At 46.9% G+C, this 117,055-nt stretch overlaps 2 protein-coding genes, 1 long non-coding RNA gene, 1 other non-coding gene and 1 pseudogene across 20 annotated transcripts; 4 read left to right on the top strand and 1 right to left on the bottom strand.

Annotated features, from left to right (window-relative positions):
• The first annotated feature begins 287 nt into the window (after positions 1 to 287).
• Positions 288 to 9,600, top strand: LOC122460450. Its single transcript, XR_006281758.1, has 3 exons — positions 288 to 625; positions 1,885 to 2,102; positions 9,572 to 9,600. It is a non-coding gene; the product is annotated as an uncharacterized LOC122460450 (long non-coding RNA).
• A 6,659-nt stretch (positions 9,601 to 16,259) lies between these two features.
• LOC119856427 lies at positions 16,260 to 75,728 on the top strand (annotated as a pseudogene).
• Positions 75,729 to 77,444: 1,716 nt separating this feature from the next.
• LOC119856433 (zinc finger protein 558-like) lies at positions 77,445 to 91,212 on the bottom strand. Of its 2 annotated transcripts, none has more exons than XM_043515425.1 (4): positions 91,064 to 91,212; positions 87,048 to 87,136; positions 86,243 to 86,369; positions 77,445 to 77,604 (listed from the first exon to the last, which is right to left on the bottom strand). In XM_043515425.1, exons 2-4 carry the CDS (start codon positions 87,123 to 87,125, stop codon positions 77,552 to 77,554), a joined length of 258 nt encoding a protein of 85 aa, XP_043371360.1. In that variant the 5' UTR covers positions 87,126 to 87,136; positions 91,064 to 91,212; the 3' UTR covers positions 77,445 to 77,551. The 2 variants fall into 2 exon arrangements, with proteins under 2 accessions (XP_043371360.1, XP_038259877.1); XM_038403949.2 differs by lacking the exon at positions 77,445 to 77,604 and adding an exon at positions 85,139 to 86,146.
• An 86-nt stretch (positions 91,213 to 91,298) lies between these two features.
• On the top strand, positions 91,299 to 113,336 carry LOC119856430 (zinc finger protein 501-like). 16 transcript variants are annotated; one of them, XM_043515397.1, is made up of 8 exons: positions 91,299 to 91,625; positions 95,866 to 95,955; positions 96,181 to 96,307; positions 102,693 to 102,748; positions 104,731 to 104,843; positions 105,184 to 106,539; positions 108,394 to 108,976; positions 109,028 to 113,336. In XM_043515397.1, the coding sequence occupies exons 5-6, from the start codon at positions 104,771 to 104,773 to the stop codon at positions 106,359 to 106,361; spliced, it is 1,251 nt and encodes a 416-aa protein (XP_043371332.1). In that variant the 5' UTR covers positions 91,299 to 91,625; positions 95,866 to 95,955; positions 96,181 to 96,307; positions 102,693 to 102,748; positions 104,731 to 104,770; the 3' UTR covers positions 106,362 to 106,539; positions 108,394 to 108,976; positions 109,028 to 113,336. The 16 variants fall into 16 exon arrangements, with proteins under 16 accessions (XP_043371332.1, XP_043371333.1, XP_043371331.1 ...); XM_043515398.1 differs by having other exon boundaries at positions 108,391 to 108,976; XM_043515396.1 differs by having other exon boundaries at positions 105,184 to 106,627.
• Positions 113,337 to 113,681: 345 nt separating this feature from the next.
• On the top strand, positions 113,682 to 113,754 carry TRNAF-GAA. Its single transcript has one exon. It is a non-coding gene; the product is annotated as a tRNA-Phe (tRNA).
• Positions 113,755 to 117,055: the final 3,301 nt, after the last annotated feature.

The raw sequence follows: 117,055 nt of genomic DNA, 5'->3' as shown, positions 1-117,055 counted from the left end.
GCAGGCCAGGGAACTTCACTCAGAGATTGGTTATCAGCTCATAGGAAATCCCATGAGGGCACATGGGAAACACTTTTCCATGTGAGCTCTTAAGGAATGAAGGCATAGGGCCACAAAGGATTTCAGTAGACGTTAGGAGCCTAAATCCCTTTGTGGATCTCAGCCTAATGTTTGATGGTTTAACATCGCTGCTGCTGTCACTTTCCTGTTCCATCCAAAGAACTAGTGCCCCCAACCGTCTGTGTGTACGGGTGTGTGTACGGGTATATGCCAGCAGAGGAGGAAGTTATGCAAGAATGGGGTCTCCTCTCTGTCCAGGGCTATCTTGGGAGTAGCTGAGTTGTTGTTCTTGTGCCCTTAGAATCTTGGGTAGCTAACAGCATGGGGCAATGCCCATCTGAAGTGGAAGTTTCCTAGGTACCAGTCACATCAGCACCATGGGGTTTTCAACCCATTTCCTCTTGGTTTCAGCTTTTCATGAAGTGCCTTTGAAATCGGACAGGACCACATGGTATATCCTCAAAAGACATTATAAATAGTTGGAGAAGCTTGGAAATCTCATGTCGGGTTCTGCATTCAATTAGGGAACCAGGACCGACACAGAAGAGCTCTTTGTCCTGCTATGGTAAATACAACAGACACTTCTCAACTTTTTGGTGTCTCTAGCCTCTGTTTGCCAGAAGCTGGGAATGATCAGGGGATTGATCACAAGATGATTGCCTGTCCGTTCATTCCCTCTGGGGCACCTGGCATTGGCCACTATCGGAAGACAGGATACTGGGCTAGATGGACCTTTGGTCTGACCCAGCATGGCCTTTCTTATGTTCTTATGTTTGGAACCAGGGCTGAACAATGAGGTGGATATCAGCAGATGACCCAAAATTATGTAGATTAGTCGGGCCTAGAGAAGACTTTGAAGAAGTTCAGAGGGCTCTAATAAAGCTATGTCACTGGGCAGCACAATAGCAGATAAAAACCAGCGCTGACCAAGGCAGGGCCATACACATAGAAAGCAGTGAGTTGAACGACTCCTACATATCGCCGGTGTCAACAGCCAAAGCACGGCTGGTTGGGCCCAGTGGTTGGAGCAGTGGTGGTGGGGCCTAGTGGTCAGAGTGGTGGAGGTCGAGCCGACGGGAGCCAAGGGTTGGAGCTGGAGTCAGGAGTCAAGAGCAGGATTGGAACAGGCTGGGGAGTAGGGTCAGGGCCATAGTAATGATTCCTGGCCAATGGGAGCTGCGGGGGGGGGGGCAGAGCCTACAGGCAAGAGCAGCCCCCGGGACAGAGGTTCCCAATGCAGTGCTCATCACGGCAACGTGGCTGGGGGGGAGAGGAACCCCAGCGCGTGGAGATGCCTCACCTCCACCCCAGCCAGGCAGAGCCGGCCCGGCTGGAACGCAGCACACAGGGGCTTTAGTGGCTTCAGCATGGGGTCCCCTTCGCCCTACTCCTTTCATGAGTGCACCATTGCCCCACTTCTGCCCCATTTCCACACAGGGTTACAGGGCAGAACCCTGGAGCTGATCTCTGAAATCTCTCTCACTAGAATGAAGTTACTGCAGAGGCAGGACAACCCCCCCTTTGGGCACCATGTAGGACATCTCATCCCACTGCACAGAGCCCTACATTCACACAGCTTCTTGCATGTGATTCCCTCACTCATCAGAGCCAGGCAGAGAGAGGAGAAATTCTCCCAGACTCCCTTTAACCATTGCCAGCCCACAGGGCAGTGGAGGTTGTGCTTCTCTCTTTAAGAAATGCCAGCTCTCAGGGAAGTTGCAAATGAGCATTAGCAAAGTGAGGTGGTGGTGTGCCATGGAAAACTACCCTGCTTGAAGGTTTTGTTCTTCTCATTTGTGTTCCTGCCCTTTCTCCCTCTTCCAGACATCTAGATGCCAACAGGAGCCAATTGAGCCCACCACTGATTCCATCTCTTGTGAGACGGCAAAGCAGCTGTTGCATGGGAAGGAGGAGACAGAAGAGGCAGAGCAGCATGTGCCGGGCTGTACCAGCCACACATAACCCCATAGTCTAGGTGGAGAAAGCCAAGCCCCTCCCCAGCCCAGCTGGACATGCTCCAACTGGAGAACCAGTGTGAACTAGTGTGAACTAGTGTGACTGGAGTACAGTCATGGATGGTTATAAACTGTTCAGGAAGGACAGGCAGGGCAGAAAAGGTGGGGGAGTAGCACTGTATGTAAGGGAGCAGTATGACTGCTCAGAGCTCCGGTACGAAACTGTGGAAAAACCTGAGTGTCTCTGGATTAAGTTTAGAAGTGTGTGCAACAAGAGTGATGTCATGGTGGGAGTCTGCTATAGACCACCGGACCAGGGGGATGAGGTGGATGAGGCTTTCTTCCGGCAACTCACGGAAGCTACTAGATCGCATGCCCTGATTCTCATGGGTGACTTTAATTTTCCTGATATCTGCTGGGAGAGCAATACAGCGGTGCATAGACAATCCAGGAAGTTTTTGGAAAGCGTAGGGGACAATTTCCTGGTGCAAGTGCTAGGGGAGCCAACTAGGGGGAGCGCTTTTCTTGACCTGCTGCTCACAAACCGGGTAGAATTAGTGGGGGAAGCAAAAGTGGATGGGAATCTGGGAGGCAGTGACCATGAGTTGGTTGAGTTCAGGATCCTGACGCAGGGAAGAAAGGTAAGCAGCAGGATACGGACCCTGGACTTCAGGAAAGCAGACTTTGACTCCCTCAGGGAACAGATGGCCAGGATCCCCTGGGGGACTAACATGAAAGGGAAGGGAGTCCAGGAGAGCTGGCTGTATTTCAAGGAATCCCTGTTGAGGTTACAGGGACAAACCATCCCGATGAGTCGAAAGAATAGTAAATATGGCAGGCGACCAGCTTGGCTTAATGGTGAAATCCTAGCGGATCTTAAACATAAAAAAGAAGCTTACAAGAAGTGGAAGGTTGGACATATGACCAGGGAAGAGTATAAAAATATTGCTCGGGCATGTAGGAAAGATATCAGGAGGGCCAAATCGCACCTGGAGCTGCAGCTAGCAAGAGATGTCAAGAGTAACAAGAAGGGTTTCTTCAGGTATGTTGGCAACAAGAAGAAAGCCAAGGAAAGTGTGGGCCCCTTACTGAATGAGGGAGGCAAGCTAGTGACAGAGGATGTGGAAAAAGCTAATGTACTCAATGCTTTTTTTGCCTCTGTTTTCACTAACAAGGTCAGCTCCCAGACTGCTGTGCTGGGCATCACAAAATGGGGAAGAGATGGCCAGCCCTCTGTAGAGATAGAGGTGGTTAGGGACTATTTAGAAAAGCTGGACGTGCACAAGTCCATGGGGCCGGACGAATTGCATCCGAGAGTGCTGAGGGAATTGGCGGCTGTGATTGCAGAGCCCTTGGCCATTATCTTTGAAAACTCGTGGCGAACGGGGGAAGTCCCGGATGACTGGAAAAAGGCTAATGTAGTGCCCATCTTTAAAAAAGGGAAGAAGGAGGATCCTGGGAACTACAGGCCGGTCAGCCTCACCTCAGTCCCTGGAAAAATCATGGAGCAGGTCCTCAAAGAATCAATCCTGAAGCACTTAGAGGAGAGGAAAGTGATCAGGAACAGTCAGCATGGATTCACCAAGGGAAGGTCATGCCTGACTAATCTAATCGCCTTTTATGATGAGATTACTGGTTCTGTGGATGAAGGGAAAGCAGTGGATGTACTTGTTTCTTGACTTTAGCAAAGCTTTTGACACGGTCTCCCACAGCATTCTTGTCAGCAAGTTAAGGAAGTATGGGCTGGATGAATGCACTATAAGGTGGGTAGAAAGCTGGCTAGATTGTCGGGCTCAACGGGTAGTGATCAATGGCTCCATGTCTAGTTGGCAGCCGGTGTCAAGTGGAGTGCCCCAGGGGTCGGTCCTGGGGCCCGTTTTGTTCAATATCTTCATAAATGATCTGGAGGATGGTGTGGATTGCACTCTCAGCAAATTTGCGGATGATACTAAACTGGGAGGAGTGGTAGATACGCTGGAGGGGAGGGATAGGATACAGAAGGACCTAGACACGGAAGCGGGGACAGCAGAGCAGCTCACAGCAGGAGTTTGCCTGGGACTGGTAAGTATCCGAGTGTGTGTGTTTGCTTGCTGAGGAAGTATCCGAGCGTGTGTTTGCTGGGAGGGCAGGGAGAGAGCCTGAGTGAGTGTCTGATTGGCTGCTAGCCTGCAGGGGGCGGGCATTAGGGTGTCTGTGTGTTTGCGTCAGGGAAGCCTGGCTGTTTGAAAATAGCCAGAGCCTCGCGAACCAGCTGAGCGGCAGCGAACCCGCTGAGCAGCGGGGACAGCAGAGCAGCTCACAGCAGGAGTTTGCCTGGGAGTTCGCCTGGAGTGAGCCCAGTGAGGCTTACATCTTGCCAACGTCTCTGAGGAAGCTCATAGTAGGTAGGTGATATGGAAGGGGGGGGTTCAGCTATTGTGACCTGCACTGGATGTGCCATGTTTGTCTTTCTTCCACAGGACAGAAGCGACTTTGTCTGTACAAAGTGCAAGCTGGTCTCCATATTGGAAGAGAAGATTGAAGGTCTGGAGCAACAGGTAACGACCCTGCGTTGTATACGAGAGACTGAGGATTTTCTGGACCAAACTCAGGATAGCCTTCTAGGGGCACAAAGCTCTAAAGATATAGAGCAGGTTGCACAGAGGAGCCAAGAGGCCAGTGAAGAAGCTTGGCAACATGTGACCTCCAGAAGAGGTAAGCGGAATGTCCGGGTTCCAGTAACACAGACACAGGTAACTAACCGCTTTCATGTTCTCTCCACAGGTACCAATGCGGAGAGTGGACCAGATGATATGTCTGGGGGGAGAAAGCAGAAGGAGACCCCGCTGGTTGGGAGGCATGAGATGCGATGTCCTGAGGTTGGGGGTTCCACGACCACCACTCCCAAGAGGAGAAGGCGGGTGGTGGTGGTCGGGGACTCTCTCCTCCGGGGGACTGAGTCATCTATCTGCCGCCCTGACCGGGAAAACCGAGAAGTCTGCTGCTTGCCAGGGGCTAAGATTCGTGATGTGACGGAGAGACTGCCGAGACTCATCAAGCCCTCGGATCGCTACCCCTTCCTGCTTCTCCACGTGGGCACCAATGACACTGCCAAGAATGACCTTGAGCGGATCACTGCGGACTACGTGGCTCTGGGAAGAAGGATAAAGGAGTTGGAGGCGCAAGTGGTGTTCTCGTCCATCCTCCCCGTGGAAGGAAAAGGCCTGGGTAGGGACCGTCGAATCGTGGAGGTCAACGAATGGCTACGCAGGTGGTGTCGGAGAGAAGGCTTTGGATTCTTTGACCATGGGATGGTGTTCCATGAAGGAGGAGTGCTGGGCAGAGACGGGCTCCATCTTACGAAGAGAGGGAAGAACATCTTTGCCAGCAGGCTGGCTAACCTAGTGAGGAGGGCTTTAAACTAGGTTCACCGGGGGAAGGAGACCAAAGCCCTGAGGTAAGTGGGAAAGCGGGATACCGGGAGGAAGCACAGGCAGGAATGTCTGTGAGGGGAGGGCTCCTGCCTCATACTGGGAATGAGGGGCGATCAACAGGTTATCTCAAGTGCTTATATACAAATGCACAAAGCCTTGGAAACAAGCAGGGAGAACTGGAGGTCCTGGTGATGTCAAGGAATTATGACGTGATTGGAATAACAGAGACTTGGTGGGATAACTCACATGACTGGAGTACAGTCATGGATGGTTATAAACTGTTCAGGAAGGACAGGCAGGGCAGAAAAGGTGGGGGAGTAGCACTGTATGTAAGGGAGCAGTATGACTGCTCAGAGCTCCGGTACGAAACTGTGGAAAAACCTGAGTGTCTCTGGATTAAGTTTAGAAGTGTGTGCAACAAGAGTGATGTCATGGTGGGAGTCTGCTATAGACCACCGGACCAGGGGGATGAGGTGGATGAGGCTGTCTTCCGGCAACTCACGGAAGCTACTAGATCGCATGCCCTGATTCTCATGGGTGACTTTAATTTTCCTGATATCTGCTGGGAGAGCAATACAGCGGTGCATAGACAATCCAGGAAGTTTTTGGAAAGCGTAGGGGACAATTTCCTGGTGCAAGTGCTAGGGGAGCCAACTAGGGGGAGCGCTTTTCTTGACCTGCTGCTCACAAACCGGGTAGAATTAGTGGGGGAAGCAAAAGTGGATGGGAATCTGGGAGGCAGTGACCATGAGTTGGTTGAGTTCAGGATCCTGACGCAGGGAAGAAAGGTAAGCAGCAGGATACGGACCCTGGACTTCAGGAAAGCAGACTTTGACTCCCTCAGGGAACAGATGGCCAGGATCCCCTGGGGGACTAACATGAAAGGGAAGGGAGTCCAGGAGAGCTGGCTGTATTTCAAGGAATCCCTGTTGAGGTTACAGGGACAAACCATCCCGATGAGTCGAAAGAATAGTAAATATGGCAGGCGACCAGCTTGGCTTAATGGTGAAATCCTAGCGGATCTTAAACATAAAAAAGAAGCTTACAAGAAGTGGAAGGTTGGACATATGACCAGGGAAGAGTATAAAAATATTGCTCGGGCATGTAGGAAAGATATCAGGAGGGCCAAATCGCACCTGGAGCTGCAGCTAGCAAGAGATGTCAAGAGTAACAAGAAGGGTTTCTTCAGGTATGTTGGCAACAAGAAGAAAGCCAAGGAAAGTGTGGGCCCCTTACTGAATGAGGGAGGCAAGCTAGTGACAGAGGATGTGGAAAAAGCTAATGTACTCAATGCTTTTTTTGCCTCTGTTTTCACTAACAAGGTCAGCTCCCAGACTGCTGTGCTGGGCAACACAAAATGGGGAAGAGATGGCCAGCCCTCTGTAGAGATAGAGGTGGTTAGGGACTATTTAGAAAAGCTGGACGTGCACAAGTCCATGGGGCCGGACGAATTGCATCCGAGAGTGTTGAAGGAATTGGTGGCTGTGATTGCAGAGCCCTTGGCCATTATCTTTGAAAACTCGTGGCGAACGGGGGAAGTCCCGGATGACTGGAAAAAGGCTAATGTAGTGCCCATCTTTAAAAAAGGGAAGAAGGAGGATCCTGGGAACTACAGGCCGGTCAGCCTCACCTCAGTCCCTGGAAAAATCATGGAGCAGGTCCTCAAAGAATCAATCCTGAAGCACTTAGAGGAGAGGAAAGTGATCAGGAACAGTCAGCATGGATTCACCAAGGGAAGGTCATGCCTGACTAATCTAATCGCCTTTTATGATGAGATTACTGGTTCTGTGGATGAAGGGAAAGCAGTGGATGTATTGTTTCTTGACTTTAGCAAAGCTTTTGACACGGTCTCCCACTGCATTCTTGTCAGCAAGTTAAGGAAGTATGGGCTGGATGAATGCACTATAAGGTGGGTAGAAAGCTGGCTAGATTGTCGGGCTCAACGGGTAGTGATCAATGGCTCCATGTCTAGTTGGCAGCCGGTGTCAAGTGGAGTGCCCCAGGGGTCGGTCCTGGGGCCCGTTTTGTTCAATATCTTCATAAATGATCTGGAAGATGGTGTGGATTGCACTCTCAGCAAATTTGCGGATGATACTAAACTGGGAGGAGTGGTAGATACGCTGGAGGGGAGGGATAGGATACAGAAGGACCTAGACAAATTGGAGGATTGGGCCAAAAGAAATCTAATGAGGTTCAATAAGGATAAGTGCAGGGTCCTGCACTTAGGATGGAAGAATCCAATGCACCGCTACAGACTAGGGACCGAATGGCTCGGCAGCAGTTCCGCGGAAAAGGACCTAGGGGTGACAGTGGACGAGAAGCTGGATATGAGTCAGCAGTGTGCCCTTGTTGCCAAGAAGGCCAATGGCATTTTGGGATGTATAAGTAGGGGCATAGCGAGCAGATCGAGGGACGTGATCGTTCCCCTCTATTCGACACTGGTGAGGCCTCATCTGGAGTACTGTGTCCAGTTTTGGGCCCCACACTACAGGAAGGATGTGGATAAATTGGAAAGAGTACAACGAAGGGCAACGAAAATGATTAGGGGTCTAGAGCACATGACTTATGAGGAGAGGCTGAGGGAGCTGGGATTGTTTAGTCTGCAGAAGAGAAGAATGAGGGGGGATTTGATAGCTGCTTTCAACTACCTGAAAGGGGGTTTCAAAGAGGATGGCTCTAGACTGTTCTCAATGGTAGCAGATGACAGAACGAGGAGTAATGGTCTCAAGTTGCAATGGGGGAGGTTTAGATTGGATATTAGGAAAAACTTTTTCACTAAGAGGGTGGTGAAACACTGGAATGCGTTACCTAGGGAGGTGGTAGAATCTCCTTCCTTAGAGGTTTTTAAGGTCAGGCTTGACAAAGCCCTGGCTGGGATGATTTAACTGGGACTTGGTCCTGCTTTGAGCAGGGGGTTGGACTAGATGACCTTCTGGGGTCCCTTCCAACCCTGATATTCTATGATTCTATGATTCTATGACAAATTGGAAGATTGGGCCAAAAGAAATCTAATGAGGTTCAATAAGGATAAGTGCAGGGTCCTGCACTTAGGATGGAAGAATCCAATGCACCGCTACAGACTAGGGACCGAATGTCTCGGCAGCAGTTCTGCGGAAAAGGACCTAGGGGTGACAGTGGACGAGAAGCTGGATATGAGTCAGCAGTGTGCCCTTGTTGCCAAGAAGGCCAATGGCATTTTGGGATGTATAAGTAGGGGCATAGCGAGCAGATCGAGGGACGTGATCGTTCCCCTCTATTCGACACTGGTGAGGCCTCATAGAATCATAGAATCATAGAATATCAGGGTTGGAAGGGACCCCAGAAGGTCATCTAGTCCAACCCCCTGCTCAAAGCAGGACCAAGTCCCAGTTAAATCATCCCAGCCAGGGCTTTGTCAAGCCTGACCTTAAAAACCTCTAAGGAAGGAGATTCTACCACCTCCCTAGGTAACGCATTCCAGTGTTTCACCACCCTCTTAGTGAAAAAGTTTTTCCTAATATCCAATCTAAACCTCCCCCATTGCAACTTGAGACCATTACTCCTCGTTCTGTCATCTGCTACCATTGAGAACAGTCTAGAGCCATCCTCTTTGAAACCCCCTTTCAGGTAGTAAAGTGGAGTCTGGAGTACTGTGTCCAGTTTTGGGCCCCACACTACAAGAAGGATGTGGATAAATTGGAAAGAGTACAGCGAAGGGCAACAAAAATGATTAGGGGTCTAGAGCACATGACTTACGAGGAGAGGCTGAGGGAGCTGGGTTTGTTTAGTCTGCAGAAGAGAAGAATGAGGGGGGATTTGATAGCTGCTTTCAACTACCTGAAAGGGGGTTTCAAAGAGGATGGCTCTAGACTGTTCTCAATGGTAGCAGATGACAGAACGAGGAGTAATGGTCTCAAGTTGCAATGGGGGAGGTTTAGATTGGATATTAGGAAAAACTTTTTCACTAAGAGGGTGGTGAAACACTGGAATGCGTTACCTAGGGAGGTGGTAGAATCTCCTTCCTTAGAGGTTTTTAAGGTCAGGCTTGACAAAGCCCTGGCTAGGATGATTTAACTGGGACTTGGTCCTGCTTTGAGCAGGGGGTTGGACTAGATGACCTTCTGGGGTCCCTTCCAACCCTGATATTCTATGATTCTATGAAAGGGAGCAGCTCAGCTCATGCTAGGCAGACTGCTGAAAATGGAGGATGCACATTGTAGGCTCCAGTCCAGAAGCAGCTGAAGCCCCTGACTGCACCAAGACCCAATTGCATCCCCAGGTGCCTGCAGACATGCAAGGGAGATCGGAGTCTCTGGGAGCTTCTCACACCGGGAACCTAGAGACCCCAGGCCCATGGCCGAGAGACATCTCATAGGAAGTAACCTGGGTGAACTAGCCATTGTCATGCCGAGTGTTGGATCCCCACTGACTCAATGGCAAACACATTGGCCATGGACGAGGCCCTGGGCTAGGACCCGGTGGAGTAAGGAGGACCTGGGTCTCCCTGTCCTGGCCGCCATCCATCCTTGGGTAGCAGCCTACATCCCCATTGTGCCACTGGACTGCACAGCCCCAAGAGGAGAGGCAACCATCTTGCCTCTGAACTCTCAGCCAAACAGCCCTACACTGAAGGGCAGCTATATTGACTCTGGCCATTGGGCCACAAAGCACTGAGGGAGAGAGTAGCCATATTGTCTGTTGCCATCGGGCCACACAGGCATGAAAGACAGGATAGCCGTATGGACTCTGAGCGTTGGGCCACACAGCCCCGATGGAGAGGGCAGCCGCACAGACTCTGGTCGTTGGGCCACACAGCCCAGAGGGAGAAGGCAGCCACATGGAGATTCCACCGCCTTCCTAAGTAACCCATTCCAGTGCTTCACCACCCTCCTAGTGACATAATGTTTCCTAATATCCAACCTAGACCTCCCCCATGGCACCTTGAAACCATTGCTTCTTGTTCTGTGATCTGCCACCACTAAGAACAGCCGAGCTCCATCCTCTTTGGAAACCCCCCCCCCTTCAGGTAGTTGAAGGCTGCTATCAAATCCCCTCTCACTCTTCTCTTCTGCAGACTAAATAACCCCAGTTGCCTCAGCCTCTTCTCGTAAGTCATGTGCCCCAAACCCGTAATCATTTTCGTTGCCCTCTTCCGGACGCTCTCCAATTTGTCCACATCCCTTCTGTAGTGGAGGGACCAAAACTGGACGCAATACTCGAGGTGTGGCCTCACCAGTGCCGAATAGAGGGGAATAATCACTTCCCTCGATCTGCTGGCAATGTGCCTACTAATACAGCCCAATATGCCATTGGCCTTCTTGGCAACCAGGGCACACTGCTGACTCATATGATGGCAAAGGCAGTCTGAGTTTGAGTTTCCTTTGGGTATTACAGAGCAATTCATGTAGTTTGAATACCTTTAAAAAAAAGTCATAAATACATAACATGGGAACCCAAAATCATTGACGAATGGTGTAAGCAGATACGATGGCTCTTTTCACTTGTATTGGAATTGTGAGAACACTGAATTAGGAGTTGTCCCATCAAAAAATATTAAGTGTTAGCAAATAACAAGAATATCACCTCATACTGTAGCATGGTATCTTTATAAAAATGGAAAAGTACACTGTTTTCTGTGTGAACACAGGTTCTTCCTAGGCAGCTGTGCAGGAAATGGTGATTGAGTAGGCTATTTGATGAGACACAGAGCAGTAGATAAATGCTTTACTTAACATCCAAAAAAGTCCACCCATTAATATAACCAAACAGCATAAAGCCACAAGCAGAGAAATAGCTTTTAAAATGATCGTACTTACGCACTCTTAACAGTCATGGAAAACAGATAGAAGAAATCAGTTAGTGAAACCCCTCAGAAGACAGCGTACTGACCCAGTTGACACCAAGCTGGGGACACACCCAATTTCAGGGTGGCATACACAGAGTTATATAACTAACGGCATTCATAGCCATATTTGACCATTTCCGTGAACATAAAACAGCTTGGGCCTTGCCCTTAATCCATGTGTGGTATTTCGGGTGACCCACACTAATAAAAGCTCTTTGCACCAATTAATTTTGTAATAAATCATATAAATCAATGCAGTTTTCTTTAACTAGTTGAAAAAATACCTAAAATTCCACTATTTTAAAACTTAATTATCCATGTACCTGTTTTTCTGTGGTTAACTTTTTTTGTGTCATAACATGAGTGCACAGTTCTATGACGCTGGGTTAAACCCTCAGGCCTACTTCAACTCACTCAATATTACCTTTTATACTATAGCAAAGCCCAACACACTCTGATTTAAAACTTCCTGCTTGCTTTCCAGCAGATTTCACTCTAATAAGCATTATAATGCTGTGAGCATTATCACATAATTCGTCAGCCAAATACTATACAACAATAGCAGGATAAAGTCAAAGATAAAATGAAAAGGAGTACTTGTGGCACCTTAGAGACTAACAAATTTATTAGAGCATAAGCTTTCGTGAGCTACAGCTCACTTCATCGGATGCATTTGGTGGAAAAAACAGAGGAGAGATTTATATACACACACACAGAGAACATGAAACAATGGGTTTATCATACACACTGTAAGGAGAGTGATCACTTAAGATAAGCCATCACCAACAGCAGGGGGGGAAAGGAGGAAAACCTTTCATGGTGACAAGCAGGTAGGCTAATTCCAGCAGTTAACAAGAATATCAGAGGAACAGTGGGGGGTGGGGTGGGAGGGAGAAATACCATGGGGAAATAGTTTTACTTTGTGTAATGACTCATCCATTCCCAGTCTCTATTCAAGCCTAAGTTAATTGTATCCAGTTTGCAAATTAATTCCAATTCAGCAGTCTCTCGTTGGAGTCTGTTTTTGAAGCTTTTTTGTTGAAGGATAGCCACTCTTAGGTCTGTGATCGAGTGACCAGAGAGATTGAAGTGTTCTCCAACTGGTTTTTGAATGTTATAATTCTTGACGTCTGATTTGTGTCCATTCATTCTTTTACGTAGAGACTGTCCAGTTTGGCCAATGTACATGGCAGAGGGGCATTGCTGGCACATGATGGCATATATCACATTGGTAGATGCGCAGGTGAACGAGCCTCTGATAGTGTGGCTGATGTGATTAGGCCCTATGATGGTATCCCCTGAATAGATATGTGGACAGAGTTGGCAACGGGCTTTGTTGCAAGGATAGGTTCCTGGGTTAGTGGTTCTGTTGTGTGGTGTGTGGTTGCTGGTGAGTATTTGCTTCAGATTGGGGGGCTGTCTGTAAGCAAGGACTGGTCTGTCTCCCAAGATCTGTGAGAGCGATGGGTCATCCTTCAGGATAGGTTGTAGATCCTTGATGATGCGTTGGAGAGGTTTTAGTTGGGGGCTGAAGGTGATGGCTAGTGGTGTTCTGTTATTTTCTTTGTTGGGCCTGTCCTGTAGTAGGTGACTTCTGGGTACTCTTCTGGCTCTCTCAATCTGTTTCTTCACTTCAGCAGGTGGGTATTGTAGTTGTAGGAATGCATGATAGAGATCTTGTAGGTGTTTGTCTCTGTCTGAGGGGTTGGAGCAAATGCGGTTATATCGTAGCGCTTGGCTGTAGACAATGGATCGAGTGGTATGATCTGGATGAAAGCTAGAGGCATGTAGGTAGGAATAGCGGTCAGTAGGTTTCCGATATAGGGTGGTGTTTATGTGACCATCGCTTATTAGCACCGTAGTGTCCAGGAAGTGGATCTCTTGTGTGGACTGGTCCAGGCTGAGGTTGATGGTGGGATGGAAATTGTTGAAATCATGGTGGAATTCCTCAAGAGCTTCTTTTCCATGGGTCCAGATGATGAAGATGTCATCAATGTAGCGCAAATAGAGTAGGGGCATTAGGGGACGAGAGCTGAGGAAACGTTGTTCTAAGTCAGCCATAAAAATGTTGGCATACTGTGGGGCCTACCTTGCTTGTCACCATGAAAGGTTTTCCTCCTTCCGCCCCCTCCCTCCCCCCCCCCCCCCCCCGCTGCTGGTCATGGCTTATCTTAAGTGATCACTCTCCTTACAGTGTGTATGATAAACCCATTGTTTCATGTTCTCTGTGTGTGTGTATATAAATCTCTCCTCTGTTTTTTCCACCAAATGCATCCGATGAAGTGAGCTGTAGCTCACGAAAGCTTATGCTCTAATAAATTTGTTAGTCTCTAAGGTGCCACAAGTACTCCTTTTCTTTTTGCGAATACAGACTAACACGGCTGCTACTCTGAAACCAAAGATAAAATGGGGTCATAGGCTGTCTGTATGGAGCACTAGTGACACCTAGTGGTATACTGCTCCAAATATGACAGGTTTCAGAGTAGCAGCTGTGTTAGTCTCTATTCGTAAAAAGAAAAGGAGGACTTGTGGCACCTTAGAGCAGAAACTTCCTTTTGAAATAGGGAAAGAAGATGCATAAATTTACGTAGTCTGAACGTGCCAGTGCCTAGTCTCTGCATTTATAAACCTTAATGAAAGTATAAGTGGTAAGGGGCCTGAAGCATTAAGAATCAAATTTAATATTAGCTCATTATTGGTGTTTTTATTAATTGCATTGTTTTGCTTTTACTGTTTGTAGAGGTTTCAGAGAAGCAGCCGTGTTAGTCTGTATTCGCAAAAAGAAAAGGAGTACTTGTGGCACCTTAGAGACTAACAAATTTATTTGAGCATAAGCTTTCGTGAGCTACAGCTCACTTCATAGGCTGCTTTCAGTGGAAAATACAGTGGGGGGATTTATATACACAGAGAACATGAAACAATGGGTGTTACCATACACACTGCATCCGATGAAGTGAGCTGTAGCTCACGAAAGCTCATGCTCAAATAAACTTGTTAGTCTCTAAAGTGCCACAAGTACTCCTTTTCTTTTTGCTGTAATGAGAGTGATCAGGTAAGGTATTACCAGCAGGAGAGCGGGGGGAAAAGGGGACCTTTTGTAGTGATAATCAAGGTGGGCCATTTCCAGTCTGAGGAACAGCGGGGTGGGGGTAGGTGGTGGGGGGCAGAAATAAACATGGGGAAATAGTTTTACTTTGTGAAATGACCCATCCATTCCCAGTCTTTATTCAAGTCTAAGGTAATTATATCCAGTTTGCAAATTAATTCCAGTTCAGCAGTCTCTCATTGGAGTCTGTTTTTGAAGTTTTTTTGTTGAAGAATTGCCACTTTTAGGTTTGTAAGCGAGTGACCAAAGAGATTGAAGTGTTCTCCGACTGGTTTTTGAATGATATAATTCTTGACGTCTGATTTGTGTCCATTTATTCTTTTACGTAGAGACTGTCCAGTTTGGCCAATGTACATGGCAGAGGGGCATTGCTGGCACATGATGGCATATATTATATTGGTAGATGTGCAGGTGAACGATCCTCTGATAGTGTGGCTGATGTGATTAGGCCCTATGATGGTGTCCCCTGAATAGATATGTGGACACAGCTGGCAACGGGCTTTGTTGCAAAGATAGGTTCCTGGGTTAGTGGTTCTGTTGTGTGGTGTGTGGTTGCTGGTGAGTATTTGTTTCAGGTTGGGGGGCTGTTCCTTCACCGCAGTTCCTCAGACGTTCTCAGTCAACTGCTGGAAATGGCCCACCTTGATTATCATTACAAAAGGTTCCCCTCCCCTCCCCCACGCTCTCCTGCTGGTAATAGCTCACCTTACCTGATCATTCTCATTACAGTGTGTATGGTTTCAGAGTAGCAGTCGTGTTAGTCTGTATTCACAAAAAGAAAAGGAGTACTTGTGGCACCTTAGAGACTAACAAATTTATTTGAGCATAAGCTTTTGTGAGCTACAGCTTATGCTCAAATAAATTTGTTAGTCTCTTAGGTGCCACAAGTACTCCTTTTCTTAGTGTGTATGGTAACACCCATTGTTTCATGTTCTCTGTGTATATAAATCTCCCCACTGTATTTTCCACTGAATGCATCCGATGAAGTGAGCTGTAGCTCACGAAAGCTTATGCGCAAATAAATTTGTTTATCTCTAAGGTGCCACAAGTCCTCCTCTTCTTTTTGTATTATAGTATGTGATTATATAATGAGATGACAATGCATATGTGTATAGGACAGTTAAAATCAAGAGCTAAAGACTAAAGCCACTTAGGTACCCAAATTACGCTAGTGTGCAACCTTATCGTTTTCAAGTTTGTTTGGAAGGAATATAAAGGTTCCTGAACTTTTTTTTTAAATTAGGCAACTAGTTTCTAAAACTTTGGATAAACTAGCCATATTTTTTGTCTTGCAGTTGATGTGCATTCTTTACTTGTATAGATAGATGGATATCAAGTGCAAGCATCTTTGGTGGTGTCCCAGTGAGAGTATCCACCTCTGGTCCACTTCTGGCCTTGATATTGGTAGTCTGATGAGCCTTCCTAAGGAGGTGTGATTAGCAAAAGCTTGAGAACTTGAGGGAATGCTTTAGGAGAGGTGGTCAGCTTCAGAGTGACATGAAACACGCCCTGCTATAATGAACAGTTGAAACATGGGCAGCTCCTGCCTTGGTCTCAGTGAACTGAGTTTAGTGAGTTTTCACAATGTGGCTCTTCAAAGAACCGCAATTTTCTGAGTAACTCCCGTTCCTCTTCATTTTTTCTCCCTCCAACTCATACGTTTTATTTCTAAAAATAGTAATAGGGAATTCCCTCATCTCTTGCTGTGTGAGCTTGACAACCACGAGTGGTGCTACCTCCAAGCAGAACTCCTAATCCATCTTCTGAATGAGACTACTACTTCAATCCTAATTTTGAACAAAAAGATAACTATAAATAAATGATTCTTTTGATATTGTTTTCGTGAGTAGATGTAGTACTGATTAGACTAGAAATAGAATTAAAGAAGTTTCCTTTGATCTCTTAGGCCTGAAAAAAGATTAACTTTTCCACCACGGTTTCAGAAAGAACTTCAAGTGCATCTGTCCAGAAGCTCTTCAGTGGATTCAAATGGTATGTGGGTTTTCCACTTTGGGTTAGGCATGTATTCATAACCTGAACCATGTTTATAGCCTTGTATTGTCTTATGTACAAAATAATTTTAACACCGTGAAAGAGTGATAAAGCCAACATACCCACCCAGTCTATTTTTTGAGGAAGCCTGCTTAATTGGTAATGTAATTATAAACTGATTAAACATAAAAACAGCTATTCTGAATCAAACCAATGGTCCGTCTAGCCCAGTATCTAGAGTGACCAGACAGCAAATGTGAAAAATCACTTGAAGAAGTGGAAGTTAGTTACTGTAACTAGAGGTTTCAGAGTAGCAGCCGTGTTAGTCTGTATTCGCAAAAAGAAAAGGAGTACTTGTGGCACCTTAGAGACTAACAAATTTGTTAGTCTCTAAGGTGCCACAAGTACTCCTTTTCTTTTTGTAACTAGAGGGTCTTTGAGATGTATGGTCCCAATCTATATTCCACACATGGGTATGCATGCGTGCCATGTGCCCAAGTCTGGAAATTTTTCAGAGCAGTGTCCATTGGCCCGCACATGTGCAGTAGCTCTCCTTGTGCACTGACAGAGGGTATATGAGGCAGTGCGAGTCAACACTTCTGCAGTTCCACCTCTTATCGCATACCCAACAGGATTCAAGGAAGATGTGGAATACAGATAGGGACCATACATCTCAGAGAGCCTCCATTTACAGTAACTAACCTCCAGTTCTCAATCTTAACTGTATAAGATGCATAATTTCTTGGAAATACTTAGACATCCCATTCAATATGAAGCAAACAGGACCGTATTCTTCTGTGTGTGTAATAACAATTTTCAGAATAGCAGCCGTGTTAGTCTGTATTTGCAAAAAGAAAAGGAGTACTTGTGGAACCTTAGAGACTAACAAATGTATTTGAGCATAAGCTTTCGTGAGCTACAGCTCACTTCATTATAGACTCATAGACTCATAGATACTAAGGTCGGAAGGGACCATTCTGATCATCTAGTCCGACCTCCTGCACAACGCAGGCCACAGAATCTCACCCACCCACTCCTATGAAAAACCTCACCTATGTCTGAGCTATTGAAGTCCTCAAATCGTGGTTTAAAGACTTCAAGGAGCAGAGAAGCCTCCCTCAAGTGACCCGTGCCCCATGCTACAGAGGAAGGCGAAAAACCTCCAGGGCCTTTCCAATCTGCCTGGAGGAAAATTCTTTCCTGACCCCAAATATGGCGATCAGCTAAACCCTGAGCATATGGGCAAGACTCACCAGCCAGATACTACAGAAAATTCTTTCCTGGGTAACTCAGATCCCATCCATCTAATATCCAATCTCAGGGAATTAGGCCTATTTACCCTGAATATTTAAAAATCAATTAATTACCAAAATCCCATTATCCCATCATACCATCTCCTCCATAAACTTATCGAGTAGAATCTTAAAGCCAGATAGATTTTTTGCCCCCACTGCTTCCCTTGGAAGGCTATTCCAAAATTTCACTCCTCTGATGGTTAGAAACCTTCGTCTAATTTCAAGTCTAAACTTCCTGGTGGCCAGTTTATACCATTTGTTCTTGTGTCCACATTGGTGCTGAGCTGAAATAATTCCTCTCCCTCTCCTGTATTTATCCCTCTGATATATTTATAGAGAGCAATCATATCACCCCTCAACCTTCTTTTAGTTAGGCTAAACAAGCCAAGCTCCTTAAGTCTCCTTTCATAAGACAAGTTTTCCATTCCTCAGATCATCCTAGTAGCCCTTCTCTGTACCTGCTCCAGTTTGAATTCATCCTTTTTAAACATGGGAGACCGGAACTGCACACAGTATTCTAGGTGAGGTCTCACCAGTGCCTTGTATAATGGTACTAAAACCTCCTTATCCCTACTGGAAATGCCTCTCCTGATGCATCCCAAAACCGCATTAGCTTTTTTCACAGCCATATCACATTGGCAGCTCATAGTCATCCTATGATCAACCAATACTCCAAGGTCCTTCTCCTCTTCCGTTACTTCTAATTGATGCGTCCCCAACTTAAAACTAAAATTCTTGTTATTAATTCCTAAATGCATAACCTTACACTTCTCACTATTAAATTTCATCCTATTACTATTACTTCAGTTTACAAGGTCATCCAGATCCTACTGTATAATATCCCGATCCATCTCTGAATTGGCAGTACCTCCCAGCTTTGTACCATCTGCAAACTTTATTAGCACACTCCCACTTTTTGTGCCAAGGTCAGTAATAAAAAGATTAAATAAGATTGGTCCCAAAACCGATCCCTGAGGAACTCCACTGGTAACCTCCCTCTAGCCTGACAGTTCGCTTTTCAGTAGGACCCGTTGCAGTCTCCCCTTTAACCAATTCCTTATCCACCTTTTGATGTTCATATTGATCCCGATCTTCTCCAATTTAAATAATAATTCCCCATGTGGCACGGTATCAAACGCCTTACTGAAATCTAGGTAAATTAGGTCCACTGCATTTCCTTTATCTAAAAAATCTGTTACTTTTTCAAAAAAGGAGATCAGGTTGGTTTGGCACGATCTACCTTTTGTAAAACCATGTTGTATTTTGTCCCATTTACCATTGACTTCAATGTCCTTAACTAATTTCTCCTTCAAAATTTTTTACAGCACCTTGCATACTACAGATGTCAAACTAACTGGTCTGTAGTTACCCGGATCGCTTTTTTTTCCTTTCTTAAAAATAGGAACTAGATTAGCAATTCTCCAATCATTCGGTACAACTCCTGAGTTTACAGATTCATTAAAAATTCTTGCTAATGGGCTTGCAATTTCAGGTGCCAATTCCTTTAATATTCTTGGATGAAGATTATCTGGGCCCCCCGATTTAGTCCCATTAAGCTGTCTGAGTTTTGCTTCTACCTCAGATATGGTAATATCTACCTCCATATCCTCACTCCCATTTGTCATGCTACCATTATACCTAAGATCCTCATTAGCCTCATTAAAGACTGAGGCAAAGTATTTGTTTAGATATTGGGCCATGCCTAGATTATCTTTAACCTTCACTCCATCCTCAGTGTTTAGCGGCCCCACTTCTTTCTTAGTTTTCTTCTTATTTATATGGCTATAGAACCTTTTACTATTGGTTTTAATTCCCTTTGCAAGGTCCAACTCTACTCGACTTTTAGCCTGTCTCACTTTATCCCTACATGTTCTGACCTCAATTAGGTAGCTTTCCTTGCTGATCCCTCCCATCTTCCACTCCTTGTATGCTTTCTGCTTTTTTTAATCACCTCTCTAAGATGCTTGCTCATCCAGCTTGGTTTACAACTCCTGCCTATGAATTTTTTCCCCTTTCTTGGGATACAGGCTTCCGATAGCTTCTGCAGCTTTGATTTAAAGTAATCCCAGGCCTCCTCTACCTTTAGATCCATAAATTCTTCAGTCCAATCCACTTCCCTAACTAATTTCCTTAATTTTTGAAAGTCAGCCCTTTTGAAATCAAAAACTCTAGTTGCAGATTTATTTTTGTTAATCCTTCCGTTCAGTTTGAACTGAATTAGCTCATGATCACTTGAGCCAAGATTATCCCCTACAACCATTTCTTCTATGAGGTCCTCGCTACTCACCAAAATTAAATCTAAAATGGCATCCCCTCTAGTCGGTTCAGCAACTACTTGATGAAGGAATCCATCAGCTATCGCATCTAGAAAAATCTGAGCCCTATTATTATTACTAGCACTGGTCTTCCAGTCTATATCTGGGAAGGTAAAGTCTCCCATGATCATGCAGTTTCCATTAGTATTTACTTTATTAAAAACATTAAAAAGGGCTCTATCCATATCCAAATTAGATCCCGGAGGTCTATAGCACACCCCAAGCACTATCGTAGGAGAGGCTTTACTAGTTATCTTCCCCAATGTAATTTTTGCCCACACGGACTCTGTCTTATCCACTCCATCGCTTCTTATTTCTTTACATTCTACCTCATCATTGATATACAATGCTACTCCATCACCTTTACCTTTATTTCTGTCTTTCCTAAACAGCACATACCCTTCAATACCTGTAGTGCAGTCATGACTACTATTCCACCATGTTTCTGTTATCCCTATAATATCTGGTTTCACTTCCTGCACCAGTAGCTCTAGTTCCTCCATTTTGTTACCTAGGCTCCTCGCATTGGTGTACATTGGATGCTTCATCTGTAGTTCACGAAAGCTTATGCTCAAATAAATGTGTTAGTCTCTAAGGTGCCACAAGTACTCCTTTTCTTTTTGTAATAACAATGTTTCCAGTCAGTGTTACCTTAAGTGACAATATGCTTAGAATTGTATACTTGATAATACTCAAATATTAATAGTTGGCTTATGTACTTCCTACCCTTCTCAAGATAATTGAACCATCTAAGAACATAAAAATGGTTCTACTGGGTCAGACCACTGGTCCATCTACCCAGTATCCTGTTTTCTGGCAGCAGCCAATGCCAGGTGATTCAGAGGGAGTGAACTGAACAAGCAATCATTGAATGAATCATATCATAGAATCATAGAATATCCGGCTTGGAAGGGACCTCAGGAGGGCATCTAGTCCAACCCCCTGCTCAAAGCAGGACCAAGCCCCAATTAAATCATCCCAGCCAGGGCTTTGCCAAGGCTGACCTTAAAAACTTCTAAGGAAGGAGATTCCACCACCTCCCTAGGTAATGCATTCCAGTGCTTCATCACCCTCCTAGTGAAAAAGTTTTTCCTAATATCCAACCTAAACCTCCCCCACTGCAACTTGAGACCATTACTCCTTGTTCTGTCATCTGCTACCACTGAGAACAGTCTAGATCCATCCTCTTTGGAACCCCCCTTTCAGGTAGTTGAAAGCAGCTATAAAATCCCCCCTCATTCTTCTCTTCCGCAGACTAAAGAATCCCAGTTCCCTCAGCCTCTCCTCAGAAGTCATGTGTTCCAGACCCCTAATCATTTTTGTTGCCCTCCGCTGGACGTTTTCCAATTTTTTCACATCCTTCTTGTGGTGTGGGGCCCAAAACTGGACACATTACTCCAGATGAGGCCTCACCAATGCCGAATAGAGGGGAATGATCACGTCCCTCAATCTGCTGGCAATGCCCCTACTTATACATCCCAAAATGCCATTGGCCTTCTTGGCAACAAGGGCACACTGTTGACTCATATCCAGCTTCTCGTTCACTGTAACCCCTAGGTCCTTTCCTGCAGAACTGCTGCCTAGCCATTCAGTCCCTAGTTTGTAGCGGTGCATGGGATTCTTCCGTCCTAAGTGTAGGACTTTGCACTTGTCCTTGTTGAACCTCATCAGATTTCTTTTGGCCCTATCCTCTAATTTGTCTAGGTCCCTCTGTATCCTATCCCTACCCTCCAGCATATCTATCTCTCCTCCCAGTTTAGTGTCATCTGCAAACTTGCTGAGGGTGCAATCCACACTATCCTCCAGATCATTAATGAAGATATTGAACAAAACCAGTTCCAGAACTGACCCTTGGGACACTCCACTTGATACCAGTTGCCAACTAGACATGGAGCCATTGATCACTACCCATTGAACCCGACAATCTAGCCAGCTTTCTATCCACTTTATCATCCATTCATACATCCTATACTTCTTTAACTTGCTGGCAAGAATACTGTGGGAGACCGTGTCAAAAGCTTTGCTAAAGTCAAGGAACAACACATCCACTGCTTTCCCCTCATCCACAGAGCCAGCTATCTTGTCATAGAAGGCTATTAGATTAGTCAGGCATGACTTGCCCTTGTTGAATCCGTGCTGACTGTTCCTGATCACTTTCCTCTCCTCTAAGTGCTTCAGGATTGATTCTTTGAGGACCTGCTCCATGATTTTTCCAGGGATTGAGGTGAGGCTGACGGGCCTGTAATTCCCAGGATCCTCCTTCTTCCCTTTTTTAAAGATGGGCACTACATTAGCCTTTTTCCATTCATCTGGGACCTCCCCCGATTGCCAGGAGTTTTCAAAGATAATGGCCAATGGCTCTGCAATCACATCCACCAACTCCTTTAGCACTCTCTGATGCAGCGCATCTAGCCCCATGGACTTGTGCTCATTCATCTTTTCTAAACAGTTCCGAACCACTTCTTTCTCCACAGAGGGCTGGTCACCCCCTCCCCATTCTGTGCTGCCCAGTGCAGTAGTCTGGGACCTGACCTTGTTCGTGAAGATAGAGGCAAAAAAGCATTGAGTACATTTGCCTTTTCCACATCCTCTGTCACTAGGTTGCCTGCTTCATTCAGTAAGGTGCCCACACTTTCCTTGACTTTCTTCTTGTTGCTAACATACCTGAAGAAACCCTTCTTGTTACTCTTAACAACTCTTGCTAACTGCAACTCCAGGTGTGATTTGGCCTTCCTGATTTCACTCCTGCATGCCTGAGCAATATTTTTATACTCTTCCCTGGTCATTTGTCCAATCTTCCACTTCTTGTAAGCTTCTTTTAAGCTTCTTTTTTGTGTTTTAGATCAGCAAGGATTTCACTGTTAAACCAAGCTGGTCGCTTGCCATATTTACTATTTTTTCTACACATCGGGATGGTTTATCCCTGTAACCTCAATAAGGATTCTTTAAAATACAGCCAGCTCTCCTGGACTCCTTTCCCCCTTATGTTGTTCTTTCATCCACTCCCTGCTTCTAGGGAACAGAGGCTAGAGACACTCAGAACATGGTCATCTTGGCTAATAGCCACTGATGTATCTATCCTCCATTAACTTATCTAATTCTTTTTTTAACACAATTATAGTTTTGGCCTTCACAACATCCTCTGGCAACAAGTTCCACGGGTTGACTGTGCATTGTGTGAAGAAGTACTACTTCTTCAAGTGATGGTCCCTATGTGTCTTCCCACACGTAGGTGTGCATACTCACCATGCTCCTGAGTCTGAATCATAGAATCATAGAATCATAGAATATCAGGGTTGGAAGGGACCCCAGAAGGTCATCTAGTCCAACCCCCTGCTCAAAGCAGGACCAAGTCCCAGTTAAATCATCCTAGCCAGGGCTTTGTCAAGCCTGACCTTAAAAACCTCTAAGGAAGGAGATTCTACCACCTCCCTAGGTAACGCATTCCAGTGTTTCACCACCCTCTTAGTGAAAAAGTTTTTCCTAATATCCAATCTAAACCTCCCCCATTGCAACTTGAGACCATTACTCCTCGTTCTGTCATCTGCTACCATTGAGAACAGTCTAGAGCCATCCTCTTTGAAACCCCCTTTCAGGTAGTTGAAAGCAGCTATCAAATCCCCCCTCATTCTTCTCTTCTGCAGACTAAACAATCCCAGCTCCCTCAGCCTCTCCTCATAAGTCATGTGCTCTAGACCCCTAATCATTTTTGTTGCCCTTCGCTGTACTCTTTCCAATTTATCCACATCCTTCCTGTAGTGTGGGGCCCAAAACTGGACACAGTACTCCAGATGAGGCCTCACCAGTGTCGAATAGAGGGGAACGATCACGTCCCTCAATCTGCTCGCTATGCCCCTACTTATACATCCCAAAATGCCATTGGCCTTCTTGGCAACAAGGGCACACTGCTGACTCATATCCAGCTTCTCGTCCACTGTCACCCCTAGGTCCTTTTCCGCAGAACTGCTGCCGAGCCATTCGGTCCCTAGTCTGTAGCGGTGCATTGGATTCTTCCATCCTAAGTGCAGGACCCTGCACTTATCCTTATTGAACCTCATTAGATTTCTTTTGGCCCAATCTTCCAATTTGTCTAGGTCCTTCTGTATCCTATCCCTCCCCTCCAGCGTATCTACCACTCCTCCCAGTTTAGTATCATCCGCAAATTTGCTGAGAGTGCAATCCACACCATCCTCCAGATCATTTATGAATCTGGAAGTGTTTCTTAGCAATGTCCATTGACCTGCACGTGCATAGTACATCTCCTCGTGCTCCCAGCCAAGGGCATAAGAGATAGTGTGGGTCGTCGCCCCTACAGTTCCCTTTTACTGCTGCATGGCCTGAGCTGGATCCCCCTTTTTCCTTTGTGTTCTTAGTCTGCTGAGAGTTATTCTTTTTTGTACATAGTTGTAGGTAGATTTACAGGTAAGTCTGTGTGGTGTACTTCATGTAGTAGTTATTTTTTCCCATTCAGGGAAAGACACCCTGCCTCCTGCCCATGCTCCTTCTCCTTCCCTCTGGAGCACCTGGCATTGGCCACTGTCAAAAGACTGGATACTGGGCTAGATGGGACCTCTGGTCTGACCCAGTATTGCCATTTTTACGTTCTGTGAGTGAGTGAGCACCAGCAGAGCCTCTACTGTCTGGGTAAGGCACACATCGTGGCACTCTGCTCCATCTGTAAGTCTTTCCTGCCCAGGATCAGGAAAGCCTGTGCGCTCTGCCTCCACAAATACCTTATGGCAGAAGCTATGCAGACCCAGGCACAGCTGGGCCAGGATCTGAGACATGCCCTGCCCAACCTGCCTCATACAGCAGCCACCACCAGCAGAGAGCGCCGCACCGACAGTACCCAAGGCCAAGGACAAGTCCTGGCATGAGACCAGAAAACATTCTCTCAGGCACAAGAGCAGGTTCCGCAGAGGACTGCTCACGAGTGCAGCGTTTCCTCCATGAGCCAAGCCAGGTTGGGTGAGACAATGCATGTGTAGCTGGCTAAACCATCACCCAATATCCCACAGATGGAGGGTAAGGCCAAACGCGCACAGGATCTGCCTGTACCGACGGTTATCTCAGCATCCAAGCCTCTGGAATGCTCACTGGCGCATGCAACACCACCCACTCTGCTGGTACCCCACAACTGCCAGACAGGCTGGGCATACAGATATCGCCAGGCCCCTTGGTACTCCACAGACCCCTGGCTGCACAGAGACCTTCCTGATAGTGGTGGAGGTAATCCTCCCTTCCTTGCAGTTGCCTCTTCTCTCGGGCTCTCTGCTTACCCATGGCATCCCTACACGGGAGGATAAACCCCTGCTATTGCTAGAGAAGCTGATCCCGCTGCCACCATACCACAGTCCTCCCATACCAACAGTTCCACCATAGGCCAGTCCTCCATCTCCTGAGAATTCTCTGATGCGGAAGCATCATTTTCATCGGTTCCACACCAGAGTCCGGATGTGCAACCCAGATCGCCCTACTCTTTGGCACAGGAGGCAACAGAGGAGTCCTGTTGCCACTTCTGTGGAGCCTGCTGCCACTGATCGACCTCACCTTCTGGCCATACTGGGGAACCTGGGATCCCTACCACAGACACCACACACTATCTCAGGTACCTCTGTACTCCCGCCGGCTCTACTGGTGTATGAAGAAGAGGAGGACATCGAACCAGTACCGCCGCCTCCCGTGGTCCCAACCAGCACATCCTTGTTGCAGGATGAGGTGGTTGTTCCTTTCCCAACTCTCTCGGCTGGATGATCACCGTCAATATCAGGATTTGCTATAGAGGGTGGCTGCCGTCCTGGAAATTCTGTTGGAGGAAGTTCAGGACTCACATCATCTGCTGTTGGACATCCTCCAACCTCAAAGGCCATCCAGTGTAGTCCTCCCTATCAATGAGGCTATCCTGGAACTGGCGCATGCGGTGTGGCACACAACAGCCTCGTGTGAACCCACACCTAAGGAGGTGGAGAGACTGTACTTCTTACCAGTTAAGGGGGCAGCTTTCCTGTTCACCCATCCACCCCTGAGCTCCCTGGGTGTCCAAGCATCTGCAGAATGGGCAAGACCATATCCACAAAAATCCAGAGAAGATCTGGAAAATCCTCCACAGAAGACTGCTAAGAAGCTAAATCTGCTGGGTAGGAAGGTCTGTTCCTCTGTAGGACTTCAATTCCGTATTGCTAATTATCAGTCTCTGCTTGCCAAGTATGACTTTAATAACTACAGTATGCTAGCAGAATTCAAGAACAAGCTCCTGCTCGAACACCAGGAGCAATTCCAGGTGCTGGTAGATTAAGGTCACCAAGGTGGCCCTCCAGGCAGCAGTGGGTGTAGCCAACATCCTCTGTCTCTAGCCACCAGAGTAGTTATGCGAAGGGACTTGTGGCTACAATCTTCTGGCTTCCCTAGGGAGGTCCAAAATATGAAAGAGGACTTCCCTTTGACGAGCATAAACTCTTCAGCGACAAGACTGGCGAATTCCTACACTCTCAACTATTCTAGACCAACACTACAGTCCCTGGGCATATATACTCTGACCCCTAGACACAGACAGCAGATACTACCTGCCCACAGCCGCACACACCCTATCCTTCCTACTATCTGCCCCAAGAGCCATCATGCTGACAACTATTGTCTGCCACAATCACCTCCTCAACCCTCTTCCAACCGCCAGCCAAAGGCCAATTTTGATGCACAGGCTGAGACCTGCAAGCCTCCCTTGATACCACTCACAGCAGCCCATGTCATCTTTGGGGGCTATCGTTCCCTATTTGTCCACAATGGGGGCAGGATCACCACAGACAGTTAGGTACTGGAGGTCACCCCCCATGGATACTCCATAGAGTTCCTTTCCTTTCCTTCCCACTTCATCGCTCCCTTACCTAACCCTCCGCCCGGCACCCCTCCCATTATTTGCTCCTCCGACAAGAAGTAGATGCTCTGCTTCTCTAGGGGGAGGGGGCAATAGAACCCATCCTCCTCAGAAAAGAGAGAGAGGGTTCTACTCACCATACTTCCTCATTCCGAAAAAGGGTGGAGGATGCCGCCCCATTCTTGATCATCAGTTTCTGAATACGTTTTTCAGGAAGTCCAAACTCCACATGGTGACGTTGGCATTGATTATGCCCTCCCTGCACCAGGGAGCCTGGTTCGCAGCTCTCAGCATGAAAGACACTTAGCTCCATGTGGGTATCCAGCCATCTCACTGCAAGTTTCTCCATTTCCAGGTAGGGCACCACCATTACCAATTTTGGGTCCTCCTGTTTGGCATAGCGATGGTGCCAAGAATATTTACAAAAGTCTTTGCTGTGGTAGTGGCCCAGATGCTACGCCTTGGCTACTCAGTATTCCCCTACCATGACGATTGGCTCCTGATGGTGCGATCTCGATTGCAGGCACTCTCAATGATCCACTGTCTCATGTCTCCTAATGCATCCGATGAAGTGAGCTGTAGCTCACGAAAGCTTATGCTCTAATAAATTTGTTAGTCTCTAAGGTGCCACAAGTACTCCTTTTCTTCATGTCTCCTAGCATCTCTGGGTATCTGGGTCAACAAGGACAAGTTGGTGTTGACGCCCAAACAGACAATAAATTTAATTTGCATGCAGCTGGGCTCTTATTGTGGTCCAGGCCTTCCTTTCACCTGACTGCTTTGCAGCGCTGACAGCCCTCATTGCACGCCTATGTCACAGACTAGACAGCATGGTCTGCCACTCTCTCTCCCTCCTTGGGCATATGGTGGCCTTCACTTACATGATGTTGCACACATGGCTCCACATGTGCTGTCTACAAGCTTGGCTTCTCTCCATTTACAAATGCAATAGACCATATTGATTTCAGGGTCCCCATCCCAGAGACCAGGCTGACCCCCTCACATGGTGGTCCACTCCCTCCAAGATCATGATCGGCACCCCCTTCACCTCACCCACACCACAAGCCACCATCATGACAGACACCTCCCTCACCGGATGGGGAGCCCACTTAAGCCACCACGTAGCTCAAGGGGCATCAACACTGTGTGACAAAACATTCTAGAACTTCAGGCAGTCTTTCTCGCATGCAAGGCCTTCGTCCTGCTCATACATTCAGCTCCTCTCCGACAACATCATGGCAGTGTTGTACATCAACAAGTAAGACAGTGCCAGGTCTTCCTCCCTCTGCTCCAAGTTGGTCTGGCTATGGAACTGGTGCATCTGCAATGAGGTGACATTTCAGGCTGCATACCTACCAGGTGCCCAGAATTCCCTGGCCGACACGCTCAGCAGAACTCTCTACCTCGACACAAGTGGGAGCTATGCGATGCCACAAAGTGTCATAAAGTGGGGAACCCCCTGGTGGATCTCTTTGCCATTCACTGGAATCAAAAGCTCCCGCTCTATTACTCCAAAGGATCTAGAAGAGAGCTCTCAAGGCGACATTCTCCTCCTTCCCTGGATGGGCAACCTCTGCTACGCCTTCCTTTCTTCTCCTCCCTTCCCCTGCTACTGCAGGTGCTATGCACGATTCATGAGGACAGTGGCTCTGTCCTCCTCATAGCATCTTTCTGGCTCCAGCATTTCTGGTTCACAGACCTCCTCAGACTTGGCAGTATTCTACCCAAAGATGCACACCTCCCCTGCTGACAAGAGTCCTGCACTCCCTTGATGTTCAAGGTTCACTAGTCTTCTACCTCCACAAGACTTGCCCATTTTGGAAGTCGACTAATCTTTTTGTGGCCATTGCTGAAAGGGCAAAGGGATAAGCCCCCCTCGCCCCAGTGACTTTCCAAATGGGTCTCAGGGTGCATCCTCGAATGCTACAAATGCTCCAATCTACCTCTTCCCTGGCAGGGTAGCAGTGCATTCTGCACCGCCGCCTAAGTCTCCCTTGCAAATCTGTCCTGGCAGGACATCTGTCAAGCGGCAGTGTGGCATTCTGTCCACACATTCAAAGCACACTAAACCATAACACGCAGCAGTGACCGATGCAGCTTGGTTCTATTGGCGTCCCGCAGCCATTTCTGCACTGATTACTTCCTACAAGTCACCCACATGTGGAATACAGATAGGGACCACACATCTCTAAGAACCTCCAGTTACTGGTAAGTAACCTCCTCTTCCTTTTAGAAAAGGAGTACTTGTGGCACCTTAGAGACTAACAAATTTATTTGAGCATAAGCTTTCGTGAGCTACAGCTCACTTCGTCGGATGCATCCGATGAACTAAAGCCATGTTGACTCTTACCCCAACAAATCTTGTTTATCTGTGTCTGATAATTTTGTTCTTTATTATAGTTTCAACCAGTTTGCCTGGTGCTGAAGTTAGGCTAATTGGCCTGTAATTGCCGGGAACGCCTCTAGAGCCTTTTTTAAAAATTAGCATCACGTTAACTATCCTCCAGTCACCTTGTACAGAAGATGATTTAAATGATAGGCTACATACCACAGTTGTTAGTTCTACAATTTCATATTTGAGTTCCTTCAGAACTCTTGGGTGAGTCCATCTGTTTTAGTTTATCAATTTGTTCCAAAACTACCTCTGACACCTCAGTCTGGGACAGTTCCTCAGATTTGTCACCTAAAAAGAGTAGCTCAGGTTTTGGAATCTCCCTCACATCCCCTGCTGTGAAGACAGATGCAACGAATTTGTTTAGGTTCTCTGCAATGGCTTTGTCTTCCTTGAGTGCTCCTTTAACACCTCAGTTGTCCTGTGGCCCCACTGATTGTTTAGCAGGCTTCCTGATTTTAATTTACTTAAAAAAAAAGTTTTGCTGTTAGTTTTTGAGTCTTTGGCTAATTGCTCTTCAAATTCCTTCTTGGCCTGCCTAATTATACTTGACTGGACAGAGTTTATGCCCCTTTCTGTTTTCCTCAGTAGGATTTATCTTCCAATTTTTAAAGGATGCTCGTTTGCCTCTAAGGGCTTCTTTTACTTTGTTGTTTTAGCCACTGTGGCACTTTGGTCCTCTGTTTTTTAATTTGGGGCATACATTTAATTTGAGCCTCTGTTATAGTGTTTTTAAAACGTTTCCATGCAGCTTGCAGGCATTTCACTTTTGGAACTATACCTTTTAATTTCTGTTTAACTAGCTTCCTCATTTGTATGTAGTTCCCCTTTCTGAAGTTAAATGCTACTGTGCTTTAAAAGGAAATTGTAGAACAACATTGCCACTTGAAAATGTTCATTTTTTCCATCTTTACAGATAAATTGAATGAGCCAGTTTCAGAAACACACAGAATCCCCACTGGCCCTTCTAATTCTAACATAAACGAAGTTCAGAATTGTGTTAAAGAAGTTTTGAATAAATACAGCAATGGTATCTGGCTATCGAAGATGCTACAGTTTTACAGAGAGATATACAAAGAGGAACTTAATACAGCCTTATTCCAGCGGTTTGAATACTGGCCTCATATTTGCACAGTAAGTTTTTGGTGGTCTTCCCACAGAAGCTGCTAATATTTTTAATAGAAATATTTGATCTTTTTTTATAGCATCTATGTGACAAACGTCTTTTCTAATAGTTCTTACATTTAGCTTTTTCCTTTAACATAAAGGGAGTGATACAGATTTTTTTCAAGAAAGTGCTTTCTTATACTCCAAACTTTTCTGGCTATTGATCACTAGGAGATTTGTGAATGAATATTTAGCTCTGTTTGAAAAAGTGCAACTATTCAGACAAAGCAGAGAAAAATGCGCTCTCAAGTGACAAGTCCCACTGGACATAAACATGACAGCTAATCCTCCTGATTATCATTGTAATAATAGAACATTATAGTTCTGATAAATGCATATCTTATTTCATGAACCAATTTAAAAACAATCAACTTGCATCAGGGCAGTAAAGCAGTGTGAAGAGATGAATATTCGGGGCGGGGGAGGGAGAATTAGCAAACAATAATACTTGAAATGGTCAAAGTTGTTGTAACTAGAGTAATGAGTAACCAAAGGGATAACAGACTTTTTAATACGAACATAGTTTGTCTGGTGGTTCCCTTTACACTCTCCAATTATGATCTGCCTCACTGGTTGAACAGCAAGAGTTTTAGTTTTACCCTTGATTTCAAATGTTTTTCTTGGGCTTGTTTCTTCCTTCCCTTGAGGCATTTAGGCCTCCTACCTTCTCTTCTGTCTGACACAAGAAGAAAATAAATGATAGAAAAAGTAAGAGAATATAAATTAAGGGGGAAATATCTTTTTTTCCTTATCACAAGGATGTGGGATATATCATCTGGCAAAATTCAAGTAAATGTTATATATGTAAATTACTTGCAGCCTTCTGGGAAGACGCTAATGCAGCCTGTGGATATTGTGCCTAGGTTCTCTGGGTTCTGGTCAGTCTCTGTGCCCTTGCACAGGTTGTAAGGCTCGTCAGGACAGCTTTCAGAGCAGAGGTGCTTTGACATCCCAGGGCTCTTGTTCTCCCATGGACTTGGAGGAGTGCTCTGTTTCTGTAGCATTTGGGGCATCTCTTCTAGGGCCACTTTGCTTTGCCCTTCATTTTACACATGGGTGTGTGACCTTTCTGAGAAGGTCCTCTTTCCCACGTGGGGTGGGTATTGGACATCATAAAATAACAGTTTTAAAACAAACAGGATGCTCTCCTTTCTCTGCCTTTCTCTCTCAAGGAAGTTAAGACATTGTCTCTGTCATGCACTCTGAGGCTGTGGCAGAGTGGATCAAAGACGCCTCCATCATCTGTGTCATCATCCCCCTCTGACCAGTATTCCTAATGCCCTTCTTCAGAGGAGGAGGAAGGGGTAGCAAATGTGTGACCTCTCCCTTTTTGGTAAGAGAAGGGCTGTTTCCTCCTTGGCCTCTCATGAGGAAATAGAAGAAAACTATCTCACCACCTGATGTTTTCAGACAAGTCTAGGACTTGATAAAACAGAGTCTGGAACTGGAAACTTAACTGTGCAGGAAAAGACATACTGCTTTGTTTGATATCCTGGCATCCAAGGAGAGAGGGAAACGTGCTCTATCCCTTTATAATGTGCTCGATCCAGCTAAATGGTCATATGACCCAAAGTCAAGCTGTCCTGGCCAGGTACTAGCTTCATCTTTAGGAAAAGCTGCTCCCTATGCCTACCTACAGTTGTTCTAATACTCAGTAAAAGGAACTGGTGACTGAGGAGTGTGTAGTGCATATCCTATACTTAGTTTGACACTTCACCTTATAAGGTGGCATCATCTGTTTCTGACAGTACTGCTGCCTAAAAACCTTGAGCCTTCCACCTGCAGCTCATGGCCATGTGGAAGACCTCCTATTAGAGGAGACGGGGTTTCATCAACCTTGAAATAAAATCACAGGGTCCTTCATTTTCCCCAACATTTCTCCTATCATGTCTGTCTCTGGGACTGTGCTAAACAGCCCAGAAAATGGTCTATACTTCCTGCTTGAACTTGCCCATCATCTTCTGATTTCTAGTTTTAGTTTCAGGGGCAGCCTTGGCAACGTCAGGGGAAGCAGGGCAGTGTAAAACATTTTAGGCAGGGATTTTTTCATTTTATGTAGTACCTAGTACAGTGTGTAGGCCTGATGTCGGTTGGAGCCTCAAGTCTGTACTGTAATGCAACTAACAATCTTGTAATGCTCTTCCCAAAATCTTATGTCACAGGGAAGCTAGACTTTAGTACCTTACATGTCAATAAGGCTCTGGAGTTTGTGAGCTATGACGTAAGGCATTTTTTTACTATTTGGAATTTTTCTAGCCTTTGGGAATTGATATAAAAGGAACTCAGTTTCCACTCAGCCTACTCCATCTGGGCAAATGCTGCTTACTGAAAATGTAAGTTGATTGGGGTGTCAGTACTTCAGGGTCTGAAGCTTATTGTCCCAGGGCCTGCTTGTTCATAGAAATCTGCAGGGCTGCTCAGCCTGGATTCCTGTATGTGCATTTACACATCACTAGTTTCTTGACTGAGCATTTAGGTGCTTATGCTGTATTTCAAGGAATCCCTGTTGAGGTTACAGGGACAAACCATCCCGATGAGTCGAAAGAATAGTAAATATGGCAGGCGACCAGCTTGGCTTAATGGTGAAATCCTAGCGGATCTTAAACATAAAAAAGAAGCTTACAAGAAGTGGAAGGTTGGACATATGACCAGGGAAGAGTATAAAAATATTGCTCGGGCATGTAGGAAAGATATCAGGAGGGCCAAATCGCACCTGGAGCTGCAGCTAGCAAGAGATGTCAAGAGTAACAAGAAGGGTTTCTTCAGGTATGTTGGCAACAAGAAGAAAGCCAAGGAAAGTGTGGGCCCCTTACTGAATGAGGGAGGCAAGCTAGTGACAGAGGATGTGGAAAAAGCTAATGTACTCAATGCTTTTTTTGCTTCTGTTTTCACTAACAAGGTCAGCTCCCAGACTGCTGTGCTGGGCAACACAAAATGGGGAAGAGATGGCCAGCCCTCTGTAGAGATAGAGGTGGTTAGGGACTATTTAGAAAAGCTGGACGTGCACAAGTCCATGGGGCCGGACGAATTGCATCCGAGAGTGCTGAAGGAATTGGCGGCTGTGATTGCAGAGCCCTTGGCCATTATCTTTGAAAACTCGTGGCGAACGGGGGAAGTCCCGGATGACTGGAAAAAGGCTAATGTAGTGCCCATCTTTAAAAAAGGGAAGAAGGAGGATCCTGGGAACTACAGGCCGGTCAGCCTCACCTCAGTCCCTGGAAAAATCATGGAGCAGGTCCTCAAAGAATCAATCCTGAAGCACTTAGAGGAGAGGAAAGTGATCAGGAACAGTCAGCATGGATTCACCAAGGGAAGGTCATGCCTGACTAATCTAATCGCCTTTTATGATGAGATTACTGGTTCTGTGGATGAAGGGAAAGCAGTGGATGTATTGTTTCTTGACTTTAGCAAAGCTTTTGACACGGTCTCCCACAGCATTCTTGTCAGCAAGTTAAGGAAGTATGGGCTGGATGAATGCACTATAAGGTGGGTAGAAAGCTGGCTAGATTGTCGGGCTCAACGGGTAGTGATCAATGGCTCCATGTCTAGTTGGCAGCCGGTGTCAAGTGGAGTGCCCCAGGGGTCGGTCCTGGGGCCCGTTTTGTTCAATATCTTCATAAATGATCTGGAGGATGGTGTGGATTGCACTCTCAGCAAATTTGCGGATGATACTAAACTGGGAGGAGTGGTAGATACGCTGGAGGGGAGGGATAGGATACAGAAGGACCTAGACAAATTGGAGGATTGGGCCAAAAGAAATCTAATGAGGTTCAATAAGGATAAGTGCAGGGTCCTGCACTTAGGATGGAAGAATCCAATGCACCGCTACAGACTAGGGACCGAATGGCTCGGCAGCAGTTCTACGGAAAAGGACCTAGGGGTGACAGTGGACGAGAAGCTGGATATGAGTCAGCAGTGTGCCCTTGTTGCCAAGAAGGCCAATGGCATTTTGGGATGTATAAGTAGGGGCATAGCGAGCAGATCGAGGGACGTGATCGTTCCCCTCTATTCGACACTGGTGAGGCCTCATCTGGAGTACTGTGTCCAGTTTTGGGCCCCACACTACAGGAAGGATGTGGATAAATTGGAAAGAGTACAACGAAGGGCAACGAAAATGATTAGGGGTCTAGAGCACATGACTTATGAGGAGAGGCTGAGGGAGCTGGGATTGTTTAGTCTGCAGAAGAGAAGAATGAGGGGGGATTTGATAGCTGCTTTCAACTACCTGAAAGGGGGTTTCAAAGAGGATGGCTCTAGACTGTTCTCAATGGTAGCAGATGACAGAACGAGGAGTAATGGTCTCAAGTTGCAATGGGGGAGGTTTAGATTGGATATTAGGAAAAACTTTTTCACTAAGAGGGTGGTGAAACACTGGAATGCGTTACCTAGGGAGGTGGTAGAATCTCCTTCCTTAGAGGTTTTTAAGGTCAGGCTTGACAAAGCCCTGGCTGGGATGATTTAACTGGGACTTGGTCCTGCTTTGAGCAGGGGGTTGGACTAGATGACCTTCTGGGGTCCCTTCCAACCCTGATATTCTATGATTCTATGATTCTATGCTTACGCTCCAAATACATTTGTTAGTCTCTAAGGTGCCACAAGTACTCCTTTTCTTTTTGCGAATACAGATTAACACGGCTGCTACTCTGAAACCTACCTAGAAGTAAGGCATTTCTTGAAATCTAAAGTACTTCCCAGCCCACCTTCCTGGTCTGGTGGTTGAATAATTCACTAGAAACCCAGAACTGAGATTATACTGATGCCAGCTCAAGGAATAGATGTAAATGGTTACTCACCATAGTAACTGTGGCTTATCAGGAGTGTTGCTCCAAACACTTTTTCCCAAAGTACATTAAGTGAGATGACCAACATCTGTTATGGGTAATTCATTCTTTCTCCAATCCTTCCTTGGGGGAAACTCTGAACATTTTTAAAAAAAATTGTTTATTCAGTGTATTATGCTTATATTAGCAAAGGCAAGATTGAAGAAGGGGCCTTGCAGTTGGAGCAGAAGATGGTGAGATTTATGACTGTCCTTAGTCCCTGTGGAAGCTTGCTGCAATCTTGGACCAGCCCCTGAGAAAACAGTCTCCTTAGAAGATGAACTTACTCTGGTGATAGATTTATTTTGCTTGAGGAGCAGAAGTCTCCACAATCATTGTCCTGGAGCTTTAAGTGGTCTCAGATATCCTGGGCACAGCCCATGGAGTGCTTTGAAGGTAAGGGACTGAGGCTTGAGTTGACTTTGTCTTATGTGGAGCCAGCAAAGTAAGCAGAAGACAGGTCTGATGGGCTCGTAGTATCCTGTGTTGCTGAGGAGCCATGCTACTGTTTTGTTTATACTGGCTGCCCACCTTTCCTCCTATTGAGTTCAGTTGGAATTGGCAGAAGGAAGTGATGCATTTGGACCCACAAGACCCTTCATAACTTTGGCTCTGGTTATTTGGTGTTGCAGGAGTGGGTTCAGGTGGCCCCATGTTCAGCCCCACTGGGATTGCATCTCTTATATGAATATGTAGAGACAACAGTCTCTTGGAAGAACTAGTTATTCTTGTAACCATCCGTTTATATATGATGCAAAGTGCAAGTATCCGTGATCAACATCATTGAATTGGGGTGCACGATGTGTTGGCTGGAATCATTAAGGCCTAAGGGTACTACACTTCCTACACTTCAGTTTTAGCTGGAGCTCTGTGCTGGCAAAGGGGTTATTTGGAAATATGGATCCTTTAATGACAAGGACAGTGGCTCAGACAAAAGAAAATGCAAAAATACAATGACCAATATGACTTACGGTTTTATATTGGTTTGAAAACGCAATGTGTTCTGAAGTGTTGGCTACCAAAAGCGTGCAAGGTTGTTGCAATATCTGGAAATTAAACACTTGTCAATGAAAAATAAACCCAATGACTTCTTTCAGAAGAAACTTGTCTTGAAAAATCAACCAGATCTGGTTACCTAAACTGGGAATGTCGACACCAGTTTGGGCATTTCCTTTTGTATTTTCAACTCGCATGACGGTACATGCATTTTTAGAAAATCTTTTCCTATTCCAGGCCTGGAAGGAAATGTCCTGCCCATGCATGACAGCGTAGAAGTGTTCCTCAGAAAATTTGAGAGTTGGGCTTTTTTTAAGTTGAAAGAGGAAATGTGGAGGCATTTCCTCTTGTTGATAGACTTCATTGGGAAGGCATCAGAAGATCATAAGTCAGAGTATGAGGGAACTTCAGATTGAACTGTGGGACTGTTGCCTTCATGTCTCAACAGAAGGAAAAGAGGAAGGTCCAACAACACCTTCATTCACGGTGCACTTATCTGAACAGTACTGATTGGCCTTACAAGCAAGATGAGTTAGCACCTCATTGACAAGAACCTGCAGCTGACTTTCTTTAGTGAGGAACTTGGCAGGTCTTGCCTTTTTCTGAAGGAGGAAAACCTTGCTTAGTTGCAGAAGCCTTGAATATTCTCATATCTCTGGGGCAGGTGTCTGTTCAATAATGTTCATTTATTCCTGAAGACTGTATTTACACAATTCAAACACAGTGGAACTTCTCTCCTCAGCAAGATGAGCACACTCATCCACCACATGGAATTTAGTGTAGCTTAAAATTTTGAACCTTTATCATCAAAATTGCTTTTGGAAACTACATAAGTAGTAGTTTCAGGTATGGTTATAGTTCAAAAAAATGTTTTCTGCCAATGTTCAGGGTTGGACATGCAGGGAGGGGAAGGGGAGTCATAAAACACTTTGTCTAGAAAAGAGTCACCATCTTGAGTTGGGAAACTATTTGTTCCATTTATGCACCAAGTTTCATTCCTAAATCTAAGACTTCCGGAAGAAGTTTGAGACTTGTGTAAACTTGTTGAACACAGAGCTTTTATTTCCATTTAGGAAAGGTGTCCTGTAAAGCCGCCTAGGCTCTCTGTAGTTTTTGGAGATAATGTTTTTTGGATGAATAACTCTGGTTCAAGTGGATTGGACCTTGTGTTCAGACTTGTTACTCTAGAGCTGGGATTCCTCTTTGAGAGGCCCTAAGGCCTCCATTCCAAAGGATGCTTAATGGAGTGTTGCCCTTTGTGTGATGTACAATGGAATTTGGAGTTCCATTCATGCAACATTATTCTTAATTCAGCATCTCATTTGGGAGATTTCAGAATAGCAGCCGTGTTAGTCTGTATTCGCAAAAAGAAAAGGAGTACTCGTGGCACCTTAGAGACTAACAAATTTATTAGAGCATAAGCTTTCGTGAGCTACAGCTCACTTCATCGGATGCATTTGGTGGAAAAAACAGAGGAGAGATTTATATACACACACACAGAGAACATGAAACAATGGGTTTATCATACACACTGTAAGGAGAGTGATCACTTAAGATAAGCCATCACCAGCAGCAGAGGGGGGGAAAAGGAGGAAAACCTTTCATGGGGAAATAGTTTTACTTTGTGTAATGACTCATCCATTCCCAGTCTCTATTCAAGCCTAAGTTAATTGTATCCAGTTTGCAAATTAATTCCAGTTCAGCAGTCTCTCGTTGGAGTCTGTTTTTGAAGCTTTTTTGTTGAAGGATAGCCACTCTTAGGTCTGTAATCGAGTGACCAGAGAGATTGAAGTGTTCTGGGTGTGCTCAGTCTTATACCTGCAGGCCTGAAACCATTGTTCTGAAAAGGAGTGCTCAAGCAACTCCAATTGCCATTGCTTTTATGGATTCTGAGGGCCAAAGGGACTGTTAAGGTCCTCTAGCCTGACCTCCTGTGTAGCCCAGGCCAGAGAATGTCCCTATAATAATTCCTAGAGTAGATCTTTTTTAGAAAAACTTCCTATCTTGATTTAAAAATTTATCAGTGATAGAAGATACACTGTTGGTAAATTGTTCCATTGGTTAAAAATTTACACCTTTAGTTCCCTTCTGGATTTGTTTAGCTTCCAACTTCCAGCCACTGGATTGTGTTGTACCTTTCTTTGCTAAAATGAAGAGCCAGTTATTAAATGGGGTCTTTCTAGAAGGCTGGCAAAGCCTTCCACTACAGGATGGATCTACAGAGGCAAGGTATTCAAAGAACCACAGTTACACACCTGCACACAGTCTCAATTATATATGTATAATCAGACTCTTGAACGCTAGCGAGAAGCTATTTACTAGTAACTGTGGAGGGTTTTTTAGTATGTTGCCTCGGCACATCCACACTAAGGGTTCTGCCCTACCTGTAGCACTGCTAGGTAAGCACCTTTGGAGAAGCACTGATGTATGTATATGTCTGTATCTGTCTCTCATTCCCAGGCTTCACAGTCCAAAAATGCAGTCCATGAGGTCAGAGTGCCATACTAATGAATCTAGGAGCTTTTGTTGCCTATAGTCAACAGGATTCTTGGGCTCTGTCATTCAAACAAAGCCAAATAAAGAAATTTAGATGACTCTACATTAAAAAAATTCAGCATTCTTGATGGAAGTTTGTTGTTGCATCCACACCACCTTATTCAGATTACAGATGGCCCCTCAAATTTTCTCCAACTCCTGGTAGTTAAAGATGCCACCACAGCCACTGCCTCAGAAAAGCATGTATAAAGTCCCAAAGCCCTGCACCGTATTCATTTTGAAAGATAGCACCTAATTTCATTGTGATTTACTCCATCCACCTTCCCTTCCTTCCGGAATCCAGAATGTGAGAAGAGCTCCAAAAAGTGTGAATTCTCCTCATTCTTCCAATAGAAGTACAAATCTCCCTGGCACTTCAAGTGTAAAGGAAACGGTCTCTAAGACCAGTACCCTTAAAAAGGTGTTCACAGAAATGGGCAAGCCGCTTCCGGAGACCTAGCATGCTCCACGAGGGGATCGCTGCTGGCTCCTGGGCTGCTAGAGCCTCTGCATTCGGTGGAGGAAGCCTGCAGAGTAACAACATCGTCGCTCAGCCATTATGAATTGAGACTGACTTTCACTGGTGTGTTTTTTCTGTTTTGTTTTGTTTTTTAATGGTGGGTTCTTCAAGTGGGAGTCTGTACAAAGTTCCATGTACAGCAATGGTTACCAGTTCTGTTTTAATCTTTGTTTTAATTTGGTTCTGCTTCAGTCAAATGGGAGTTTAAACAGCTCATTAAATCCCTCAAGTTAATCTATCTGCATGTGATCTTAGTCTGTTTTCTTTATTTACATTCTATCTCATCTCTGCTTCTTCTGTATCTCATTGTTCACATTTCCATCTCTTCTCTGGCTCTTCACCCTACATTCCTGGTTTTCCTTGCCCTAAATGCCAGTGTGCTTATTAATAGGATGGCTCTCTGGGCTAGACAGTCCCCTTCCTGCATAGGGCATCTCTGGGCTTCTAAAAATGAGTTCTTCAACTCCTGAGGGCCAAGTTCTTGAGGGCCTCTCCTCAATGTGGCAGCAGTCAGTCTCCAGAGAGGAGCCTCACCTGAGGGCTCCAATCTCTCTAAAAATGCACTGCCAAATCCCTCATCAATGGGGACTTGGCATATTTTAATATTCTTCCCCTGTGGAGGGGCTTGGGGCCTCATTCAAAGTGGAGAGGTCATTAATGGACAAATTTCAGAGACCCTGGGAATGCTTTGAGGAGGTTTTGAGGTCTTACTCTAGATTTGATAGGCCTCCAAAGTGCACTTGTTGATTTAGTAAAAGTCAATCCAAGAACCGAGCTGATCTGGAGCAGAGGAGCATATCTCATGCTTGAGTTGGTCCTCTGCTAAAACTGTCAACGAGGAGATGAGATCCGTGCTGATTTCACTGCAATGCAAAATAATGGGCTCTAGGGTCCAAGGCTGGGAAAATCAGTTTTGGAGTAGATTGGATTATGTTCTGCTCATCAGAGGGGTAGAAGAGGAAACTTGCTTTTAAGCACCTCCTAATGTAGTAAGTAGATCCAGTGTTCACTTTGGGAAGGCTGTGTGTCCTGCTTTCCTGCTCAGTGCCCCCTGTAAAGGGAAAAGGAGATATTAAGGGAAATCATTACACAAAATAGCTCATGCTTAAATCCCTGTAGATATCTTCCTAAGATTGTCTAAAATGCATAGTTGTTCATTCTTAAAATATTTAGGTTCGATTATTTACAAATGGTCAATGTCTCACTGGGCTTTCCTTTTTTCAAGGTGGAAAACGTATGCACTGGTGGGCATACAGATGTACTCCTTTATCCTGCTAAGAAAATGCAACACTTAGTGAAGAGTGGCATAGACCATGAAGGGACATCTCAGAACCTTACTTCTTCAAAAGCAGATCCTTTCGTAAAGCCAGTTATGGAGACCAAATCAGCTTCTCTGAATAGTGACTTCAAATAGAAAGTTGCAGAAATTTTGTTTAAGTATTCCAATAGTCTTTGGGCTAATGCACTTCCCAAGGTGTATGAAGACACATACAAAGTAAAATTTCCTGAGGATGCTCTGAATAATCTTGACTTATTATCTGATATATGTACTGTCAATCAGATAAGTGACAGCCCTAAAAAGGCAATCCTCTATGCTAAACCACAAAAATTACGTTGATTAGAATCTGAATGCCACTGATAGTGTCCATATCCATGAAGATCGGAAGATAATGGTTGAGCAAGAGTGCTCTCAGTTAATGGAAAAGAGCAGAGTCCAGAAAATACAATGGTCCCTCCTTTAATCATTCCGGCGGAAGCATCTCCATCTGTATTGGTGGTAGAACTGAACAACACTAATGAAGTTGTTATTAGGCAAGTCTTTATTTCACACTCTTTCTTCATTTTTCTAAAATCCAGAGATCATTCTGCACAATCAACTTCCTCACTATTTTGCTCACAAAAAACTATTTTACAAAAGAAAATAGAACAACAGAAAACTGCACTACCAGAATGTAATAGTTACTAACAATACTAACACATTTAAAATACTATAAAAATATTTAGTTTGCTATTGCAAAATTGAACAGAAATGAGCTCAGTGAAGATTCATTGAACTAATCCCAGCGTAAGCTTTAGAGAGAAGCAGAGAAGGGCTGAGGCTGTTCAACTGTCATTGGAAAATAGGGCTTTTAAATTGTCCTCCTCTTCTTCTTCATCATACTGTTCAGATGTCACCTTCCTATTATGTCTGACTCTCTTAAAACTATGACCCTTTATCCTTTAGTCTAGGTGTATTTGTTCAAATATAAAGGAAAACTGCAGTGTAATGTAAACATGAGAACAATGACTGTGCACTAAAATGTGCACTTTAATATCGCAATGATCTAATAGTGCTTTGAACTGTTTGCATGTTTGTTTGTGGGTTAGTCCTCTGAGAACCAATGTTAAAATAGCTCCGCTGCTTTAGAAAGGGTTGCTGCTGCTTCTATGTTCACCTATATAAAAAGAAAAGGAGTACTTGTGGCACCTTAGAGACTAACAAATTTATTAGAGCATAAGATGAAGTGAGCTGTAGCTCACGAAAGCCTATGCTCTAATAAATTTGTTAGTCTCTATGGTGCCACAAGTACTCCTTTTCTTTTTGCGAATACAGACTAACACGGCTGCTACTCTGACACCTATATAAAGTGGCTGCTTTGTGTCAGGAAATCCCATGGTAAGTTTACTCGTCGTCTTTAAGCTATGATAGAATGTAGAAAATGTAATCTCTGTGAAATACATATATAGCAGCTACTCTGCTGACTTTTCATCCGAAAAAGTTTAGTTACAAACCTTGAAAATTACTTTACATAGCACCTCAGAATGAACTGAGCAGATACTAGGTAGAGTGGTGTATCGACACTCCTCTCGTGGCTAAGTCAGTTTCTGCAGAGTTTAAGCTTACATTTAATTTTTTTTCCAGTAATCATCAAAAGCCCCAATCAGGATCTGGGCCTTATTGTGCTAAGCACTCTACAAATACTTTGGGGGGAAGGACTGTCTCTCAAGAGCTTATTAGCCTAATTATACAAGGTATGATGAGCAATATAGGAGGAAAGAAGGGTGGGGGGAGACATTTAAATAGACTACCTTTATGCATTATTTGGTTCCAAATCCCTTATACATTTTTAGTATTTAGCAGAAATTGGTAAAATTGATCGTGTGTGTGTGTGATCAATTATACCAATTTTTGCTAAATTTCAAAACTAAATTTCCAATCCTTTTAGTTAAAGAGACAATTAAGTGCCTCAAAACAGTGATGTTGGTCTGTAGAAAGATGGATACTGTTCTAAATGAGTGTTGACTCTGAAGCCTAATGATGATTAACCCATTATGATGCTAATTCTATCAGAAACAGCCATCTATTTTGGGTTTATGGGCAAAATGTGACTAGAGGACAAGACTTTTCTTTCTCAGTCTGAGCCTTAACACCATTCACATTGTCTTTTACCTCAAGCAAGTTCTTACTCTATTTTGTATTTAAGTGCTTCAATTGCAGGGGGTGGTTGTAATTTTATCTTGAACTTGGCTCTAAAACCAGTAAACTAGTCTGTGCCAAAATTTTTAACCAAGATGGTATACCAGACTTTCTCTGAATGGAAAAACTCACTGATCAACATAAAGAAAAGGCCACTTGAGTTTGTGACTGAGCCTAGGTTATTAAAAAATGGCAATACACTTACTACACGGGATTGAAAATATAGGGAGCCCTCGAAGAGTTCAGTTATTCAGATACATTAATTTAAAAAACAAAGATACTGGTAAATCTGAACTGGTGGCAGTAACTGTGGGATGATTTTTTTGGGGGGGGGAATGGCCAATGGAAGCAAGGAGGAGTTCTTGTATGTTAGAACATTAATCGATCCATGCAGATTGAATGCTTTGCATCAATAAGGGGGGGGTGCACAGAATCTGTCTTTCTCCCCACAGCTTTGTGTTCTGTCAGATCTGAAACCATGCTGAACACTTTTCTATTTTTCATTTTGACAACATTAATAATTTATTGTACACTTAGTGTGTCACTTATGCTTTTAGCTGTTTGAGATTAACTCTTCAAAGTGGATGGATTCTGACATGAAGAATTACGTTTTGGGAACTGCTTATGTTTAAAAAGTCTACTCTGTATGTACTGGGTCTAGCGTAGGGTTTTTTCTCCAGAGACAGTGTTGTACCATTTTTGTCACTTTGCCAATGCCATTGGGTTTAAACAGTTTCAGCAGGCATTTCATACTTAGCACCATGCACTTTGGCTCCATCCATTTCACACTTCCACATGGGTGTCAGATTTGCTGCATCAGCTCAGATCAATGATCTTTTTTCTTAGGTTCCTTCTATGGAGTCAACATGGGAAGAGCAAGGAAAAATTCCTCCTCAACAAGGAGCAGGACAGAACACTTCAGTGTTTGAGAGCATTAGGGAGGCTTCAACGCTGCTTAATCACTGCTGCTTTGAACACAGGCTTTCCAAGACCTTCAGAATAATGTGTTCTGAGATTAACACAATTTCTGCTTGTCACACACGCTGACATCCACACCACCTACTTACTCCTCTTCTCAATAAGGACTGCTTGATGACCCTGATTATCAATGTAGTTTTCTGCACGCAAACTTTGAAAGCATTGTCTTGGATTATATGCCCTGTATCCTCTGTCAAGTTTTTCTGGGGTGTAGGCTCATCCATCACGTATCTGTTCCAGTTCTTAAAAGTTACATTTCTAGTACAGCTTATGTAGCCCAGCATATTCCCAACCTGAAGCAGAAATATCTATAGCTAATCTTATTCCATTGCCTGTACATAATACAGAACCTCCCCTGAAGGCTCAGGTTGTGAATGAGCAGCTCATTCTCCTGTCGTTGAACTTGTCTATTGTTTGTCAGAGGAACATTCCCTATGTCTGACACAGAGAAGGTGGAGGAGAATGTTATATAATCTACTTAAGTGATGACTGTTTTACTTCTGATCTCAGATGTAAGTGAACTCCATTCCAAAATTGGCTTCATTGGAGTATGTAATGTGTATTAAACTTAAGGTATTGTTGAAGTAGGATGCTCTCAATACATTTCAGCTCCTATATGAGCTGACCAAAGTTCTGTCCCAGTTGCTGTTAGGTGTTGCTAAGGCTGCTTGTTCTGGATGAATTCAATATCTATTTCAGTAGCTCTTCTAGATTTAAAATTTCATAGCCACTGTGACAATCATGAGATTCAGTAAAAAACAACGAGGAGTACTTGTGGCACCTTAGAGACTAACAAATGTATTTGGGCATAAGCTTTTGTGGGCTAAAACCCACTTCATCAGATGCATGGAGTGGAAAACACAGTAGGAAGATGTACATACACAGTACATGAAAAGATGGGAGTTGCCTTACCAAATTGGGATCAGTTCTAACAAGACAATTCAATTAAAGTGGGCTATTATCAACAGGAGGAAAAATTCCCTTTGTAATGGTAATCAGGGTGGCCATTTCAAACAGTTGACAAGAATGTGTGAGTAACAGTAGGGAGAAAGTAGCGCGGGGAAATTCGTTTTTAGTGTTTGTAGTGACCCATCCACTCCCAGCCTTTATTCAAACCTAATCTGATGGTGTCCAGTTTGCAAATTAATTCCAGTTCTGCAGTTTCTCATTGGACTCTGTTTTTGAAGTTTTTTGTTGAAGAATTGCCACCTTTAAGTCTGTTGTTGAGTGTCCAGGGAGGTTGAAGTGTTCTCCGATTGGTTTTTGAATGTTATAATTGTTGACATCTGATTTGTGTCCATTTGTTCTTTTGCATAGAGATTGTCCGGTTTGGCCAAGGTACATGGCAGAGGGGCATTGCTGGCACATGATGGCATATATCACATTGGTAGATGTGCAGGAGAACGAGCCCATGATGGTGTGGCTGATGTGGTTAGGTCCTATGATGGTATCAGAGTTCTGTGATATGTGGACAGAGTTGGCAACAGGGTTTGTTGCGGGGATAGGTTCCTGGTTTTGTGTTTTTATTGTGTGGTGTGTAGTTGTTGGTGAGTATTTGCTTCAGGTTGGGGGGCTGTCTGTAAGCAAGGACTGGTCTGTCTCCCAAGATCTGTGAGAGTTATGCGTCGTCCTTCAGGATAGGTTGTAGATCCTTAATGATGCGCTGGAGTGGTTTTAGTTGAGGGCTGAAGGTGACGGCTAGTGGCGTTCTGTTGTTTTCTTTGTTGGGCCTGTCCTGTAGTAGGTGACTTCTGGGTACTCTTCTGGCTCTGTCAATCTGTTTCTTCCCTTCAGTAGATGGATATTGTAGTTTTAAGAACGCTTGATAGAGATCCTTTATGTGTTTGACTCTGTCTGAGAGATTGGAGCAAATGCGGTTGTATCTTAGAGCTTGGCTGTAGACAATGGATTGTGTGGTGTGGTCTGGATGAAAGCTGGAGGCATTCAGGTAAGTATAGTGGTCAGTAGGTTTCCAGTATAGGGTGGTGTTTATGTGGCAGTCGCTTATTTGCACTGTAGTGTGCAGGAAGTGGATCTCTTGTGTGGACTGGTCCAGGCTGAGGTTGATGGTAGGATGGAAATTGTTGAAATCCTGGTGGAATTCCTTAATGGCCTCCTTCCCATGGGTCCAGATGATGAAGATGTCTTCAATGTAGCCCAAGTAGAGTAGGGGCGTTAGAGGACGAGAGCTGAGGAAGCGTTGTTCTAAGTCAACCATAAACATGTTGGCATACTGTGGGGCCATGCGAGTACCATAGCACTGTCACTGACTTGAAGGTATACATTGTCCCCAAATGTGAAATAGTTGTGGGTGAGGACAAAGTCACAAAGTTCAGCCACCAGGTTTGCCATGACATTATCAGGGATACTGTTCCTGACAGCTTGTCCATCTTTGTGTGGAATGTTTGTGTACATGGCTTCTACATCGGAGAGATCTCTTCTGTCTGCTTAGAGCGTCTTCATCAGAAGCATTACAGTAGCACACCTGCATTGGTGCAGTTGTGCCACAGTAAATGATGTAGTGTAGACCTAGAGATGTGTGCGTAGGGAGAGATTATACCCTTGTCCTGGTATGACTGTTATTTAGGACAAGCAGAGCTCAGCTTTGCTCCTGGTGATGCATGAGATCTGTTTTACTGGTATGAAGTAAGGTGAAAAAGCCCAGCTGGGTTTGAATTCTGAGGGAGAACACCACGTCTCTTGCTAGATATTGCAACAGTCTTGTCCTAGACTATTGATCTTCTCCATTTCTATCCCCTTCAAAAGATGAAGCATAGAAGCTCGAATGGTATGGTGGAAGTTGCCCTCTGTATTTAATCCATCTTGATATGAAGGGTTAATGGAATCTCACATTGGTGATCATGGTAGATAGAGGTTTCATTCTATTCCCCAGTGATATCTGGGAAGTAAATGAATGAATTGGTTTCAGGAGGTAGACATCCTGGTGAGTCCAAGCTGCCTGTCCTTGGAAATGGCATGAAATATTTCTCTTTGTGGGCAAGTTAATTCACTTTCCAGACCTAGATAGACTTGCTCCTTGATTTCAGGTCTTTGCCATGGGAAGAAGAATGTGCTTTGGATAGTTTGCTCTCTAAGAGGGATTTAGAGTAGCAGCCATGTTAGTCTGTATTCGCAAAAAGAAAAGGAGTACTTGTGGCACCTTTGAGACTAACAAATTTATTTGAGCATAAGCTTTCGTGAGCTACAGCCACTAGACTGAGCCACTAGAAATTTTCTTTTTGGACACTTACAATCAAATCCAATTTGTGTCACAAATAGTTATATTTGCAAAAAGAGCTACAGCTCACAAAAGCTTATGCTCAAATAAATTTGTTAGTCTCTAAGGTGCCACAAGTACTCCTTTTCTTTTTGCGAATACAGACTAACACGGCTGCTACTCTGAAAATAGTTATATTGCATCTCTCATTAGATCCTTACCTAGCTTCAGACAGTACTACTAATTCTTCGCTTCTGTAAGAACTATAACTCTGTTTCTGTATCCTCATTTTTTGAGAAGGAAAGTTCAGATGCTGATGTGACTAAATATCTACATGTATGCTTTTCTGTTTCAGTTTTTGCATCTGCTCAAATTTTCTGTTGCTGTACTTACCCCCTTGGTGGATTTGTTTCCTGTGACACACTGTAGGAATGTGGGCAAAGACTATTCTGCTGCTCAAGAACTAATGGAAGATGAGATGAAAGAATATTATAGTCAGAATCCCACAGTATTGCTAATGCAGTCTGTAAGCATTGGACAACTTGTCGCTGTACATGCTGAGGAAGATGCCTGGTTGCGTGCTCAGATAATTTCAGTGGAAGACAATAGAATAAAGGCAAGCAAGTCTTTCATTTTGACACTTTTTGTGAAAAAGAATTAGTGTAAATAATAATAATACAGATAATAGCTGTGCATTTATCACAGAAGAATCACTTTGCAGTACTCAGCAACAAATTGCTTTTGCTCTTCATTACATGAAAAACAAATGTAGTTTTTAAAATAATTACAGCATTGCCGCTAAAGTAAATGGTCTGTTGCATTTTTCCTTATTTTTATTTTAGGCTTTTCTGTGTTCATTGGTATCTCTAATATACTAATGTATCCTATGCATCATTATGAAACTTGGACGTAGTATCTCCATCTTCCAGATACAGAACGTAAATGCCACTAGATAACTAGAATGCTGATCTCCTGAATCAAGTCCTAGTGCAGTTACCACAAGTCCATTCTTACTGTGTCTTTTGCAGCTTGTTAACAGTGGTGCTTAGGCTCACTTACACCGAGTGGGTATTCCTGTTGTTGTACTCAGCATGCTAGTTACTAAAATACCTTGAACAAAATGATTAAACTTTTCACAGTGCTGCAGTTTCTCTTCTTGTTCTGTGTTCTCTAGAGTCACAGTTGTATTTTGGGGGGCTTTACTTTTAAAGAATTAGAACATGACTGAACTAGAAGAGTTTTTAAGAAAAATTTCAAGTTCTTCGTGTCAAGTGTCACTATGTAGTATGACAAAGCTCTGTCCTTGCCTCCATGGGTCCCGCGTTTCCTGGTGGATTTCACTAGCCTCAGAGGCTCATGGTGACCCTCCAAGTAACCCTTCTTTCTCTAGAGACAAGGGTCACAGGCTACTGAGCCATTTTCATCATAAGCCAGCGAGGGAGATGAGGAGAAGTTATCCTTCCTTGCACAGTCTCTGTTGTCTCCCAGTCTCAGTGATTAATCAGGGGGCAAAGGTGGGGCGGGGGGAACCCAGGCCCACCCTCTACTCCGAGCTCCAGGCCAGGGACCCTAATAGTATCAGCTATGGTAGCTGACCTTTTAGAAACATGACATGTTCAATTCCCTGGGCTACTTCCCCCACAGTAGCCCTCACTTCCTCAAGCTCCACTTCACCCTCACCTTAGGGCCTCCTTCCTTGTGCCTGATATGGTGTGTACTACTCAGCCTCTCCAACCGCGCAACTTCCTCCCATAGCTCCTCACATGCCCACCCACCTGACTGACTGGGAGGCTTTTAACTAGTTTCAGCCAACCTCTAATTGGATTCAGGTGTCCCAATCAACCTAGCTGTCTTCACTGCCTTCTGGAAAGTTCTTAATTGGCCCCAGGTGTCTTAATTGACCTGGAGCAGCTGCCATTTAACTTATCCTGGTCTTATTGGGATTTGTTTAGCCTGGAGTGAATCTCTCTCCCTCCCATGACTCTCCCACAGCCTTCTAGCTTGGAGGGAGGTGGGAAGCTGCTACTCCTGCTGCTAGGCCCTAAGCTCTCCCTGCTGCTCCAGCTGCTCCCCTGGCTGGGCCAGACACCACCCCCCCGTTCTCTGCTACCTGGTTGCTGGACCCTCCATTCTCGGGTGCTGCTACTGCTCCAACTGCAGCCCCGGGGGGGGGGGGGGTCTGCTAGCCCACTCCCCAGAGAGGAGGAATGAGGGACCCTAGCCACTGCTGTTGTGGACACCATCACCACCACCACCTGAGAGGGGTCCTTTCTGCCCACCTGGACCACCACCTGGAGTTCCTGGAGCTGCTGCTGCTGCTGTGGAGTCTGCTGCCTGGAGCTGCTGAAGCCCGAGGAGGAGAAAAAGAGGACCATCTACCAGTGGGGGAGCACCTAGAGACTTTGCAGACCACCGTGGAGGGGCCCTAAGACTAAGTAATTTTCAAACTGTGCTCTTGTGGTGGGGGTCCTGACTGTGTTTGTAGGGACACAGAGGGTGTGGTGTGGAACTGCCCCCCGACCCATCTCTGTCCCCCCCAACCCCCACCACTACTACCACCACCGCTGCCCCCTCCACCACCCCCACTGGCTGTATACCATCTGCCTCAGCTCCTGCCTCTGGACTCAGCTGCTTGCTTGGCTTGCCATGCCCTATTTCCACCCTTTGGGCCAGAAGCAGCAGCCAGCTTAAAAAAAAAGGACTTGTGCAAGTGCACGTGGGCACATGTGCCCCCCCACGGACTGTCTACCCCCACAGCTTTGCCCTTTACTACCTGCCCCATTTGCCACTTGTAGCTTTGCCCCCCCTTTTGTCCCAGCCCCACGTACTAGCTTCAGTTTGTTTGCCTGCCCCGCCCATTTCCTCCTGCAGCTTGTTTGTTTGCCCTGCCCCAGCCTCTGAAGCTAGCCCCTTGGTTTCCCTGTTCTACCTCCAGACCGCTTAGCCCCTCGCTCCGTGTGCCCATGCCCCCTCCCATGCGCTTGTGCAACTCCCCATTTTAGTTTCAATCCTCTTCACTGCACCCCCAATGTTGTTGTATCCCCCCCTCCCCTAGTGCACCAAGAGGAGCCGGAATTCCACCTTGTGTCGGTGACTGACCCCTAACCCCTGATTGCCCCCCATCCAGCCCACCCCTTTTGGCGCCCTCCTCCCCTGCCTGCAGCCTAGCGGGGAGGAGTGGTCGACCTGCTTCCCCTCTCCCCTCCTCCTTCTGGTGTCTCCCCTTCCCACCCTGCTCATGATGGTGGGGGATGAGACAGGTGGGGCCCCTCCAGCAGCCCGAGCTGCCCCTCCCCCGCATGCCCCTCCGTCACCCCCCCAAGCTTCTACCTCCGCTGCCGAACCATCTGCCACCACCCCCGCTGGGGCACCAGCAGCGATGGGCATTGGGTGACCTCCACTGCTGCCACGTCTCTCACCCCCTCAGATTCGGGGGGAGCCCCCCCAGCCGGCAGGAAGGGCCAGGGGAAAAAGAAGGGGAAGGGCCCCACTAAAAAGACCAGGCCCTCCATGGCAGGGGCTGCCCCCAATGCCCCGGCCCCACCACCGGCTGGGGCGTCCCTCCCCGCTGTTCCCTCCACCAGCTCTGCGGGTGTCCCTCCCCCGGCCCCCAGAGCGTAAGCCCAGGTGGCGGCAGCCCCCCCGTCTGCCGCTACGTCATCTCTCCTACCCACCGCCTCCACTACCATCTAGAGAGGCCGGGGCCCCTTTACCACCATGACCAGGAAGTACGGCGTTTGTTGCCTCCTGGTGCCCGCCTCGCCCCACGTGGAGACCTACGTGCGGGCGTTGGCGAGGGTGATGGGGCCCACGGCCATTGTGGCGGCCTCCAAAATGTATGGCAAGGTCGTCTTCTTCTTAGCATCGGAGGCCGCCGCCCAGGAGGCGGTGGAGAAGGGCCTGGCGGTGGGGGGCGTGTTCGTCCCCTTAGAGCCGCGAGAGGACCTGGGCATCCGCCTGGTCCTGACCTCCGTCCCTCCCTTTCTCCCCAATGCCGCCCTGTTACCTGCCCTCTCTACCCTGGGGAAGCCCATCTCTGTCATCAGCCCTCTCCCGTTGGGCTGCAAAGACCCCGCCCTCCGTCACGTCCTCTCGTTCCGCCGGCAAGTGCAGCTTCAACTGCCGCCGGCGGCGCGCGACGGAGAGGCGCTGGAGGGGTCCTTCCTAGTCCCCTACCAGGGGGCCCATTACCGGGTGCATTATTCCACGGGGGAGGCCCGGTGCTACCTCTGCCGGGCGATGGGGCACATCCGGAGGGACTGCCCCTTGGCCCGGCAAGGAGGGGCATCTGGGACCCCCGAGCCCCGGCAGGGCACCGGCCCCATCATCGCCAACGCCCCTGGCTGCCCGGCGCCTGAAACCGCCCCTCCTCCTTCCCAGTCTACCATTGCTCCCACTCGGGCCCAAGGGGCACCCCCCCAACTATGCCCAGACGAGCGGGAGAGCCCCACCGCCGCTGCTTGCAATCTGGCGGGGCCTGTGGAGGAGGGTGCAGCAGGGACACCGCCAGGCATGGGAGCGGGCCCACCCCAAGGGGAATCTTCCCTCCCTTGAGCTGCCCCACCGTTACCCCCTCGAGTCCCTGAGCCACTGCCTCTGCCCCCTGACACAACCCCTGCTAGCCAGCCCCCGGATGATGCCATGGAGGGCTGGGCCCTAGTCCAGGGTAAGCGGGGTAAGCGGAAGGCTCGAGCTCCGCTCCTTCCATCTGATGCGGAGGCCCCCCGGAAGACCAGGAAGGGGGGCACCGATGCCAAGCCTTCCGCTCTACCCACGGGTGTGCTCCATCCACCAGAGCCGGCTGGGGAAGACGTGGCAGCACTGGAAGGTGGTATCTCCCCTCCACGGGAGTTCCTCCGTCCAAGACCCCCGAGGCACCATCTGAAACCCCAGTGCGCCCCGAAACAACTGTCGCGTCAGGTGCCGGCAGGGAGAATCCCGTGGTGGCGGAAAATGATTTCCCATCTATATATGAGGAGATCAAGGCCCTGGGTCTGACCCCGGTCACGCAGGGGGAGGACGACCCTATGCTAGCGGGCCTTGATCTGGGCGACTTCACTCCAGCCCCCCTTTCCCCATGTTCCCTCCCCCTAACCGTTGCTTCCACTCCCACCTCCGAGGAGCCCCTGGACTCCTCCATCAACCCGGCTGCAGAGGGCACCCCGCTGAGAGCCGCCGTGCCTGTTGAGGCGACGGCCAGTGCCACGCGGCTGGAACCTGAGCCACCAGGGGCAGCCCTCGCTGGTGAGGAGCATTCGACCTCCTTCCCGGGAGAGGGTCCTACAGGAGAGAGTCCACCCCCTGATGCCGTGGCTGCCAAATCCACCATAGAGCTTGCGCCCGGCATCACTGAGAGCCCTCTCCCCGCCCAGACTCTCACCTCTACCTCTGCCCCGCCCTTATCCCATCCACCTCCCGAGATGTTATTGCCGCCCCTGGGACTGTCTCCTTCCCCTTTCCAACAGATGACTCCCAGGGGGCGGCCTCTGTGTTTGCCCGTCCCAACCCCCCAGGGGCTGCTATCCTCCCTCCGCCGCCCCCTATCGCCCCAGCATTCAGGTCAACCCATCAGGAGCCCCGCCGGGGGTCCGGACCCTGTCTGCCCATCTCGGTGGGCCACGGGGCTGTACCAAGGGCCACGTTGGGGAGTAACCAGACCATAACCCCAGCCCCCCATGCGCTGCAAGAGGAGTTGTGGGAGTTTCTAGAAGACATCTGTGGCTCCCGCAACAAAGTACAGCTTGCTCTCCAGCGATGGGGGGATTTTAATCAAATCCTCCGGGCCGCAAGGGCCCTCATGGGGGAGGGTAAAAGGACTGGGAGGCAGGGCGCCGCGGCCTACCAGCGGGTCCGCCTCTTTCGTGACTCCTTACTCACCTACGGGGTGGGTCACGGATTGCTGCACGGCCCATCGGGAGCTGCGAGTGTCCCTGCCAGCGAGGATTCCCCCCAGCCCTCCTCATGGCACCTTTTACCATCGCAACATTGAACACCCGCGGCTGTAGGATGGGTCCCAGGTGCTCTCCTTCCTTCGGGACGGGGGGTACTCTGTGGTTTTCCTGCAGGAGACCCATACGGATCCTACTGCTGAAGACAGCTGGCGGCTGGATTGGGGGGACAGGGTCTACTTTAGCCACCTCACAGTTCGTACGGCTGGAGTGGCGACCCCGTTCTCCCCTGACCTACGGCCCAAGGTGCTGGGGGTCGCCAAGGCTGTGCCGGGCCGCCTGCTGCACCTCCGGGTCCGCATGGAGGGGCTCGTAGTCAACCTCGTCAACATCTATGCCCCGGCAGAGAGCCCAGAGCGGCTGCAATTCTATCAGCAGGCGTCCGCCTTCCTCGGCACCTTGGATCCTCAGGAGTGCCTGGTCCTGGGAGGGGACTTTAACATCACCCTTGAGGAGCGGGACCGCTCGGGGACCGAGCAGAGCCCGGCTGCCGTCGCCGTCCTCCAGGAGATAGTCGAACACCACTCCCTGGTGGACGTCTGGCACGACCACCACCCGGATGACACTTCCACGTTCACCTTTGTCCGGGTGGAGGCCCATCGGTCGCGCCACTCCCGGTTGGACCGCATTTATTTATCACGCTTTCATCTTTCACGAGCCCACTCATCCAGCATCCGGCCGGCCCCTTTTTCTGACCATCATATAGCCACCGTGACAGCCTCCCTCTGCGCGGAGAGGCCGGGGCCGGCCTATTGGCATTTTAACAGCAGCTTGCTGGAGGGTGCAGGCTTCGTGGCGTCCTTCCGGGAGTTCTGGCTGGCCTGGCGAGGGCAGCGGCGTGCCTTTCCCTCGGCGCGGCGGTGGTGGGACCTAGGGAATGTGCGCGCCCGGCTCTTCTGCCGTGACTACACCCAGGGCACCAGCCGACGGAGGGATGTGGCGATAGAGCAGTTGGAACGGGAGGTCTTAGAGCTGGAGAGGCATCTGGCCACCAGCCCCGAGGATCCATCCCTCTGCGGAGCGTGCCGGGAGAAGCGGGAGGAGCTCCGGACCCTCGAGGACCATCGGGCCCGGGGTGCCTTTGTTTGATCCTGCATCAGTCTCCTTCAGGAGATGGATCGCGGCTCCCGCTTCTTCTACGCCCTGGAGAAAAAGAGGGGGGCTAAAAAACATGTCATCTGCCTACTGGCAGAAGATGGCACCCCCCTCACAGATCCGGTGGAGATGTGCAGGAGGGCGAGAGCCTTCTACGCAAGCCTTTTCTCCCCGGATCCGACCAATCCTAACGCTTGCAGAGTGCTTTGGGAGGAGCTCCCGACGGTCAGCGCGGGCGACCGAGACCGGCTAGAGCTGCCTCTCACTCTGGCTGAGTTCTCGGAAGCCCTCTGTCGCATGCCCACCAATAAATCTCCGGGCATGGACGGGCTGACTGTGGAGTTCTACCGTGTGTTCTGGGATGTCCTGGGCCCAGACCTAGTCACCGTCTGGGCCGAGTCTTTGCAGAGTGGGGTCCTCCCTCTTTCGTGCAGGCGAGCCGTGCTCGCCTTATTGCTGAAGAAGGGGGACCTCCGCGATTTACGAAATTGGCGTCCCGTCTCGCTCCTCAGCACGGACTACAAAGTTGTGGCAAAAGCAATCTCGCTGCGGCTAGGGTCAGTGCTGGCGGACGTGGTCCACCCAGACCAGACCTACACCGTCCCGGGCCGCAGCATCTTCGACAACATATATCTGGTCCGGGACCTTTTGGAACTCGGGGGTAGGGATGGTCTGTCGTTCACCCTCCTGTCCTTAGATCAGGAGAAGGCGTTCGACAGGGTGGATCACGGGTATCTCCTGAGCACTCTGCAAGCGTTTGGCTTCGGACCCCAGTTTGTGGGTTTTCTCCGGGCACTGTACACCTCTGCGGAGTGTTTGGTCAGGCTCAACTGGACCTTGACCGAACCGGTCAGCTTCGGGCGAGAAGTATGGCAAGGGTGCCCCCTCTCGGGCCAGCTGTACGCTCTGGCGATCGAACCCTTCCTCTGTCTCCTCCGAAGGAGGTTGACAGGGTTGGTGCTGCGGGAGCCAGAGCTGTGGCTGGTCCTGTCGGCGTACGCTGATGACGTGCTCTTCGTGGTCCAGGACCCGGGCAACTTGGCGCGGGTGGAGGCTTGCCAGGCCATCTATTTGGCAGCCTCCTCCACGTGGGTCAACTGGGTCAAGAGCTCTGGCTTGGTGGTGGGGGACTGGCGGCAGGCGAGCTTCAGGCGGCAGGCGAGCTCCCACCCGCACTTCAGGCCATCCGGTGGAGCACGGGTCCGCTGCTCTATCTTGACATTTATCTTTCTGCCACACATCCCTCTCCGCCGGAGAACTGGCAGAATTTAGAGGGCGGGGTGATAGAGCGGCTCCAGAAATGGACAGGACTACTCCGGTGCCTCTCCCTTCGAGGGAGAGCGCTAGTACTTAATCAACTAGTCCTGTCCATGCTCTGGTACCGGCTCAACACCCTGGTCCCGACCCCGGCTTTCCTGGCCAACCTCCGGACATCGATTCTGGAGTTCTTTTGGTCAGGACTGCAGTGGGTCCCTGCAGAGGTTCTCCATCTACCCCTGGAGGAGGGAGGGCAGGGCCTAAAATGTCTGCTTACTCAGGTCCACGTCTTCCGCCTCCAGACCCTGCAGAGGCTCCTTTATGGTGCAGGTAGTCCGGCATGGAGCATACTGGCGCACACCTTCCTGCGCCGCTTCCGAGGGCTCCGATACGACCGGCAGCTCCTTTATCTCCATCCGAGAGGTCTTCCGCGAGACCTCTCCGGGCTGCCGGTCTTCTACCAGAACCTCCTTTGGACCTGGAAACTCTTTTCAACGACCAGGTCTGTGGCGGCCACCGAGGGGGCAGATGTCCTCGCGGAGCCCCTGCTACACAACCCCCAGCTCCGTGTGCAGGTGGCGGAGTCCCGCTCGGTGCACCAGAGGTTGGTCCTGGCAGAGGTCACAAGAGTCGGAGACCTCCTGGACTATGACTGGGGAGACTGGCTGGATCCCCTGACACTTGCTCAGCGCATGGGGCTTTCCAGACCTTGTACTCCCCGGCGCATACTTCAGGAGGTGAAGGCCGCTTTGCCACCCGCTGCTCGGGTTTATCTCAACCGGGTCCTGCACGAGGGCACGCCCCGCCCACCCCCTACCCCAGGCCCGCCAGACCTTTTAATTGGACCCCTGCCCCATGGACCCAACCGACCCCCTCACCCCTTCACTGGAAGCCGGCTGCAAGAGATGCAGCCGGTCTGCTTTCAAACCGCGCCAAGAAAACATCTATACATGCTCGTGCTCCACACCCTTCATGCCCTCACCCTCGTGTCCTGCCCCGATACAAAATGGCAGGACCTCCTGCCACCTTTGGAGGGTGAGGAGCCCCGGTGGGCCAGCCTATATTCCACCTTAGTCCCGAGGCCCGCAGGGGATGTCAGTTGGCGGCTCCTGCATGGAGCCGTGAGCATGGGCGTGTACTTGGCGCGGTTCACCTCTTTCCCAGACACCTGCCCCTTTTGCGGCGTGAGGGATACCCTGGCGCATACATACTTGGAGTGTGCCAGGCTGCAGCCCCTATTCTGGCTCCTCACCAATATTTTATTACGTTTTTGGTTGCACTTCTCCCCTCACCTTCTTATTTATGCACTCCCTATCCATGGCCCCACAAAGTCACGGGATCTCCTGGTCAACCTCCTCCTGGCCCTAGCTAAAATGGCCATCTATAAAACCAGAGTGAGGAGGTTGGCCGATGGAGTCTCCTATGACTGTGGGGCCTATTTCTGATCCTCGGTCCTTTCACGCATCCGGGCAGAGTTCCTCTGGGCGGCGTCCTCTGACTCCCTTGACGCCTTTGAGGAGCAGTGGGCAGTGTCTGGGGTTCTCTGCTCGGTGTCCCCGTCCGGTTCCCTTCTTTTGACCCTTTGACCACACTCCTGTCCCTGTTATTTCATTAGTTGTCCCCCGGAATTTGTTGGGTATCTAGGTCCTGTGGATCCCCCTTTTAGGTTGGGGGGGATCCTTTAGCGGTTGACAGGCTTCGCCCGTCCACTTCCCGGATCTCAGTAAGACTACTCTTCCATAGCCATCTGGCCTTGCCCCATCACAGTAGATATAAGAAAAGGAGTACTTGTAGCACCTTAGAGACTAAGAAATTCATTTAAGCATAAGCTTTCATGAGCTACAGCTCTCTTCATCAAATACAGACTAACACGGCTGCTACTGTGAAATATGTAGATATACTAATTAATCATAAATTGTAGATTTTTTTTTTTTGCAGTCTCTACTTCCCTAGTCAACATGACATACTTCCACTAAGATCTGCTAAACACACTTCTAATACTACTCCCTTTCACAAATTAGTCAAGTGGACACACGCAGTTTTAAGTATCTGTTCCAAAACTGAGTTCTCATTCGGCTAGGAAGTCATGAGATGGGGGAATCTGTCCAGTATTCGAAGGCTTTAGCATTAGCTGCAGAAAAACTGCAAGGACAATAGAAGTTAACATACCGCTGATTTCTCTCCAGATTACAGCTAATTGCACTTGGTTGCACAGTAGGGAGGTGCGTTGCAAGAACAGCCTACTTTCTCAAGTATCACTTCAACAAGAAATCTGGAAGTCTGACTTTCTGGAGTGACTGGCTTGTACATCAGATTTTCAGAAAGGCTTCTAAATCGCTATCCCTGAGCCTGGTGATCTTCAAGAAGTTAGCATGGTGCAGTGTATAGCTCAGAAAAACAAGAGACCATCTGTATAAGCTGATACAAAGCATCACTGACAGGTTTCAGAGTAGCAGCCGTATTAGTCTGTATTCGCAAAAAGAAAAGGAGTACTTGTGGCACCTTAGAGACTAACAAATTTATTAGAGCATAAGCTTTCGTGAGCTACAACTCACTTCATCGGATGCATTTGGTGGAAAAAACAGAGGAGAGATTTATATACACACACACAGAGAACATGAAACAATGGGTTTATCATACACACTGTAAGGAGAGTGATCACTTAAGATAAGCCATCACCCACAGCAGGGGGGGGAAAGGAGGAAAACCTTCCATGGTGACAAGCAGGTAGGCTAATTCCAGCAGTTAACAAGAATATCAGAGGAACAGTGGGGGGTGGGGTGGGGGGGAGAAATACCATGGGGAAATAGTTTTACTTTGTGTAATGACTCATCCATTCCCAGTCTCTATTCAAGCCTAAGTTAATTGTATCCAGTTTGCAAATTAATTCCAATTCAGCAGTCTCTCGTTGGAGTCTGTTTTTGAAGCTTTTTTGTTGAAGGATAGCCACTCTTAGGTCTGTGATCGAGTGACCAGAGAGATTGAAGTGTTCTCCAACTGGTTTTTGAATGTTATAATTCTTGACGTCTGATTTGTGTCCATTCATTCTTTTACGTAGAGACTGTCCAGTTTGGCCAATGTACATGGCAGAGGGGCATTGCTGGCACATGATGGCATATATCACATTGGTAGATGCGCAGGTGAACGAGCCTCTGATAGTGTGGCTGATGTGATTAGGCCCTATGATGGTATCCCCTGAATAGATATGTGGACAGAGTTGGCAACGGGCTTTGTTGCAAGGATAGGTTCCTGGGTTAGTGGTTCTGTTGTGTGGTGTGTGGTTGCTGGTGAGTATTTGCTTCAGATTGGGGAGCTGTCTGTAAGCAAGGACTGGTCTATCTCCCAAGATCTGAGAGAGCGATGGCTCGTCCTTCAGGATAGGTTGTAGATCCTTGATGATGCGTTGGAGGGGTTTTAGTTGGGGGCTGAAGGTGATGGCTAGTGGCGTTCTGTTGTTTTCTTTGTTGGGCCTGTCCTGTAGTAGGTGACTTCTGGGTACTCTTCTGGCTCTGTCAATCTGTTTCTTCACTTCAGCAGGTGGGTATTGTAGTTGTAGGAATGCATGATAGAGATCTTGTAGGTGTTTGTCTCTGTCTGAGGGGTTGGAGCAAATGCGGTTATATCGTAGCGCTTGGCTGTAGACAATGGATCGAGTGGTATGATCTGGATGAAAGCTAGAGGCATGTAGGTAGGAATAGCGGTCAGTAGGTTTCCGATATAGGGTGGTGTTTATGTGACCATCGCTTATTAGCACCGTAGTGTCCAGGAAGCATCACTGTAGCTTCTTCTGTTCCAACCACCATCAGCCATTTTCTCCCACTGATTAAATAATTTACTTATCGAGATGGTATGAAGTCTGCAGTATTCTGAAACCGTGTAATTATCAGAAATGAGAATCAAAAAGGTTCCATTCTCATTATAAAAATAAAAAGGAAATACCTAGAACTCCATTGAAATATTATTAAAGGGTCTGGCTTAAACCCACAAAAGCTAAAAAATTCAGAATTACCACTTCACTGCCATCTTCTGTACCATTCTGAGGCAATACGTACTCAGAAGCGCTATCATTTTTGAAGTGTTGATGTTCCAAGGAATAGCTAACGCTGATCTTGCAGTGATTTCAGGAAAGAGAAAAAGGGTGTGGAGCACTTTCTAAACTTTTTTTTATTGACATTAAATTAGTTTGAAGAATTTTCAAATAATGGTATTGCAAATTATATACCATGTTAATGAGAAACAGATTTTTATTAATAGCTGGCTGTATAAAAATGTGATCACTAAATAGTAAGTCCACCAAGTGTGTGTATTCTGGATAAATTATTAAAATAGTACTAACATACTTGTAATATGAAAAATAAATGTTTCTCTTTCAATTATTAGGTGTGCTATGTTGATTATGGCTTCAGTAAGATTATTGAAAACAACAAAGTGTACAAACTAGGTAGATGCTTCTATTCGCTTCCATTCCAAACTGTGAAATGTAAACTAGCAGGTAAGAGGAACTTTTTTGAGAGAATTATTAAATATCTAGTACCATAATTTTGCATGTAACTTAACAGAAGTTGGGGCAGAAAAAGAGCCCTTACCCCAAAAACCTTACTGCCTACTTCAGAGAAACTTGGGAAATGAAGGTAAGGAATAGGGAGGAATGGAGTTAAAATAAAAACATTAATTTGTTCTGTTATTTTGGTTAGATTATTAAAGCCGAGTCTGTTTTCAAAAGGCTTTTGTTTTATCAGAAGAAAATAATTTATTTTCTTGATTCTAGAGGGATCTTGAATGTATATTCCATGGTAGAAGCTTGATTTAAGACTAGGAAGAGATCAGCTGAAGTTTCTCTGGTTTTCTAAATATTTATTTTATTTTTTAACGGAGAAAGCTAGTTACCCACATCCTCCCTCCCTCCCTCCTTCATTCCTTTTATTACACTTGCTTGTTGCATCTTATTTATGTTGCTGGGCAGGTCTTCCAGACCCTCCAAGTTTGGAGCCCCATTATACAAGGCACTGTATAGACCAGAGGTGGGTCACGTCTGGCCCGCGGGCCACATCCCCTCTCCTACTGTTCCCCCTTACCCACAGCCATGCCACCGGTGCAATGCTCTGGGCTGCCGGGCAGCACAGCTGCAGAGCTGCAGCCTGACCGGGTGCTCTGGGCGGCGTGGCTATAGCGCCACCAGTGCTCCAGGCAGCTCAGTAAGGAGGCGGGGGGGGGGGAGTTGGAGGGCAGGGGAGTTTGGGGTGGTGGTCAGGGGGCAGGGGTATGGATAGGGGCCGGGGCGGTCCGGGGGCGGGAAACAGGGTGTTGAATGGGGGCAGGGGTCCCGGGGATGGTCAGGGGACAGGGGGAAAGGGTGGTTGGATGGGGCAGGAGTCCTGGAGGGGGCAGTCAGGAAGGAGAGGGAGAAGGGATGGTTGGATGGGGTGGCGGGGGGGCAGTCAGGGGACAGGAAGAAGGGGTGGTTGGATGAAGCAGGGGTCCTGGGGGAGGCAGTCAGGAATGAGAGGAGGGGTTGGATGGGGCGGCGGCCAGTCTGGGGGCGGTCGGGGACAGGGAGCAGGGGGTGGTGGATGGGGCAGGAGTCCTGGGGACAGGGACTGTCAGGGGACAGGGAACAGGGAGGGTGGGTCGGATAGGGTAGGAGTCCCGAGGGGGCCATCTGGGGTGAGAAGCAGGGTGGGGTCGGACAGGGGTTGGGGGCTGGGCCACACATGGCTGTTTGGGGAGGCACAGCCTCCCCTAACCGGCCCTCCATATAATTTTGGAAACCCGATGTGGCCCTCAGGCCAAAAAGTTTGCCTTCCCCGGTGTAGACACATGGTATAAATCCCTGTCCCAGAGAGCTTGCAGCCTAAGTAGACAACACAGACAAAAAACGGAGGAGAGAAAGGAAGGTATAATTGCTCCATTTTACATATGGGGAACGGAGGCCCAGAGAGACCAAGGGTCAGACTTGCAAAGATATTTAATCTCCTAAAGATGCAGATAGATACCTAATAGGATTTACAAAAACCCCTAAGCAGGTTAAATACTTATTTCCCTGTAACACTTTCTTAGTGTATCCAGAACTGTAAGTCACCCTGTTACCCTTCTGCCTCAGCATAAAGGAATCTGCCGGTGCTAAACTGAGTTACGACAACTCCTTGCCACTCCGGTTTCGGTAGCCAGACCCATAGATTTCTCAGGACTCTGTCTGTTCTAACTTTACTTGCAGTTTAATCCTTTGTGTTCTTTAGTTCCTGAACCCTCCAGACATGTCTCCCTGCCGTATCCATCCCATTACTGGATGCTCACAGAAATTACCAAGTCTACTCAAGAGTGTGTGTGTGTGTACACGCACCACTTGTTTGATTTAACCGGGAATTCACACTCTGTTTAATGTAACAGCACTGACCTATGCTTATAATAAAACAAAAAAAGTTTATTAACCAAAAACTTGATTTAAGCAAGAATAGTAGACAGACCTGGTTACAAATAAAACAAAAGGCTAACATGCTTCTAAGTGACGAAAACTTAACTTGTTTGTGGTTTTGTTGTAGCCATTTTGGTCCCAGGATATTAGAGACAGGATGGGTGAGGTAATATCTTTTATTGTACCAACTTCTTTTGATGAAAGAGACAAACTTTTGAGCTTACTTTGAAGAGCTCTGTACAAGGTCAAAAGCTTGTTTATTTCATCTGTCAGGGCCCTCCCCACTCTGAACTGTAGGGTACAGACGTGGGGACCCGCATGAAAGACCCCCTAAGCTTATTTCTACCAGCTTAGGATAAAAACTTCCCAGGCACAAATTCTCCCTTGTACCTTGGGTTTAAATAATGCTGCCACCACCAAGTGATTTAACAAAGAACCAGGGAAAAGGACCACTTGGACCACCTCCTCTTCCCCCAGCAATCCCCCCAAGCCCTTTCCTGGGGAGGCTTGAGAATAATATCCTAACCAATTGGTTACAAAATGATCAAAGACCCAAACCCCAGTGTCTTGGAACAATGGAAAAATCAGTCAGGTTCTTAAAAGAAGGATTTTATTTAAAGAAAAGGTAAAAGAACCACCTCTGTAAAATCAGGATGGTAAATACTTTACAGGATAATCAGATTCAAAACACAGTGGATTCCCCTCTAGGCAAAACTTTAAAGTTACAAAAAAACAAGATAAACCTCCCTCTAGCAAAGGGAAAATTCACAAGTTGAAAACAAAAGGCAATCTAATGAACCTTGCCTTATTTCCTTATTCTTTTTGCAATATCAGAGACTTGTACAGGATGGTTTACAGAAGAAGGAGGTTTTTTGACCTGATGCTTCTCTGCTTTCCCCAAAGAACACACCACAAAGCCCCCCACCTCCCCCAAGATTTGAAAGCATCTTCTTTCCCCATTGCTCCCTTTGGTCAGGTGCCAACCAGGTTATTTGAGCTTCTTAACCCCTTACTGGTAAGGGGGAAGTAAGTCTAGGCTACCCTTAGCTGTATGGTTATGACATCATCAATAGAAATTGGTACAATAAAATATATTCCCTCACCCAATCTGTCTCTCTAAAATTTAGGAGGTTACAGTCTTAACTAAAGTAAGCGTCTTTCCTCAAGCAGCCTTTCAGCATCACCGTCCCCCATGTTGAGTGTTTCCACTGTTTAGAGATACAAAGAGCACTTGCCCCTTTGTCCCCTAAGTGATGTATAACAAGATGCCATTTTGCTTCTCCTTGTATTCCCCAAAGTTCCATTGTCTTTATTTCAAGAGTCAGGATGACCCCCGGGGTGAGACTCTGGTGTGCTGACACCATGCTGTTTCCTCATCCTTCTGGTAATTGGTGTTTATCTCAGAGGTAAATGAACTGCCCATTGTCTCTGCCATCACCATACTCAATTTATATTAGAGACAGATTGATGATTATACGGCCTCTTGTCTGGAAGAAACCCTGTTTTTCCCTTTGTTTGGGTCAGTGTTAAGGCATACATTTTACAGTGATATTAATGACCAGTGTGCCATGCGCTTTCATTTGAGATCTCACACAACATTATTTAGAGATAAATATAACCGCAACATGTAAGGTGTAGTGAGTTTGTCAGGCTTCATAGGAATTGCTGTTACATGGCAGTGAACCGATTGCCAGTGGGCATTGAGCAGCTGTTAAGGTCACAATCCCATTGACTTAAATGGGAGTTGAGACCCTCTTGTAAATCTTACTAGGCATTAGGTCTGGCCAGAAAACAAGAGGTTCTTCTCTGAGTGCTTGCTCATATCGATTCCAATTTGGGTGTGTGCGCGCGCGCGCGTGCAAGGCTGTCGGAGAATTTTTACCCTAGCAACACCCCGTGGGTCGGCTGTGAAGCCTCCTGGAGTGGCGCCTTCATGGCGCTCGATATATACGCCAGCCGACCCAGCTCCTCCTCAGTTCCTTCTTACCGCCTGTGATGGTCGTTGGAACTGTGGAGTCCTGCTTCACTGTTCTCCACTCTCCCTAGCGTCTACCTAATAGTTGATAGTTATAGGTGTTTGAGTTATAGTTGGTTTACTTAGTGTTAGTGGGGTTGGGGGGGGTCTTTCCCCTCCTCCCCGATTCTTCTCTTGAGCTCATGCCCAAGGCTCCGGGATTCAAGCCCTGCGGTTCCTGCTCTAAGCCCATGCCAACGGGCGACCCCCATGACTCTTGCCTGAAGTGTCTGAGGGAGTCTCAAACAGAGAAGTGCAGGGATCTGCAAAGGGTTTTGTCCATGGTCTGAGAAGGAGTCGAACTTTCGTTTAAAGCAGCTCCTCATGGAGGCAGCTCTTAGCGCTCAGCCTCCTGTGTCTCACCAAGATCCAGCACCGAGCACCTCGGTGCACAATGCCCCAGCGGCAGCAGCAGGAGCAGCACCGCGGTTGGACACTGATTGAGACCCGCGGCACCGGTGCTCCTTGGCACCACAACCAACATTATCGGCCCGGCGCCGTTCCCATTCTCTTGGCCAGAAGCAGCACCGGAAGCTGGAAAAGAGTGGCCCACCTCCACAGAGACCAGCCTCCCTGGAACCACCTGTGGAGATGCATCCCACAGGGGAGCATCTAGGGGCACAGTCTACGGCTTCGGCACCGTTGACTCCGGCCCTGAGGGGAGAGTCTGGTACCGCTGGACTCCCCGACTTGCAGCGTGGTTGAGGTCCAGTTTCCATTTACCCTGGATACCTTTGCGGCTTCAAGGGATCTTATTGACATGACGGCATCCCCTCAGCCACATGCCAAGGCACCAATGCCTGTACGAATAGCACCGTTCCAGGGCAAGCCAGCCCTCATCCACCCTTCGATTGAGCTGTAGCACTGTTCCTGTTCTTGGCACGGTTCCCGCTCCTGCCGTCACTCACAGTCCCGGCCCCAGTCATACTTACAGCACTGCTTCAACTCCCATCACCAGTCCCGATTGCGGCACCGCTCTATCTGCCAGTTGTCGTCGAGGAGTAGATCCGGACCCGACACCGCTCTCAACGCCGGTCATCATCTTGGCCCAGATCCAGGCACCGTTCCAGGTCTCAGTACTGGTCCAGGTCCCGGCACCGCTCCCCAGCGTCACGGCACCATTCCTCGTCGACATGACCCAGCATAGAGCCGCTCGGCACCACCATGGCCCTCACATTCCGCTTCTCGTTCTTCGGGATCCGAGGCGGGGGTCGTGTTTCTCAGACCTTTGCCATTTGGACCATAGCCGCCTGGAGTCAGGGGCTGGGCCTTGGCAGGCGCAGGAGCAGGGTCCCGCTCAAGGGCTCACTCAGTGGCCGTTCTGGATGTCCTGGGCGTACCACCAGGCCCAGGGTGCTCCATCTGGGGCTTCTCTCCGAGCCACGAGTGCCAGAGGCTACTGCCAGTCGGCCCTCCCCGGGGGCATGGAGACTGTGGCAGCTTCTCTCCCCGCTACAGGACCTCCTCCAATGCAGATTCCTGGTCCAGGCCCTGAGATCACTGGCACAAGACAGCTGGCCCCGGCTCCGCAAGAGGCCCTAAATGACCCTCTTTCATCTTCACCTGATGAGGCAGTGACAGGCACTGCAGTCTCAGGTCCCCCTCCAATAGACCTCCGTGCCCACCAGGATCTCCTGCGCAGCCTGGCGCGGAATATGAACCTGCAGCAGAGGAGGTGGTAGAGGTGGAGGACCCCGTGGTGGATATTCTGCCTGCAGAAGCTCCATCAAGTGTGGCCTTACCCTTTATATGGACCATCCAAAGCACCGCCAGGACAATCTGGCAGACACCTACGTCGATCCCCCCGACTTCTGAGGGAGTGGAGTGGAAATACTTTGCCCCTTGAAGGGGTATGATTATCTGTTCACCCACCCACAGCCCTGTTCGCTCGTGGTGGCGTCAGTGAACGAAAAAGAATGGCACAGGCAGTAGGTCCCAGCGCCCAAATCAAAGGATGCCAAGCGCCTTGATTTGTTTGGGTGCAAAGTTTATTCTTCGGGGGGACTTCAGCTCAGGCTCAGTAATCAGCAGGCACTCCTGAGCGGTTACAATTTTAACTCCTGGAACTCCATGCTGAAGTTTAAGGAGTTAAAAGAAAAGGAGTACTTATGGCACCTTAGAGACTAACAAATTTATTAGAGCATAAGCTTTCGTGAGCTACAGCTCACTTCATCGGATGCATTTGGTGGAAAAAACAGAGGAGAGATTTATATACACACACACAGAGAACATGAAACAATGGGTTTATCATACACACTGTAAGGAGAGTGATCACTTAAGATAAGCCATCACCAGCAGCAGGGGGGGGAAAGGAGGAAAACCTTCCATGGTGACAAGCAAGGTAGGCTAATTCCAGCAGTTAACAAGAATATCAGAGGAACAGTGGGGGGTGGGGTGGGAGGGAGAAATACCATGGGGAAATAGTTTTACTTTGTGTAATGACTCATCCATTCCCAGTCTCTATTCAAGCCTAAATTAATTGTATCCAGTTTTCAAATTAACCGATTAGACACCACCGATTTCCTGAGGAAACTACAGTCCATTGGTGATCTTCCTAAAAACACCATCCTAGCCACTATGGATGTAGAATCCTCTACACCGACATTCCACACAAAGATGGACTACAAGCCGTCAGGAACAGTATCCCCGATACTGTCACGGCTAACCTGGTGGCAGAACTTTGTGACTTTGTCCTGACCCATAACTATTTCACATTTGGTGACAATGTATACCTTCAAATCAGCGGCACTGCGATGGGTACCCGCATGGCCCCACAGTATGCCAACATTTTTATGGCTGACTTAGAACAACGCTTCCTCAGCTCTCGTCCCCTAATGCCCCTACTCTACTTGCGCTACATTGATGACATCTTCATCATCTGGACCCATGAAAAAGAAGCCCTTGAGGAATTCCACCAGGATTTCAACAATTTCCATCCCACCATCAACCTCAGCCTGGACCAGTCCACACAAGAGATCCACTTCCTGGACACTACGGTGCTAATAGGTTTCAGAGTAGCAGCCGTGTTAGTCTGTATTCGCAAAAAGAAAAGGAGTACTTGTGGCACCTTAAAGACTAACAAATTTATTAGAGCATAAGCTTTCGTGAGCTGTAGCTCACGAAAGCTTATGCTCTAATAAATTTGTTTGTAGCTCACGAAAGCTTATGCTCTAATAAATTTGTTAGTCTTTAAGGTGCCACAAGTACTCCTTTTCTTTTTACGGTGCTAATAAGCGATGGTCACATAAACACCACCCTATATCGGAAACCTACTGACTGCTATTCCTACCTACATGCCTCTAGCTTTCATCCAGATCATACCACTCGATCCATTGTTTACAGCCAAGCGCTACGATATAACCGCATTTGCTCCAACCCCTCAGACAGAGACAAACACCTACAAGATCTCTATCATGCATTCCTACAACTACAATCCCCACCTGCTGAAGTGAAGAAACAGATGGACAGAGCCAGAAGAGTACCCAGAAGTCACCTACTACAGGACAGGCCCAACAAAGAAAACAACAGAACGCCACTAGCCATCACCTTCAGCCCCCAACTAAAACCTCTCCAACGCATCATCAAGGATCTACAACCTATCCTGAAGGACGAGCCATCGCTCTCTCAGATCTTGGGAGACAGGTCAGTCCTTGCTTACAGACAGCCCCCCAATCTGAAGCAAATACTCACCAGCAACCACACACCACACAACAGAACCACTAACCCAGGAACCTATCCTTGCAACAAAGCCCGTTACCAACTCTGTCCACATATCTATTCAGGGGATACCATCATAGGGCCTAATCACATCAGCCACAATATCAGAGGCTCGTTCACCTGCGCATCTACCAATGTGATATATGCCATCATGTGCCAGCAATGCCCCTCTGCCATGTACATTGGACAAACTGGACAGTCTCTACGTAAAAGAATGAATGGACACAAATCAGACGTCAAGAATTATAACATTCAAAAACCAGTTGGAGAACACTTCAATCTCTCTGGTCACTCGATCACAGACCTAAGAGTGGCTATACTTCAACAAAAAAGCTTCAAAAACAGACTCCAACGAGAGACTGCTGAATTGGAATTAATTTGCAAACTGGATACAATTAACTTAGGCTTGAATAGAGACTGGGAATGGATGAGTCATTACACAAAGTAAAACTATTTCCCCATGGTATTTCTCCCTCCCACCCCACCCCCCACTGTTCCTCTGATATTCTTGTTAACTGCTGGAATTAGCCTACCTGCTTGTCACCATGAAAGGTTTTCCTCCTTTCCCCCCCCTGCTGTTGGTGATGGCTTATCTTAAGTGATCACTCTCCTTACAGTGTGTATGATAAACCCATTGTTTCATGTTCTCTGTGTGTGTGTATATAAATCTCTCCTCTGTTTTTTCCACCAAATGCATCCGATGAAGTGAGCTGTAGCTCACGAAAGCTTATGCTCTAATAAATTTGTTAGTCTCTAAGGTGCCACAAGTACTCCTTTTCTTTTTGCGAATACAGACTAACACGGCTGCTACTCTGAAACCTTTAAGGAGTTAGTACCTCCTGAGTCCAGAGCGGAGTTTGGGGCTTTGGCGGAAGAGGGCAAAACAGTGGCACAGGCCTCTTTGCAGGCCTTGCTGGATGCTGTGAATTCCCCACACATACTTAGGCCTCACTGTGATCCCCGAGGACAATCTCCTGGCTGCAAGCCTCCAGCCTGCTGCTGGAACTTCAGCAAACACTGCAGGACCTCTCCTTTGATGGAGCGGGCCTGTTCTCGGAAAAGACCATTTCAAGGCTACAAAGCCTTAAGGATTCAAGGGCAATAATGATGGGCATGCACACACTGACTACCCATCGGAAACCCTTCAGACCCCAGCAGCCACGACATCGCTGCTATCCTCATCCTCGGCCGAGGCAGGCTTTCTATAGGAGGCGGGGGCGTAATGTCAGGAGGAAGCCCTCCAACCCCCAGTCTGGGGAAGGCCAAGGCCCATCCAAGCCTTCGTCAGGCTCAAAACAGACCTTTTGAAGGGCCGCCCTAGGACGGTGTACCAGACCTTGTTCAGGATCCAACCCCACCTTTCTTGAATAGTTTATCCCATTTCCACCGTGCTTGGTCTCACATAACCATGGACGACTGGGTCCTCTGCACGGTGGAAGCGGGATACTCTCTCTAATTTCCTCCCTCACTCTTCCTCCCACCCTTCTTCCCCATCCCTCTTCAGGGACCCTTCTCATGAGCAATACCTTATTCAGGAGGTTCAGATGCTCCTCGCCATGGGGACAATTGAGGAGGTTCCGAGGGAGCTAAGGGGCAGGAGGTTTTACTCCCGATACTTCCTTATCCCCAAGGCAAAGGGTGGGCTTCGGCCCATTCTGGACCTGTGCGGTCTCAACAAGTACATGGTAAAGTTGAAGTTCCCCATGGGCTCGTTGGGTACCATAATACCTTCCTGGGATCCTGGAGACTGGTATGCTGCCCTCGACGTGAAGGACGCGTATTTCCACAAAGCGATTCATCCGGCACACAGATGCTTCCTCCGCTTTGTGGTCAACTGCAAACACTATCCATTCACGGCCCTTCCCTTCGGTCTCTCCACAGCCCCCCGAGTGTTCATCAAATGTATGGCGGTCGTGGCAGCCTTTCTTCGTTGACAGCGGGTGCAGATTTACCCTTACCTCAATGACTAGCTTATCTGGGAACACACCAAAGATCAAGTGCAGTCCCACCTCTGCTTGGTCACAGACACATTTCGTCAGTTAGGCCTCCTTCTCAGCGTGGCGAAGTTGACACTAGAACCGACCCAGAGAATAGAATTTATCGGGGCAGTTCTTGACTCCATGCAGGCACAAGCCCTCCTGCCGGACGCAGGCTATACTGTTTCTAGGCTATAGTGGGCCTTGTCCAGAGCCTTCAAAGCTTCCCCAGCTTGTCAGCAAGAAGTTGCCTGAGTCTTCTTGGACACATGGCCTCCTGCACATACGTCACCAGGCACACCAGACTTTGACTCCACCCATTACAAGCCTGGCTAACATCAGTCTATCGCCCAGGTTGAGACAGCCCGAACTTGGTGGTCACTGTCCCAGAGTGGGTCCTGGCCTCCCTCCACTGGTGGCTAAATCCCCGGGTGGTATGCAAAGGAGTCCCTTTTCACAGCCTGCAGCCCTTCTTGTCTCTGGTCACGAATGCCTCAGCCCTGGGATGGGGCGCCCACCTCGGGGACATTCAGACACTGGGCCTATGGCCCCCGTCCACGCTCTCCCTTCATATCAACACCCGGGAGCTGATGGTGGTGCGCCTTGCCTGTCAAGCCTTCCAGGAGCAGCTGCGGGGTCATTATGTGGCAGTCCTCACAGACAGCACCATGGTCATGTTCTACATCAAGAAACAAGGGGGGCCCACTCCACCCCCTTTGTCAGGAGGCCGTTTGACTGTGGGAATTCTGCATTGCCCACTCCATTCACCTGGTAGCGTCCTTCTACCCGGGGTCCAGAACATGCTGGCGGACCACCTGAGCCGGTCCTTCTGCTCCCATGGGTGGTCACTTTTGACCAGATGTCATCCGCCCCACCTTCTGAAGATGGGGGTTTCCCCCGGTCGACCCATTTGCCTCCGCAGTAATTAGAAATGCCTGGTGTTCTGCTCCCTCTAAGGTCGCTCCCCAGGCTCTCTCACAGACTCCTTCTTGCTCCCGTGGACTGGTCGACTATTTTACGCCTTTCCCCTGTTCCCCCGGTACACAGGGTCCTGCTCAAAGTGCGCAGGGACAGGGTGCGAGTGATTCTGGTGGCTCCGGCGTGGCCCAGACAGCACTGGTACACTGTGCTGTTGGAGCTCTCTGTGAATGCTCCAGTCCCATTGCCTCTTCTTCCCAACCTGATTACTCAGAATCATGGTTGTCTCTGCCATCCCGACCTACGACCTCTCCACCTCATGGCATGGATGCTGCATGGCTAAACCCTTCAAAAGGTCTCTGTTCGGAGTCTGTACAGCAAGTACTGATGGGCAGCAGGAAGCCCACCACTCGGGCCACATATATGGCGAAGTGGAAGCAGTTTTCGTGCTGGTGTACTCAGCACAACACCTTCCTCTCCTGGCATCCATGCCTCTCATTTTGGAGTATCTCCTGGACCTCAAACAGCAGGGCCTGGCGGCATCCTCTGTCAGAGTTCACCTTGAGGCCATCTCAGCTTTTTACCCAGGTGCGAATGGCCGCTCTGCCTTCGCCAATCCCATGGTTGGCAGGGTTCCTCAAGGGCCTGGACCACCTCTACCCGCAGGTTCGACAGCCAGTCCCCACATGGGACCTTAACCTGGTCTTCTCCAGACTCATGGGGCCCCCGTTCAAGTCACTGGCCACCTATTTCCTCTTTTACCTCTCCTGGAATATGGCTTTCCTTGTCGCTATCACGTCGGTGCGGCGTGTCTCCGAACTCAGAGCCCTTACCTCGGAACCACCCTACACGATCTTCCATAAAGATAAGGTGCAGCTTCGGCCTCACCAGTCCTTTCTTCCCAAGGTGGTATCGGCCTTCCATATCAGCCAGGACATTTTTCTACCAGATTTTTATCCAAAACGGTACGCCAGTCGCCAGGAACAGTGGCTGCATTCCCTCAATGTCCTTAGGGCCCTTGACTTCTACACTGAGCATATGAAGCCATTCAGGAAGACGATCCAGCTCTTCGTTGCAGTGGCAGACTGGATGAAGAGCCTCCCGGTCTCCTCTCAGCGGGTCTCTTCATGGATCACGTCCTGCATCTGCACTTGCTATGATCTGGCCGGTGTACCAACCCCGCCCCTCACTGCTCTCTCCACAACGGCCCAGGCCTCGTCAGCAGCTTGTCTGGCCCAGGTGCTGATCCAGGAGATCTGCGGTTTTCTGCAAGGCAAGATTCAGCATAGGCCACACTGAAAGTTCCTTTTGAATGTGATCTTGGATTTCCATATGAATCAGTCTATCTACCCGCCATTGTCCTTCCCAAAGGTGCATATGCACTAGAACGAACAAAGCCTCCATCTCTTCGACTTTCATTAATGGTTAGCTTTGTAGCTCGATAGGAGAAAGCCCTTTCAAGTTTCTTTCTCAATCTTTGTTTCTCGCAGAGTGTGAGAGGGTCAACCAATCACAGCTTACAGACTTTTGAAATGGATAATGCATTATGGTGCTGCTGGTAATGCTGCAAAAGAGGTAATGCCTCCTGATAAGCTCGTAACACGCTCGACTAGAGCACATTCAACATCAGCAGCTTTGTGGTTCATGTCCCAATTATGGGCAATTGCAGGGCAGCAACATGGTCTTCTGTTCATACATTCACCAGACCGTATGCACAGTCTGCTGCATCAAGGGAGGACACAAATGTAGGGAAAGCAGTCCTTCAGTCCATCTTCTGATGAGATTCCAGGCTCCACTGCCTGGGGTAACAGCTTGGGAGACACCAACAGTGTAATGGACACATGGAAGTCCTCGAAGAACAACAGTTACTTTACCTTCTCATAACTGTTCTTTGAGATGTGTTGGATATGTCCATTCATGACCTATCCTCCTCTTCCAACACATCAGTCTACCATTGACTTCCTGTGCAAAGGAACTAGGGGAGGGTTCTGCATTCCAGAGCATGCGCAGTTTGTATGGGGGTATGGCCCCCCTTATACATATCATTAGGGAGAACTCTCGCGCACCAGTACACTGCAGGCATATGTGCTTGCAGTGTATCTAGAACAGCGTTGGAAAAGGTAAGTAACCATTTTTCTGTTGCATGAAAAGTTTGGAGGTTTTGACACTTGTTCCTGTTCCAGTGTGTTGGAAAAAGCCCAAGACTCCTTGAATTTAAGGGATGGGGAATACGGGGGCAAAGAGAGGCTGGGAGTGGCTTTTATCCCCCAAAATGGCCAATAGCATGGTTTAGGCAGACTAGGGACTGGAAACTGGGTTTTCCACATCCATATGATTGCTCTAACCATTGGGCTATATGCTATTCTGGAATGGAGATCTCTTTATTTTGTCCACAAATTCCACCCTGGACCCGAGAAACCTTTCTAATTAATGTTTTGTTGAAACAATACGTATTTGAAAAATTTCAGTTTCAACAAAAAAACACAAACAAACTTTTGTTGGAAAAAAATTCCTGATCAGCTCTACTAGGTGATGGTCTGCATCTTCAGTCACTTATTTATGTCTGTAAATGTGACCTGAAGTGACTTGCCCATATGCTCAGGGTTTAGCTGATCGCCATATTTGTGGTCAGGATGGAATTTTCTTCCAGGGCAGATTGGAAGAGGCCCTGGGGGTTTTCTTCTTCCTCTGTAGCATGGGGCACAGGCCACTTGCTGGAGGATTCTCTGCTCCTTGAAGTCTTTAAACCATGATTTGAGGACTTCAATAGCTCAGACATAGGTGAGAGGTTTTTCGCAGGAGTGGGTGGATGAAATTCTGTGGCCTGCATTGTGCAGGAGGTCAGACTAGATGATCATAATGGTCCCTTCTGACCTTAATATCTATGAATCTATGACCTAGGCCATGCATGCCTGTGGCAGACTTTGGAATTTAATCCAGGTATCAATCCCAGTCCAGTTGCCTTCACCACAAGATCACCTCGTGCCTCTCACCATATCTTAAATTACATTGTAAACTCTTCACAGCAGTGACCTGTGGTGTGGCAGTGGCTCGGCCTATGCTTCATTTCTGGTCTCCCACAGGTTGAGGGGACTTAGCCTTCCAGCTAGGTCATGTAAGAGTTCTGTCCCTTCCAGGATACCCAAAGGCCTAAGTAAATGCACAGATTGCAAACTCTTCGCTTCCTTAGGGATGCTGTGATAGACAGCAGCCCGCCCTGGTTCCTGGCCTTAGCCAGTCTTGTCTCCCGCAGTGAAAGCTCCAAGTCTGTTTTCCCTTTTTACAGAGCAATTAAAACTTAGAACCTCCTGTAACTTGCATTCATGATCTTTGTATAAAAAAATGGCCATGAGTGACCATGGAGAATATTTTTACTTTGGCATATTGCTTTCCTTTACAAATCCCCTTTATTAGTCTTGAAAGTGTATGATACAAAAACATTTAGGGAGGAAAAAATTTCACTAAAGAAGAATGTTACAGAAAACCAGGGGGAGGTCTCTTTACAAATACAGTACATCTCCTGTTGTTGTCTGATTCTTGGAGCTGAGCTCCCAAACCTGGCAGAGATACTATACTTCCCTGTGGGAAATTTCAAGGAAAATGAGTGGAAATTCTGAACTGCTTGTTTCACAGGGCTGGAAGTCTTTTGTGATGATCCTGTTTTAGTGGAAGTTGTTGAGTCACAAACCTGTGGCAAGATATTTGCTGTGGAAATACTGGAAAAGAGTGATATTCCACTTGTTGTTCTGTATGACACCTCAGGAGAGGATGATATAAATATCAACGTCACCTGTCTGAAGGCCTTATGTGACAAATCCCTTGAACTACACCTTCAGGTACTATTTTATTTATGATGTAATACTTGTTCGTTTAAATTCTGAAGTGTTACATCATGGGGAAGGAGTGGAGTACAATACCAGAAACTTGTTAAATTTCTTCCTTCAAATATTTTGTTGCAGGCAGATGCTTTATATACAAATGTTAGAGTCACCAACGTTTGCTCTGACGGAACCCTATATTGCCAGGTGCCATCGAAGGGCCTAGCCAAACTCTGCGAGATCTTGCAAAAGTTGGAAGACTACTTCCATTACAAGGTGTGTAAGGAGAAGGGAGGTGCTGAGGTAATATATTTTATTTTTTTTACTGTCTTACACTCCCTGCCTCTCAGCTTAACTCTTTACAGAGGCTCCGAGCAGGAATTCTGTCTTTCAGGACGTTTCAGAAAGCATTAGTATTAAACAGGGCTGTTATCTAAAACCCTGAATGTAGCTTTTAATAACTGTTCCCAGCCAGCTTCAGAGTACCATACAATTTCTTAGTAAAAGCTTTATTAAACACAAAAAGTATTGTAAATAGTTTTTGGAATACTTATGAATAATTTCTTAAACAAAAGCTAGTAAACTGGATGTAGTAAATTTCCTGTTCTCTCTCATACAGACTTCCCCACTTTGTTGCTCTTATATATTTCAATGCAAGGTTTCAACATGATGTTTACACTTCTGAACGTTAGTGCACACAAACACTCTAATGTTTCTTCAGGTGATTTTTTTAGTCTTTATAGAGTGACCATGATTTATATAAAAAGAAAAGGAGTACTTGTGGCACCTTAGAGACTAACAAATTTATTAGAGCATAAGCTTTCGTGAGCTACAGCTCACTTCATCGGATGCTCACGAAAGCTTATGCTCTAATAAATTTGTTAGTCTCTAAGGTGCCACAAGTACTCCTTTTCTTTTTGCGAATCCAGACTAACACGGCTGCTACTATGAAACCCATGATTTATATAGTGTGTCGTCTGCACTCTTCTGAGCTTGACAATGGAAAAACCTGAGTTGCAGCCCAACTCTTTGAGCCTTGTCAGGAAACAAAAGTCTGGGGACCCTACTAGCTAGCAGGATTCCAACCCTCGAGTCAATAGTTGACTGGCTCACTTGTTGGTGAGACAGAAATCTGGAGTCTGTATCGATACAGATATTGGGATCAGCATATCCACTATCCATTCCCTGGATCTCTAAGACTCTCATTCTGTAGAGCATGAGCTTTTCCCCATGAGCCAAGTCAGGTAAGAGTATACAAACCATCACCTCACTGAGCTCTGCCCCGTTCTCTCTTTAACTGGGGCAAGACTGCAGTTTAACTCCATTAGCTAATAGCTAAATGTAGGTTCCATAGTCTCTGTAGCCACTAGGTGTGACAAATTCTCCTTGCCCAGATCCTCCCTCTAGGTCTGTAAAACACACTACCGTGGAGTCAAACATTATTTAATAGACTGCTTCCTTAATAAGGAAAGCTGAACTAGCACTGACCTGTGTCCTAAGTGGGACACGGATAGGGACCCAGCCCTTGCAGCAGACATGTCTTGGTCCTGTATGGATCAGCCATTAAGTCCACAGGGCTATCTTTAACTCCTGTATTTATACCCGTCCCTCTCAGAATCTGGCTACATTCTCAGATGATAAATAGCATGGGACCTTCAAGACTGCTTGCCCTAAAGGAAAACATCTCATACATACAACTTCTTAAAAAAAGTTTCTGAGCATGTGTAGCAACTACCACACCCAATTTCTGAATGTTCCTGGCCCTCTCTTAGTGAGTCCCTCTGCCCTGCAGTTTGCAGATGTGTAGGCAGAGATTTCAAACAGAAATCTGTGATTCCTTTCTTTGTGTCAAAAAGTCAAATACACTATAAAGCATGTGGGTTACATCTGTTTTCAAATCTGTAATGGGCTAAGATGGAAATGAGGAGAGCTTTCATCATCATCCCTTTTGGCTCCAGGATATTGGAGATACTTGACATTCTAATACACAGCCTGATGAATGTTTCAGTTTTAGTCTCCTTGCTGAAGCTTTTACAAACCATCTCTTGTAGTAGTCTCTGCTCTTGGTCTGTCACTTTTATGCTTCCCTGGATAAGAATGGTTTACAATCAACCCAATAGGTTTCCTGCTCATATAAACGATCAAGATGCTCTCCCCCACCCCCCAAGAGATCCCCTTGTGCCTCTCATTCTTGCCTGACTTTTCTGATGGGCAAGGCTTTTGTAGAGGTGAGGTGCAAGCCCACCGTGACATTTGCAAGACCCACATGACACATCAAAGTAAAAAACAGTGCAGTTAAGCAGACCAGTTTTTAAACCTTTTCCAGCTTTGCCTATCAAGGTTTAGGGCAGCTTTGGTGCTCATTCTCTCCTTGGAAATATAACCTTGAATATTTTTTTTTAAATCCCTTAGGACAGATCCAAAGTGATAAACAGAAACTATTTAAGTAACAGAGGGGTACCCGTGTTAGTGTGTATCTACAAAAACAATGAGGAGTCCGGTGGCACCTTAAAGACTAAGATTTATTTTGGGCATAAGCTTTCGTGGGTAAAAAACCAACTTCTTCAGATGCATGGAGTGAAAATTTACAGATACAGGTATAAATATATATTGGCACATGAAGAGAAGGGAGTTACCTTACAAGTGGAGAAACAATGTTGAAGGCCAATTTAGTCAGGGTGGATGTGGTCCACTTCCAATAATTGATGAGGTGTCAATACCCAGAGAGGGAAAATTGCTTTTGTAGTGAGCCAGCCACTCCCAGTCCCTATTGAAGCCCAAATTGATGGTGTTATGTTTGCAAATGAATTGCAGCTCAGCTCTTTGAAGTCTGTTTCAGGAATACTCAATAACGGATTTAAAAGTAGCCATTCTTCAAAAAAAAAAAAAAATCAAAAACAGCCTTTTTATTTACCCTTGCTTCTTTATCGTAGCAGGTACCTGAATGTTTCGTCTCATTACCTTTCTGTGGCAAAATCTGCTTGTTCCATTGTAAAGGAAAATGGGCTTGTGTGGAGATAAGGAACAGGTGATTGGTTGTTTTTTTTCACCACTAAACGAACTTTCATGTGTCAACTGAAAATTGCTGCTATTCTTCGATTTCCCACATAGCATCTGCTATTTTTGCAGGTCTGGGGGTTGGCTAAAATCTGGATCACTGAATTCTTTGACACTGATTTTGGCATGTGTATCATTTTACATGGCTACTTACTCAAATAGTAAACACACATAAGTAATCTTTTACTTGAGCTGATGGAATGTGGAATAGATCCCTGTAGGTCTATCCTACAGTTTTTATGTTGTCATTTAACATATTTCATTTCAACAAGCATAGCATCATAAAATGGAAAAAAAAATGCACTGACAATATATTTTCTTCCATTTCCTTAAAATATTTATTTGCTTTTTAAAGATACTATGTTGATCTCTTGCTAGTAACAAGTTATCCTTACCACTCGCATTCTCATTTCAGATAACAAGCATTCACAGTAGTCGTGCACTAGATGGGCAGTTCATGGATACTGGAACAGTTGCATCTGTAAAAGTATCGGAGCTTCGAGATATTGCATCACAGTTCCTGAGAGAAATAATCACCCTACCACCCCAGGTACAAACATCATTTTTAAGTAAAACTGATTGCCTCTATACCTCTCTTGGCCATGTCTTAGTCTTGATAATTTTAGATGTGTGCTCTGCAATGATTTGTGGTTTGAAAACATTTTAAGGTCGCCTGTTCTGCACTATGGACTACAGGGGTGTGAACTGCTAACGGCCTCCTGTGGACGTTGCTGGCGCAAACTAAAAGGAACCAAAGTTCATGTTCACGTAGTCCTCTTTCAAACTGGGCTACATTAACGTGAACTTATGTACCTTTTAATTTGCTCCAGCAGCATCCAATCAGGGCAGTTAACACAAAACACTTCGGTGCCCTCTGCAATTCTTCTCTCTCACACACCCCTCACACACACACACACACACACACACACACACACACCCACCCCTACCTACCTACCTACCTTGTGGACCACACTTGAGCACAGTGTAGATGTAGCCTTAGAATTAATGTTAGGTTGTGCACTCTAACTTTTTATAGTATACAATTTTAAATAAATACAGATTACAGATTGTGTGCTAACAGTAGAAGGCTGTGATGGAAGTCTTACTGTATGGGTAAAGGGACTCCATTCTGCAGACCACCGCATTCTTAGTGGTTGAAGTAACTTACTGCATAATAGGCTCCTTCTTTCACTCTTTTAATACCATATATCTTTTAATCCATCTGAGTTAAAGCTTGTAATAAACTACCTAGTTTCTGTGCAGGTAAACTTCAATAGTATAACATCATCTGTTGAAGAGTGCCATGTAATTAAACTGTACCATTAACATACTCCAGGTCTTTTAGGCTATGAAGTGCTGTTTAGCAGATTTTCCCCATAACATTGGCATGTGGACTCCAGATGCTGTATTGTGGCTGAGAGATACAGTATTAAATTGTCCTGATTGCAGCATTAAGGTAAATGTAAATATCTCAAACACTTGAAATTCAATAAAATATGGAATACCGGGTTGAAATGTGAATGAAGAGTTATAATAAAATGTCATCATGAAGTTACAGGAACTTAATACCTTCACCCTCCACCAGACATTCAGGTTTTGATACAAAAAAACAAAATTCTTTCAGGCTTAAAAATGTTTACCTAAATTAGTTTTGTTTGAAAAGCTATTATACTAGACAATTTACAGCTTTGTAGCCACCCCTAACATTTGTATTCTGTATGAATTCATCATTTTTTGACATATTTGATACAAAGCATATTTGTTTGCTTTTCCCAGCACACTTTTTATACAATTCTTGGATCTGTATTTAAAGAAGGCACAGAATTTTCCCCCTTCCAAATTCTCCTGTTCTAGATCAGTGTAATTCCTTCTTACCAGCAAATGAGGGCAAGAAAAAAAACAAAACTCTTGGTGTGCTTCCTCATAAAAAATGAAGTGGGTGGATGACCCTGCTCAGTTATTTTCATGTCTCCAGCAGGTGGAGGTAACTCTTCCAGCTGGCTAGGAGAGGAATTTTTTAGTTTTCTGTTCTTATTTGCTTTTATTTCTATATGACAAGTCACTACCCTCAAGCCAGGCTGTGACTCTACTGTGCGCCAGCTTGCTGCTCAGTAACGTCCGATGTGGACGCTGCTACAGCGCAGTGAAAGTTCCATTAAGCCACGCTCTGGGATTTTCATTGCGCTGTAGCAGTGTCCACACCAGATGTTACGGCATGGAAAATCAGTGTGCCATAGATTCGCACCCTGGCTTGCAGTGTAGTAACTAGCCAAGTAAATAGGCCCTAACACAATGTAGTTTAATTTAGTACAGTCCATTTGCAGACTCATTTTTTTGGAATATGCAGAGTAGATGTCAACCATTTGTAGTGTGACCTTCTTGTCTGGGAGCACCCTTCAAAGGGAAACAAGTGTTCAGACTCTGCTATAATTGTACAATACAGGGGATCTTCTGAAAAATCTTGCCCCTAATTTCATTATAGGGTACCACCATGAGTGCACCTTTTGAGAAGCACACTTTGTAGCTTTTCCTTGTCTGCTTTAGTCTTGAATACTGCACATTTAAAATTCTGCTGGTCTAGTCTGGCATATGTAGAAATTGTAAAATGATATTGTCAAATGTGTGGCTGCGTGCGTTCCCTCTGTGTGCCATCCCAGCTCTGTGCAGACAGCTGGCACAGCAGACCTCGATCAAACTGCCCAATGACCACGAGATCTATTAAGGTACGAAGGCACCCGGCCAGGTTTATTGTCAACAAAGAAAGGTAATAGCATCTGGCAGACTCTACGGGGATACTAAGACATGTATGCCCGTGACAACGGATGCAGCTCAGTGAATGGCGGGGACTTTCTATTCCCCCCCGACCCCACTCCACCCCACCCCACCTCACCCCCCCAGGCTGGCCAAAGACATTCCCTCTGAGACTCCATTTTATACACCAATACAAACAAGTATTTTGACCATAGTTAGTTACTTCCTCCTGACGTGGGTTGTTACCATCCATTACCTTGTACATGTTGGTTCGATCAAAACATACCTATCCATTATACTATCATCCTGACCTTCTCTTTAGGAGGGGTCAGTGTGTTCTCGTTATCTTTGGGGTGTGTTTGTACCATACTTGGTATCAGGGTACTTGTACCATACTTCTGGAATGCATTTGTGTGAGTGTCCGCCTTCATGTAGTGACTAAGGCTGGAATTTTCAAAAGAGATTAGATACTTAACTCCCACAGAAAGTCAGTGGGATTTGTGTACCTAACCCCCTTATACTCTTTAAAAATCTCAGTCTAAGTTTTTAGTATTTCTTTGCTCTGAACAAATTCACATTCAGCATCACTCAATGGCAAAATATGCTCAACCTTAGGACAGTGCGTTTTATCTTTTTCTTTCCAAGTCTTCCTTTCTGGGTCTCCCCCCTCCCCCCCGCTCCATCTGCATTTTCCTGTCTGCAACAACTCTTGATTCCTACTCCATTCCCTATTTCATCTGCTAAGGTGATCTGGCTATGAAATATTTAATGCTGACGCTTGAAGCATCTCATTGAGAGTAATTGGGGTAGGGCTGTTCACATTTGTCAGTCCACGAGGATGTGGTTTTCCATGGTTTTGTCTCCTGATTTACACTAGCATATGAAAGAGAAGAATCAAAATCTGTTGCTTCAGTCTCTGCAGATTCTTGAAGATAACATTACTTTGGATTACTCAGCTTGCAAAGATACCCTTGAAATTGTTATCATGAAGGCTAGAATCTACTTGGCCTTGTAAATGAAATCTTAGCATCTAGAGAATCCAGATATGCCCTGAGGGCTGAAGAAATGCATCAAGTAGGCTAGAAGATTAATACTGCAGCCATAATAGGTTGCTTTTTTCTTGTCTACCCCTAACCCCTCCCTTAACCCTAACCACTAAACCCTACCCCCTGACCCCTAACCCTAAAACCTACCCCCTACCCCCTTAACCTAGCCCCAACCCTTAACCCTAACCCCGACCCTAAAGCTAACCCCAAACCCTTAACCCTCACCCTTAACCTACCCCCTTACCCCTAAACCTAAACCCAAACCCCTAACCCCCACCCCTACACCCTTAACCCTCCAACATCCTAACCCTAAACCCATTAAGAATAGTCAGTATGTATCTGTTCTTTGGGATGCTCTTTTGTTGCCCAAAGCTGTTGCTATTGTAAAATGCCTGGCTCATCAAACCCCTCATGATGAAGTTACTCATGCAAGTGCTTCGGCTGATTCAGCAGCCAAGGATGCGGCCCTTTCTGCCCCTCAGGCTGCTTTTATTTTTGCCTTAGTTGAGCAACCTTCACTGGCTTCCCTCGTCGACCTTGCTAGGATCCAGGAGATGGCGCCAGAGACCAAAAAAGTTCTTGGATTGTTGCTGGGTGCACTTTACACCCTAGCATTTTTGGCGCTTCCAGGACGGCCGGCTGGTTGCACCGAGAGTGCTTCTGCCCTATCTTGCTCGCGTGCACCACGGGGTGGCGCATGTGAGCAAAGGGGGGATGCTTGCTGCAGTGGGATGCGATTGGTATCACAGCACTACAGCCAAAAATGTTCAATCGGCCAGCAACACAATGTTGGTAAAGCTGTTAAAACCAGACAAGCAGCCCATCCCCCTCCGTGGGGACCGTTTATAAATATTCAGATTGATTTGATTCAAATGTCTAAATGTTGTAATTATGAATATGTATGAATACTAATTGATGTTTTTTCAAGTTGGGTTGAGGCCATCAACCTCTGATCAGCTTGTTTCTACTTCTGCTCCTTCTCCTGAACAGCAGGAGAAAAGGACAAGGTGAAGTGCTAGTAACCTCCCCCTGGTCCGCTGATGAAATCATTGTGTCATCAGCATTTGCTACAGAAACCAGAGCTCTGCAGGGTGATGAGCTGGTAACCTCTCCCCTGTATGATGCTGGACCACAACTGTTCCAGGAAAGAAGAAAAAGAAACGCTAGCTTCGCCGAACCTGCCAAGGTCCAGGAGTTCCTGACTACATAGGACATTAAGAACTGGCCCTGGTGGAAGAAACAAAGGATCGTAGGCTGGCAGGGAGGAAACTGTGACCAATCTTGGGAATGTGGCGTTCACTGGATTTTGGGGTTCATTCCATCGGCTGCACAGCGTGCTGTTGGACAGGTACTCTGGGAATGTACAGATCTCCCTAATTGGATTTTAGATGAGGAATATCAAAAATGCCTTTTTGCCACAACCACTTCCCCTGCCATTACCTCCATTATCACTGCCATTACCACCCCTGTAATATACCCAGATACAGACAATACTATCTATTCTGATAAAACCCAATGGCCAAGCCCTTCACACGTTAGTGATTTATTTAAGTATTGTTTGGAAAATTCATTTTTTAAAGGTACAGGACATGTCATATGAGCAAACAATTGGATGGAGAACAAATGGACCAGTAGAAATAGAAGTATATGACATTACCACAAATGATTCTAGGGAATTTGAATGGGAGATAGATGGGTTTTATGAAGGGGTTGATATGATGGCCATTCCAGGGGTTTGTAGTGTATTGGGAGAAAGGGGCCCTTGTTGTTATTTAGTTACCCAATTAGTAAATAACCAGACTCATACTCAGAGAGTATGTTCTGCCACTAGAAATTTTACCTATACTGAAATGATTCCAATAACTAAATTTAACCTGTACTATCTTACAATATACCCCTTCTTATGCTATTGATGTTAACGCCTCTCAAAAATATTTGAAAATAGTTAAACAACAGATGTGGTATAATGCTATCCCCGAAAAAGATGTACTAGGACATTGAATAACTATAATTAATGCTACATTAGGGACTGTGAAATTCACCCTGCCCCTACCCAGCTTTCAAATTACTTCCACGTATCACAATTGTTCCAAGGGAGCTTCTATCTGGCTAGAACAGCAAAGAGTATGAGTCTCCTCTCGAAAGAAAAGAGACTTAGCTGGTCACTTATGGGATGGTGAAATAGTGCAGCAGCAATTTGGAATATTCTTAAGGGACAACTACATGATGAGAAATTAGGACAACTAGAGAAAGCCACTGGTTTTATTACTGGACACAAGTGACCCAGGTGCAAGCTGGAGTTGGTGAATTATATGTCATTTCCACCCTTAGTTCGATGACTCTGGAGCTGTTGACAGGAATGGTATTGAATATCACTGAGGCAGGAAAGGAATTGCAGTGGGATCTAGCACGTTCAGAGATTCAGGATTTCCTGAATGACCAGCTGATGGTCATTCGGAGTGATCTTGAGCATCAGGCTTGGCCCACTACCCTTACTAGTGCTTCAGGAGTAGCATCTGATTTGTGGACATGGGGACATACTTGGAGATTTTCTAGATGGAGTTGCAAGTACTCACAGTGATCCTTCCAAGCATATGGGCCAGTAGGAGGGGTGTGGGCTCCTACATACCGAATCCTGCCAGGTCCATGGGGAGGATGCATGTGGGACTGGATTATTCACCGTGATGTCTGCAAGATTAGACCACCTGGTATGCCTAGCCGATTTGTTTAGTGCTCCTGGAATAACACCTGATATTTGGATTGGAATAGGGAATCAGTGGATATTATGGCCCTTATAAACCCCCGCAGCTTCAATGTGTAAGGAAATTGAAGCAAGGGGAAGTTGTCACAGTATTTGACACAGTCTGTTGAGAAGATATGGGACAAGGAACTACCCTGACAGGACAGTTACTTTTCCAAGCTAATGATAGTTGTGTATATGTTAAGACCACCACTTTGCAAGCCTTACATTTTAATCTCACTACGATCACAGGAAATCACATTATTTCTTGGCCTACAGACAAAACCCTACAATTGGACCTTGGGTATCAGATTTCTTTTAATTGAACCACTTTGATACCCGACCGGTTTCAAAATTTACGCTCACTCCTACCAGAGGCTAGGAAAATTTCTGATTTATAGGGTCAAATCCATGTGCTTCAGAATATATATCAAATTGAAAAACCTGCTTTTCATACAGCCTATAGAGTGTCTATTTTGTGTACTAATTATGATGTAATGTGCTATGTAACTAAGGCAATGAAACAACCCCAGCATATTATTACAATGGGGACATTAATGCTTGTATTGCTTTTATTTAGTATAGTAATATGTTACTATTGTTGTAAGGGATGTACTAAGAAAAATGCTTTTCATGTTCATACTAATCAGGCATTATTGTTATATCCAGTTAAGACTTATAGGGCTGATTCTGATCCTCCTGAGCCAGAAACAGAAATACAAGGCTTGATGCAATTGGAGTTTTAAGAATGCTAGTTGTGCTAAAGGAAGCACAAAAGCAGGGAGTGTGGAAGCAGGGAAAGAAAGAGAGGGTTTAAGTGCAGCCATATAAGTGTCAGAAACAGAGCAACTGTTTTGTTAAGTCTTAGCCTAATATTGTGAGACCTGTAGAAGCAGGGCTCACATCAGAAGCAAGTGGGAAACAGCAGAATAGTCAGTGTGACCTAGCCTCGAGATAACGATGTTTTGAGAAGAGAAAGTGAGAAAATACTGGATTAGACAGTAAATAGCCTAAATAAAATGTAGATGTTTTCAATTTCTGCATGTCACAAAGAGGTATAAATGCTTGTGTGATTTTGCTTGTACTTTGGAGAAACTGAGGCAGAGATGCTCTCTGCCAGCTGTTTTCTTCCCTTGCAATTGCTCAAATAAAGCCGTCTCTGATTTTGTTGCTTCCAACTTGAGAGTGGAGTTTGTTTTCTTCCACAACTGGAATTGGAAAAGGTTCAGAAAAGAGCAACAAAAATGATTAGGGGTATGGAACAGCTTCTTTATGAAGAGAGATTAAAAAACTGGGACTTTTCAGCTTGGAAAAGAGACAACGAAGGGGAGATATGATAGAAGTTTATAAAATCAAGACTGCTGTGGAGAAAGTGAATAAGGAAGCGTTATTTACTCCTCCTCCTAACACAAGAACTAGGAGTCACCCAATGAAAGTAATAGGCAGCAGATTTAAAACAAACCAAAGGAAGCATTTCTTCACACAACGCACAGTCAACCTGTGGAACTCTTTGCCAGAGGATGCTGTGAAGGCCAAGACTAGAACGGAGTTCAAAAAAAGAACAAGGTAAATTCATGAAGGATAGGTCCATGAATGGCCATTAGCCAGAATGTGCATGGATGATGTCCCTAGTCCCTGATTGCCAGAGCCTGGGAATGGACGTCAGGAGTTGGATCACTTGCTGATTTCCTGTTCTGTTCATTATCTCTGGGGCACCTGGTATTGGTCACTGTCAGAAGACAGGATACTGGGCTAGATGGAACTTTGATCTGACCCACTGTGGCTGGATTTATGTACTAGGGAATCTAGTGAGCCCAGTGTAATGCGAGGGAGTAGGAAAATCCCTGGGTGTGCAGAACACAAGGAAGATATAAGCTATAATTCAGAAGCAACAGATTCTAATTAGTCTGGAAAAGCAGAATGTGAAAAATAAGAATCGGTGTCATGTGACTTTGGCAATAAGAGGATCGAAGGAGCCTGCAGAGAAGAGAGATTGTGGCTTTTACACGTGGTGAAGGGGGAGCAAGACTTTCAATCTCTCAAGAAGTTTCACTACCAACCTAGGCCATTTTGACACGCTGTGGTGCCATCCAGACCAGTGAGGAGTTGGGTCCTCTGTAATCCTGGGTGAGTTTCAATAGTCTGCTGCTGGAGCTCCCTTGTCTGGATACTCCCAGCCAGCATTCAAGGACACACTCAGTGTCTGTGTGATAAGTAACCCCTGAGCAGCAGCTCTGTCTCCAGTAGCCTGCTTGTTACACCCCCAAGCACATTCTGGTCTGGGTGGAGCAGGCTCAGTGTTTCAGAAAAGGCCAGGGGTAGGAAGCTTCTGTTCATCATGCTGGACCCAACTCCCAGTTCCACTTGTGCAAACAGGAGCTATTTGACACTGTGCGATACTGCTCCTGCGCTTTGTTCCCAAAGTGTTCTGCAGGAGGGGAGGGTCTCTGGCTGTGTGTGGGTCACTGGCATATTGAGGTGATGCTGAAACAGGACAGAGTAGAAGTGGCATTGTGGGTCTGGCATGAATGTTATCTCTTCATTTCCCTTGCTAATAATCGAGGGTACAGCAATTCTTACCCAGTGAGGTCACATTCTCACAGTTCTCCTGCATGACGTCTCTGTAGAGAGCTCTCCGAGTGGGGTCCAGCAGAATCCACTCTTCCCTGGTGAAATACACAGCCACCTCCTCAAATGCTGCCAGCCCCTGAAAGAGCAAGAATCCACCACTCAGTACCTGCTGCCCCACTCACAGCCCCACTATTCCTGGGGAGAGGAGCCAAACGGAAACTCTGGGTGGCTCGCAGTCAACCGAGTCCTACCCCCACCCTGCTCAGAACATCCAGGAAGCAGCAGGGTGAGGGTACGAAGAGAGAGCCCCTTGTCTCTCCCAGCAGATCCATCACACACCTACCAGCCACAGACTGATATAGGAGATGGAGCCCCTAGGAGGGTCCAAGGAGATCTGCCTGGTAGGAAGCCCAACACCCTCCTCATTGTGAGGAGCTGGATATGAAGAGAGGGGAATCTCCCCTAAGCCTGATTGGTGGGTGCCCCCTTCATATCTCTCAGCAGCCACTGGTTAGTCAGGTCAGGCTCCAACAGTGGGAGTCTGGTCAGTTTTCCTAGCCCCATGTAGGTGGGTTATTTTCTGTGCCACAAATGGGGGCATTTCAACCTTCTAATCTCATGGGTCTGTTCGTAGAATCTAGGCCACTTATTAAACCACTCCAAGCAGATTTGCCACAACCTGTGCTTCTCCCTGTACATTTCCTGCCCCGCTCCAACCTCCAAACCAGACTGTGCAAACCTTCCCATCTCCGGTGTATTTGTCACCTCTCTCCATGCTGCAGGAACCCAGCAGAACCCCCCCGATAATACCTACCTGAACTGGCTCCTCTGCAGCCATTTCTCTACCCTGTGCCATGGGAGGATGGGAAGAGCTGGAGCAAAACATGGACATTATTCTGCAGCCTGGGAGGGTGAGAAGGGTAATTGTGTGGTTCTCAGAACAGGCTTTAGTTAATTTCACATCACAATTGCCCCAGGCCCTTTCCTTGCAGACATATATCCTAGATTCTACCATGTTGGAAAAATGCTTCATCTCTTTATTAAAGAGAAAAGGAGTACTTGTGGCACCTTAGAGACTAACAAATTTATTAGAGCATAAGCTTTCGTGAGCTACAGCTCACTTCATCGGATGCATTTGGTGGAAAAAACAGAGGAGAGATTTATATACACACACACAGAGAATATGAAACAATGGGTTTATCATACACACTGTAAGGAGAGTGATCACCTAAGATAAGCCATCACCAGCAGCAGGGGGGGGGAAAGGAGGAAAACCTTTCATGGTGACAAGCAAGGTAGGCTAATTCCAGCAGTTAACAAGAATATCAGAGGAACAGTGGGGGGTAGGGTGGGGGGGAGAAATACCATGGGGAAATAGTTTTACTTTGTGTAATGACTCATCCATTCCCAGTCTCTATTCAAGCCTAAGTTAATTGTATCCAGTTTGCAAATTAATTCCAATTCAGCAGTCTCTCGTTGGAGTCTGGTTTTGAAGCTTTTTTGTTGAAGGATAGCCACTCTTAGGTCTGTGATCGAGTGACCAGAGAGATTGAAGTGTTCTCCAACTGGTTTTTGAATGTTATAATTCTTGACATCTGATTTGTGTCCATTTATTCTTTTACGTAGAGACTGTCCAGTTTGACCAAGGTACATGGCAGGGGCATTGCTGGCACATGATGGCATATATCACATTGGTAGATGCGCAGGTGAACGAGCCTCTGATAGTGTGGCTGATGTGATTAGGCCCTATGATGGTGTCCCCCGAATAGATATGTGGACAGAGTTGGCAACGGGCTTTGTTGCAAGGATAGGTTCCTGGGTTAGTGGTTCTGTTGTGTGGTGTGTGGTTGTCTTTATTAAAGGTTGACCTGGCCCCTCTTGTCAGGCTAAGCCCACAGAGATTTTTAACCTCCCTTCTCCTTCCCCCATCCCATAACAAAGTCTCAATGCTAGAAAAGAGCAGGACCAAAGGAGTCACTATGGGGGATTCCCTCGGACACCGTCCCATGGCAGCCACGCCCCAGCAGGAGGGATATGGAGTCAGGAACTGGCTTTTCTTCTGTCTGATCCTTTTCTTGTTCACCGGAAAGAGATTCTGCCCAGGGATGCTGCAATATGTGTCTGTGTGGATTAGAGAGCTGGAAATCTCTCTCCCCACTCATTTCTACTACTGCACCTTTCAGTCTCTCCTTCCCCTGTCCTCTCTCCTTGCCCCTCTGGCTGCAAAAGTCCATTCGTGGGTGCTTTGCTCTCCCATGGCTGGATTTTCTCCTGGATATTGCTAATGGAGGAGAAATAAGTGGGGGGCTGTTTGTGAGGAGCCACTTTCATGCTAGTCCCAGCACTTTCCCTGAGGTCTTTCAGTTACCTGGAGTCTGTAGCTCAGAATTTGTATTAACAGGGCCTAGGGCTGCCCTATGGGGCTAGTACCAGCTAAAGAAAGTCATCACCTGGACTGGGCAGAGAAGAAGCTTTAATTACGGTCATTTCCCAGCACAAAACACCTGCTGGGGGAGCAGCAGCTGCTCAGCCTGGTCTTCCAGATCACAAGGGAGGCTGCAGCATCTGACCCAGGAACCTGAAGCCCAATATCCTTAGCAGAGAGGGACAGAGCATTTGGGCAGCCTTCCCTCCTTTAGCTCTCTGGGAAGAGCAGTTAATGAGAGCATCTCCTCACAGGGAGGATCTCATTTGCCCCACTGTCCATCTGGAGTCACTCCTTGTCTTTCCATGCAGTGACTCTGGATTAACAATGGTCTCAATGAAACCAGATTTCAGAAAGAATGAGTCCAGAATGCAGTGGAAGAGACCATTGTGTGGCAGTGCTAACCCCCTTCCCACTTCCATCACCCCCCAGATCTAGGACATGAATTTTACCAATGGAACCAGAAGTTCTGGCAGTTTTCAAAAGGGGAGAAAAGCAAAATCTGTGATTTCACTTCAAAGTGTTTGATAAGTGGATAGAAAACTATCACTGCCCCCAGCTAGCCAGTCACAGAGGCAGAGGGAGACCTGGGGGATGCTTCCTTAACTGGAGAATGGGAGGCATGGGGATGGGGGCCCAAAATAGGTAAGAAATTCCCTTGCCCTGTCACTAGCAAATAATGGCCACCATGGATCCACCCCAGAGGTGGCTACATCTTAGCACTGCGGGAAGCAACCCCTCACAGAGATCATTTGTCATGGGGTTTGGGATACTTCTGGACCCATGCTGCACTCAAGTGACCTCCTCATCCTGGGCTGTCTGGAGAACCACTGATTCCCCCAAACAGGGGCCGTCCTCTGGCTTTGATGTGGATTAAAATGTATAGAGAGGACAGTGGAAAATCAGAGGGATTTTATATCAGTTGTTGATATGAGGTAAAATTTGAGTGTAATTCACATCAATATTTCAAAAATGGATAGAGAGAAAGAGCAACATTTGCAAACATTTTATGTCCATGTTCAAGAATCTGAGAAAAGGTATAAATCTGAGATTTTATAGTATTTTATAATTATACTATAATTATTTTAGTATTTTATAATTAGAGAGACGGGAAAATTTCAGGGCATATTAAATGAGAAATAGACAACTCGAGAAAAAGTGGGGCAAATGTTTAGGGTATTTTATATTGATTGTTGAGATTTGCAAAGAATACATGTCACAAAGTACGGAGTTGATAACATGGGAGAAAAACACCAAGATCGGAGGGGATTTTATATTGCTATTAAATAACTAGCTGGAAAAGGGGGACTGTTTACTGGATTTTATATGACTGTCCAATACATAACAGGAAGTGATGGCTCCCCCCACTGCCACCATTCACATAAGCAACAGGGGCAGGAGTGTCCTCATCCATGTATACAACCGCCTATGGCACCAGGAAATTTGCCCCTACCCCAAAGCCCCAACCCTGTCCCCTCTTCCCCACCTCTTCCCACCCCTGAGGACTGCAGCAGGGCAGGGCTTGCACTCCCAGGCAACAGGAAATGCCATGACCTGGCCCCAGCCCCACCACTGGTGGACTGCTGGAGGACAGCTCCCCCCGTCCCCCAAATCATCCCAGCCACACGATGGGGCCCCAAATACCCCCGCATGAGGGGTCTGCGCAGGACCCCAGAATAGCTACGGATGTCCCTGAACAGGGAACCCTTTGAGGAGCTGATTTAAGAGGGCAAAGGAAGGGGGCTGAGCTGGAAGGCTCCCTGAACAAAAGAAGGGGGCATCAGTGTGGGAGGGGCAGGTGACTGGCAACTGTGTTTGTGGTTAGGGGGCAGCAAATGGGATTGGGAAACCGGGGTCTGAGCAGTCCCCATGGGGAACATGTCCTCCTCCTGCCTTGGCATCGCATCCCTTCCCCACGCCAGGGGCAGCCATGTTTTGGGGAATGACTCAGGGCAACAATTTCCCACCCAAACGAGGGCAAATCGCTCCAGATAAAATGGGTGGGAAAATCCCCCACATGGAGGAGATTTTAAATGGACATTTGAGAATTAGGGAGAGACCAGGGAGGACGAGACGAGACGAGACGAGAGCGGATCACTGGGGGGGATCTCCCCGGATGTAGCGGCCACGGGTGAGACAGGGAGGGAGAAAAGGGGCGGAGCTTGAGAGAATTTGTGCCGGGGGCGAGAGGCAAGCGGCACAAAGAGGGACCGGATCCAATCAACTGCCCTCCCCCCGCCCGCCACTTCTCCCCCCGGGGATTTCCTAGCCGCACAGAGACATCCCCCTCCCCCCACACCACAGGGGACCCCCCGCCGGCTCCAGTCTCCGCCCCCATCCCAGCTCCACTGGGGCGGAGGCAGCTCCGAGGCTTCTCCCAGGGCCCCCCAGGGTCTCTCACTCACCAGCGGGCTGGTCCCGACTGGAGAAACCCCCCGCCCCCCAGCCGGGCACGGAGGGGTTAACGACGGGCGCCCCCACCGCAAACCCCCGCGAGCAGCAGCGGAAGGAAGGTCAGGCGGGGCTCGAAGAGAGCATGCGCAGCGACACCCCCTGAAACCCTCCCTTACGGGCGCCAGAGGGGACAGACGCGCCCCCCGGGGCAGGATGGGAGATGTAGTTCCTGACTCTCCAGGGAGCGGAAGTGACGTTGGGCCGAGCCGAGCCGTGAACGCGCGCGGGCGCTGCGGCTTTGCCTGGCTCGCGCGGGGCCGTTGGATCCTCTCCAGGAGCCGGCGAAGCGTTTTTGTGTCTCCCGGCTCTGGGCATGCGCAGATCGGGGGGCTGGGGCGAGCACCGCATGCGCAGAGGCGGAGCTGCCCTGCTGCTGCTGCGGGGCTGGGCTGGGCTGGGCTGAGCGGAGCGGAGCGGAGGGTCTGTGCCGGGGAGACCTTCATTAACCCCCGGGCCCGGCCCGGGCCCTGCTCCCGCTGCAGCCGCCCCCTGCTGAGGAGCTGCAGCCTCCAGGTACCGGAGCGAGCCCGGGGGCCGGGCGCTGACTCTGCCCCCGTGTCCGGGGGGGCGGGGACCAGGCATCTCGCAGCGGCGGGATCTGCTCCCTGGGGGGGCCGCGCCCGCGGGCTGGGGGGCTCGGAGCTGCTGTCCCAGCAGGAGCCCAACGCCCCCCGGGCCCGGCCAGGCTCTGCCCTGGGGTTCCTGCGCGTGGCTGGGCGGGAGGCTGGCGGGGGGGTCTGGGAAGGGGCGGATGGGAAATGTCGGTGCAGCCCGGACGTGGCCGGGAGGGGACCCCCAAGGAGTGGGGAGAGAAGGGGGGGCTGAGATCCCCTCGGATTTACCGCTGCCCTCCGCCCTGGGACCACCGTCCTCTCCCGTCCTGCCCCCTTTCTCTCTAGAGAGCAACGAGCGACAGCGGGTGACCCCCCGCCCACATCCCTGAAAAGGTCTCTCCTCCCCCCGATTGTACCCCATTCGCTCCCCACTTCGCCAATGGCCAGTTCAAATCTCACGTTGCTGGCGTCTCCGCCCCATTTTTACCTGTAGCGAGTTGTCCTTTTTTCGGTGGGAAATCCTTCCCCGGCGTGATTTCTGAACTGGGAAGAGGGTTAATGGGCAGAGGCTGGGAGAGCCCCTGAGACACGGATACCGCTGGGCTGGGGGGGCCACTCTCTGCTGGCAACAGGGCATGGGAGGGAGGAGCAAGCATCCCCCAGGGAGAGGGCTCAACCCCAGGTTTCCAGTCCCAGCTACTTCCCCCACCCCCACCTTGCCCAACCCACTGCCTGCTAGTCACATTCCCAGCCCCTCCCGTTCTGACCTGACTCCAGCCCCACTCCTGTCCCCTGTGAAAGCCACATCACCCAGGGCTCCCTGCTGGCCACGTGCATGTGAGGCAACAAGAATCCATCCCCTTCTCTTGTTGATTCCCCTCAAACTTTCCCTCTTTTCTCTTGAACTCTTAAATGGTGACATAAAATCTCCTCACATGCTGGGCTTCTCTCTTGTATCGGCAGATACTTAGTTGGTGGCCCATTTTCTCCTCGGTTCTGAAATACTCTTATCAAATTCTTGAAAATCTTCCTGCTTTTCTCTCCAGGTATCTGCATGAGATCAGGGCTGTTATCGTTCTAAGCGTGGCTCAGGCCTTGACTGAGATCAGGTGTCCCAGTCTGCTGGGCACTGCACAAACCCTAAGCAAGTTTGGGGCACCTTTTGTGCCAGGAACTGCACCCACCCTTACAGAGAGCAGGGACCTTGCTGTACCAGGTGCTACAGTGACCCTGACTGAGCTCCTTGCCCCTTTTCTGCTAGGCCCTGCATCAACACCAAGTGAAATCAGGCTCCAGTTGTGCCAGGTGCTGCAGAGACGGCAAACAAAATCAGGGACCTTGTTGTTCCTGGAGCTGCAGAGACCCCAAGTGAGATCTGGGTCCTGTTGCACCAGGCGCAGCAGAGACCCCAACATAGGTCAGACCCCGCTGTTGTGACAGGTGCTGTGAAGATCCCAAGTGAGATCTGCACCCCTGTTGTGACAGGTAAAACTGAGATCTGGACACCCATCCCCGGGCAAAGGAGCGCAAGACTGTGGCCCAGATTAGAATCTCATAGAAGATCAGGGTTGGAAGGGACCTCAGGAGGCCATCTAGTCCAACCCCCTGCTCAAAGCGGGACCAAACCCCAACTAAATCATCGGAGCCAGGGCTTTGTCAAGCTTGACCTTAAAAACCCCTAAGGAAAGAGATTCCACCACCTCCCTAGGTAACCCATTCCAGTGCTTCACCACCCTCCTAGTGAAAAAGTTTTTCTTAATATCTAACCTAAACCTCCCCCACCGCAACTTGAGACCATTACTCCTTGTTCTGTCATCTGCTACCACTGAGAACAGTCTAGATCCATCCTCTTTGAAACCCCCTTTCAGGTAGTTGAAAGCAGTTATCAAATCCCCCCCCCTCATTCTTCTCTTCTGCAGACTAAAGAATCCCGGTTTCCTCAGCCGCTCCTCATAAGTCATGTGTTCCAGCCCCCTATTAAGAACATAAGAATGGCTGTACTGGGTCAGACCAAAGGTCCATCCAGCTCAGTGTCCTGTCTACCAACAGTGACCAATGCCAGGTGCCCCACAGTGAGTGAACCTAACAGGTAATGATCAAGTGATCTCTCTCCTGCCATCCATCACCCATCTTTGACAGAGGCTAGGGACACCATTCCTTACTTATCCTGGCCAATAGCCATTAATGGACTTAACTCCAGGAGTGTATCCAGTTCTGTCTTAAACCCTGTTATATTCATTTTTGTTGCCCTCCACTGGACTCTTTCCAGTTTTTCCACATCCTCCTTGTACTGTGGGGCCCAAAACTGGACACGCTACTCCAGATGAGGCCTCACCGATGCCGAATAGAGGGGAATGATCACGTCTCTTGATCTTCTAGCAGTGCTCCTACTTATACAGCCCAAAATGCCGTTAGCCTTATTGGCAACAAGGGCAAACTGCTGACTTATATCCAGCTGCTCATCCACTATAACTCCTGCCTCCTCTTCTGCAGAACTGCTGCTTAGTCACTCGGTCCCTAGTCTGTAGCAGTGTATGGGATTCTTCCATCGTAAGTGCAGGACTCTGTACTTGTCCTTGTTGAACCCTATCACGTTTATTTTGGCCCAATTCACTAAATTGTCTAGGTCCCTCTGTATCCTATCCTTACCCTCCAGCATATCCACCACTCCAGACATGGTCTGTATCCATAACTTCAGATACAAACATGATCCATGCACACAAATAGGATAATCATACTCGGCACATCATAACTTTTCCAATGACACCACACATGATGCATATTGCACAAAAAGCATTATAATTCTATCCTAATCATATTATAATCATACCACTATGCTGAATATGGGGTGTCCTGTCAGGCAGGGTCTTATTTCAAGGCACAGGAGTTGGGAATGGACTTCTCCTCTTTGTGGAACAGGAAATAACCCTCCAGCCAGGGCTGGGAAAATGTCTCAGACTTCCAGGGCTGGAGCCTGAATCTACTGACACTTCATTAGTTACCACCACTCTCAGTCTTTGTGGCAACTGCAAACTTTATCAGTGAGGATTTTATATTCTCTTCTAGGTCATTGATAAGAACGTTAACTAGCAGAGGGTCAAGAACCAGTCCTTGCGGGAACCCTCCAGAAATAAATCCACTCAACCATGGTTCCCCATTTACAATCACAAAATAAACCTGGCATACATTAAATAGATTAAAAACTGTATCATTCTAGTTTTTTTAGTCAAAATATTGTGCTGAACCAAGTCATATGCCTTACAGAAGTCTAGGTATATTGCATCAATACTATTAGCTGCATCCAAACTTTTGATCTTCATCCACTAAGGATATCCAATTAGTTTGATAGGATGTATTTGTTCTAAACCTTTGTTAATGGGTACTAATTATATTACCTTCCTTTATTTCTTTATTAATGAAATCCAGTATCGGCTGCTCCATTATCTTGCCCAGTATCAGTGTCAGACTGACACGCTTTTAATTAGCTGGGTCATCTCTCTTACATTCTTTAAATATTGGCACAGCATTAGCTTTATTCCAGTCTTCTGGAATTTCCCCAATGTTCCAAGTCCTAAGTAAAATCAACCTCAACAGTCCACCACGCTCCTCCACCAGGTATTTTAAAACTCTTGGATACCAGTTGTCTGGATCTGCTGATTTAAACATGTCTAACTCTAATAGCTGCTGAGTTATTGTTGGAATGGAAAGAGTGTTGTCGTCAACATCTTATGATATGACTACGTCATGTGCTTTTATCCAAACCCAGGAGAGAAATATTTATTGAACGCTTTTACCTCTTCTGCATTATTTTTGATAATTCCACCATTTCCGTCTAATGACAGGTTTCAGAGTAGCAGCCGTGTTAGTCTGTATTCGCAAAAAGAAAAGGAGTACTTGTGGCACCTTAGAGACTAACAAATTTATTAGAGCATAAGCTTTCGTGAGCTACAGCTCACTTCAAAGCTTATGCTCTAATAAATTTGTTAGTCTCTAAGGTGCCACAAGTACTCCTTTTCATTTCCGTCTAGTAATTTACCACTACCATTGTTAGGATTAATTTTGAACTTTATATACCTTTAAAAACTTCCTTCTTATTTTCATTGATCATTGATTTTTGATAGCTTCCCTTACCAATTTTCTACAATTCTGACCTTCTAACTTATATTCTTTACTATTGACTTCCCCTTTCTTCCATATAGTTTATTTGTAGAGTGTTGGGATTCCTACCAGGGAGCCACCAGCAGGGTCCAGAGACAGCCCCATCTCCTATCTCAGGCTCTGGCTAGTAGGTATGTGATAAATGTGAAAACCCTGCCTTAGTCTGTCAGCTGGGAGACACAATGGTTCTCTTTTTCTACCCTCTGATGCCTCCTGGCTGCTCTAAGCAAGGTGGAGGTGGGACTCAGGTAACATGTGCCTCCCGAAGCTTCCATTTACCTGGTGCTGCTGTTCTGTGAATAGTGGGGTTGTGACTGGGGCAGCAGATACTGAGTGTTGGACTCTTGCTCTTTCAGAGACCTGTGACTTTCGAGGAGGTGGCTGTATATTTCACCAGGGAAGAGGAGGCTCTGCTGGACCCCACTCCGAGAGCCCTCTACGGGGATGTCATGCAGGAAAACTATGAGACTGTGGTCTGGCTGGGTAAGGAGTCCTGTCCCTTATATAAGGGTTATAAGAAGCTGTGGGGTCTCTAAAGAACTTGAGTAGTAATAACTTTATACCTGTATTTGTCATGCAAGTTTTGACAAGCTCTCCCCCCCACACACTTTTTTTGCCTTATCTCCCACCCAGAATAATTTTTGGACATGTACCTTTTTGGTGCTGTCAGTCATTTTAAAATTGCATTTAATTTATCATTATTGGATACATTAATAACTAGAGCTTTCATGCCTTTTCCTCATTTTAAAAGGAAAATATGCTGCCTGTAGAATTCTAAATTGAGTAAATAGGTGTATGACTCATGCATGTCTTGTGTGACAGTCAGATGAGTTCAGCTTTTGATAGGAGAGTGTATAATGTTGCCATTCAGGACCCTATGGGTGAAGGGAGAACAGAGCCGTGGGAGGGGAGGAGAAGCAGGGAGTAACTAATTCTGGGGTGCTAGGACATGAGGAGTGTGTGTGCCGGATTAGAGGTAAGAAGGAAGAGGGAGGGATGAGGTAGTGAGAGATGAGGAGGGAACATAGGAAGCTCCCAAGGTGCCTGGATGTGGTGGTGGCTGAGAGTAATGGGAAGAAGGTGAGGGGAGTATGGAGGAAAGGCACCCAGGAGGTGTGCTGGGTGGATCAGTGGGAGGTAGGAGAGTTTTGGGGATCTAGAGCTGTGGGGGATCCTAGATCTTTAACCCCAAATCCCTGCCCAGGCCTTTTTGCTTTACAGAAAACTGCACTCCAGTTTTATTTCTGTTCAGTTTCACTTCATTATACATTTTCCCCCAAACGTTATTATTTTAACTCTTGACCTCCCTCTCCCACTCGTTACCCCCCTCCCCATATAATCTCCCCGTCTCTATGCACAGCAACCCCATCCACCGATCCTGAGTCCTTGCTGCATTCCTCCATCCCACAGTAGGGCCACTACCCAGGCACAAATGGGCACTTCGTTGATGATGTCAGGGTGGTAGGATAGCCTGTACAATTTTTACACCTACGTATTGGGGTACAACTAGCCCTTTTATGTGACTGCTCAAAGTTAATTGAGAAGATGAAGTTTAGTGAAACACACAGAAACTTAATTTAATTTAATACAGGCAGTTATAATTGGAATCATAGGCAAGGATCAATATGCATAATGATTAGGCTAAGGTAAGTATAGTAAAGAGAGTCTTGCACTGTGCATACTTCCAAGTTATGGACATAAGGAAACAAAGATTGAGGGACAAGGGAGTCCATCAGAAGGAAGGCCCTCCTTCAGTTTACACTGCCTTGGTGACCTGACAAAATGGTAACTAAGAGAGGTGTATTATCCACTTATGGTAATAGGATGGCTATATCTATATCTGCTCCTTTACTCTGATTACAGTAATGTCAATAGCTGCCCCAACCCATATGTGGCCTTTGGGAAGTCCATAATTAAGCATCAAGCATTAATACTCATGATTTACATCACTTATTTACATCACTATTTATTAATAATTCTAATATATGAATGCGGCCCAACTGCTGAGATACTGCATAGCAGCCTAACTGCTAAAGCCCACCCCTTCTTTCAGAATCCTGTGGTGTATTGCACCTGTTGGTGATTACTTGTTAGTTTTTTCAAAATGTGGGGTCAAAATATCTCACCTGGGATTCTCTCCTTATATCTCTCCCCAAAATATCTCACCTATGCTACGCAACTCCAGCTACGTGAATAATGTAGCTGGAGTGAACTTACCTTAGGTTGAGTTACTGCAGGGTGTACGCTGCGGGGGGTCGACGGGAGAGCGTCGGGGTAGAGTCAGCGGTAGAGTACAGGGGTTGACTGGAGAGCCAGCTGCAGTCAATCTGCAGTTGATTTGGCGGGTCTTAACTAGACGCACTAAATCGACCACCAGTGGATCAATCTCAGAGCGTGGATCCGGGCTGTACTGTAGACCTGCCCTTAATAGCCCATCTATTTATGTTCACCTCTTTGACCCTCCATGCATATTGCAAGCTAATAAGCAATTTTCTGATAATGACATCTTATCTCTAGCAAGTATAAAATTGCACACAAGACTTGAGACTAGGTCAAAGATCATAAAATCAGGTCGGGGTGAACAGGAGTGAGAGTTTGGAGAGACTCTTGGCTTCGCTCTCTCCATCTGCAGCAGCCACAAGCTGCCTTCCCTCCGTGCTCCTTGGATCTTGGAGCCTGTCCCTTCTGACATTGCATGACCCAGGTCTTGTTTCTTACATTTTCCTTTTCTGGATTCAGAGTAGCAGCCATGTTAGTTTGTATCTGTAAAAAGAAAAGGAGTACTTGTGGCACCTTGGAGACTAACAAATTTATTAGAGCATAAGCTTTCGTGAGCTACAGATCACTTCATCGGAACAATTAGAGGCTGTTGCTCCTGAATTTCAGTGTTTAGTTCCCCAGCCTTCTCCACACGCTGGGGGAGTTTAATTCTTCCTCCCATTATACCTGAATCACTAGATTTCCTAATTCCCCACAATGTGCTTTTGCAATATCACAGTTCTGGGACAGCTAAGCCTCTGACCTGCCTCCGTGGTCTGCTCAAGGAATGCCTGCTCAGGTATCAGGCCTCTAGCCAGCCCCTCTGTATGGGTAGGAACCCACATGCCTCTCCTTTTTGACCAGGTTTGAGGATTGCAGCTTCTCCTACACTGTGCTCACTGGACTAACCTCCAGTTCCTGTCCTTTGCTTTTTCTCCGAGGGCTGTAAGCACTGTGTGTGTGATAGAGTTGGGAATTTTGGTGATCCTTCTATGATGCCAATACGCACCTCAGTTTCCCTCTCTGATTGGTATTGCTATGATTAGAAAGAGCAGGAGACATGAGGTGTTTTGTCACATAGATTTCATGGGGTGATATGAATGGGTCATTAAGGACTGGCTGGGACCAACCCACATCAATAGAATACCCGACAGGGACAAGGGAATAATTGTCACCTGTCCACGGGAGGATCTCTCATCAAGCCCTCGGATCGCTACCCCTTCCTGCTTCTCCACGTGGGCACCAATGATACTGCCAAGAATGACCTTGAGCGGATCACTGCGGACTACGTGGCTCTGGGAAGAAGGATAAAGGAGTTGGAGGCGCAAGTGGTGTTCTCGTCCATCCTCCCCGTGGAAGGAAAAGGCCTGGGTAGGGACCGTCGAATCGTGGAGGTCAACGAATGGCTACGCAGGTGGTGTCGGAGAGAAGGCTTTGGATTCTTTGACCATGGGATGGTGTTCCATGAAGGAGGAGTGCTGGGCAGAGACGGGCTCCATCTTACGAAGAGAGGGAAGAACATCTTTGCCAGCAGGCTGGCTAACCTAGTGAGGAGGGCTTTAAACTAGGTTCACCGGGGGAAGGAGACCAAAGCCCTGAGGTAAGTGGGAAAGCGGGATACCGGGAGGAAGCACAGGCAGGAAGGTCTGTGAGGGGAGGGCTCCTGCCTCATACTGGGAATGAGGGGCGATCAACAGGTTATCTCAAGTGCTTATATACAAATGCACAAAGCCTTGGAAACAAGCAGGGAGAACTGGAGGTCCTGGTGATGTCAAGGAATTATGACGTGATTGGAATAACAGAGACTTGGTGGGATAACTCACATGACTGGAGTACAGTCATGGATGGTTATAAACTGTTCAGGAAGGACAGGCAGGGCAGAAAAGGTGGGGGAGTAGCACTGTATGTAAGGGAGCAGTATGACTGCTCAGAGCTCTGGTACGAAACTGTGGAAAAACCTGAGTGTCTCTGGATTAAGTTTAGAAGTGTGTGCAACAAGAGTGATGTCATGGTGGGAGTCTGCTATAGACCACCGGACCAGGGGGATGAGGTGGATGAGGCTTTCTTCCGGCAACTCACGGAAGCTACTAGATCGCATGCCCTGATTCTCATGGGTGACTTTAATTTTCCTGATATCTGCTGGGAGAGCAATACAGCGGTGCATAGACAATCCAGGAAGTTTTTGGAAAGCGTAGGGGACAATTTCCTGGTGCAAGTGCTAGGGGAGCCAACTAGGGGGAGCGCTTTTCTTGACCTGCTGCTCACAAACCGGGTAGAATTAGTGGGGGAAGCAAAAGTGGATGGGAATCTGGGAGGCAGTGACCATGAGTTGGTTGAGTTCAGGATCCTGACGCAGGGAAGAAAGGTAAGCAGCAGGATACGGACCCTGGACTTCAGGAAAGCAGACTTTGACTCCCTCAGGGAACAGATGGCCAGGATCCCCTGGGGGACTAACATGAAAGGGAAGGGAGTCCAGGAGAGCTGGCTGTATTTCAAGGAATCCCTGTTGAGGTTACAGGGACAAACCATCCCGATGAGTCGAAAGAATAGTAAATATGGCAGGCGACCAGCTTGGCTTAATGGTGAAATCCTAGCGGATCTTAAACATAAAAAGAAGCTTACAAGAAGTGGAAGGTTGGACATATGACCAGGGAAGAGTATAAAAATATTGCTCGGGCATGTAGGAAAGATATCAGGAGGGCCAAATCGCACCTGGAGCTGCAGCTAGCAAGAGATGTCAAGAGTAACAAGAAGGGTTTCTTCAGGTATGTTGGCAACAAGAAGAAAGCCAAGGAAAGTGTGGGCCCCTTACTGAATGAGGGAGGCAAGCTAGTGACAGAGGATGTGGAAAAAGCTAATGTACTCAATGCTTTTTTTGCCTCTGTTTTCACTAACAAGGTCAGCTCCCAGACTGCTGTGCTGGGCATCACAAAATGGGGAAGAGATGGCCAGCCCTCTGTAGAGATAGAGGTGGTTAGGGACTATTTAGAAAAGCTGGACGTGCACAAGTCCATGGGGCCGGACGAATTGCATCCGAGAGTGCTGAAGGAATTGGCGGCTGTGATTGCAGAGCCCTTGGCCATTATCTTTGAAAACTCGTGGCGAACGGGGGAAGTCCCGGATGACTGGAAAAAGGCTAATGTAGTGCCCATCTTTAAAAAAGGGAAGAAGGAGGATCCTGGGAACTACAGGCCGGTCAGCCTCACCTCAGTCCCTGGAAAAATCATGGAGCAGGTCCTCAAAGAATCAATCCTGAAGCACTTAGAGGAGAGGAAAGTGATCAGGAACAGTCAGCATGGATTCACCAAGGGAAGGTCATGCCTGACTAATCTAATCGCCTTTTATGATGAGATTACTGGTTCTGTGGATGAAGGGAAAGCAGTGGATGTATTGTTTCTTGACTTTAGCAAAGCTTTTGACACGGTCTCCCACAGCATTCTTGTCAGCAAGTTAAGGAAGTATGGGCTGGATGAATGCACTATAAGGTGGGTAGAAAGCTGGCTAGATTGTCAGGCTCAACGGGTAGTGATCAATGGCTCCATGTCTAGTTGGCAGCCGGTGTCAAGTGGAGTGCCCCAGGGGTCGGTCCTGGGGCCCGTTTTGTTCAATATCTTCATAAATGATCTGGAGGATGGTGTGGATTGCACTCTCAGCAAATTTGCGGATGATACTAAACTGGGAGGAGTGGTAGATACGCTGGAGGGGAGGGATAGGATACAGAAGGACCTAGACAAATTGGAAGATTGGGCCAAAAGAAATCTAATGAGGTTCAATAAGGATAAATGCAGGGTCCTGCACTTAGGATGGAAGAATCCAATGCACCGCTACAGACTAGGGACCGAATGGCTCGGCAGCAGTTCTGCGGAAAAGGACCTAGGGGTGACAGTGGACGAGAAGCTGGATATGAGTCAGCAGTGTGCCCTTGTTGCCAAGAAGGCCAATGGCATTTTGGGTTGTATAAGTAGGGGCATAGCGAGCAGATGGAGGGACGTGATCGTTCCCCTCTATTCGACACTGGTGAGGCCTCATCTGGAGTACTGTGTCCAGTTTTGGGCCCCACACTACAGGAAGGATGTGGATAAATTGGAAAGAGTACAACGAAGGGCAACAAAAATGATTAGGGGTCTAGAGCACATGACTTATGAGGAGAGGCTGAGGGAGCTGGGATTGTTTAGTCTGCAGAAGAGAAGAATGAGGGGGGATTTGATAGCTGCTTTCAACTACCTGAAAGGGGGTTTCAAAGAGGATGGCTCTAGACTGTTCTCAATGGTAGCAGATGACAGAACGAGGAGTAATGGTCTCAAGTTGCAATGGGGGAGGTTTAGATTGGATATTAGGAAAAACTTTTTCACTAAGAGGGTGGTGAAACACTGGAATGCGTTACCTAGGGAGGTGGTAGAATCTCCTTCCTTAGAGGTTTTTAAGGTCAGGCTTGACAAAGCCCTGGCTGGGATGATTTAACTGGGACTTGGTCCTGCTTTGAGCAGGGGGTTGGACTAGATGACCTTCTGGGGTCCCTTCCAACCCTGATATTCTATGATTCTATGATTCTATGATCTCCTTTTGGCTGAGTGAAGCATTTATGGACTCGTTATGTTTTCGGGAGCAGGAAGAACTGGGCTCGCAGATGCAGGGAGCTCTATTGGAGAGAAGACAAATGTACAGGTACAGTGAATGGAAACCAAACCGTTTTCTAGGGCAGCATGACTCAAGGGCATTGGCCAGTATGGACTATATTGTCTTCTTTGCTTCTGTGCCCTAATCTAAAGACTTTCAATGCTGCGTTTCGATTGACTAATAAACCCTGCTATGTTTTAAAAGTCTGCACAAACTTGCACTGTGCATTGGATGAGGAACAGTCTCTGAACAGGAGTGTCATTCAGTTGGACCTGTTGGCAGAGCTCACAGCTTGAAATAGTGTTGAAGCCAGAGGCTCAGTTGTAGGTGTTGAAGCTACATTGGCCTATCCTTGTGGAAGAGTGGAACCCATTGGGTGTCTAGTGCACTCAAGGTGCACCTCCCAAGGACTGTTTTAAAGCCAGGGCATTTCACAGATCCTGTGGATCCATGACAGTGTCAGTGTGCCTTATGGGAAAAATATATAAAGCAAGAAAAGCATCAAAATGCATATTTACTATCAGTCCTCTTCGGAATCCCATATCACTTCCAAAGTGTATTAACCAAGACGTAAGCTTTTAAAGAAGGTTTTATCAGGTCATGTCATTTTGTAGCCCAGAAAGACCCCCCTCAGTCAGCTCAAACTCAGCTGTGTCTCCCCAAAAAGTCTGTCTGTCTTCTTCAGTCTCCTGAAAGAGGTAAAATCAGTCACTGCCCCTTTCTGTATGGGGCAAAGCTTCAAAAGATGGAGTTCTGTATAATCAGCCTTGAGATCCAGCCTTAGTGATACCAGATTGCACAGGAAACCTATCCCTCAGCCCTACTCGGTATCATCTGGCCCATCTCAGCATCATAGTCTGTGAAGTATTCATGCTTTGAAGGGCTGTCTCAAAGATACACATAACAGTCATAAATAGGGCCAGTGTTTGCTGGCAATGAAAATAGAGTAGTTGACAAACATAAACAATATAAAAGGAGTACGTGTGGCACCTTAGAGACTAACAAATTTAAAAAATTTGTTAGTCTCTAAGGTGCCACACGTACTCCTTTTCTTTTTGCGAATACAGACTAACAGACTAACACGGCTGCTACTCTGAAACCTATAAACAATATATAATCCTTTACAGCCTGAAAGTGTATTGCGGGAGAGGACAGGAGCCAGCTGTGTGGGGGAGGTGGGGCCCAGACACTGGGCATTGAGAGCCTAGGGCCGTCTGTGTGCTGGGGAGACGGGACATGAAGCAGCTGTGATCAGGGGAGAGGTGCTGTTGACACAGTCAAGAGCAGGTGCGAGCGCCGTCTGCTCTGCAGCATGATGAGGGTGCCTGGCGTCCCATGGCCAAGTGCCCCGCCTCTCAAGGGGAAGCTCCACAGTGTTTTTTCTGAGCCCAGACTTGTATGAGGAGGGAAGAAATTGGTAGCAAGTCTCAAAAGCAGCCAGCCCCCAGCCTTTGCCCTGTGCCCTGGGGAGGAGTCAGGTGTCACCAGGCAGAAATATGGGGTTTGGGACCCTATATCCCCACGCACCCTCTGTTCACCTATTCTGGATATGAAGGGTGATTTCAGAAATGAAGAGTAATTTCAGGAAAAAATGCCGTAATAACAGCAATTTCCAGAAAACACTGGCCCTAATCATAACATTAAATACAATAGTCTCAAGATATATACCTCTGTTCATCGGATCTGTCACTCTGCCTTCACATAGTTCACTCTGCTGGTGGGCTCTACCTCATCCCCCATTCTGTGTCTGTCTTATCTATTTAGATTGTAAATTCTTCAGGACATGGACCATCTACTGTTCTGGGTTTGTACTGTGCCTAGCACAACAGGGGCCCACAGTTAGTTGGCTCTTAGGCACGAAGGTAATGAATATGATTTATAACAACAACACTTATGCCACTTTGAGCCAAGGAAGCTAGCCTTGGGATTTTGCTTCTTAAAAATGAGCTGGGGTTAAAACCATGGAATATTCCTTGTGACAAGTATCCCACAAATTCCATGGACCTTCCTTGTTTTCTTTGCGTTCCCAGGATTTCCAATTTCCAAACCTGATGTAATCTCACAGCAGGAATGAGGGGAACAGCCGTGGGTCTCAGACCTCCTATGGCTCTGAAAAAAAGTGCTCCTGAGACTGTCTGCACAGGTGAGGAATTGTGTAAACCATCTCAAAAACTGTCCATGAGTACAGGAAACATTTGGGATGCCCTACAAAGACTCTCCAAGTTGTAAGCTCTTCAAGTTCAGGATTGTTTCCTGCAGATGTGGAATCATTAGGCAGATGTCATTCATGACTTCCCACCTATCCTGACTGACAGTTGGCAGCAGGTCCCTGAGAGTTCTGGTGAGATGCACACCCAGAATTGATACCTTCCTCTCTCTTCTCTGGGGAGGGGTTTGGGGAAAATCAGCTCCTGATAGGTTTGATCTCTCCCGCACATATTTTGGTTTGTTCACACCTTTTTCCATTCCTCTCTCTGGTGCAGGGAGTGACCTATGTCTGGATTCTGTCTGTCTCCCATCAGGTGACGGGATGGTGAGTGAGAACGAGGAGACACCCCAGCAGGAAGATGCTGAGCAAGTAGAACCACATGGGATGTTATCAGGAATATCCAAAGGGAATGTTTCTGGGAGTTGTGCACTCCCAGAAAAAGCAGAAGCCTGTGAGATTCAGCACAGGCCAGAGGAAAACTTCAGTAGCCACTCAGACCTTATTACATGCGAGACCATCAGCTTGGAAGAGACATGCTACATATGCCATGAGTGTGGGAAAAGCTTCAGTGGGAACTCTGACCTTCTCACACATCAGAGAATCCACAGGGGAGAGAAACCCTACACGTGTTCTGAGTGTGGGAAAAGCTTCAATCGGAGCTCACACCTCAACAGACATAGGAACATCCACACAGGAGAGACACCCTACACGTGCGCTGAGTGCAGGAAAAGCTTCAATCGGAGCTCAAGCCTTATTAGACATAATAGAATCCACACAGGAGAAAAACCCTACACGTGCTCTGAGTGTGGGAAACGCTTCAGTTATAACTCAGTCCTTATCTCACATCAGAGAATCCACACAGGCGAGACACCCTACATGTGCTCTGTGTGTGGGAAAAGCTTCAATCAGAGCTCAAGCCTTATTAGACATCAGAAAATCCATACTGGGTGGACACCCTACACATGCCCTGAGTGCGGGAAATGCTTCAGTTATAGATCAGCCCTTACCATACATCAGAGAAGTCACACAGGTGACAAACCCTATGGATGTTCTGAGTGTGGGAAACGCTTCATGGATAGTTCAGCTCTCATCACACATCAGAGAATCCACACAGGAGAGAGACCCTACATGTGCTCTGAGTGTGGGAAAAGCTTCAATCAGCGCTCACACCTTATCAGACATCGGGCAGTCCACATAGGAGAGACGCCCTACACATGCGCTGAGTGTGGGAAAAGTTTTAAGCGGAGCTCTGCCCTCATCTCACATCAGAGAATCCACACAGGAGAGATGCCCTACACGTGCTCTGAGTGTGGGGAATGCTTCAGTTATAGCTCAGCCCTTACGAAACATCAGAGAATTCACGGCGGAGAGACGTCCTACATGTGCTCTGAGTGTGGGAAAAGCTTCAGTCAGAGCTCAGGCCTTATTAGACATCAGAAAATCCACATATGAGAGAACTGTAATAAATGCCTTGATCCTGGCTGGCCAAAGATGTGATTTTTTTTTTTTTTTTTTTTAAATCACAATTGCCAATTCCCACATAGCGACCTTTGCACCATGTTCACGTGGTCTTTCAGCTCCCCTAGATGAGTTGCCTGCTTCTGTCTTTTGCAGCTCCCCATTCTTTGGGGTCAGTCCTGTGATTTTTTTCTATCCTCTTTTCCTTTTGAGTTGTAGGAGTGTGTGTCCCTCCAGCCAGGAATGTTCATCAGCACCAGGTAGAGGCGAGAGATTTACCCCAACAAGCTACCCTGAGGCAAAAACTGCCTGGACCTTACATCCACTAGGACTGTACGTGGTGTTGGCTGCTCAAGTTAGTGACCTTGGTGTAAAAAGACGATTATAGTTGTAGTGCAGATGTAGCCCAGGTGCTGCTGTTGGCATTAGCTTTCCCCTTGACCTGACCTAAACTCCATCACTTTTCCTAGTCTAAACAAACCTTGAGCATCACGGTTATACTGTCCCCCCCATTTCAAAGCAATTGTTAGTTATCAGGTTCCCCCTTTGGGAACCATTTTTTTCATTCCCAGTTGCTCTGATGTTGCTTCAGGTTGTGCTGGAGACCAGATATTTTTACTACCATTTTCCTCACTTAAAATATATTGAACTATAAAAGAGAACAGGAACAGGGCACGGATAGGGAAAAATGTTATTTCACCCTCTGTAGCAACGGAAGAAGATAGGGTAAGTCAGAGGAATTCCCTTATTTCCCATCACCAACACAATCCCCCTGTTAAACTTGTTAGGTCAATATTTTTTCTATAGGGCTGGGAAGAGTATTCCGGAGTAATGACTTGTAACTAAGCAAAATACCCATGCATTTGGCTCCCAAAGAAGCTGTGGCTCAGGTCCTGCAGGAGATCGCTCCTGAAGAAATCTCCTTCCTAATCCATTAGGAATCATGTTGCTTACTATTTGAGAAATGTAATCCCTATCTTGATAGGGATGGGAAAAATGGAAGTGACATTTCTATTCAGCTCACCACTGTCAGATGCTGCAAATGTATAAAAAATGAAATCTGAGTTGAATGCGATATAGCTACAGAAAGATACCAGACGTGGTGTCTTACAGGATTCTAAACCACTCCTGAATTTAGTCCCTAATTTGAATCTGTGCCACCAGATTAAGGAAATAAAAGGGCATATTTGTGGGAGTTATACCTCACTTTCACTACTGATATATTGTGTGGTTGGTGAAGAATTCTATGGCAGAGAAGTGTAAAATTACTCCAAGTAAGGTCAAAGATTTGACAAGAACTCAGGTAGAAACTGCAGGTACGAGTGATTGATTTTCACCCTAGAGGTGGAAGCTATGGTGACCTGTCGTCCAGGTAAACTATTTAGAACACTGCTCCCTAGTTAAGTGGCACTGATCATGGTCCTAAAGGATGCCATGATTAAATTGGGAACAACTGTCTTTTACCATTTGGAGCCAAAGTTTCATGAAGCACAGAGAGAAACAGCTGATTCCTTCAGAGCCATTCCATGCCTATCTGGCTGATTTGCTGGACAAGAAGCACTTCCATGCTGGGCAAATGATGGTAGCCAATGAGGAAATGTACCAGATTCTAAGTTCAGACTGCAGGATACATGAATGCTGAGTCCAGAGTCTGTGGTTCGGTCTCGTAGCTTTGCTATTAAGTCATGCATTTGTATCGCTTCTCCACCTGCTGCTACGTTGAAAGATCAGAAAGTGTGAAAATAGAGCACAGGTGCTTTTTCTCATAATGCAACCTTCCCACATAGTGTGAGACCCCTTCCACCCACACTTATGGGAGAAGATCCAGGGAGAAATGAACTCACAGAAATGGAAGGCTCCCAGGTAATTGTAGAACGTGACTTCACACAAAGCTGACTGGGTGGAAATGGGAATTAAGAGAACTGCCCTATAGATTTATATTTTGTAATCTTTAAATGAATTGTTACCAGTGACAATGAAATTAAACATGAAGTTAATTAATTAGTTAACCCTTCCTTCCTAGAAGAGGAAGCCACACCCCAGAAGCTCTGCTGGGCATGCTCCAACTGGAGAACACATATAAAAGCCTGCAGAGTTTCTCAGTCTGTGCTGACTGCTGGAGGGGAAGGAGGCACGCTGCCAGCTCCTGAGGAGGGACAACCCACACTCCAGGATCCAGAGGCCAGCCAAGCCAAGGCCCAGATGGAGGATTCCACAGGAGGGGAACAGACCGGAGGATCCCCCAAAGTGGAGTACACTGTGTTTATGGTAGGGAGTGATCCAGGGGAACTTTGAAGACAAAGTGTGTGAGAGACGCAATGACACTTGGCGTGTTGCAGGCAGATCCCTGTCGAGCTAAGGCCAAGGGGAACCCTGCCACTAGCAGGGTCCTGGATCGGGACCTGGTGGAGAGGACGGGCCCAGGTCCCCCTACTACCCCACCAACACTGTCCTGACACTGGGGGCGAGCTGCATGGACTCCGGCCAATAGGCTGCATTACCCCGTCTAAGAGGGGGAGGGTGACCATTGGGCCACACTTCCCTGACGTGTGGGTGAGCTGCATGGACTCTGGCCTCTAGGCCGCACCACCCCGCCTGTGAGGGGCAAGGTATCTGGACTCTGGCCATTGGGCCACACTACCCCGCCTGTGAGGGGGAAGTTATATAGACTCTGGCTGTTGGGCTGCACTACCTTGCCAGCGAGGGGGAAGGTATTTGGACTCGCCATTGAGTAACACTCCCCTGACCTTTGGAGAGATTTATAGGACACTGGTCATTAGGGCCCACAACCCCGATCAAAGGGGTGATTGTGCAGAAACAGGCCATTGGGCCGCCCACAGAGAGATGGGCATGGGAGACTTGAGAGTGGCGAGGGTGCCACAAAGAGGTGCTGTGGTGCCAGACCCGCCACAGGCTGATTTTTGTGATAACTTTCAGTGTTCCAATATAATTCAGGTTTTCTTCTAGTTCTCTCCATGTCCCTTCCTACTATATAGGAAATTGTTGCTAATCCTGAAATTAAAACCTCACTCCAAGGGAATTAGAGTGGAGGAATATGTGAGAGAAATAGCATGTATGAAAATAGAGACCTAGTATAGACTGTCATTATTTCTATTTAAAATTGGATTTATTTTGATAAATTTTTAAGTAAATCATCTGTTAGGAGGAAAATTACTTGAGACAAGATGTGTAACCTTTTACCCAGTTAGAGGGTAACAGCCACAGAGTTGCCCAGGTCTCTTGTTTTCAAAGCAAAGATGTCACATACGGCAGGACATGTCAAAATCTAAACTGGTGATGGATGTGTGATGGTAGCTTTTCTGAGTTGTTCTTTTTGTGGTTTGTTTTTTTTTTCATTTAATTTTTGTTATGTTTTTTGCAACCAGTTATTTTTATAGGTGCTGAGGCCCCTTTTCCTTTTAAGTACAACACTTTAACTCTCAGGCCTGGCTCTGGAAACCTCCTCAGAACTGGCCTTGTGTTTCTTTCATGTGTGATATCTTTGGGGTTCACACATCCACACTACATGGGGTTCACAGCAACAGATACTTTGAAAAACCTACCGGGCTAAGTGGGTCTTTTCCAAACTGACATTGGCCTAAAGTCTGCCTCGGTTAAACTGGATTGGGACATATCTGTATCAAGGTAGTGGTTCACACCTGATTTTCCCAGAGACCTCGGGGGAAGGGTGGTAAAATAGGATAAGTAGGAATCTACAACAATGAAGTTAAAGATCAGGGTGAAAGACCCTCACTTTGCAGGTCAAAAAGCCTGTTCTGTTCATTCCCTCTGACACATCTGGCACTGGTCACTCTCAGGCACCACACGGGGTTAGATGGACCATTGGTCTGACCCAGCATGACCAGTGTTGCGTTCTTATGTAAACCCTCTACAGCCTTGTCTACACTGGCAAGTTTCTGCATAGTAAACCAGATTTCTGCAGTGTAACTTCTGAGGTGTGCACACTGCCAAGCTACTTAGTTTGCAGAAACTGCTCAGTAGCAGCGCTGTAAAAAAAGCCACCCTGATGAGAGGCGTACAGCTTTCTGTGCCAGTGCCAGTGTAGACACCCTGTTCCATTACAGCTCTGCAACTAGTCTCGGGTAGGTGTCCCACAATCTCTGTTCTCATCTCTCTGGTCATCGGTTTGAACTCTACTGCACTGCCCTCAGTGACCAACCGGGAATGCCACCCCTTAAATTCCGTGGGAATTTTGAAAGTCCCACTTCCCACAGAGACCAGTTATGGTTACAGACCCGTCCTGAAATTAGAGCAGGATATTTTAAAGCTTTATCTCATAGTAAAGTAACACAATTCAAATGTCATCGCAGAGGATAAAGCACTCCATTTCATATTTATTGCTACTGATCTCACTGAAAAACTTCCTTGGTGCTGCTCCCAGCACTTTAGGGAGTTTTTCCCCTTCTCCCTTCCAGCTGTGGTTATGGGACTGCAGCACCTCTCCAGATGGCCTGCTTTGCTCTTTGACTTGCATCCTTCACTTATTTGAATGAAGCTGTCTGCTACTAGTTTAGTTCATAGCTGAAACCTCAGGTACCAGCAGCTAATTACAAAGGCTAAATTCCCATTGCCATCAGTGGGAGGTTATCCTGGGTTGCCAGGGCTGCAGGTTTTGGTCCATGATCAACCAAAGTGCTACAACAGCTGCACTCTTACATGGTGGGTCCTGCAGCCTATTACTAAACTACTCTGCCATAGTCTGCAGGGTGGCCTGACTTGCTGAGAATCTGGCAGAAGAGAGACCCTGGAGCAGAGAAGGAAAATGTCCTCAGCAGTCATAGCTGGCAGGAGCAGGAAAGGTTGGGTTTGTTTTCAAATTTCTCTCCCTGCTCAAGCCTTTAATCATTCCTGTGGCTCTTCTCTGAGCCCTCTGCAATTTATCAGGGAAAACCAACCAACCAAACCAGACTGTTCTGAGTGATGTTACAATCTATTGCCTTCCAAGGTTGAATATGAATCAGATCATTCTATTCACCTAAGAGTTCAACTTTAAGGCTTTTTTTGTTTTTTTAGTTCCAATCAAATCCTGTGCAACAGCATCATTTGGTCACTTCATATTCACAGGTTCCCAGAGCTGGCAGGTCTAAGTCTTTCCTCCCACACCAACATGAAAAAAATCAGTGACAGAAAATGCCCTAAAGCCCCTCTGCTTCCTTGCCCACTAGACTGTGGAAATACACGAGAAAAAGTGCTTTCCTCTCTCCTCCTGACCCTGAGTAACATTTCTGTCTGTCCTTGAGATTCTGCCACAGGGACAAGGGTTGTGGATGCATATGATATGTTAAGGCTTCATTGATTTGTTCATTCCTTTACTCCTTCATTAGTAACAAGGGTGCATGAGCTCGAAATAATCCAGCTCTGACTTTCACACAGGAGGCTATTTCCAGGCTCACAATTACCCAAAAAAAAAAAAAAAAATCTTTCTAACCTGAACAAGTTGAATCTGGAGTCACTGAGCCCCAGGATGCCTTTCTTTCATCAAATATTTTTGGAGTATATCATGTTAACTAGGTAGGTCTTCCCCTAGGAAGAGTCTGTCCAGTGGCAGCACTCAGTGCACACTTCCCATTTACAAACTCATCTTCAGCATATAGGCCATTGAACCTAGCGAGGCGGGGAAGATCCCTTTGGTCGGGCTCCAGCCTAAGCAAGCTCCTGGAGCCAGAGCCCGGCAAGCCTGAGACAGCTGACCTGGGCCAGCTCTGTGTTTTTAATTGTACTGTAGACATACACTTGGTATCAAAATCCCAGCTTTCTCATCAGGAAATCAAGCCCTAGTCCCCCACGTGACAGGTCAGGATAGTCACCACTATATTCATGAGGTCAGAACCGACAACAGCCCCTGCATAGGGACCTAGGGGAACAACTTGTCCACCTCTTAGAACAGCTTTGTACAAACATTTTCCCCATCAAAATGATCCAGAGCTTTTAAAATGAGAATAAGAGAACAAACTAAATCAAAACCAGAGAAACTGCTATCAATCTCCCCACCACACACAGTTTGGGTCTGAATTTTTCTACTGAAATTTTGAGGCAATAAAACTCGCACTGCTATTGTCCAGAAACAAACCTAAACCTCCCGTGCACTGTCTAGGACTTTGATTGCTGAACCACCAATGCTTCAGCTCCTTCTGTGAGATTTTCAGCTGCCCAATACTGCTGCTATTCCAGGGGAGCAATTCTTGACTCCAGTAAGTATTGATCTCAGTCCCGTTCTGTGTATCACAGGTTTTTCTAGGAAAGGGCAGTGAATGGTTCTAGGGTCCAGTGATCCTCATTCAAATCAGGCCAGAATATGAGAATCCTTCCCCTTTCCCAGACTGTGGGAGGGGAGACATTTAAAGGAGCTCTCTGAGCTATAGCACGTGGCTAAGTAAAGAGAATAAGCCCTATATTCTCCCTCTGCTTTGGGATCTGGGCTTACTCCTGAAGTATCTTTACCCACGTAGTCCCTATGGATCACCCCTAACCCTTGATGCTGCTTTCTACAGAATGTGAAAGGATCAGAGGCAGTGCAGGAGCCTTCTGGGGACACAGATCTGAGGCTCTGGGAAAGAGAGATTGTCTGAGACATCAGAGCGCTATAAACCATGCAGCCACCTCCTAAATCGGGCCTGTTCCAGCCCTGAGTCTGAGCTACCAGGGTCCCTCCCACAAAGCAGGGTGCCTACAGCCTGAAAATAAGCAATTGAAACTAACTCATGCTCTCTCTGTCGTGGCTTCCCCTAGACTAAATAGCATCCCAGCCAAGAAGCATCTTTGGTGCGCCCCTATCCCCAATATGTTAAACCTTTGAATACCTTATTTTTTATTGCATTTGTAGCTCATTTCATGATTTCAATGTACAACTTGGATGCATGATTTTCTATGTCATAAGACAAATTTGCATGCTACGATCTATATTTAGTCATGCCATATATAAGCAAATAAAAAATTCATTTCCTTTAAGCATACAGAAACTCTTTAATTTTAACAGTAACTGAAATGTACTAATATCTAGAAATTGAACTGTCACCAACACAGGATGGAACAGTATTAAATAGTGTTACAGTAAGAGACAGAGTTAGAATGGTAACCCTAGTCCTTTAGTTCAAAGGTCGCTTTTCTCACCTTTCCCCTCATGAACTGAAGTGCAGCATTACAGAGATTGAAGCACTGGCCAATCTCCTTTCAAGTGATGAAATAGCAAACGATGTCAGTCTCAATAAAACATCTCCAAGTGCCGATGGCCAATGAGAGACTAAGCTTCAAGGTGAGAAGCAGCTGGCCAAATAAAAAAAAAATTGTGCAGGTGCCAAAGTAGCTCAGTTGGGTGAGTGTTAGACCGAAGATCTAGAGGTCTCTGGTTCAATCCCAGGCTTTGGCATGCTTTCATCCCTCTTTGTGCAGGGGTGAGCTGTTTTCTGGAAGCACAGCAGTTTCTTTACCTGACCCGAGGCACTCATTTCAGGTGCTGCTGTAGGAAAAGACAGTGTGGGCTTCCGCACCTGCTCACCTCACCTCACCTCACCTCACCTCATCTTTCTTTCCTTCCTTCCTTCCTTCCTTCCCAGGAAGGGGAAGAAAAAGAAGCTCTCCTTCAATCTGGAATCACAAAGCAGTCATAAGATTGACTTCCTGGGAGCCAGCTCCAGTTCTTTGCTCTATGCCAGTCACCTCTTGGAGCCTTGTAGCTTGGCCTCCTCTGCCCTTGGAGGTTGGCCTACAGAGTCTGGCTCTTTCTGCTGGCCACACTTGCATGACTTGCCAAAGGAGAAAGTGAGGTGGGAATGGGGTAAAAGAGGAAGGTAATGCTGAAGAAGGCAGGGCAGAAGCTAAGCTAAGCTAATCTCAGTGGAGTTAGTAGAATGCCACCATTCATTCTGCCAAAGCCTGGGAAGGTGCGGTTGGCTGCTTGGAGGTAGAATCCTGTGCCTGCCTCTGGCATCCCAGGGATGGCTGCTTGCAGCCCAGGAGAAGAAGCGGGGTTCTGGGTGGAAGGAAAAGTAGCAATGGTGAGTCCTAGTGGGCTCCTTTCTGGCAAGATAGTTTTCTGATTTAGGTTTGGGAGGAACCTGAAAGCTGTGTGTGGACTTGTTCCAGTGAGAACTGCTGCTCCTTTCTTGCCAACCTGGGGGCGCTGGTGACAGCTTGTGGTGGGGCAGGTGCTGACTTGAGTGAATGCAATATAGGAAACCCTAGCCTAAGTCCACTGCTTGTCTCCTGCCTTGTGACAACAAGATTTAAATCTTCCTAGCATGTGCTAAAAGAAAAGGAGTACTTGTGGCACCTTATAGACTAACAAATTTATTTGAGCATAAGCTTTCGTGTTTAAGTGAGCTATAGCTCACGAAAGCTTATGCTCTAATAAATTTGTTAGTCTCTAAGGTGCCACAAGTACTCCTTTTCTTTTTGTGGATACAGACTAACACGGCTGCTACTCTGAAACCTAGCATGTGCTGCGGATCGTGCATTAAGCCTACCTGGTTAGCCTGGTCATTGCCAAAGTAGCTCAGTTGGGACTGCATTAGATTGATGATTTGAAGGTTTCTGGCCTGGTTCCAGGCTTTAGCACACCCCTTCACCCTGGGCATGTAGTGCTAGGCTTTCTTCTGGGTTTGCAGCTGTGCCTTGAACTCATGAATTTTCCTAATTTCAGAGGCAAAACTTGCAGAGGGCAGTATGTGGGGTCATGTGCCCTACCGGGGTTAGCTATCCCTGCTACATCACGTGGTGCTGCCAGACTCCCCCCCCCTCATAACAGCTGCTGGAGGGGTAAGTGGGGAGGGTCTGCCTTTGCTGCTTCCTCTCCCTACATTGTTCACATGTGGGAGGGGCTGTTGATTATAAGGGGTGTGGCTGAACCTTGAAATTATGCCCCCCCTCCCCCTTTCAGGAGACTCCAGTCGTCCGTGCCTGGTTTCCAGCTCCTCAGCCAAAGGAAAAAGTGGAATTCTTCACCTGAGTGGCCAGCTCTTACTTTCCTTCTCATGAAGGGGAGGGAAAAAGAATCTCTTTTCAAAACTCAAAAAAATAAAAACCAGCACGATCTTATTAAAGGGGAAAAGGCAAAATATCACATTTATTGTGAATACAGAAAGAATCCTAGTAAGCAGTTAGTTATAGCTATAACATTCCATTCAATTTCATATTTATTCACACATTCATTCATACACACACACACAGGTTCTGCAAGGCTGTTATCATAGTTACCAGCCTTAGAGTTGCTCATGCCAAGTCACTGGCCAGGTGGCCCGGACATGAGGAGGGAGCAGGGCCTTGTTAGATTCACATCTGATGCTCCTGGAAGTTGGTTTGCAGAATCAGACCCCAAAGTTCTCACTTCTAGAGTCCATTTTTATAGGAATTTCTTCCTATGCCAGTCTATGGGAATTGCTTCATCATGCTGTTGCTGAATCAATCAGCAGATGGCAAATTCCTGACAGCTCCGTGCTGCCAGATGTTATCTTGTTCTTTGGTTCTCCCATTCTTGAGGCTGTTGGGTGGATTCCAGTCTCCCCTCTGGGGTCCTCTGGTTATTTCCACTTGACGCCTTCTTCAGCCAATAGACACTGGATTCTTAGGCTGGCACCTCCCTGATCATTCAGTTATTATCCACACCAAGCATCCATCTGCATACATCCTCTATCTCTATTTTAATCACAATTGTTAACAAAACGAGATTAATACAACAAAAGGGCGGGGAGTCTCTGGGTGCTGTTTCTTTTGTTACAGAGTATTGCTTTGAGTCTCCCTCTGTGTGAGTAGTTGTTGCAAAGAATTTCTTTGAGAACAGATTCTGTCTTAGAATGTACTAACTCAGTTAGCAGCTTCCAAGTTTCACACAGAGAGGGAGAGAAACGGTACCAAAAACCAACAGACCTCTTAATTAGTAATACCTTGGAATTTAAACTGTGGGGAATCAAACTCATTTCTGATTTTAATACAAAACTTCTTTAATATGATCCAACAGTATTCTTCACCTGAGTGGCCAGCTCTTACTTTCCTTCTCATGAAGGGAAGGAACAAAGAATCTCTTTTCAAAACCCTTGTCCTACCGTTGTCCGAGGTGTGACTTTCTAATTTCCTGCTACTGTGGAGGATTTAGAGTTAGTGGGGCCCTGTGCGCATAAAGTCCATGCAACATTCCACTTTCATCCCTGCCCTAGTACATCTCCAGTAGCCGCTGTCCCCTGGCAGCCACAAAGGAAGTTTCCACCCATCCAGGAGACCCCAGCCTGGGACTAAACTCAGCTAAGGGTTCTCCTCTCCCCCATCTTGGGATCAAGTTCATATTTTTACTATGAGTTAAAGCAGCCCAAATCCCCAGAGTCTGGTTTAATGTCACAAGTTTCCAGTGTCTCCATGGAAGACAGTTTGTTAAATCCCAGATGAGTGGAGTTAAATCAGTTCTCAGCCTGAGTACTTTGCTCTTAATGCTGAGGATATTGTCCCACCATGGAGCCATTTACCACTTTTTCACACAGAAGCACAATTTTCTTTGCACAGACACAGGAACAGCAAGATCTTTCTCTCTCCCTTGTGCAAAGAAGGGTGTCAAATTCCACGGAACCTTTCGCTTCTGCAATGGAAACCATGGACAAATGGGGCCCTGGTCACATCCAGCCCTGGCAGGGAGATGTTCCCTCCCCTTTTCCTTAGCGCTGCTGCTGCTATTTCATGGAATG

Source organism: Dermochelys coriacea, chromosome 5, assembly GCF_009764565.3.
Source record: "Dermochelys coriacea isolate rDerCor1 chromosome 5, rDerCor1.pri.v4, whole genome shotgun sequence".
NCBI classification, from domain to species: Eukaryota; Metazoa; Chordata; order Testudines; family Dermochelyidae; genus Dermochelys; species Dermochelys coriacea.
Note: the sequence above shows the minus strand (reverse complement) of the source record. Positions and strands in the feature narration are given on the sequence as shown.

Excerpts from the sequence above, each read along its gene's own strand:
- LOC119856433 (XM_038403949.2), bottom strand. The coding sequence starts at position 87,125 with ATGTCCATGTTTTGCTCCAGCTCTTCCCATCCTCCCATGGCACAGGGT. Across the intron at positions 86,370-87,047 it reads CTGCAGAGGAGCCAGTTCAG|GGGCTGGCAGCATTTGAGGA; the intron begins GTAGGTATTATC and ends TTGCTCTTTCAG. Across the intron at positions 86,147-86,242 it reads TGAGAATGTGACCTCACTGG|CATCACCTCAATATGCCAGT; the intron begins GTAAGAATTGCT and ends GTCCTGTTTCAG.
- LOC119856430 (XM_038403934.2), top strand. The coding sequence starts at position 104,771 with ATGAGGGGAACAGCCGTGGGTCTCAGACCTCCTATGGCTCTGAAAAAA. Across the intron at positions 104,844-105,183 it reads TCCTGAGACTGTCTGCACAG|GGAGTGACCTATGTCTGGAT; the intron begins GTGAGGAATTGT and ends TCTCTGGTGCAG.